This window comes from Micropterus salmoides, unplaced genomic scaffold (assembly GCF_014851395.1).
Source record: "Micropterus salmoides isolate LMB-PRFRI ecotype aquatic unplaced genomic scaffold, ASM1485139v1 Ms_hic_scaffold_14, whole genome shotgun sequence".
NCBI lineage: Eukaryota > Metazoa > Chordata > Actinopteri > Centrarchiformes > Centrarchidae > Micropterus > Micropterus salmoides.
This window is the reverse complement of record NW_024040485.1, coordinates 16037596-16146397: the sequence shown is the minus strand read 5'-3', so window position 1 is coordinate 16146397 and position 108802 is coordinate 16037596. Positions and strand designations below refer to the sequence as shown.

Here is a 108802-nt window from a genome sequence, read left to right as displayed (position 1 = left end):
AGCAGAGGGCTCTGTGAGCGGGCGGCTGGCTGGCCTCACACACTCCTCCCGGCACAGGCATCCCGCACAGCCACCTGTGGAGCTCCTCAACTCCGACAATATTCAACCACATTTTTGTTCACTTCTCATAAAACTGTCAATATTCGAAATCTACACAGCTGATTTCTCACCTCAAAACTTATCAGAAGTGGATTTAGTGATGAAATTCCATACAAAAACTGTAAAATATCAAACTTTCTGTTGCTGGCCTCTGTCTGGTGCACGCAATAATGATGCAGTGAATAGTGACGATTCTCTCTGACCAATCAGAAATCTGTCATGTTTTCATGTTACATTTTAATTTCCCTCAACTGGCTTGGAACCTTGAGGGAGGTGAGGTGATATGAAAAAAAGTACCTGGAAGCAGGTACAGGTACAACATTTCTACAATGGAAAACCAAACAAAGGCAAGTAGAGCCAAAGAGCCCCCGCTCACACTAGCTTGGTTTGAGGGCGTGCCTGACCCCGCTAGCCGCTTGGCAAGCTTTATGACGCGTTTTCATTGTGACGTCACAAGTAAAGGAAGTGAAGGGCTGGACTACAAACGAGCTGTTTTCAAGTGGTTCAGAGCAGAGCTTTCTGTGGGAGATGGGAACTCCCTTTGGACTGGACTTTGGGCTTATTCACTTTGCAAACCTGTTACATGCACAAAAAAGATATATAACTCAATAAAGGAGAGGGGAAAAGCCAAAAAGCATAATACCACCTCTTTAATAAAACACACAGACCCCTATATTTTTTTGTAATAGCATAAAAACTGGAAGCAGGCGGAAACAGCTAGTCTTGCTCTGTCCAAAGTTCAAAACTTCTTTAATCCGCACAGAAATGTAAAGCCAACAAGTTCTGGTTTTAAGGAGAGTTGGATTAAACAAACAATATACACAATATACAACTTTGGAAAGAGCCGGGAAAGCTGTTTCTCCCTGTGTCCAGTCCTTATGTTAAACGAGGCTAACCACCTCTCGTTTGAATTTCTCGCGTGTCAACTTATTCCTTTGTGTGGTCATTTAAACCAAAAAACAGTGGTGACAACTGAGCTGGGAATTACCTCATAAACTGTATATTGTAATGGTTTTGTGACACAAACACCATGTGCACTATGTGCATCCAGCATAATGTAGACTTTCAAGAGGATTTTTTGGTGAACAACATCATATGGCGCCTCAAAGAACTCCCACCCTCACAGCTCTGTTACTCTCCCCTGTATGTCAACAGGCCTAGGATCTTAGAGTAAAGCCCACCTCAATCTTTTCTGTCACATTCACTTTACTCCCCGATATGGCTCGAGGACAGTGCATCAGTTCTGGTGTCTCACGGCCCACTACCCTTTCTACCGGGTTTATATGGGAACTTGAGCCCTATGAATTCATCTACTCTATTGCTGCAGCAGGCTTGAGGAATACCATAAGGCATTATCTGAGTCAGACAACTGATTTATGCAGCAAAGGGGCTGCTTTACAGTGCTATACAACCAAATGAAATTTTCTGAGATACTGGAAATAATGCTACAACAAAAGCATTTCCCACGGCAGGTTTCTGCTGCAGTTTTTCACGAGTGAGCAAATCACTGCAGCAAAGGAGACTGCGTTAAAGGCTCACATGGGACTGCAACAACATTGTTGTTTGCTTCTATCAAAAACAGCTGCGTAAAATTGAAAAACAACTTCTAATAACATATAAGGAGGTGAAGTGATCTCTGACCCAAGCCAGACAAGCTTGAGATGGCCTATTGTTCTCCTTTCCACAGGGCCTTCAGAGCAAAAAAAGAGAAGCATCTCAGCTTGGCTCATTGTAACAATACCAGGATTACTGTACCATCTTGTACGGTGCTCTGGGTGTCTCCGGGGAGTCAGAGTGCAGCAGAGAATCCATGATATTAGAGAACTTTAAGAGTGGGAACTAGTATGAAGTGTAAGACCGAGCAGAATGGGATTTAACCTTGACTTTAATAAGGCCTCTTGGGTGTGCCTGAAAGGGATGCCACTGTCTAGCAGCTCCTTGGTGCTTTTCCAAAAGAGAAAGTGGAGAGCGGCCGAGTTTCTCCTCAGTGGAACATAGCATGGGAAAAAGAGACAGTTTGAGTAAGTTTGACAAACAACGACAACATGGAGATGATGTGACAGACAGGAAGAGTGAAGGTCTCATTTTATACCCTGGTCAGATGTTTTCATCTTGTCACATCAATCACTGATTGCTCAATGTGGAGCAAATCAGGTTGTTATAAGTGGATCACACGCTATTTCAGTTTGTACTATTTTCATCCTTGCCTTTAAATAAACACTGGTTGAGAAATGGACCAGTGTATTTTTCATCGGAAATAGACAACTCATATGAAGCATAGAATATTGACCTGTCAGCTCATGCTTGTGTCCGACTTTGTCTGTGTGCGTGTGACTGGGTGCTTTAGCGATTTACAAGTCCAGTCAGACACACTATTAGTGCCTCCGTGTAAGTGGTTGATGGGTGGTCCACATTGAACTCACTGCTTTGTGTCTGCTCTGGGTCATTTCAGTGCATAAACATATGTGGATGGCTACAGCGAGCTAACAGCATGGTCATGTTTTTTGTAGTGAAGCAGAGCCTGCTCCTGATTGGAATCTGTTATGATGCAACCGCTGAGTGCAAATGAAGGTTAGCCAGAGACACCCGCAGAACAGAATTACAATCTTTCCTGTTTAATATGCGAAAGGATCTTAATATTGTTTTGACAAGTAAATTGTGATAGTTTGAACATGGGGCTCGCACATTTTGCTTCTTTCTCTTCTTCTCATCCTCATGAGAGGGGTCTCTCTGTGCTGGCCCCTGAGAGCTTTACATAAGACTTGACTACTGAGAGCTGTTATGAGAAGTTTATGAAACTTTTAACTTTAAGATCAAGTCAGTCCTCTTCATCACTCTGCTCAAGCCCTTGTGTTACTCAAGAATTTGCTATGAACTACTCGACTCATTTTCCTCTTTGCCCAGGAAAGAAAGTTTGTCTTGTCTGTGCAAACCTGTTAATTTGGGGGTATTTGTCTGGCTCTTAGGATGTGAACAGCTTGGTTTTGAATATCACAGCATGCTGACTGATTTTATGACACCCACCCTCCACACCCCTTTCAGCCCCCTCTCTTTTTCTCTACCCTCCTCACTCTCTTAGCTCTTTGGATATATTCCCCTATGATTATAAATAGATTCTAATTAGCTCCTCCAGCCATGGGCAATAGAATTGTTCATCAAGTAGGGACTGCACTCAGAGACCTTTATACATTATAGCTTGTACAAAAGTCAGAAGAATAGCAAACCCCCTCTCTGCCTCAATTTAAAAAAGAAATTCAGCAAAGCAAAGGGATTAATTTTCCTGTATTTTATCAGTTCAAAAAAATGTCTGTGGTGCAATAAATTTCTCCTCATGGGTCATAAGGACTAAGAAAAGTCAACCCAACCTTATGATTTAAAGTTGCACAAAATCAGAAGACACTGATGTGGTGTAATAGTAATAATGCAGTCAGTTATATCAAACAATCAAATTTTATATTATCTATTTTATCTATTTAATTTTGTTTATATATATGAGTTTAAGGGGCCCTTACCCCACTCAAATCAGGGTCAATACTTGACCTTCAGTTCACCTAGTGTCTCTTCATTAATCAACTGATATTTAATATCTGTTCATAACATCTAAGCACATGTGGTACACTTTATAATTTCAGTGAGACCTAAAACCTTCCACTTTATTCAAAGCTTGTAAAGACCAAATACTTGATTTCAGAGATATGGCCAGTAAAGGAGACAGACTCATTCTTTCTCTCTCTCTCTCTCTCTCTCTCTCCCTCTCTCATATCCAGATCTCTGTTTAATGTACCCCAATCAAACAGTACTTACTTAGTAGATGTATCCTACTTAAAAGTCTGAATTTTGTTCTTTAATTGGACTGTGATGAAAAACCCTCTCTATTTATAGGTAAGTAACAGTCATTCCACAACGAGTTCAAACTCCCAGCTGTCAGAAGAAATCATAATGCAAATTTGTCCCTGAAATATTTAAACATTTTATCTCTTTGAAATTAAAGATTATAACATATTCCCTATCCTGGAGCCTTTTGAAGCTTGTGAACTCTCTGTGGTTTTCAACACTCACACTGATCCAAATTCTTTACAACATACTAAAGTTTTGAAATGTGTTCCGCACGTTACTATTGAAAATAATTATCCGGCTGTGCAGTGAATTAATATGAGCTGAATTCTACAGTGTCTGTTCTTGTGCAGACAAAGAGCCCTGCCAGCATCTGGTTTCATGTTTCTTGTCTCCTCTATTATATTAATATGATCCATCTGCTCACCTGGCAGCTGCCTGTCCTCTTATTCTGCAACTCTCTATGCAGCTGCCTTTTTCAGTATACCCTGAGAGGCATCACTGCTTTGTCTCTAAAGACCTCATATAAGAAATATACGGGGAAACTTAAAAGTAAGGTGGTTGTCAAACCGATCTTAATATAATTGCAGGAGCAAATTAATGATCTGATGTTTCTTTAGACAACTTTGAGTATGACAATGTAGTTTACATCATCTTCAGCCATGGTGCTTTTGTTACATCTTTTATAAATGTTTGCATTATGGTTTCCCTTGCTTGATGAATGCACCAAATAGCAATGTCAGTAAATTGAATCGATTGCATAGTGACCTGCCAGAGCCCTGTGCCTTGGTCATGTGTGCTGCATGTTTTTTGAGTCTTTAGCAGGTTGGAGCTGAGGTGCCATTAAGCTGCCTGGGAACACGTGGCCAGTGTTCCTAAGTTTGCCCAGAAGCCATTGTCGGCCTTTTCACCCTTCACCAAGTTTTGTTCCTTCTTTTCATGTATTACCTTATTTTTTATTACACTGCCAACACACACCCCATGTTTGCACTCATGCACTTCCATACACCGTTGACCCTGACTTCCTCATCGCAACCATTACTGTTCCATACCTGGAATGTCTGTTATTGTTAAGTTTGGTGTGTATCATCCCTTCTTTGATGCAGCCTGCAAGCTGGTCGTAACAGGCATGAATTCAAATTACCATAAGGAAAACAACCACCAACACAAACAGAAAGCAATTATTTTGTAGGAATAGCAGAGCAGATCTGCTGCATTTAAAAACTTAACACCCACATGATGGCTCGCATGGCTAGCAAAGTGTAGGTCATTAGCCTCAGAAAAAAAGCCTATTTTATCGCCCAGTCACAGTGCCTCCATATTCTCTTGAAAATGAGTCCTTAATGCAGATAGCCAAAGGGCATCAATTAAGCTCAACAACCAGAAAAGAGCTCCTTGAGCATTTATCCACTCAGCGTGTAATTATATTTTATTTAGCTGAAAGTACTTATTGTATTAAAACACATTTGTCTGCTAATAATTATAAAAACCCACGTAATACATTTACATCAACTTAGATGAGCATGAAAGTCTCATACAGAAATGTGTACGTAGGTCACGTGTTCAGTTGGGTTTCCCTTCCACTAGATGCCTGAACATCAATCAAAAAACACAAAACTTTAAATTTTAAACCTTCCACAGGGTTTATTGTTGCTCCACCAGCTCCACAGCCCTGAGATTTATTGACAGACCTACTCATCTCTTCTCTAATTGTGAAATCTCCTACAATAAAGAATATTTTACTCATGGACAGGATGTCTGTCAAGTGTGAAAAAAAGGGGACACAAACTGGGTTCATGTTTATAACTTGAAAAACTACACGAACAATGGCAAAAGAAATACAACAGAGGGATGCTGGACAGGCAATGAAACAGCCAAAATGCATTTTGCATGTTGAATTGAAATGCACAATTTGTTCTGATTACTATTCACAGTGTTGTATAAAATAGAGCCATGCTGCCCTCTGTCTGTACTACACCAACATTGTTCTTCACTACCAAAACAACAACATTTCTGATATTTCAGAAGAAACTTCTTGTTTAGTCTTCATTTCAGTGTGTTAATTTTATGAATTAAGTGAGATACTGTTAAGCCGATACATTGTAGTTTATAAATATCATGTGGTGGTAAAAGAGATCCCTTAATATATAAAGGACTGTTTTCATCATCTACAGCAACCAGCAACTAAAAAATGAAAACTTCTTGTAAACTTTTACAACACTCTTGTTGCCTTTTTTGTTGGAGTTTTTCATGTTTTATAGCCGTAAAAATATGAAAATATGAAATAGATCAAAGATCGGTTGTTTAAAACAGGCCTTTACCATTGAAGACATTTTGACATGTGACAGTAGAAAAGTGCAGGCGTATATAATAAAATGAATGACTGAATCCCATTTAGCTGCTTCAGTTTCAGGGTCTTGTATTGGTATTGTGCATGCTGGCCCACTGTCACACTGTCATAGCATATTACACCCGAGTACAACACCTGAACTGAGCCATCTTAAATGTTATTATTAACACGTGCTTTTCCTACGTCAAGTAAAAATGTCTGTTCTTTAAAAGGCCTACAAGGATTTTTAAGATAAAGTGAAACAAATATGTGAAACATAAGCAAATCTATATAAATAGATCTAAATTCAGTTCCCGTATAAAACAAAATAATTTATTGCATAAGTATCCAGTCCCTTCAACTTAATATTATGTCCCCTTTAATAGTAATTATTACAGTGTTGAGTCTAGCTCAGCAGCTCTGTATCAGCTTTGCACATGTACAAATTAGGCCCACACGGGTATCACCAGTGCAACACTAAACAACAGCTTCATGTGTTTCAAGGTAATTAGGTCAATGGTGTGGTTAGTGGTGTAACTGTACACCAGCTCAAAGGTCATCATTTAGAAAGTGACACCTGTGCGTGTGACGTCTCACACTTCGCTGGCATCAGGCAGAACTGCTGACCAAAAACGTGATCTTTGATGCCACAATGTATGGTAATGCACATTGGTGCTCTTATTTATTCATTTGACCGCATTTTCCATGGATATTTGCTACTGAAATTACCCAACAATGTCATAACACTGGCTTACAGATAACTACTCTGTACTTGAGGTACTTGTTTTCTTTCTCAGTGCTTATGTCAGTGTCTAGAAATTATATTTGATAAGTAATTTTTTTTAACCCTTGGAATATAATACTTTGTGTGTACAAATGATTATGCTGTGAGTACGGCCCATAGATGACTTTTATACCCCTATTAAAAGACTTTGTTGTATACCTCCTCCATCCTTGTTTTCCCGTTTTGTTCTTTCCTATATTTTAGCTGTTTTGGTCGGCTTCAGTTTACTTGCCATTTATTTTCAATGGTCTTTGCTTATTTTATTGTCATTATATCATTCTAGGTTAGTATGTTTGTGTTCATGTAGCTGTCATAACATGATATGACATGCTGTCATGTCATATATACGGACAGATGCCAAATTAGAGAAAAACCCAACATGAAGTGTCTGTAAGGGTTTGTAAGGTGTTGTCCTATCTTGAAACTGCACAAAGCATCTTATAGTGCCATTTGACTATTTACCAGAGATTTCTGTCACTTTTATGCAATCCATCTCCATTGTACAGAGCTCACCACTGCAAGTAAAACCACATGTGAGTGACAAAATAAAGGAAAAAAACAACATAAAGTGTTTTTTGTCCACCACGAGTTGCCAGACTTCAGTGGCGCATAGATTGTTTCTGTAACTGTATGGAAGGAGTGAATAGCTTACCATTATTCCAAAAAGATTCACAGCCTTGATGATTTGATGCCGGTGGTGATCACTGTCAAACACATAGCTTCAAAATCTCCCATTTGGGTTAAGAATTTGCATTCTTATCAAAACAGGGACATATCTTGACATTTGTGGAAGCATCTGAAGCATTTGCATTTGTTATGTTTCTGCACAAATGTATTCAGTGTTTCCCTTTAATTTGTCACTCATCGGTATACTGCTATTTCGTGTGTTTGAATTGTCTCCAAATTATTCATATTAACGAAAAAATAATAATAAATTATCGACATTTTGGTGTGTCTTGTGTTGTATTAGCCTGCAGGGGGGGCTCATAGTCTAGGAAAGAGGTGCCAAGGTTTACCATTAAAAGGAAAAGGGCTGTGTTGATTTTCAGTAAATTTTCTAGGGGCTTCACTCGAAGAAACTCAGTAAGTTGAAACTACAAGCGGCAAAAAAAAACAACAACTAAAAACTAAATGCACGTCCATACGTAAGACCCACTGGCTCTTTTACATATTATGTGAAGCTGCTGGAAGCCGACCCCTAAGGGCTTTTCCAAAATTTAACCCTTGCATGTACAGTATGTCTGCCAATTTACAGGCTACCTCTACCACCAAACACCAAACGCAATGCCTGCATCAGTGTACGTACGTGTGCGTGAGAGACAGAAAAAAAGAAAGCAGGAAAGGGGGACGTTGTCATGGAGTGGCCAGTGGAGATCCATTTGGTCGTGGTCTATCTGAATGGATGCCATCTGGGCGAGCCCTGAAACACCACACTGGCGTATTAAAGTTAATCCATCTTTGTGTTTCACCCTGCTCTGGAGAAGGCTGATGACTGTTGGAGTCACTACAGCTGCTGCTGCTGGCGAAGATTCGCATGAGCTGTATCACCAAAGCTCGAAAGCCCCCCTCCAACCCGGCTCTAATCCAGGCTCCATCTTTTTGAGATCTCCCTAGCCATTATTTTATTTACTAAATGCCCATATCCTTCCGCAGGGTCATAGAGTATTTTGAAGAAATTGTTAAATGGTTTGCGTTGTCTTTTTATCGCGTCCTCTTGTCGTTGTTATTAAACATTTGCCACACTCACGAAACATGTCTTTATCGACGGGCCATGCCGTTTTTGAAGGATTTATGTGCCGTAGTTGTGGTAGGGGGAGGTGGATCTATTTTTTGAGGAGCCTGGAGGGGCTGTGCTTCGGTGCCACTTATCATTAGATATGGCCACCGTTATAGAGTACACCGAGGCGTCATCTTCAACTTAATTTAGTCATATTTCATAGTAATCTCGCAATTCGGCCACTGTGGCAGGTGGGATGTTGTTTTTGGCAAGCTAACGTTTGTTTTTACATGTCCTGGGAGGCGGTTGTTACTGCGTGGCAGGCTGGCTGGCTGCGAGAGTCTCCTAACTGGCCGCTCGGTCCCGCAGCTTGTCGATGCTGAAGAAAATAGAACCAGTTGCCAACCAAGCTGTCGGCACCCAACATTTGCTTTGCGCGTCGCTGTACGTTCGCTGAGGATTCACATTTAAAGTTTCATTTACGGATTGTTTACTTTTGTAGCCGCATGGACTTTGGCTTTGATTTGTTTATACGTTAATGGTAAAATTGTTGGCCGTAGACTTGGGTGGCTAACACCAACTAGCTATATAACCCGAACTCGTGCGACGACAGCTGTCATTGGAGAAAGGAAAGTGATCCCCCCCCCACCACTAAATGCGTGTGCCACTAAAGCGGGTTTCTGTTGGATTTACATCTGTCTTTCCATCAAATGGGCAAAGTTGGGAATAACATTGCAACGTTGGAATATAATGATATGCGTTATGCATTTTTGAGAACTGCAGTGTTGCTTCATTGGAAAGAGGCTAGCTAGCTCAATTAGCTTGCTAGCTAGCTGGGTGATAAAAGTGCGACGTTTCATCCCCCCAGTATTTTGGACATGAAGAGGATAATTCGCTATCCATAGGGCTGGAAGGTAAGCCACCGTGAGATGTTAAATTGTTTTTCATGCGAGCTAGAATTGTTTTATAATCACCTTGTGAAGGAAAGCTGAGCCGACGTTATCCACCTCCAGTCTGATGTTGGGGGTTTGTCGCCGCCTTGGCTTTCATGACTCAGACTATTCAACGGAACATTTAGTAGAACGGTTCATGGGTGTTTTATAATCATAAATACATGGGTAACGTTATATGGTCACGGCCTAATCAATATATACGATCGACATTCACACACAACTAACGTTAGTTTGCAACGAAAAGCAGAAACCAGGGCTTACGTCATTGTATAACGTATCATTTTCACTTTTTGTGTTGCATTGTAGTTCCCCGGAACAGTTCCGTTTCATTGAATAGACCGAGCCTTTGTGTGTGTTGGGTACACAAATGCTCATCGTTGCCCTGCATCCAGTCTAACGGACAGCGAATTTAAGTTTACCGTCGTCCCTAGACAATAATATTTAATATTGGCTGTGGGACAACAAAAGGATGGAGCATTAATGCTCGTTGTGTTGGCGTATGCGCTAGTTACAAGCTAGTGCGATGAGTTGGCCAACTAACTGCAGCCGTAGGTAACCTGTTTGCTACGTGAACCTCTTTCAAAGTTGTCTCACTGGCTAATGACTCTCAACGCCGAATCCAGTCTCATAATTCCAGCTAAATATGAACGGTGGAGTCACTTCTGTCTGCATTTTCTGTCACATTTAAACTAGACTATGTCAATGTTACTTTTGTCTGTTATTGTCGCCAAAGAAAAGGCGACATAGTTGAACACAACAGGCTAGCTATCGTTAGCTTTATGCAACTGCTTTGTGCCCCAGCTTGAGTTAACAAAAGCTAACGTTAGCATGTCTCCAATTGTGCCCGTGGTGGTCGTGACTGCCCGGTAGTCACGGATCATAACCTCAGATGCCCTAATAATCAACGTTATTCTCACCACTTTCTGTTGAGGCTTTCCTGGTTGTCCATATCCAACTAATTTTTGTTACATCACCACTTTTTGGGAACAGTTTAACCCCCTGTTTATTCTCTGTTAGGACTTCAGCTAAGATTCATCATCTCGGAATAATAGTACTGACAGTCTAACCATTTTAATGACTAATTTTTCTCGTGAAGTTTGGTGTTATTGGACCACCATCTGTCCACAGAGCCTGGAGGCTGGTGGAGGCCGATATAGACATAAGTGAAAGAGAGAATTGCCACAGACCTGCAGCAAAATATGGTGTTAGTTCCACAATATCTAACAGCACAGACCTCTTTTGGTTTGCTGATACAAAATGCCTCTTTAATTTATGGCCCACCAGGTTTCATAAACCGTTTTTACTGCTTTATCGAAAATGAAAAATAACAATGTTGACTTTCTCATGACTCATCCTTAAGATTAGTCATAATGTAGTCTGAGGTAATTGCATTTTGGTACAGAAACACAAGCTAGCAAGTGGGTTGTACTGATTTTTGCATCAACTGTTTTTTAAAGAGGAACCATAAAAATATTACAGGTGAGTGAAAACATGGTACATCTGCTGTAAGGAGTAGTAGTGAGGTTGATCAAGTACTTGGATTGCCCTTGATGTAAACCTAAGTTTCAGTAAACAACTGAAAAATGTGTTCGATTTCAGCTTTATTCTCATCTATTCTAATCATTTTACATTTATGGGAGCATAGTTATTGCAACCCAGCTAACCTAGCTGATAACTAGGGTTTAATGATATTTGCACATGTATCATAAGGCATTACTGCATGATAACAGGACTCCATTAACCATAAAACCTTTCATGTTAATGTACAATCATTAGGGGTGTAACGGTACACAAAAATTGTTTCGGTATGTACCTCGGTCTTGAAGTCATGGTTCGGTTTATTTTTGGTACAGTTAGGGGGGTGAAAAAATGCAAACATTAAATTGCTGCTGGTTTATGAACTTTTGTTGCAGTAACGTTCTCCTTCGTGTGATACCATTAGCAAGTTTGACGTGTTGCCAGAAACATATTTGATCACTACTGAAAAATGTCGGCCCACTGCTTTCATCTTATCAACTTGTCTGTTGTTGTATTTCACTGGAAACCGAAGTGTTCCCGAACAGAAGACCTTAACAATAAGGGAGGGTCTTCAAGCTCTGGCTTCTCTGCACTGGCCGTGATGCTTAAGTCACTAGTTGGTGAGAGGCTGGGCTAAAGCGGCTCCTTATGTAGCGCTGTAGCGCCGCAAGGTGGATATTTGGTCCGACACTTAATGTGTCCGTGTGGAAACACGGAATTTATTTCGGAGTTTTCCACACACAAAACAAGCCTAATATATGAGGTTAAAGATTGCATTTGGTGCACGTGCACCGTTTTGAAAGTCCTGTACCGAAACAGTCCTGTACGAATACAAGTACTGTTAAACCCCTAACAATCGCGCATTAGACATCAGGGTCCAGAAATTAAGTTTTTCACTATTGAAAGTTTACTGTACATGTAAGCTTCATAATCTTAATCAGCTATTTTAATTTTAAAACCACATTCAGCTAATTTTGAGACTCCAAAATAAACTCACTGAAACACAGTTGTGATATACAGTATTATGGTCTTATTAAACAATTGAAGTGCAGTTTAAAGAGGTAGTATTGCTTTTTGGCTTTTTCCCTCTCCTTTATTGAGTTATGTCTTTTTTGTGCATGTAATAGGTTTGCAAAGGGAAAAAGCCTAAAGTCCACCCCAAAGAGTTCCCATCTTCCACAGAAAATACTGCTCTAAGCTGCTTGAAAACCGCTTGTTTGTAGTCCAGCCTTTTCTTCCGCTTTCTTGTGAATCACAAGAAAACACGCCTCATAATGTGCGGCTAATCTGACACACCCTCAAAAACACCGTTGGAAAAAGCAGCAGCGCACTGTGACAAGACGTCCGCCTGCTGCCTCTCCTCCACCTTCCAAACACTAGCTACCCTCCAGGCAGTCAATGGACATAAAGATGTTACTGTGATGTAGAGACGGAGCTCAGTTATAAGTTTATGGATGAAAATGAATAACTCAAGACTCAAACTCTTTTTCCAGTCCATGTTGCTAAGCTGGGGAACATAAACAGCTGAACCGAAGCTGTGTTTACCAGCTTCTCAGAGCCCGCCCTACTCTGCTTTTGATTGGTTAGTAGTCCTTAACTAAGAACTGCACATGTGCTGCTCCCAACAAAGATCATGTAGAGGCAAGATGAATCACTCCATAGCTAACACTTCAACACACAGGGTGAAAAGAGGAGCTGCAGCTATGTGCAGTATGACAAAAATATGGTGTTTTTTGAAAATGAAAAAATGTAAACCTGTTATGGTACAACCCCTAAATAAAATTATGAACCTGAAAAGGAGTATAATACCACATTTTTAAAATTGGTCCAGTATTGAGCGAGCGCACAGCAGTCTGCAGGAGTGATACAGGGCAGCCAACGTAATCCTTGTGGGCAGTTGCGCACCATCAAAGTACATCCACTAAAGAGCTTGTTTTTGCCACTGACACTCAGATCTGACAACTTTATGGAAAGGATCCCTAAAGAGATGCCGATGCTATTTATTTATTTTATATATATATTTTTAAAGAGTAGGATCCGTTTTTGTTTAAGCAGAATCAGCCACTTTATGTCTGTTCAAAGCCACCAGACTCCATTGACAAAAACATATAATTTTACAGCTCTGGTCTACCAAAGACCATTTTCAAAAAATGTCCCAATTTGTCACTTAGACACACAACATGGGAAAATAGGGTCCTGGTTGAAAAATTGTTACCCTTTAACTGTTGTGTTAGCAAACTGTTAAATGTCCAGTACATACAAACCAACATGAGCATCCCATTGGATGTTACTGACCATGTGAGGAATGTAAATTCAGCGTCTTGTTCTCTTCTATAGCTATAGTTTTCTCACCAACTGCTAAGAAAAATATCTGGTCATTAGCTTGCTTGATGCTTGGATAACTTCACCAACCACTTGTTAACTCTGTCATTGTCTATTTTGGCCACGTAATGAAAGCAGCACAACAGAAGCAGCAGTCACCCATCGCTCTCTACATTAGATGCATGGTACTGCTGTGAAATAAGCATTTCAGTACTCTGACCAAAAAACACAAATCTGTGAATCTTTATTCATACAACTTTTTTTCCTGCAGCATTTGAGCTCTAGGCAAAACACTTGCTGCATCACTTTCCTGCAGCACAGTAAACGTCTAAGGCTGTATTCACACCAAATCATGCGTTGCAGCGAAAATGCCACTCCTCGCATTCATTTGAATGTAGGTAGTGCATTTAGACTGCTGCAGTGGAAACCGCAGGGGATGCTGGAAGAAAACGCAGCAATCGGTGAAAAGCTGAAACAGAATCAACTTTTGGAGAAATGCAACTAGTCACGATTATTTTTGTCACCCCCTAACCCTAATTAAACCATTTAAATAATTAAATATCTTTCAAGTGAATCACTGATCTCCAACACACAGCCTAACTAGCTCACGTTCCCATTAAGTGAATAAGGTGTACTATTCAGAATGAACACCAGTATGGATGCCAGGGGGGAAACCAGGGAAGAAGACTATATACTATAATTCATAGATTTATACAAACTTTTAACTGTTTAACGAAGATTTTTGCTTTGAAACTATATAAAATAAGAGCAAGTACTATAACTACGACTGTACACTAAATGTAATGTCTATTTAGAACAATAAAGCAACAGTCCCCTTTCATACTACTTCTGTAGTTTATTTTTCCAAAGTGCTTATAGGTTTTAGGCGATAACTGAGTGGAGAATGTTCTGTAGACTACATCACGAGCCTGATGTTCCTTGGTGTAGTTTAAACCATTACTCATTACTAATAACTTTTTAACATGGGTCTCCGACATTGCCAGCGTTGTGTTGGACAAATTTGGGCTGCAGTGTTTATGAGAGAGAGAGCGAGAAAGAGACGAGCGAGAGGATGTGCTGCGCGAATGTGCTACAGTGCTGATCTGCAATCAACTAAGATTTTAAATAGTAAAAACAAACAACTAAAATCAGTATGTGGCAGTCAGCGTTGATATTGTGGTGGGCCGCCACAAATAAATGAACGAACAGGAAACACTGCATTTCCTCTGTTGTTGCTGTTGCAGTGGTCTGAGTAACTGGGACCAGGGCGCTCTGTGGGCGGGACTGGCACCGGCCGGCTGGCACCGCTAACCTCGCGGGCACTTATATAGCTTCTCAACCCCAAAAACTTTTGAGCACATTTTCAATTCGCCATCAACTTTGGTAAAACTGCCAATATTCAAGTTCTACACAGTTGATTTGTCGCCTCAAAAGTGTATTAAGTGATTAAATACTGTACAAAACTTGTAAAAACAAAAGCCGTTCTGGTGTTGGCCTCTTTCTCCGTTACTTTACACTTCTCGCATGAATGCTTCTTCTTCGTGAATAGTCTCACAGTCAAGCAGTCATGGGAGACAGTGGAAGCGGTACTACCCCCAACACTTGATGTAGTGGACTGCAGTTAGAAATGAACAACCAGAAATGTTCCTAATATGAAGATTGCCATCTCTCCATTAAGCGGCATCTATTTAACGACACGCCGACAATGAAATTTCATGTCGACAAATTTTTATAGTCAACGTTGTCGATTACGTCGACAGGGTGCTGAGCAATGACCCCCCCCCCCCCCCCCCCCCTTTTTTTTTTTTGGTCGCCGAGAGTTGAAAAATTTTCAACTTTGGGAAGAACTCTGCACTCGTCAATGTCACTTTTTACACAGCTGTCCAATCACATTAGAGGAGGGGCGGGACAAATACTACACCGTAGCAACGGTTACTATCCTGGAACCGGGCTTCGTGGAACCTCAGCTCTTGGACTAAACGGTTGTACTCGCCGAGATGTTTCCTCTCCCCACAAAATCACATGAACTGTGCTCTCTCTCAACCGGCTTCAGCCTTCCCTTCATACAGGGTTAGGGTCGCCATGGTAACGATTTGTCAATCATAGATAGTCCCACCCTGAAACATACTCTGCTTTGTGGTCTATTTTAAAATAAATGGGACCATAATTTACTAAATCAACATCATTTTGTATTGAAGAAGACTTGAAACTAGCGACTGAGACCATAAACTCATCAGGAAAGTGTTTACTGGGGTAATTATTCAGCTGAGAAGTAGGGTCATTTTCCCATTATTTCTAATGGAGCTGGACTTCTTTTTGCAACCATAAGAGTCGCCCCCTGCTGGATTTTCAATAGAATGCAGGTTTAAGGGACTTCCGCATCGGCTTCATATTGTAGACTGGAAGCTTCCCGCTTTGGTGTATCATAGCAACCAAAGCAGTCGGAAAAAACGCTGCACCTCAAAAACACCCGCTAGTGCTCCCTGCTGGGTGTTTTGAGAAGAGCGTTTTCAGCTGGAAAAAAACTCTTTGGTGGACACGGGCCCTGAGAGTTCTAGAGATGTATTATGAGATCTATGCCAGGTTGCATTGAAGCTGTTATGGCATTGGATGGTGGCTGAACACCTTTATAAAGAGATGTGTTCCTTTTTAAAGAAAGAAATGCATGGGAAATAACCAAACGTCAACATTGGGTATGGTCGTACATTCACATCATATCGTTTAAACTGTGATTACAAGTAGCTAATGTAATGTCTATAAAGGCTGCTGAGCCCAGTTATGTTGCCCGTTCGCCCCGGCTCTGGCACGGCACTGACTGTGCTCTCCCTGAGCGGTAGAGAAGTTACATAATGTTGCTTGAAACTTGGGTGGCAAGCTAGCCAACAAAGCTAGACAACAACTGACACAAGGGCACTTTCAGTAACGGCTTACAGTACAGTCTATGAAACCTCTGACTGATTTCAACAACTTTGCTAACACAGGCAAACATCAAGTGAAACAACACAAAACATAGCAAGCAAAGAAGTTATTGCTTGCTAGGGCATCTGCATTAGCCGTTATTTTTAAGATAGAATTACTAGATAATGTTACTTTAGGAGTTAAAAAGCAGGGTGACCTTTTGCCAAAGTTACACAGGTTGAAATCGATTGTGGAAAAAGTATCCTCACAAACTAACTATAGAATCAGTCGCTGAACTCACTCATTTTGTCAACACTTTGTCACTGAATAACTTGTGTAAGGCATAGAGCATCACATTGGTTTCAGTGTATGGTAACTGATAAAACAATGTGGGCAGAAAAACATAAACCTTTAGTTTAATTTCCCTTTTCCCCAAGATACTTACATGGAAGAAAGACCAGGTTCTGGACATCTGATTGGACCAGGGTATGTGAGAGGCACAGAGTGTTTTCTCTCACTCCAGGGTACATCTCGGGAGCAAACTGTTTTCTAGGGAAAAATCTATTGAGAAATGGTTTCTGGATAAAAAATAAGCAAATGGGAATGTTTGTTTTTGACTAATCAAACACCTGAAAGTTAAGATATGTAATCACATTGACGCAAAATCCAATATTACCAAAAAAAGCAGTCCCATTCACTGATTTTGCAACATTTCTGGTAATGGCCTATTTCACCCAGCAAAATAGTAAAAATGAAATAAAACCATCTTTGCCAGATAAAAAATCGTCTCATGATATATATTGTCATTTCACCCAATCCTGGTTTGTGCAAACGGTTGCCTTTGTTTCTCCAGTACACTCATGCCACCTCTAAATTTCACTTCACATTGTAAAATGCAACCAAAGTGCAGCATTCAACATATTTACCAATGAGCGGTTTGTAGTGGGCTTTCTTTCAGTGGGTGATTTACAGCAAATAGAAAACCTGGAATGGCTGGATGTGGATTGATTTCAGAATGCTTTGACTAAGGAGTGGAAATTGCGGTTGCTCCACTGTCTTTAGATTTGGAAGAGGCCAGAAAGATTTTTTAATTTTTTTTTTTTTTAAACTTTAGTTGCTGAGCGTGTTTCTGCATGAATGCTTTGAATTTTCTCAGAACTAGTTTCACTGCCTATAGGATCCCCAGCGGGTTTTAATTTGGTGACACAGGATCAAGCAAAACTAAAAACGATGTTGTTTTGTGAATATTCATCAGAATAGATCGCAAAGAAAAAGTTATCACATAAGTTATTGAAGGCTACATCCTTTTAGCAATTTTATGCATGTAAGTGAAATGGGGAAAACCTCAAGTCTTTGTGTAGGCAATCCACTTTGTCTCATTCTCAGAAAGAGACAAATCAAAATTGTTTTAAGATATAAGGACATCTGGACATCTCAGTGAACAAAGCTGCAACTCATGTTCTTCCATCATTAAGGAATTTTCCCACGACATGATGTCTCCTTTTTATTATCCACTCTTTCAAAGCCTGTAAACAATATGAAAACAGTAGAAGTGAAAATCGGCACCTGTTTTTGTTTTTATTTTTAGTCTTTTTTTCCCCTTGTAGTGTTGAATTAATTTATTCAGCTTATTGTGTAACACCTAATATGATCTCATCTTTCTTACCCTTTTTTTTGTTTGTTTTTTTTCTTCAGAATGTCATCAGAGGATAAGACTGTGGAACCCTCTGACCAGGTACCCTCACCACCCTCCAGCAGTGTAGGGGCCACGTCCACAGGAAGTCCTGCCCACGCAGACAAGCGACCACGTGGCAGGCCGCGCAAGGATGCTGCTGCCGTCCTACCCCAGGCACCACCCTCATCCGTGTCTAAGAACAGAAAGAAGTAGGTTTTTACTTTTCTTGCTTCTTTAATTTAACTGGCCCCACCATGGTAGCGACCTGTCAATCACAAGGTAGCCTCGTCCAAAAGCATACCCTGCATTATCGTCTGTTTCCCTCTGTGTTGAAGAAGACTTGAAACTAGCATCGGAGACTATAAAGTCATTTCTATTTTACCATTATTTCTAATGGAACCAGACTTTGCTGGACGTTTAAGAGAATGCAGGTTTAAGTGGGGTGGGGGGGGGGGATGTGGGAATGTGGGACCTTTTCGGATCAAATTGAAATATCGAGGTGTTGCAATGACAGTGGGGCAGATTTTTTTCATTGTTGATTAATCTGTCGATTATATTCATGTTGATCAGTGTTTTACAAAGCCCAAGATAGCATCCTCAAATGACATTGCATTGCTATAAGGAATTCTGTAACTGTAACCTGTTTTTCACTTACAGAACACAACCATGTGCAATGCAATTAATCAGTCAATAAGTCAACACATCCCCCAGACTCTCAAATCAGTGTAACGTTACAACTGTAACGTTGCATGATCAACAATAAAACTGTAACCTGTTTGCAGCCAGCGGGACATAAATGATTACGTTAATCAACCACCACAAGTTTGGCAAGTAAACGAATGTTCATTCATCTTTTCATAAGGACAGTTGGAGTTAACCCCCTGTAGGTCGTGGCTAAAGCAAGCTAAAGTTAGATGGCCAAGTCTGAGCTAAACATGTTTACTCACCACAGGTTACTAACCTATTTTGCGTTCAGCACTTCTTTGTTTTGGCCTTGTTGAATGAAGTTTTAAAGCCAAAGTTTATGATGAATGGCACAGCAGCTGCCAGTGTTTGCTGTCCTCTCTCACATGTGGCCTATGGCTCACTGTTCTTTGAAAAAACGCTGAATAAATGGTATATGGGACTAGTACATCACCTTTCTAGTCTTCCGACCACTCAGAACGCTTCACACTAGAAGTCACATTCACCCACTGATGGCAGAGGATACCATGCAACTGCTTATCAGAAAGAAACTAATCATTCACACGACTGATGGCACAGCCATCGGGAGCAATTCAAATCAGGAGCAAAAGTTAAGTGTCTTGTCCAAGGACACTTCGACATGCAGAGTGGAGCCATGGGTCAACCCACTCTACCTCCTGAACCACCACCCATTTAGCTGATAAAAGCAAAATCTTTAACATGTCCTGGTTGTTATAACCATTTAATTATAATTAGAAGTTTTTGTCATAGAGATTATTAACAGTTCAAGTGAAGCTTGATTTCAGGTAACACCAGCACAGAAATGTCTTATGAGGCACTGCACAAGGTGCCTGGCTTCCTTGTGACTTTCATAGCAAAGAACAAGCTTGAGCTAACAAAACAAACTTGCTTACAACCAGACAGAGACCCTATCATCATAAAGCGAAATAAACCTAGATTGGCTCGCACACAGTGCCTGTATGAGTCTGCAAATTCTTGAATTTGGGGGTCCAGTATTTTTCTGATCAGGCAAATAGGGTATGTTATTATTTGCATCATAACACACAGTGACTAGGAAATTATTAAAAATTATTGTTTTATAGATTAAAAAAATTTCACCAACGGGTGTGTTCACTGTTGCTTTACCTGGTCCGTGCATTTAAAATATTCACTGTGTCTGTGCCTTCTAACACAATACCAGATAATGTCTCTCTTTCTGAGGCTGTTTACACCGGGCGTTAAAATGCGTTCTGGGTGATCGGATTGCAATCGGATCATACTTGACCACATAAAAGAACAGGTGTTAATGCACTGGAGATGCACTGAAGAGGGATTGTGATCCAGTCAGCTAAACCACCTCCGGAGAGGGTCAGGGACGCATTGTGACCACATTAAACACAACTGCATGTCCGCATACAACTAAATAGGCGGAAATATGTACCGGTCATGGCATACACAGGCAGTGTGTCCCTACAGTGTTGTGCATAAACGCCCTTAAAGGTCGCCAATCATTGAACTTGCTCATGCTTTTGGTGAATGGTGAACTGAATGTATCAGTTTGTGAACTCGCGGGCTGTTGAGTTAAAATCAATATAAACTACTAAAATAATAGTACACATTATGAAGAAAGATAACTCAAGGAAACAAATTTCACTTTCCAGCCTAGCTGTTACTTCAGCGCACTGCTGAAGAGAGAGGAAAACATGGGCGTGTAATCATTGGAGAAAAACAAATCGTGGTGGCAAAGAAATGGTTCAGAAAGTTTAGACAGACTATAATTTAGTCATTTTTCAGACCTGCCCAAACAAGAGGAGGATGTGACATTAGGTTGTTTGACCTTGACAGAGATGGGATCTCAGTGTGGACACTGGAGATGCATATTAATACGAGGTGTAAATGTAATCAGATTAAAATCATATCCAGATACAATCTGAGCAAGATGGGCATACATGGTACGATTTGAACCCGTTTCTGACTTGGTTTTTGAGCCTCACAACACGCTATTAGTTGGGCTGAATTTCAGCTTCATCGGGCATCATTTGCTGTGCTTTTGCACAGTTGAAGCAGAGCCATGAGTCCATTGGCCAGGATCAGTGTGGATGTTTTTTTTTCTTCTCACATCGCCTGTGAGAAGTGGTAAACGCTGTCTGAAAGTGCTATGGCAACACAATGCTAGCTATCAACATAACAGTCTTTACAGTAGGTACGATTTTGGAAAATAATGTAATTGCGATTTTTTTATATATATATTTTTTTATCAATATTGCAATTTAATATGCAATTAATTTTTAAGCTCTTTACCTTCTGTATTCAAAATGGACAAGCAGTAAATCAGTGTATAGTATGACCAATACAATATTAGATATAACATGCACTGTTCTTTCTTGTGGGTCAGACCTGTGTTACGATGATTTAGGTAGAATTATTATTACGAGCAATGGTGGTGAAGATATATCAAATTATAATATGAGAAAGATAATTTGACTCAAGTCATCGCATTAAATAATGATATAATATCATCAGGTCGGCCTACCTACAGACCATAAGAAAAAATAAGTTCACCAGTGTGTTATACAGTAAGTACTCATGACAAAACCCACCAATTAGTCCTTATCTCAGTTCTAATCTCCTCCATCCAGTCCATCTTTCTGTATCCCAGTAAGCAAAAAAAAATACTCTGTTTGAGGTTCAATTCAAAAGTTGGCCAACGAAAATAAAACATACCTCTCATATTTAATAGACAAGCTTAGTAATTCTCTGACAACACCGGAGTTCTGGCGGATGGCCTGACGATTTCACCCACCACCACCACGTTACCCGCGGGTGGCGGGTGCTACTTTCATTCCCTGTGTGTGACACTAAAGTTTCTGTAGTGTCAGCGTCTGTCAAGCTCAAGGCCAAACAAGAAGGCAAGGTACAGCGTAACGAGCAGACGAAGCATCAACTTCATCAGACTGCTTTCCTCTTGGGTGTCATGTGACATTAGAAAATCTCATTTTATTACATCGCAATAGTATTGCAAATGCAATTAATCGTTCAGCCCTACTTTACAATAAAACGTAGGTAGCTTACCTCTAATTCTCTTCGCAAAATGGACAAACCATACTGTCAATGTCTTTATAGCCACCTAGTCCATATACACCAGCGGTTCCCAAACTTCTCTCTTCAACACTTTGCTTCCGGTGAGCAGCGAAGCAAAGTGTTGAGAAGGCAGCCGATATTACTGAAGCTGCAACAGACATCAAAATCTGATTTGTTTCTATGATGACAAGCAGCGCAGTGTCCCTGTTAAGATTGATTTATACTCCGCACGTGCATAGCTACGCCGTAGGCTACGCACGTAGCCAGGCATTTATACTTGTGCGTCCGTGTGTCTGTCATTGTGCAATTACACCCCCAAACGTTAGCTGGCAGTAGTGCTACAGCGTCCACTGTGTTGACTTTTTCCGGCCGAGCAGGCTAACGTGAATGGGGGTAAAATTGTAAACGTGCGGCTGGTATAGCCTTTTCAAATTTTATCGACCGAATGGGTAACATTCTGATAATGAAATGAGTCATTTCGCTCGGGTTGTGATGGTCAAATATATTGATCCTCCGTGTTACAGCCGCCGTTTTGGCCGCTAGTAAAAGTTACTTCAAAGCACGGGAACTTCCTGTTGGCTCGGAGGTGTTGCGAGGCTACCTAGCCGACCAATCACAGAGCTTACGGAACATGCCCGAAGTCACAGCTATGGGGTTTCACTCAGTGAAACTCTTGAAAGTGACTGCTTTTAAATCAGTCGCTCTCCCCTTACCCACTCACTGCACTTACACACAGCATGCATCTATCTTCTGTCTTTTCACTGCAACTCTGCATCGCGATGTAACTTTATATATTTATTACTTTAAAAAGTAACAAATCGCACCCTGTGTATAGCCTCATAAACAGATAACATGGCTCCGGTGGCTAAGCCTGAGAGAGAGGGGGAGGAAAATAGGTGTGAGTAGCCATTTCCTGTGAGCTAAGTATTAATAACATTTTTAATTGTAAATTAAATTTACAAAACTTCCACAAAAAATAATTGTTGTAGTTATTACACTACTACACCACCATTACATTTTTCCTATTGGGCACCCCCTAGAGGCAGCTCACGCACCCCAAGGGCTGCTCGCGCCACACTTTATATTTATACATTTACATTTATACATGCACCATTTGAAAAAACAAACCACAAAAAAGCATTATTGCAAAAAAAGCTATATTGACAATTGTCAATAGCCAGGACTGTCTGTAGTTTTTATATGCATACAGTGTGAGCACTTAGGTCATGGCTTGACCATTGGACGTGTAGCCTTAATACATAAATCAATGGCTTTACATCCCAGACAATTTACTCATACAGTGTGAGTTGCAGTTAGTTAAGATTTCAAAAAATTGTACAGTGTATGTTAGGGCTGAACAATTTTGGTAAATCTAATTGCTAATTGTTTTTTTTACCAATATTGCTTGCGATTTAATATGCGATTCATTTTTAAGCTCTTCACCTTCTGTATTATTCAAAACAGACAGTTAATAAATCAGTGTATAGTATGACCAACACAATATTAGATAGATTAAACATACACTGTTCTTTCTTGTAGGCCAGGCCTGTGTTATGATGAAATTAGGTGATATATGAGCAATGGTGGAAAAGAAATCTCAAGTTGAGGTACAATTCAAAAGTTGGCCAACAAAAATAAAACCAAGTGATGCCTCTCGTGCTTAATAGATAAGCTTAGTAATTCTCCAACAACACCGGAGTTCCCAACCCCTCAGCCTCCGAAGCTGGTAAGCAGCAACACTGGCTGTAACCAGGCTCTAACTCGGGACAGACTGGGCCTCTTTAGGACTTCGGTACCTGCGGATGGCAGGTGCTACTTTCATTCCTTGTGTGACACTAAAGTTTCTGTAGTGTCAGCTTCTGTCAAGTTTAAGGCCGTTGTACAAAACAACAAGTCAAGGTACAGCGTAAGCGAAGTTGATGCTTCCTCTGCAGGCTGGTTTTCTCACGCATATCATATCGCAATAATATCGCAAATACAATTAATCATTCAGCCCTAGTGTATGCCCAGCTTTACAGATATTGCGAGTATTGTGTCTTCTTCAGTCACTAAACTCCCACACTGATGACTTGTTCGAGCGTGTGTATGTTTGTGTGGCTGTGACTATCTATAGTCAGCTACTGTCTGTGCCGCTGTAGGCATGTGAATCATCATGTGGCGCAGCACGCCTGTAAATTTGACTGGCACAGGATCAGATTAGGGCTGCAGCTACTGATTATTTTAGTAATAAAGTATTGTACCGATTATCCATCATGTAATTGGACAAATACTTTACCGTGGTGCCCCTGGTACCCGAGATCAGTTGTGTAACTCATATCACTGTAACGTTATAACCCTAACTCACGGACTAACCAGTCATTGGAGAACAATAGCAACAATCACATGGCTATACATTCATAAATAGGAATTGTGCCCTTTCTTTGCTAGCCTTCATCTCAACTAGCAATCATGATTTATAATAAATGCTAACGTTAATGTTACCTTGTTTCGGGTCTGCTCCATGGACGTAGAGTGGATGTTTTCTGCTTAGATGCTGTGACGCATTGCCATTTTGCTGTTGTGGTAAGCTAGTTCTGTTTTACAAACGATCCACTGTGCAGAGTTGTTTTATTTTTGCTTGAAGTTATCCCATAAAATGATCAGTACAATGCTTTCTGTCTTTTTCTCTGGCTTGTCTCTTGCAAGTTGCTCGCTATTTTGTCTTTCTTCCTCCATTTTGTAATCCTCATCAAGTCACGTCATCTTCACTTGTCCACAACATAAGCGCGACAGTAATAACCATCCGTGCGAAACAGTGCGCTGTATATGGATTTAATGAAGTTTAAGAACTTTTTAGTAATAGTTATTCGATTTTCTCAATGAATAGTTTCAGCCCTCAATCAGATATGTGGTAGTGATCGGTACCCGGTCACCAGTCACGGCCAGTTGTGCTGAAAACCGTCTGGTTCCAGTTGCTGGTGGATCGATTGATGCATCTCTAATCAATTATCTATCACATCTTAAATTACCTTGAATTAGATCGCCTTTGCCCCCAGAAACTTAAACAGTGAGTTCATATCCCATAGAACGTACCTCTCCACCAACTCTCAACAATGATCAGAGCTTTGTGGATGGACTTCTAGTCTCGCAATTGGTCATAAAACAATAGGCTAATGGGTGGCTGGTCCTTCAGGCTTAAAACTACCACTATGGCAGTTTAGAAACCAAACTGTGCTAACTGTAGTAGGATGATAAGTGAAACACTATCCATCACATACACTTGAGAGTGCACAACTTCCCAGAGCTGTGAAATATCTTCATAGAACAATCTTGTTTTCAGACCAACTGGCTTCCCCTTTTAATAGAAATAAGCAGTGTGTATAAATATTAAAAATGACCAATTTAAGTGTTAAAAGACAGTTTGCTTGTGACAAAGGAGGATGTATCAGAAATTGCTCTTGTAGACCTGGTTGTTGGAATATACTAGATTTGCCCACGCTCCATCTGCTGGTCAGTCCACTTCAGAACTGCATGATCCTTGTCAGGTTTTCCAGGCAGCGCCCTGCTAGCTGGGACTACTTACCACAGCATTATTTTCACCTTTTTTCTATTTTTTTTTTTCTCTCTCTGTCTCCCTGTGGTGGGACTGGGGGGGGGGGGTAAGTTGAGCAGGGTATGGGGTTGAATGTTAGTATTGAGCATTTGTCAGTGATATAACTGGCTGTGTCAATGCTGAAATGTGATGTTTTTTATATATAAATAAATAAAATCAGTTACAGCTGAATGTTGTGTAGCAGTCTATGTAAAGAAGTCTTCACCAACTACTTTGCTTGTATACACCAGATTGTGGCCATAAATGTCACAATTTCTGGAATAAACCCACTTAAGTGTCATTAGCTTGAGACAGTAGAAGTGTTTTCTGTGAACATGTAAAGGAAAGCCTGGGAGACAGATGCATGGCCAAAATATGTAAATGGTTTGTACCAGGACACATTTAACTTGTCCTGGTGTGTAGCTGTCTGCAGCTTCACAGCCCTCCAAAATGTGGATAATTGCAGTATGATTTTACTTTTTGCTTCTATCTGTACAAGCTCCTTCTCATGTACACTGAGCAAAAACCTTCAGAAGTTTAATGAGAAATATAATGAGAGTTGATTTAGGAAAATATGATGAGCAAATTGATAAATTGCACCGGGGATGAATTCTAATGTAACTGTGTATTGATCGCTTCCCCCCCCCCTCTTTTTTTTGTTTGTTTGTTTGTCTTTTATCTGTGTAAATGTGACACACAGCGAAGTTGTTGCAGTTGTTTATCCTTGTTTTGTTTTTCTAATATCACATTAAGTCATCTATTATAATTATTTAAAAGAAATTTTGTGCCTCATAAGAGTTGTATAATTTCAGATTCTGTTATGCACAAATGCCAGTGTGATCCAAAACTACAGCAAGTTTAGCTCAGCAATTACTTTTTGCACCTCGTACAATAACATCAAAAGAGCTCTCTGTTAGAATTTGGTGGTAGATATTTATTTTTAACTCAAGCTTACAGGTAATTAGTTTTATCCAACATTTGCTAGAGGCCTCTTCTGTCATTCTTGAGTTTTAGGGTTGTTCCTTATCTTGACATGGAAGTCATTTAGAGGGAGGGGTTGATTTGGCATCCAGCCATTTGTGATTTTTCTCTCCAGTGGCACTGAAAATTACCCCACCCCCCATTTCTGCATCTCCTCCCTCACTTCTAACCCCCTGCATCCTCCTGAGTACCCCTGAGACACACTGCTCTCATTTGGCCTGTGTTTGCTCTTCCCACTTAGCATGCTAACAAATGATGTTGCTATTTAATTTGTATCCATGACAATTATCCCCTCCACATGGCGCTTCCAAGATTAGTTTAACAGAGCTCCCATTGGAGGCTGCTGACACTGACAAATCTCCCCATACTGTATGTAAAACAGGGGTATGTGGTGTTGTGTGTGCGCGCATCTGTATGAGTTGACACACACGGTTGGAAACATAGACATTGCTGTCTGATTTGCTGACGGAGCACATTCAGTCAGATATGGGAAGGGTTGCAGTTTCTTTATAATTGCATAAAAAATTCTTGTTTTAAAATTGTGATGACAGGGAGAAGTGGAGAAAAGGCTAATATTACATTTAACTGGGCACTATAGAGAGAAACTTGAAAAGGAGCAGTAATGAGATATATTTGGGTCACTCAACAGGAGGTAGAGAAGCATATCCCAATCAAATATTTTTGCCTTGGATCTTAATCCAACCTTAATACTAATGTACATACCCAGCCGTGACTTTTTTGAGTTAAGCCTTAAGTGCAGACAAAACCCTATTTTTAGAGGTCCAAAGTGACTTATTCTACACACAACTTGGCTATAGTAACTTGCTGTAAACATATGGAGCATATGTGTAATGCAGAGTAATTCTATTCCATTTGGAATAATCATTAAAACAGTAGGATTGTTATTAGACCTAGCCATGGGTCCTTTAAAGCACAGTGATAACCAAACAGTTGGATAATTATATATTTAAATAAGATATTGGAATAATAACAAATAAGACTAAAATGTATTCAGAAACATGAGGATATAAAATTAATTACCTGTGTTGTGTATTCTCTGCACCTTTTTGGTTTTGTCCAAAGCTTTAATGAACAATGCCCATGTTATCGGGACGTGATCTACATCACAGTCCCTGACGATTGTGCCACCCTGAGGATATGTCAAGATTCGAAATGTGACTCATGCACACTCAAGATTAGATATTTGTTTTTGCCATCTTAAATTACAGAGCTATTATCATATAATAAGTAATGTCTCTATTCAGATTTGAAATTCAACGAGAGCACGTTCACTTTGGCTCTAATGAGTCGTCATCCCTCAAGGGACTGTAAATAACAGTATCTGTTCCATGTTGCTCTGGAGATGAACACACATTTCAGTCATGGTATTTGAGCAATAGTACAATTTTATTCGTTATAACCCTGTACCTACATGAGCATAGTCAATTATATGTGGATGATGTTACATTAATGCCGTAGTGCATCTTTTTTAGAATTCCCAATCTGTTCCCCTGAATCTTAAGAGCAGAGTTATCCAGATTGGCCTGCCTCCATCTTTAGTCTACATACTACCAGTCTGTATTGGGCACACCCACTACCACACCTCCGCCTTGCCCAGCGACAGCTGTGACTATATTTAACTAATTCATGACCCCCCCCCCCCCCCCCCCCCCCGGCAAACCCATGCGCTTTTTCTTGTCTCGTTCTTTCTCACTGCCTCTATTTATTTGTGCGCGTCTCTTCCTCACCCTAGGGGTCGAACCAGAGGGAGGGTTGTTGTGGATGAGGAGGACAGCATGGATGGGACTGAGATAACAGAGTCCATTGGCCCTCAGGACACAGGTGAGACTTTGCAATGCCCTTTTTTTTGATCCATTATGTACATGTCAGTTCTGTTGGGAGCGATATGAGGCTAGAACTTGCTCATTCATGAAGGCTCATGCAGAGAGTGCTTCAAAACGGTATTTCAGTAAAAGCAGAGGAGTCTCCCTCTCCTGGAGAAGGATGGATGAGAGCTTTTTCTTGGCACCCCATGCTTCTACTTCAGTGCTATAATTGAAAGGGTTTAGCTTGAGCTGTGAAGCTGCAGTGGGTGTGTATTTTTTTTTTCTCCCCTTACTTCCATCTCTCCTCCTGCTCTGAGATTGGCATTGAGGTGCACTGGGAAAGAGCCCAAGGCTAATGCCCTCTAAAAGCTTTTTAAAATCCCATCAGTCTCTCCAGACCCATTTTATGTGCTTTTTTATGTGTGTACATCACATCACGTGATCATGCCTCCCATTCTCATACATCTCAGTGCTGCCCTGTTGCTGTGCTGGGGATACTCGACAATGAAATTTTGCCAGTGGCTAGCTTTGCTTACATTAGCTGTGGTTTGTGTTACATAAATAATAAGCAATTATTAGGAGCATTACAACATTCCAACAATATTTTTTTTTTCACCTTTTTATTTTTGTTTTGAAAGTACAATGTAGCTTAAATGCTATATGCGAGCCACTTTAGAAAATATTTAAAATATATTTAAAACTATCACAAACATATATACTTTCACGTATTTACCATTAAAACTGTACCATTGTGATTTAACATGTCACTCCCAGAATAACAAGGGAATTGTTAATGTTGAAAAAACGAAGGTGATACACACTTTCCGACACGTCACACATATCCCGAGACTGTAAGAAGTCTTCACAGGTGCATTCAGTTATTAGGAGGTAATGAGCTTGAATTTGTCCTTGTGTAATTCCATTGGATGACACTGAATCATTGCAGTATTAGCCTAATTACATCTTTAATTATGTTTAATAAAGATTTTGCATGGCCCAGTGAGAGGTACATTTGGGAGTTGTTTTTTGTGATTACAGTGAATTGAGCCTTTTTTGAGGTAATTTAAATAAAAAGTATTTATGATCGTAACACAAATGAGTTTAGTTGTGTTACCTATTTTAGTCGTATTACCTATTAATATTAAACCCCACTTCTTGAGACATTTTGGCTGCTGTGATTCATATTTTTTCCCCAGCCTCCATTGTTATTGCGATTCTGTACAAGAGCTTGATGTTCCCAGTCTGTTTACTGTAATCACTGCTTGGGCATATGGTCCCCATATTTTACCATCCATCTCACTAATAAAGGCTGTGTTTCCAACCTGGAGGAAACTGACTAGAATGTAACCAACCTGCCCTACAACAGTGTGTGTCTCTCAGAAGGTGCATGCTGATTTTACAGTCTTAATTGGCAATTACTTTGAGAGATTGTTGAACGGGCTGCAATGCTCACAAATGCTCTGAAGGGATTTAATGCTTAGTGGTTTCTTACTAACTAACTAATCGATTTATTTTTCTGTTGCCATCAGAAACGCCAATCCAGCCAGTGGAAACTGTGGAAGTGTTGACCCCTGAGGTGCCAGAGGAGGACAAGCCCTCTTCCCCTCTGGCCCAGAGCCCTCCAGCCGAGAATTCAGCAGGACCATCTGTCCCAGCGAGTAGAGAAGTCAAAAGAAGGTTAGAAACACAAAACTTCTCTAAGCCACAACGGTTTATATGAATGTGTACATGTATAAGGATTAGAATGCAATTGGGCATTTGTGTTTCTGCTGTGTGACATGCTGTTTGCCTTGCTGTGTACACATGCGTGGATGAATTGAGATGGAGTTATAAGGCGGTAGAGGCAGAACTCTCCTCCCAGGTGCCACTCTGTTAAAGGTTGTAATCAATCTCCTGGCCTCTCTCAGCTATTGATGTTGGTGATGGAGGGCAGACCAGAAGCATCTCCTGGGATCTTATTAACAAGGCCATCTCATCCCTTAGAAATGTGATGAATATTTACCGCCCCATTTTTTATTTCTCAACTTTAGTGTTCTTGGCCACTATTCTCTCTTTTTGTTGTTTTACCTCTCTGTCTCCAAAACGCCTTTCTCACGTGGAAGCCGCAACACTTCCATGTCCAGTTGTCCAATCTTGTTAGGTGATGCTTCTGGCAGAAATATTGATTCAGAATTAACTAAATGTGCTTAAAATGTTGTTGAAAGCAATTTTCAAAAATCAAATTTTGACTAAAGTTGCAAATTGTAACATCTGAAAATATCTACCCACTATTGCACACAAGGTTACAGGTGCTTGTGAGAAGGGGTCTGGTCTGCTGCTACAAACAAACCACTTGTGAAAAAATCATATACAAATAAGAGGATGGGTGGGTGTACGCCTGCCTCCCAAGCAACTATGTGTTTAGATGTATGTTGCTGCGCAAACAGTCCCATTGCCAGAAGAAGGATGCCTTAATTCATGGTGACATGCGTGGCACTGTATTAAGTCACAGTAGGTATATATAATTAAACACCCCCTTCCACGCATTTTCTTTGTTTCAGTGAGCGTCTCTGTGCCTTCTGTTACTGTGGTGGCCATAGCCTGCTGGGTCAGGGGGAAATGCACGTTTTCAGCACCACGCCTCAGCTTGAAGCACTCTTCAGCCACACGGGTGGAGGAGGCTCGACGAGCGATAGCAGTGATGGTGAAAAAACCACTCAGCCAAAAATGGCAGAAGAGACCACCTCAGGACAGAGGGAAAAGACGAAGTAAGTAGGCCTGGCTGACAGTGTTATTACAAATGGTTTGTCAGTGTTGGTCAGGACAGTAAAGTAATCTAAGATGAGTCCCCGTTGTAAGTTAATGAGCTGCAAGAAATCAAAATTTGCTCATGGCCTCACTTCAGTGATCCTTTTGTTTGTCCCTGTACAATCCAGGAGACCTCACAAGCTAAAGAGCCTCTTGCCATTAGCAGTAGCATTGTCATTCTACATTTGAAGGCTAAATTATCACTTGGCCAGCAGGGTCCTCAGGCCCAGGGATACTACATCAGGTGAAGGGTGCACGTGAGCCTTTCGTGTGTGTGTGTGTGTGTCTATGAGCACTTACATATTTGCACACTGTGCCAACAAAGGACCCTCCTCGGACTCTTTTGGACAGCTGCCTAATTTGTTTTGGCCCTTTGGAAACCAGTTGGGCGTCTCTCCGGGTTCACAGTGACGTAATAGGCAATGAGAGCAGTATGGCTCTGGCAGCATGCCAAGCCAACCAGTAGCTGTTGTGTTGTTGCTGTGTGATTGGTCAAGGGGGGCCAGTCCTCGGTTATGCCACACAGAGGCGCAGGAGGGAAAATTATGTATTGATTTGTCAGAGGCAGAGGTGGTGGACAAAGGGGAAAACTGTGGAAATGTGAGGAGGCGGGAGAAGATCATTTGATAACTAGTGATGAAACTTTGCCTATAAACAATAAGCTGCCAAGGCTGTTTGTCATGAATGTGCCATCATGCTTCCAGAAACCAGTCTCTTGATTTTGGCCGTTAGTTTGTTTACTGGAACTTAAGTCCTTTTTAAATGCTAATGCTCCCTCTCCACATTTTCCGCATGCTATGCAGCTCACTAGTTCAAGCCAGGGACTCGGGGAAACGCATCCTTTTCAACAGATTTTATGAGACAGAACAGCCAGCCTCTTGTGCACTCACCAAACAAGATGGCCCTCTTCTTCCTCCTCCTCTCCCTCCTCCCCCACAGCTTTTTATTTGCTGTCTAGCATTTTCCCCCCGGCTCATTCTGTCTTCATCTCTCTGCTTTTGTAAAAACTGCACATCGTTCTCTACCTTTATGTCTCTACTCTCGATTCATTCCTAAATTGATTCCGACTGTCCTCCTTTCTCCTGCGTAGAATATCTTTTAGCTGTCCTCCTTTAAAAAAAAAAACAAAAACAAAACAAAAAAAAGCTGTGCTGACCCGCTTTCTCTGCAAACTTCTTCTTTTTGTTCCAGTGGGTCTGAAAGCTGCGAGGAAGAACCAGACCCAGCCAGTCGATTTTGGGATGAGCTTTCTCATGTCGGCCTTCCACAAGATCTTAATGTCCAGTCTCTCTTCGAGTCAGGTAAGATCAGTAGACTAAACATTCTTACTCCTTTTTACCAAGCTTTTAATGGCGAATCACATTTATTCATAATCTCACCATTTGTGAATGCTCTACACGTACAACACAAGATATTTATTTGATTCTAACCTTGTGTTGTCTTCACATCAATTGTCTTGAATTTTCAGGGCAATGCTGGGCACATCAGAGTTGTGCCTTGTGGTCCGAAGGTGTTTGTGAGGGCGAGGGACAATCTCTGCTTAATGTGGACAGAGCCATTGACTCAGGGAGCACAAAGGTGAGTCAGGGGAGAACATCCGTGCACTAATAGGTGTTAACACCATCTTAATGTGTTGGGGCAGCAGGGAGGGACTGCTTTAGTGAGGCACAGTCAAGCTGATGGATCAGACTGGCTGGTAAAGGTTGGCCCGGCAGCATGGATCTCTCAGCTGTGAAATGGAAAAGGTCACGCCACTCAACAGGGCTGAGCTCTCGTGGCAGCTTAGCTCTTAGTGTTAGCGGTGCGTTTGCAGCCCATCGGCAAGTATTCCACTTGATCTGCAGAGTAGCTATCAATGCACACTCGTAGAACTGAGGGGAAAAATAGGGAATGGATGAGTTTCTGTCATGGTTGTGATCATCAGGGGTTTAAACAGGGGTCTTGATCTCAGCTGAGAAAGATGTATACATTCATCTATAAAGCACTTTCTTAGCATAAGCTAAATCAGTCATAAAACATAATGGATGTGTTTTTGAGTTTGTTGTTGCCTTGGCTGTTCATGGAATTTATTTGCAGACAATGACATTTTAGACATATTTAATGATCTCTCTGTGTCTCTTTCTGTAGCACTGTGCATACTGTAAGCGCCTTGGAGCATCCATTAAGTGCTGTGCTGAAGGATGTGCTCAATTCTACCATTACCCCTGTGCGGGGGCAGCTGGGACCTTTCAGGATATCAGGAGTCTCTCACTCCTCTGCCCAGAACACACTGAATTGGCCATTCACAAATGTAAGTTGAGTAAAATCGGATACTTTGTATATAAAAGCTTAGTTAAATAATTTACATAAATGAAAATTAAGAATTTGACATTGTATCAACTATCTACCGTCTGAAATGCGATTGTTTCTCATTGTTTAGTTTGTTTAATTTTCCTTTCCCACAGTTGTAGATGATGTAAATTGCGCACTATGTGATAGCCCAGGGGACTTACTGGACCAGCTCTTCTGCACCAGTTGTGGTCAGCATTACCATGGGGTATGTCTGGACATGGCCGTGACCCCTCTAAGGAGGGCAGGTTGGCAGTGCCCTGAGTGTAAAGTCTGCCAGACATGCAAGTGAGTCACCTTCACACTCACGTAAATAAAGTATCTTAGATTGAATGTTTTCATTCTGTTCAGCTTTTCTTTAACTTTTTTTTTTTCTTACTATTATTCTCTATAGCTAGCAGGCATGGTGCATACTGCTGGTTTGTTTACCTCTGTGGTTTGTGAGATGCTAACTGGATGTTTTACCCTGAAGCTCAATCTTGTAACTTCTGACCTTATTTAAACAGCACAGGAGCTCTGCTAGAAACCAGGCCTGCTTGCCTTAGGTGAACACTTTCCATTAAGCTTTCTGTTCCGTATTTACATAGAAACCCCTGTTACATGTTGTTACTGCATAGCATGGTATTTTTCAAGATGAGTATGGTTTCATGATATAGTCACATACTGTAATGGATGGGATGAGAGTTGAGACTGGCTCAAAATTGTTTGATTCCTTCATATTGTTTAGTATTGACAACTTTACAAGCTTTTATTATAGCATAGCCTTTATTGTGGATGTTATCCCAATCTTAAACCTTACCTGTAAGTATGTATGTATGGAAGTAAAAATAATTAAAATACATCCTGTGTTGGTCAGTAAAAGGCCGTTTGTGTTTACAGTAAACCAATTTTTCAGCCTTACTTATTTCTAACCCTACAATTAGAGATGTAGCACCCCCACACACCGTGACGCACAGCTACATGCCCCGAGCCACTGTATATACCAGCTGGGTTAATATTTAACATTTCTCCAGGAGCAAGCATTCTTTGTTTGCCTTGTAAACAATACAATACCAAATACAATATTGTGTATATACCATTCTGATGCGCAACAATCAATTATCCTTACATAAGTATGTTAACAAGCTACATTTACCACCTTTAGCAACTATTAAAATATTTCACTGCTGGCCTAAAGAGAGAGGAATACACCAGTTCAGTCTACAGGTAATTGTTCTGGCATTGGACGCAGCATATCAGGACAATTTAATGCATCGCCTTGCCTACACATCGCAGCAGGCCTAATCTTGTGTATGCATTTATCAAGAATGGGTAGTCAGTCAATAAGGGACCGTTAGTGTGCTCAGCCAGTTTTCTAGCTGGTCTGGCAAATGTAAGGCTGTTCTTGTAAATTACTATTTCTGGGGGGTTCTTTAGAAATACAATATTTAACTGTTGGCAAGACATACACTAAAACAAAAACAAATAATTCTTCCTCCCATTTTCTGAAAAATAAGAACAGAGAGCACATATTGGTTAGGGCAGGAAAGGGCTAGTTCTCTCCCCTCATTCAAATGAAAACAAATGGGATTGATATTTGCTACACAACCAAGATCCAGTGTAACAGAAACAGATTCAACAGATTCAATTAAAAGTTTAAAAAGTCACAAAGAATACACCTGATGTGCTTTTGCCTGGCTTGGAAAGTTTTCAACAGGTGCTCAACTGAGAACTAATGCATTATGTAAAAAAAATAGTTTGTTCACAAAACCTCCTAAAGATGACTCTTCCAAAAAGATAAACAAGACTACTATGATCATCCATGTGACTATATAACATCCCGCGTGGCTTTTGGCAGTTCATGTGCACTGTGTCCTATATGCTGCATCATTTCATTAAACCTTCTCTCTCTCTCTTTGTAGGAACCCAGGAGAGGACACTAAAATGCTGGTGTGTGACATGTGTGACAAAGGGTATCATACCTTCTGTCTACAACCTGCTATGGACTCTCTTCCCACCAATGGATGGAGATGTAAGGTAGGAAAGTCCTCATATGATGCTGGATAGCATATGTAAGATGATACAAAATAAAGGTTATTCTGGCTGGTATGAAAAAATATTTTTTTAATCATTTTTCTATTGAAGTGCCAACCCATTGCACATGATGCCCACATTGTTTCGATCAGTAATTTTGCAGCAAATTGCAAGACAAAACTCCCCATGTGTGCAGACAGGGATATTCAATGGAAAAATATTCATGATATGAATCTTTGCATTTGCAGTAAAATGTCTACCACCCATGAGAATATTACTTTTAGTGGTTTGTATTGTGTGGTTACGAAATGACTCACATCGGCTTTAAAGGCGTCATTTCAGCCTCAGACAATGTAGTGTGTGTGTCTGTTTACAAGCGTGTGCATGTTAATCACACCCACCCCTCCATCCTCCAGCATTGTAAATGGTGTGCTTGTCACTCAAGCGGCTGGTTAAGGCCGCAGCAGTAGAGCCAGCAGGTGATGAAAGGTCTTCACACTTGGCTTCTCAATGTGACTCAGCACAGTAGGAGCACAACCCACACACTTTCTTGCTAGTTGTTTCTCCAGGGCGCCTGCCACCAACCCCTATCCCCGCTCACATGGTAGTTTTGTTCTGAGTGCAATTGTCTTGCTAAAGTAGAGATCAATAGGGGAAAAAGTCATTGTTTCAGTTTCAATGCTCTGTGATGTTCCTCTTGACGTTGTCTATCATGTATGAGCACCAGAATTTGATTCACCAGAATGGAGGCCAGTGCCTGAGATAAAAACTTCCTCAAGCTGAGTGGCTAGCTAGTCTACTAAATGAGTCTATTAAATGGACATTTTCAAATGGATTTTTGTGTCGGGTGATAGCGTCCATTATGGAAATCATTATCTTTAATTGATACAGAGCTGTACAATTGTCCATTTATAGTTGTATCTATGTTGAGGTGAACTTTCTGCCTTTTCTTGCTGAGTCACCCGACAATGACGCATCTGTTAGGAATGATAGCTTGAACACTTTCACACAAAGGTAAAGAAATGAAAGTATCACTCTGTGTTCCCAGCTGAAGGACAGGCAGTGCTCATACATAAAATAACAAGAAGCACGAAGGTTTTGTCAAGATTGGGCAGCCTCTCTTCATATCCAGCATGAGCAAAATACTGGAGTCCAAGCGCCATTTTGAATTAACAGTAGCACTTAACAGGGATTCTGCTGAATAGAAGCCAAATGACCACTTTTTAAACCCAAAACAGCTCCGTTTGCTGGTGCACACTGTCAGTGTTGAAGTTTAATTGCTATTTATTTGCTTGTGCCACACTGCTCAACGTAACTGTTCGAGTGATTTTTGAAAAGCAATTGGACATGATATCAAGTGTCAGCCATTTGTTACCCTACTTGGCAGCAAGATGCAGCTATGTAGCCAGACCCTAATTCATTTGATGCCAAACACTTTTCAAATATGGCAGCTATGGCTCAGGTGGTTGAGCGGGGCATCTACTGATGTCAGTGTTGGCCGTTTGATCCCCACCTTCTCTTGTTCATGTGTCGAAATGTCCTTGGCTAGACACTGCGCATGCATGTGCAGTGTCTTGTCCTAATTGGCAGGATAAATGGAGAGGGTTATGTCAGGAAATGCATCTGCTGTAAAATTATGTGCTGTGTTGAAATAAGACGTTATGAAACTTTAAATGTTTGTACTTTTTATGTGTAAACCTTAGTATTTAAAAACTGGTTAGTCTATATGATGATATGCAATAGAGTCTTGGTCTTAAATACATGTAAATTCGCTGTGGGTCTGGACAGGTTTCTTGGTTGTTTCCTTTTCCATGCATTGGCTCTGAACTGATTTCAGTGTTATGTTAGTATGAAGGCTTTCTTTGCTCCTCAGAACTGCAGAGTATGCATCCAATGCGGAACACGAACCAGCAAGCAATGGCACCACACCAGCCTGCTGTGTGAGAACTGTGTCCAAAACCAGGACCCTGCTCTGTGCTGTCTTATGTGTGCCTGCATCCTGGACCCTGAGCATCACAAAGACTTACTCTTCTGCCACACTTGTAAGAGGTAAGGAACACAAAAGGAACAATGTTGTTTTTTTGTTCTTGCTTTAATTCTGTGGTGAATTTATGTTCCCTGGTAACACTAAGAAAACACTAGGAAACCCACAGTGACAAACATATCACATTTTTGGGTTTCACAGACATCCCTGTTGAACAATCCCTTAAAATTCCTGTGCACTCCTTTCAGATGGCTACACCTGGAGTGTGAGCGTCAGAACTCAGGCCAAGCAGAAATCCACCCCAGAGAGGACTATGTTTGTTCCAACTGCAGGTCTCCTGCTGCAGAGCAGGCACTACAGGCAGAGGATATGGACACCGGCCCAGAGCTCAGCCCTCAGCCAGCCTCCATGCACACAGACTCTGAGACTGGCCTACAGCTGGCTAAAAAGCACACAGACCTAGAACCTGGCACTCAGCTGCCTCCTGAAATGCACAATGACCCCAAACCGGAATTACTCGCTGTTCCATTGCACTCAGATCCAGAGCTTGTTCAGGCTACCGTCCAGGAGGAGAAGCTGGTCATGTCGGCCCAGAAGCCTGGTGGGTCTTTGTTCCAAAAAGGTTAGCTTATACATAGGAAGATAACTGCTCTGATCTCTTTCCTTGTATTATCTTTATTTTCCTCTATGCCCAAGTGTCCCTCCTGACCATCTAATCTGTTTTATCAGCATATTAATCACATCTTGTTATTGCAAGGAAGAGCCAAGCAACGTAACTCTTTTGATTATACAGAATCATACACAAGCACCAGGTTATACAATTGAAAATGAAAGAGAATCTTTGTAGTTGAGGGTTCATTCATTCAGCCTCTAGCCATGCAGAAGCAGTTAAAAGTTTTGGGCACGCAACACGAAATTGGGCTCTGGTGTCAGCACTGAAGTTTTGAAAGTCGCAGTTGTTGCAGATGAAAGGATTGGGAGTTGTTTGGACTAAGACCAGAGAGAAGCACTCCCTCTTTTATTTGGAGGATTTTCTGAGGACTCCCCAATAACCAGATGGTGTCCTACTAGCGAGAGATTAAAGCGACTCCACTGTCTTTGTTTTGAGAATTAAAAGTACTTTTTTTCTCCCTCCTGTCTCCTGGGGACGTTGGATGCTCTGCTAGTCTATGTGAATGAAAAATTGATACTTGAGAGCACTTATTTTTTTTAAAAGGTCACTTCACTGCATAGCTAAGTGAAACTACACAGTGCGACTTGAGACAGAGATGGGCACTGGAGTTGGTTGCTCATACTGCTGCAAATCAACTTTACATTTGACTTGCAGTGCGTGTTTAATTAACCTCAGTCTAGGCTGGACTGTTCATGCTGCTTAACGGAGGGAGACGTTGCTAAGGCACTGCGAACGTGTCTCATGTCTGTCATATCGCTGTGTACTTGTTTGCCAGCAACAGGTGTGAGATACAAAATCAATGCACAACAAGGTGTCTATCGTATATAGGGCCTTCAATTAGGGCTGAACAATTAATCTTTTTCAAATTGAAAATTGCGATTTGAAAGAACGCGATTAGCTAATCGTGAAGATGGCAATTAAAATGTAGGTTAATTAAACAGTGCATCTGACCCGTTTTAAACAGTCATGCAGTTAAAGATTCATTCCGTTGTCATCCTTGTGTGACAGGCTTGCTCACCAATCATAAGTGCCATGCGCCTCCTGTTACGGTCCTACTCACCAATCAGAGCGGGCACAGGGCGTGTAAATTTTACAACAACAAACGAAACTGGAGAAAAACGCTGGGATTGTGGCGCCAGCGGAACCAACACAGGCAGCGGCTGTGCTGCGGTCTTGTCCGTCAACTCACACTGAAGTGTTTCAGCAGCTGAGCGTTTAGAGCTACGTTGTTGACATGTTGTTAATTTGTCATTTTGTGTGCTTCAACTACAGACAACAGCTCTCTGTGAGCCCTTTCATTCTGCTCTGTGCAGGCTACACATCCCACATGTAGCATTTCAGAATAAGAGCATTTTGCCTGCCTGATTTTGCTGACGTGTTCAGATTTGCTTATTTGTTCATCTGTCTGATTTTTGTGCTGCTACTACCACGATTAGGTAGGCTACGTAGTTAAATTGTTTCTGTTTTAACTGTGTTTACTGTAGGGTGTTTATTTTTGAAATTCGACCAGATTCTCTATGCCGTACTGTGTCTGACTTCCTGAATATAAGTGAATATAACTTAAGCTAAACTTTAAAAAAAAAAAAAAAATACTCAAATCATAATCGCATAATCTGACAGAAAATCTGCAATTAGATTTTTTGCCTAAAATTGTTCAGCCCTACCTTCAATGGGATTCAGAATATTAGTTATGGCCATTGGATTCAGGGACTTCAAAGAATTTGGGCACGACAGAATAACTTTGTTGTTTAATTTTGGTTGCTTATAGAGTAACTAAATAGGATACAACTCAACTGCAGTGACATTTCTTGGAATAGCCATATTGTCAGAACCAATATAAATACTTTGGATGTGACTTGAACTCTAACCCCAGAGGCTCGACGTGGACATAATCTTTTCTGGCGTATGAGCTTTTCTAGCAACATGCCATTAAGTAGATGCACCTTCACCTACCATACCTGCCTCTTGTTTCTGGTGCTTCATTCACTGTGGTACAAGTTGTAGCAACACTGAGTTACATGATGTTGGTATCTGTATGAAGCTCAGGGCTGCATCTCCACTATGGTTCCTGTGAGTTCTTTGAGCAGTGGAGGGTAGTATCAAGGAAATTAGCAGTGAGCTAGGGATGCCAGCGGTAGCTACACTGCCCACTCTGTCTAGACAGCAGACTCCACTGGCAGGAGAGAATGGATAGGAGTAGCATCATGGTGATGATATTAGATCCCCTGTCTGCAAACCTGCCTCGGAGCTATGCTGGCTCATTCATGACTGCACACACAGCTTTCTTGCTCTACACACCATACGCATGTGCTCTTATTTTACTAGCTTTTTTTCTTATGGCAAAGCGATGCTTCCTCCATTGTGGTTTTAAAGACGAGTGTCACATATCTGTGGATTGATATAAGAGGAGCTTTTGGAGGTTCGATTTAAGCACCCAAAATTAAGATTGCGTCGAGCTTTAATGTGTTTGTTTATTTATTTGTTTATTTTGTTTAATTCAAGATTCTCTTATTCAGATTCTCTCCTTTTTTTTTTTTTTTTTTTTTTTTGCTTTGTTATGGGAGATCATGACTATGCCGCCCGCGGCCCGCGACATGTAATGTAATTAAAGTCATTAACCAGAGCTGTTAATCACCTGCCAGGATTCTCCACCACTCAGGGTTTAACAGCAGGCTTCCCGTGACTCAACTGACAGATGCTGTTCGATCTGTTCTGTGACTGCATGTTAGGCCCGACTGTAGGCCTCTGCTGCATTAATCAAAGCCGTGTATTTATCTCATCACCTCATTCACAGTAGGAGGTGTAGGAAGCAGGGAGATAATATGAATGAGAATGTGTGTTCAGCTTGGTCAATAGTTGAAGGCTGGAGATGGTCGGAGGCCCATCTCCTAATTGACTTTCTGGCATCGGCACCGGATGAGCACCTGCAAGCTGCACAGTCATGAGCCCAGAGCACACAGGCCCTGGGATGTGGGTTGTCATGGTTACTCCCTTCCCTGGCAGAGATGCTTAGCAGGTGCATGTGTGTGTCAGGATCAGTGTGACATGGGAACTTGTGTATTGAAATGGTGGGTGTCTCGTTAAGACTGGGCTATCTGTACGGTCAGAGGCTGTCTGGCAGAATATTGGCTCGTTGTGTGGACGCCTGATAGCCAGGAATGACTAGTTTTATTCATACCCGACTAGTCAAATGCATTGATGTCTTTTAATACAAAACCAAACGGAGAGAGAGGATAGGAGACACTAGATAACCGAATGGAGAGACGAGGTAGGAGACCCTAGATTATTGTTAGAATGCAGCCTTTGATTAAGAGTTGCCTTTTCAGTAACACCCCTGTCACATCCTTTTCAAGACTAATACAACAGTTTATTAAAATCCGAGCAGTGAAATCTATTTTATATCCTTATATAATAAATAACCATTTAATGTCTGTAACTGTTTTTTTTACTTATAGAACTAGCCTATATAGTCCAAAGACATGCAGGCAAGGTAATGTGTGACTCTTAATTGCACCTAACAACTATTGCCTTTAGGTGTGAGTGGTTGTTCGTGTCTGTGTGCCATGTGATGGACTGGTGACCTGTCCAGGGTGTACCCCACTGGATGTAACTAGCCTATATACATTTTTCTGTATTTAATGGCTCATGAGATAATTGGTGATCTGCAACAGAAGGTCGTATATGTTAAATTAGAGGTTGTAAAGGATTATCGCCCATGTTCATCTTATTTAATAGAAAAACCCTTGGTGGTTTTACTAAAGGGTATAAGAGTTTTCATGACTTTGGAATTTAAATCATAGTCGTGTTTGTTTTACCATCAGGTTCAAAATGATGGGTGGATTGAATGGATGCAAGCAGAAATATTTATTTTTCTCTGCTTCCAAGCCTAAAATTTCCCTGTGGCCCTCTTTCTTTATACCCATACCACTTTATTTTAATGTGTTCAGTCTCTCCAGTTCTCTCTATTAATGAACAAATTACTTTTTTTATTGTGTATATAATCATTCTGATAATGATCTTATCGCTTTTAGAAGTCTCAGTGGGAGCAGACGTTGTCGAGAGGCAGGTTACTGAACCTTTTGTCAACAAAGTCCTAACAGAATTCAAACCAGGTTTGTACACACATTGGTTTCCACTTCTATCTTTTTTTCATCTGTTAATGATGTACATGATGTAAAGACTGTGTATTTTCTCCTTACAGAAACAAAACCAGCAGCACGAGCCCAGCTTACATCTACGGAGAGTCCTTCAACGGCTCCCAGCCAGGAGTCTGAATCTTTTCCAGTCCAGCTCTCTATGGAGGCACTACAGGCACAGGATACCACATTACAAATCAAACCAGCAAAGACAGAGGCCTGCCCTGAGCAGGGCATGGCCAACCCCAGCACAAAGGATTTTAAGGCCATCATCTCAACCACCAAAGAACCAAGTACTGCATCAGTACCTTTCTCGGACCAACCAATGGAGGTCTCACTACCCCAGCCTTCAAGTATGGATGTAGTCAGGGCTTCTTTCCTGGAAACTGTTCCAAAAGAACTCAAGAAGGAGAGGAGTGAGCTTATTTTTCACAGAAACCTGGCAGAGACTGTTAAGCCCTCTGCCTCTACTACATCGGAGGAGATGTACACTACACCGGAGAGCAAGCCTGATCCGTCACTTTCCAGCTTGTCTTCAGACGAGAACCCACTAAAGACATGTGTGGAAAGGTTGGCAGAAATGGTTTCCTCTCCATCCCACTCCTCCCCTCTGGTCCGAGGGATGTCTCCCAGAGAACTGGCCCAGATCCTACCTCCACTGGGTGACCACAGCAGTGTAATGCCCACCACCACGCTTATACCACTCACCCCTAAGATTGGAATGGGAAAGCCAGCCATCACCAAGAGGAAGTTCTCTCCTGGGAGGCCACGAGTGAAACAGGTAGGAACATGGATATCATGTTGCAGAAGAGCATCGGTTCTGCCTTATTCACTGTCCCAACCAAGTTATTGTGGCTGCCCTAGGGGGTCTGCTAGGTGGATTAGTTTTGTTTATTTATTTTTTTTGGTGGCACTGGATTGGTTGAAGCAGCCTAAAGGCTACGGTTCAGTATATGTTTTTTCCTCAGTCAAGTTATACCTTGCAGTACACTATGCAAGCATAGCAGGAGGACAGCCTGGTGAATGATGCTTTCTCTCAACTCCTTGTGCCCTCTTCACATTTGTGCACCACCTGAATAGTTAGTCATAGTGTTCATGCAGAGCTCAGTTGAAGTATTAGTTATTTACAGTAGGAATTATATATTATTTTTTTTCTATGGCTAAAGCACCTTTCACTGAGTGTCACCATATTCCACCTCAGTGGCATTTTCATCACTCTGTTCATCTCATGTCCACATTACAAACATGAGCCACCTTATGGTTCCATTGACTTAAAAATTACCACTACCATGTGGTAAGTGACCATTACCATGTCTTAGTTATCTCCATATTTCTCCCGTCAACTGCAGTGGGTCACTAGTGGCTGTGTTAAAAAAAAAATAAAAATAACTTTTAGTGTCACTAAAACAAATGAATTGTAATGGAGACAAAGAATATAGACACTCAGAAGAATAAGAATGGAAATTGAATCACACCCATGGCTATAATATATTATGAATGATGCTGGTGAGGGTAGATTAATTTAGTTTGCAAAATGTTTCATTTTCTCAGATATATCCCATCTCTTAAATAAACATCTTATAGCCCAAACTAATCTGTTACACAAGGCCTGGGGCCAAAAATTTGAATGTTGCTCTTCTTCCAGCATGCTTAAGTTTGTCTAATGCGCTCATGTGCTGCCATGCTGACGCAGTTTACTCATTTTGTCAACATGCGAAACATACATGGTTGTCATGGCGAGAGTTTCCAGGGCCACTTTCCTGCTGTATGGTGCCATGTTGCTCTGGCAAAGTATGCTCTGTGAAATGCAACTAATGCTATTGTGCTCTCCAGTTTTGCTTTTATGAAGAGTCTATTAGAAACCTTTAAATTCATATGCATGAAAAACCGGATTGGCTTTAACACAGAATGTAACCTAATACCATATCCTGGTCATCTTTTGGCACACAAGATGCTTTGTAATGCATTGGCTCTGCATAGATGGATGTGTATTGAGTAGTTCCCAGATGGCTACCTTAGGAGCTCACTGCATCTCTCTAACATCTTTCTTTGTATGTTTTGTTTCTTCGCTGGCTTTGTTTTTAAGTTGCTGCATTTTGTCACCCCCCCCCCCCCTCCCTCTCTCTCACTCTCTCACCCGCCCCCCACCTTACCTTAGGGTGCATGGAGCCCCCATAGCAGTGTGAGCTCCCCCTTGTCCTGGTCACCAGACCAGCCAGAGGGGTGGGACGTCCCAAAGACCAGGCAGTCCTCTGGCAGCCCCGGCTGGAGCATCAGAGTGGTAAATACTGTGGCTCACCAGAGACAGCAGGGCAGCAGCTGCCCTCTGCTAGCCCTCTGTTTACCCTAGTGACGCACACTCCCCGTGTGTTCCTGAACGTCACTGTGTAGCTTGCACTAACAATTACCACCACCTTACAGTGAGAAGAGGAGATTCATAGGACAATGGATAAGCAAATGGCTATTTTGACAGTGGGTTTTGCTGGCTTTGCGGTTGAATTGAGAGATCAAGGGTTCGGTGTAATAAGACATCCACAGTCTACACAAATATTTTTACAAATGAATGTATTTCTCCCATTTCCTCTTTGTCAGCCATGCTCTGCTGTGCGCCCTCCTTTTCTGTCTTATCCAAACTTGTTGAAGTATTTTTTTCTTCTTTGATTTTGATTTAGTGAAATGTCTGAGGTAGTTGGTAGCCATGGTGACAGTCATTACTCTTAGCAAAGCTGGGTGAGGGTTAATTTGTACGCTGCGGCAGGGGTCCAGTCCAGATTAAACACAATCGCACAGTGTGTCAGGAGGCACAGTGGATGGGAGGGGCCTTGGTCTGGGATCAGTGTCAAATGTGGGGTAAATGGGAAGGGATTTTGGGGCAGGTGCTGGAAGGTTCGACTTAAGTTTGACAGTCATGATTAGGCAGAGGCCTCCAGTCAGAAATGGTGGAATATGCATTTCTAGAACGACAGCTCAGAGGCCTTTTCTTAACTCTCACATTCTCGCTGTCTGGCATGAACCATCAAAATGTCAAGAATTGGGTTTTTTTCCCTTGTTGAGCATTTATGTGATGCTCAAATAATACAGATTTCTACAAAGCCATATTGATGATAGCATAAATACTTAAATAAATATTAAGTGAATCACCGGTTATGCAGGCTGTATTTGCACTAGCAGTTTGCTAGTAGAAAACAACTCCGCAGAATATTACGTTTCTAGAACTGGATGAACAGTGCTCTTCTTGTTGTGCAGTCAAGAATATACACAGACCTAAAAGCTGAAAGTGGGAATGGTAAAAGGTCACCCGTGGGAAGGCATGATTGACTGATGACAATTTTCTGGACCTAACAACTAATCGAGAAAGTTTAATTAATAATAATTGTTAGTTGCAGCCCTGGCACTGTCTACAGATGACTGAGCAGAACAGCTGAGCTAATATTGAGCTTGAGACTGTCAGCATGTTAAACATAAGACGTGTTCGGTAAGCGTGAGATTTTAAAGGTAGTTAGTTCAAATCAAGGTCTGATCACGTTCCCACCACGAACGAACCGTTCCAGAGTTTGTTTGGGACTGGTCCAAGACCACATCCTCCCAAGCATCTGGTCTGGTCCAGAGTACGATTACTATATTCACACCAGCTCAAATGAATCGCAGCAAGGGGGGCGGGGTAACAAATCAGGGGCTGATTTCACTGGACAGTTTGTTTGCTGATCAGTTTGTCCACTGAGCCAAACTATGACTTGGATCAATTGACCCTGTGCAAGAGAGAAACAAGCTTTTACAAACAAGTGGAGCTTGCGTCTGCTCATATCAGCTTATAAGATGGGTACTCGTCAATGTCCCCGTGTTGCCCTACAATGTGTCTATATCCACCCCTTAAGTGCCGGACTGCACCTTTTCTGATTAATGTCTTGCCTCCATAGGGTCGAGGCTCAGGCTTCCCTGGGAGGAGGCGGCCCAGAGGGGCTGGTCTGTCCGGTAGAGCTGGACGTGGCAGGGCCAGAGGCAAAAATGGAGTGAGTCCCGGCATCAACCCTGGGGTATGTACTGTCAGTCGGATGACTTCTCGACATCTTTGGCAAATATTGCACAATATGCAAAAGTAGTTTTTGTTTTCTGTCGAGCTCAAGACATGGCCGATGTATTTTAAACAGCATTAGTGTTAATGACAGAATAACCTGTTATTGCTAGCCACTTTTTAAGGTAAAGGCTGCACATTTAATGAGGCCGGTTCGCAATACCTTCAAATAATGACTCAGCAGTTGTGAATAAAAGAAAGTAGTAGCTGATAGTAACTTTTCCTCTATAGTATGTGCATCCTTGGTTATATTAATTCTTATGATCAATTATGATTACGTCATCACACTGTTTATATTTGTTTTTGTGTTTTTCTTTGCCTGCAGGTCACCACAATAGAAGCACCATACCCAGTGAAGGAGGAGGAGGAGAACGCCATGCATAACACAGTGGTCATATTTTCCAGCAATGATAGTTTCACGCTAAAACAGGTGTTTGTTTATTTAATTCTCAAAGAGTGTTGCTGATGTATTTCATTTTGAGTCCTCATCCGTGAATTTCTCCATTCACTTAGATGGCCTGAAATTAAATCTGTGCTTAAAGACCTCTCCCACTGGAGATCATTAATTCCTGTGGACATACAGCCAACTGCCTGCAGGAAATGCAGTTGATTATATAACACAGGATCATATTGAAATTTTATCATTTCATTCTTTCTGCCTTCAAACTAATGTTCCTGTACTGAAATGATTCCGTAAACACCAAGTGACTGATGGCCGCTGTCAAATATTCATCAAGGTTTTAGAGATAGCAGTAACTATGAAGTTAGCAGTGTGGGATAGTTATTTGAAGGTTGAAATCCTGTATTAGAGAATAACTATTCATATAAAGAGACTAAGCAATTAAAAAATACAGCTGCGGTGCTGCTTATTACAGCACAAACCCCTGAATGGCTCACGTGAACTGGTCTTTGCTCAAAAAGACTGTTCTGTCTAGCTCTTAGCTGTGAATGTGAGTGTGAAGCAAGGGCTGAAAGGAGCTCACTCTATCATCATGGTTAAAAAGGTCTTAAAAGGCCAATGTTTTCTAAAGTGTATTCCTTCTACCTTGCATTTCAATATGCTTTTATGCACTGCTGTATTTTAGGGTGGAGGACAACTACACTGCTCTTATTGACCGAGCAGGTTTAGGATGGAAAGCATTTTCTTTCCGTCAGTATTTAGGACAGCATGCAACAAAATATTTAATGACTTCTACTTACAGCACCAGTGGCATTGAAGGAATATGCAGAACATATTGATACCCACATGATTGGGTGGTGAAACGCAAACTGAGTTGAAAGTTCAGCAGTGGTCAGATTTATTCTTCTTAACAAACTGCACCAGCTGACTAGTTTCTTTGTTTTGTTTTTCATCATAAACATGTAAGTTAACTGGGAAAACAGGAAAAACAAATATAGGCGTTGTTCCAACTATTTTATAATTTCAATATCTTTCCTTTTAGGACATGTGTGTAGTGTGTGGGAGTTTTGGCCTCGGTGCAGAGGGCCGTCTTTTGGCCTGTGCTCAATGTGGCCAGTGCTACCATCCCTTTTGTGTTGGCATAAAGGTAAATTTACTATTGAGTTTGTATACCTACACATACAGTATGCTTGAGTACATAGCAAAAATACAATCCTATCATCTGCAAAATTGCATATAAATGTCATTGTCACTTTCACAGATCACCAAGGTGGTGTTGAGTAAAGGCTGGCGTTGTCTTGAGTGTACAGTGTGCGAGGCTTGTGGCCAGGCCACTGATCCTGGCCGCTTGCTGCTGTGTGATGACTGTGACATCAGCTATCACACCTACTGCCTGGATCCTCCTCTGCAGAACGTGCCCAAAGACAGCTGGAAGTGCAAATGGTGAATCATTTTATGATCATTTCATCTAAATTTGTTTCAAACAGGCAATGATTTAAAAAATAATGAAATTTGTTTACTAAAAGCATGAAACAGTTGTACCCCCCGCATTTTTGCAACTACACAAAGGCATTTAAAGTGAAGACCTTAAATATTTTTACTGAGAGGGGATACATTGAATTTAACATTCCTCTAAAAACTACAAATGAACGAATAATTTCATATTTGCTGCATGTGGACAGTGAAATGAGTCGTCAGGATTTTTGCTGCACAGTTATCCTCCATGAAGTGAACTGGGGTAGAATGACCTCTGTCCTCCCTGTCTCCCGCAGGTGCGTGTCCTGTACCCAGTGTGGCGCCACCACCCCAGGCCTAAGGTGTGAGTGGCAGAATAATTACACCCAGTGTGGCCCCTGTGCCAGCCTTGCAACATGTCCCATCTGCCTGGTGGACTACAGCGAAGGCACCACAATTCTGCAGTGCCGCCAATGTGACAGGTGTGCAGTGTTTCTACAAACCGTGTCAGCTCAGGAGAATTGGTCTCCTCTATTTTACTTTTTTTTTTTTTAACATAATTGGCTCTTATGCAAACCTTCTCTTCTATCCACAGATGGTTCCATGCTTCTTGTCAGGGTCTCCATTCAGAGGAAGATGTTGAAAAGGCTGCAGACGGTTGCTTCGACTGCACAATGTGCCGAGCTTTCAAAACCACTAAAGGTGGGAACACAGTGATTCCTCTAAGTGCGTGCGTGCGTGTGTGTTGAATAGACTTTATCTATGACATTTGATCCTCCTGTTTCTGCTGTTTGTTTTTAATGGCTTTTGTGTGAACTGTGCTGCTGCAGTTATGACCAAGGCCAGAGACGCCATTGAGCCTGTAGTTATGACGCAGATTGTCACAAAGGCTAAAGAAATGGGTGAGTACACAGTTAACATATAAAAAATCTGTTTAAAATGGTGATTTGACTTTAGTTTTTACAGTATGCTCATTCTAGCTGTGATTGGCTTTTCAGATCTGTCAAAGACCTATACCCAGGATGGCGTTTGTCTGACAGAGTCTGGCCTTTGCCAGCTCCAGAGCTTGTCTGCTACAGCGTCACGGCGCAGGAAACCCAAGCCGAAGCTGAAGCTGAAGATCATTAACCAGAACAGTGTAGCAGTGCTTCAGGCTCCCTTAGACCCCCACTCAGAGCTCTCTCGTGATGAAGACATGGAGGACAACAGAGGTACTTGTCTTCTCACACACTCTTCTATTGGAGGCCCTCAGCCTACTTATTTTGCTGTGCTTTATGAATACAATCTGGTGTTTAAATAATGGTTTTCAAGCTCCACAGTTTGTTTCAATAAATAATACAAATAGTAGTAATAGTATCAGAAATGCTTCATATAATCAATACCAGTCGATTAAAATGGAGTGCCATGATCAGTGTTGGATGCCCCTAATTAGTAAAGAAAGAAATTTGATATAGGTAAATAAGGGGCAACCAAATTTTATTACTATATAAAATAGTGTATGAAAAAGAAAAAGGCTCACTGGAAATGAAGGGTTTAAGTAATGGAACTGGTGAACTTAATTTCAATCAGGCTAATGTCCTGGTACTGAGTGGAGTTCAGATAGAATTGACCCTGGTGCTGTGTTGAACAGCCTGGCCGGTGTGTTCTCTGCCGCAGGGCTGTCACTCATCATCAATGCTCTCTCCCTCTTGCAGAGGCGGAGCTCCTAGATTGTGAGGGGAAGTCTGACTCCAGCCTGGAGCGAGAGCCAGCAGAAGATGACTCCAAGGGGGCCGACGGCGGCAAGAAGAGGAAGAGGAAACCGTACCGACCGGGTAGGGCACCTGATTGAAGGAGACAGCTCCTCTGAAGCGTAAAATGGTGCAGTACATGCCCGACGCTGAAGCAAAAGCACTGCCATCTCAGGGCCTCTGATGTACAGAGGGCTCTATCTAGTGTTTCTGAGCATTCATGTTGAATGCTCTGGACAATTAATAGAACCATACAATCAAACTCAATACATCTTAAATCATATCGTCCATGATTGTAATGAAAATGTTTTCGTTTTTTTTGTGAGTTGATATATTGCTAATTAGTTAATAACTTCTCCTTTCAAGGCATTGGTGGGTTCATGGTCCGCCAGAGGAGCCGTCCAGGTCAAGGTCCAGGCAAGGCCAAACGAGCCCTCTGCAGAAAGGATTCCTCTGGCTCAGTGTCAGAGAATCCCTTTGGAAAAGAAGAGGGTCTGTACAGCAATTTAAATATATATATATATATCTGTATTAAAATAGATTGTCCCCTGATCTGTCAACTTAAATCTTTTTGTGATTGTAATTTTTTCTTGTTGTAGGATGGACAGAGGCTCTGCCTGATACGCCCGTGGATGAGACACCTCCTGGACCAGAGGTACCAGAAAAAATAAAGAAACGCTACCGAAAGAAGAAAACAAAACTGGAGGAAGCTTTTCCCGCCTACCTGCAGGTCAGTAATCTTTGATAGCACACTCTTTGTTTGACATGAAAGATACCAACCATCCACACTAATCCGTTTTAGTTTACAAACGGAGAATTAAAACGAAAACAATCTCCACCCACACCAGCGTTTTAGCTGCGTCTTAGAGTTGATCCGTTTACATTAAAACAACTGAAAATGCACGTCTAGTGGCCCTTCACGTACACTTGGCATGAGCGTGCCGGTCTAAACATGAAGCAGATGGTCTCTTCTGTAGAAGATTTGGTGAAAGAATAAAGAAATGCAGACGAATAATCAGACCAATTGAATTATTTTTTTGCATACACCAATAACAAGCTGGGACTGTTACTGAATGCAACACGGGAGTGTGGCAGCGGAAAACAGACTGTCGTCGCAAAGGAAACGGCAACATGCACCGTAAAAGTGTAGGCAGATAAGTGTTATCTGTACGGTACAGAATATTTTAATAAAAAGACCAACTCAAAAGTAGAATTGTGTTTCTGCTTTGCATGACTTTTGAGACCAGATCAGAGAGCCGAGCGTCTGCGTCTTCGTTTCTAAAGTCCTCCATTTTTGCCCGTCTTCACTAAAACGCCCTCTGGAGTTTTGAAACTCAAAACGGGGTCGGCAGCGTTTCCAAACTTCTCCATTTTAGGTCTTCGTTTTCGCTGTTTTAGTCTGGACAGGAGGTGCAAATGTAGCAAAAGGTCTCCTTTTTAATTCGAAAACGCAGTAGTGTGGATGGGGCCTAATGCTGTGTATAAACTGAGTGGCCATATAACATGACAATTTTATGTCAGTGTATAACCACTATTACACTATATCCAGTAAACTGCTACATAACCACTCTGGGGGTATTAAAGCTCTGTGATCACTGTTAAAAAAACAACACTGATTTGATTATGAATTCTATCTGTCCTGTACACAAATATCTACAAATAATAAATTTAATACCGTAAAACTTCAATCAATAGCCCAGTCTTTTATTTGCTTAAATCACTGAACTCACCCTGTCTATATTTGCGACAGGCCTTTAATTCCTTTACCATGCCGGTAAATCTAAATGAATAATACTTTGGTGCACATTGTTTCTGTAAAATGAAATAAATGATTGAATTGTGGAGAATCTAACTGATCCAATGATGTGTAGTATGTCCATATTGACAAAAGTTACATTGGTATGTACATTCTGAGCAGCTTAGAACTTGCTCAAGAGGGTGACGCAGTGGGCTTTACGAGGTTTTATACATCCAGTGACTTCCAGACCGGGCTTCTAATTGAGACCTGTGTTTATTTGTCCAAACGTGTAGCCACACCCGGCCAGTAAAAGACAGACAGGTGTCTAATTGGGACTAGGCTTTTAATTGAAGTTTTACTGTAATAATCACCAATGAGTTTTATTCAGTCCATTTTGCCAACACAGATGCCTTATTTTATACATTAGATATTCTAAAAGGCACATTTGTTACAAGAAAAAATGTTTTAGTAGTTAAAACAGCTTATTTCACCAGTAGATGCAAATCTATTTTTGTTGATAGTTATGCAAGCCCCCCCATTCATATGCACAGATTGTCTAGTCTTGTCATGCCATATCTTCTTAAAATGCATTTTATCTCACCCATGGGAAGGTTGGAAATCCAAAGTACATTGCCTGGAAACCACTTAGAGAACTTTGGTGCACAGTGCCCCTTCTGCAAGCTTTTTTGAAAGAGGAACAGCCTAAAGCAAGTCACTATAGAGGATACTCGTCTCTGATTATGCTCTTTAAATGGCTCCTGTCGGGGTTGTAAATTGACATACAAAAGCTTAACTGGAGATAACTTCAAGACTCTGTGTGTCAAGCCAGTATTTCAGTGTCACCTTTTGTTGGCCAAAACATAGATATGTGATGTCCATTAATCCACTGGCAGCTGTCAGTGCTGCTCTTTATCCCACCATAGTAGGGGGATGTTCAGTCTAACCTAAAGGTCCAACAGAGTGAAGCACATTTCATTAATTTTTTAAATGGCAACACGTTAGGCTTTTAATGTCTCGGTGCAGCAGGGAGCTGCAGTTGCATGTCGCAGAGGATAGTAGATGACGTGTGTGTGTGTGTGTGTGTGTGTGTGTGTGTGTGTGTGTGTGTGTAAGTGGTTTGGGGAGGTAGGTGCTGACAAGAGTGAGGTCAGCTGTTTCAGAGCTTCTCTATGTCATGTTGGCCAGTTCTCGTGGGCCTTCAGTGTGTACTGAATGATCTCTATTTGACATGGTGATGTGTTTCCCAAGTATGATGTCAAGAAAGGTAAGCTGACAGTTCCCTGAACTGAAGTGTCAACCCAGAGAATTGACCAGTGATTTGTGTTGTCATGTTCAGGAGGCATTCTTCGGAAAGGACCTGCTAGACAAAAGCAAGCAGAGCAGGCAGCAGGGGGTTGAGTCTGGCTTACTAGAAGAGGGGCAAAGCCAAGTGGAGAGGAAACATCCAACCACCAGCTTCCTTGACCCTTCATCAGACCCTCTGCTCAGCGCATCGACAACATCCCTTCCCGTCAGACCAGCAGCAGCACGTACGTATACACATTAATTAATTTCTCCAGGACAAGGGATGTAATGATTCATTGATTCAAAGCAAGGCGTTGGATTGAATATTAGATATGACCAAATAAACAAGAATGGCATAAATTAGATCAGTGCTGGAAAGGAATCACTCCAGGTATTGTAAAAGCCTGACTCAACAGGGGTATCTTTTATTCTTATTTTGGCGCATAACAATGTCTTTTCTTCCACGTATTTCTCTCCTTCGTCTCTGCAAGTGTCCTCACCCAATGAGAGTGTTAACCCTTTTCATACAGGAGTCAATAGGTATGATATCAGGTCCACTGAACATATGTTCAAACCACATTTCACTCATTCATGTAAAACAAAGTCAGAGTGTCGAAGGTTAATCTCTAGCCATTAGTGTTCAAAGGGTCATTTGTAGAACCGCAGCTCCATTCACATTACTGCTACACTAAAGAATTGCACAGAATTTCACTCTGTAAATACCAAATAAAGTTTCAACTTCTGTTCTCTCTGCAAGCTCACTTTGTCTCACCTGCCCCCTCAATCTTTTGACTCCTGCTCTCTCTGCGTTTCACTCAGTTTGACATGAAATGGCACATGCCCCTTGTGCTGACCTCAGTGACCGGTTGTGCAGCCAGGACAAAAAAATGCCACGTGCCACAAACAGAATAGTAACAGTGGCTTAGAAAGGCTGATTCCAAATGGAAAAGGTGTCTTTCAAGCTGTCTAAAGATTCAGTCAAATTAATGAAATTGCTGTGAATGCAAACAGTGGTTTAACATGTTTATTATGTTGCAGAACATGAGACACTGTTTATAGTATACTTAGTGCATCTCAACAAGAAGCCCAGCTTTGGCCACACTGCTTGTAACGGTTTTGATATTAACTGACAGATTTTCCACATCCTACCTGCTGCCTGCACATATTTAAGCAAATTTCCTCACTATTGGCGCTGCGTACCATGCAGCACACCAACACGGCCAAATGGAGAGAAGCCACCACCATTAAAGTGTTTGTCAGCAAACCGTTCACTAACATCTATGCATAGTCAAAATCTATTACTGAAACCAATGTGTACTGTATACAACACACCTGAATGTTTGTCGGAACGTAGCACAACTTCAAACTTTTATTAGCAAAGAGTGATGTACAAAATGTTCATGCAGTTGAGAGAAGCACATGTGAAATGGATCTGTCAACTCTTAAGCTTTAGTTCTTTGGGCAATCTTTTTATATATTCTTGAACATTAAGTAGTAAAACAGTGCTGTTGCTTAAAATTGTTGTAAGCCAAACCTAAGTCGAGTTTTAGAGAGAACGAGTTCTATCCAGTACTGTGGTTTAAAATGGGAGGGAATAAAAAGATAACGAGGATGAGTGATATTTCAAGGTATCAACTCTTTAGAAAACTGATTTTGCAGTTCAGAAAATGGTATGCTGCTATTTGAAAGAGTGCAACACTGTAACCTTGACAAGTGTGACCTTCTGAGAATGATGTGATTTTTCAACCAAATAAACTTTTCAAATTCTGTACAGAATTTCTTAAGGGAAAAGACTGTAGCATAGAACTGACTAGGGGTATGCTTAGATGAGGAACATTTTGCAAGAGTCTGAGTATGCAGTAAAGCTTGAGGCCAAATGACCCACAATTATCTCAATCAAAGCCTCAAAGAACTTTATTGAATGATGAAATCCATAATCTAAGATTGAGTACAGTTGTCCGTCTTCAACATGTTTTAGTTTTGATATCCCAGTATTACGGTTCATATCCATGCCAATAAATCTCGAAAGTCACTTTAATTAGTTAAATTAAACTCTTGGAAGATACATTTGGTTAAGCACATTTGAAGTCTTTCAGAGGCCAGTACAGTTTAGCTTATGTTTACATACAGTTTCCTCTCTTGTTTGCTCAAGACCAAATTTACATGTGGCACCCAAACAAAGGTTCCAAATCACATTCTCATGTCCGTTCAGCATCACCATCAATTATGATTTGTGACGGTTTGGTTTTTCTTTCTTTTTTTTGTTCCTTTCCCCCCCCCCCCCATCTACAGAGACGTCTGAGGAACCATTAGTTGATCTATCTGATGTTCTGAACACTGATGCAGACATCTTGGGAATGCTCGGAAAACCAAGCAGTGACTCTGGTGCGTCATATAAATCTCACAGGCAGTCACAGTGGCAAGAATTTATTAATAGTCACCTAGCCGTGGGGTTTATAAAATCTTTTGCTCCCGGTTCAGAAATTTCCTCAGACAGCGAGTTTATTTTGATTTCACCACTTAATGATTTTTTTTTTTTTTTAAATGTCACATTCTTTAACAATATTTTTAGTTCATCTTTGGTTTTATCTTTTGTTTGCATTGTCTGAAGCGTGTTGTGCTTGTTCTGTCTGTACTATTTTTTCACTCATTTTATCTGGTTTTGGGTCCTTGTAGGTCTTGATTTTTGCTCCTTCCAGGTTGACAGCTCACCTCCTCCTTTTGGTAAGGGTGCTATGGCCTACTAATCCCTTGCTTTAGTGCAGTCTTCCTCTCTTACGGTGTGTGTCTCTGAGTGTGCATGCATATAAGCTGCTTCATACATACTACTTCTCAACCATTTCAGATTGCTGTAACACTCATTAACTGCGTAGTGCTTACCTAACCCAGTGCACAGAATTCACTCTAATGCATATGGTGTGTCAGTCTATGTATGTGAGCCTCCTGAAGCCCTTTCACAGTGGTGACATTTCTTATATAAATATGAGAACAAATTCATAGCCGCCGTCAGAGAATCAAGATGGTGAAGAAACAAACTGACAAAGACATCCTGGCATTCAAGAAATGAGCAATTTGGAACCAAGCAATTTAGAGAACAAGCAGCCTTGGCAAATGTCCTTCTAATTCCTGAAGACTGTGGAGGTCTTCTCGTCTCAGTTCTGTGGCTAGATGACAAAAAAGCACTGCAGTAAATGTCCTTCATTCTTTTGTAAAAATCTTTGTTCAACTTAAATGCCCTGTGTCCATATATTACTTATTAATAATGCAGATATTGACAACTGTAGCCAAGTTTAGTAAAACAGTTGTTGCAGTTATGATGTGTAATGTAACGTAAAGTGTGAGAAATTTTAATTTAAGATGCTAGCAGTGTAGTAACCCAGATTATTTTTATGGGGTTCTTTTTATGTATTGGATCAGCTATTTAAAAACTGATGAAGGTTGCATGGCTTCCTTTTTTAAAGAGATTAATAGGTGTTTAGTGCAGAATACCAATGTAATTGGTGGGCCAGAGCAATACTTTCCAACACCAACGTTCAAGTGTTTGTGTACCTTTTACTGAGAATTGGTATGAGCTGTCTGTCTCTTCAGTTAGCAAAACACTCCTTTTAAACAACACCGTAACCCCACAGAGCTGTAATCCTATACTGTTCCGTTTTGATTGCATTAAACAGGCCATTAACATGTTCTTACTTCAAGTCTATATTTATGATCACTTTCTTGGTTGGGTATCTTGTTGGTTGCTTTGTGCGTACGTTTTATGATTTGTTTTTGTATGTCTTTGTGTGTTTCCACAGCTGGTCTGGACATAGGGCCCCTGACAGACAGTTCCCCAGTGGCGCCCCAGTCTCAGGCTGGTCGGAGGACTCCTAGAACCCTCCCAGAGGAACCCCTGGACGGCATTCTTAGCCCAGAGCTAGACAAGATGGTCACTGATGGTCAGTGTGAGAGACCAGACATCCAGACACTTTGAGGTCTTTTGAGCCGTTATTTTAAAATTTAATACAGGATAAATAATTATCTGTTTTCTGTAATTCTCTTGTTGTTTCAGAATCAATTCTCAGCAAACTTTACAAAATTCCAGGTTTGTAATTTCATTCTTTCTTGCAAAACTGTAAGCTTTATCCACCATTGTCCTACAGTAATTAATGTGACTGTGAACTCCCTATGTAGTGTTGTTACAGCAATTGGACTGTGATTCAGAATTTGGCTAAACAATGTTTTACAAGTTAGTGAGACAGGTTTCAAGGCAAACACAAAATATTAACCAGTTGTCTCACATTATAAATACAATTAATGTATTACTATATGAAGATGTTACTTTGTTAATTCTGTCTAATTCTTTCTTGTAATGGGTCATCCTGTAGTGGCCATTTACCAATGCGATTTTTAAAAAAAATTTTAAAAACACATAGCTGCTGCAATCGGGAGTAATGAATTCTGACATTGTAGTTTATTAATTTTACCCATCTTTACTCTTACTTTAAATGGGTATTATATATGCAGGCATACACAACATTGTACTGCTACACTCTGTTACAGAGCTGGAGGGAAAAGATGTGGAGGATCTCTTCACAGCAGTTCTTAGCCCCAGCACTAGCCAACCACCTCCACCACCACAGGTGCCTCACCCCCATGGTCCAGGGCCCCTTGCTGCCACACCTGGCACTAGTATGCCTCACCCCAATGCAGGTACATCATTAAGCACCTTGTCGGAGATGGCGTTCGACGGTGTTGTTTTTGAAAATCTTTGCATCTAATTCACCTCTTAAATCGTGTATGTAGGGAATCCCATGTTTCCAAGGATGCCAATGATGAATGGTATGATGGGACCAAACCAACGATTACCTTCAAATCCAGGGGCAGGGCCCTGCATCCCAGAAAGTTTCTCTCCCCTGAACCGCATGCCTTTCACTGACAATCCAAGGTATTGTACTGCTTCCTTCCTTTAAAATATGAAATATTCCAAGATTGAGTTTTCTTTTTTCTCTGCAAAACCAGAGTTTTGTGATTAAAGATGAGCCTCTTCCCTTTGTTGTTACAGGGATAGAAAGTTTAATCAGATGCCTCGAGAGGTAGTTGGTTCATGGCCCTCCCCTGCCCATGGCCCCGGCCCTACCCCCCCTGGATCTCTGCCTGAGGGGGAGACTGAAGCCATGTCAAATGCCCAAAGGAGTACACTCAAGTGGGAGAAAGAGGAGACACTTGGAGAGCTAGCCACTGTAGCACCCGTCCTATATACCAATGTCAATTTCCCTAACCTTAAAGAAGAATACCCAGGTTTGTATATGGCTCTAAAGATATATATATTTCCCCTTTGTCCATCTTTTTTTATTGTCATCATTGCTGTTATTTCTGGGTCTTTGTTGAGGTGTACCCACTGCACTGTCTCAGTCACACAGTGCAAAAATACCTTGACTGTGCTGTGAGACTGTTGGCATGACAACTCTTCTTATTCTTTCAACAGACTGGTCTACAAGAGTAAAGCAAATTGCAAAACTTTGGAGGAAAGCTAGTTCACAAGACAGGGCCCCATATGTGGTAAGATCACTCATACTGTTGAATTTGACAATTTTCTTCCATGCCAGACGTCAAACTGTCACTACTAGTTGCACTTCCATATTAGTATGCGGAAGGCAGGCTCCTTTACCGCATCTGGCCTCTTGCCTCTTGCCAATGCAATTTGAAATCCGGCCATTCACAGATGAACTAATTAGCATAGGAAGCCCCACTCAGTGTTAGAACTCACTATGGTCTCAGTAATTAAGTTCACTAGAAGTAATTTTATCTGGCAGAGGCTAGTTTCAAAGACCTAGTCTTGATTAAAAAATGTACTCTGCATTAGTGATTTTAAGGGCTTTTTGCCACTGGTTACATTGTAGCACTTCTCTTTCATGGCTTTTTCTTTTGATATCCCACTTAAACATCCCAGTCATGATCGGTCAAATACTGAGATACCTGATTTATAGTAACAAGATGACTGTGCTGCATATGTAGTATGAAGAGGATGAGTATACAACCAAAGGACCCAGCATACAAAAAACATTTTTAGTTTTTTATTGGGTAAGTTACTAAATGGCAATCCAGCAGAGCGCCCCTATTGCTTGAACATTTTAAAGTTATGTAAGGCCCTACCCAAATAAAAATTTAAAACAAATGTATATTTAACATTAATGGGACTATGGACTTTCCATGCCTTTATTATATCACCCTAGCCTCATGGATGGAGACACTTTTCTCTGTCAACAACTCTCTGCCAATGAGGAGGGAACCACCATCCCAAATAAACCCTGTTGCTGGATTACAAAGATGATGGAGCTGCTCATAGAAAGTAGTTTTCTTTTCTTTGTGGATGTTGTTGCTTGTGGGAGGTTGTAAAATTTGAATGTCATAGCTCTTCACGCTGTTTTGAGCATGAGGTTGGCTGTCGGGTAGTTGGACTTGTGAGAGAAGCTGAAGTCATCTTTTGAACCTGCCAATACTGACGGCCCCATGTACCATGGCCCCATAGTGAGATACCTAAACAAATGCTGTGAAAGAGAAATTTCATGTGTTTACATATCCGCTTTTGCAGTAGTATGAGGGAAATGTATCCAGTATCACACTAAATGCAGAGAATCAGGTTTGCATCTTTTTCTGCGATCTTGAGTTTATGAAATATTTGACAGTTTCTGTATTGCCCTTGTGATTGATTTGCTGTTTAGCAAAAGGCAAGAGATAACCGAGCAGCCCTGCGCATCAACAAAGTCCAGATGTCGAATGAGACGGTGAAGAGGCACCATCCGCAGCAACAGCCCCCTGAGGTGTTTGATCCCAACATACCACTAGACACAGAACTGCTGTTTAAAGACCCTTTGAAACCAAAAGAGTCAGAGCATGAACAAGAGTGGAAGTTTAGACAGGTAAGAGTGTATGCAATGAAGTCAGCGAATGCAGCGGCAGGTCCACATTATATTAAGACAGCTAAGAAGTGGTGGTTTAGTAAAGCTCCCTAAACATCTGCACTATCCTCCACATTAACCCTGATGACATTGGTGGTTAGTAGGTCCAGTTCATTTTTGGCATGAGACTGATATTTGCTGCATCCCTTTTGATGTCTAATCCCACTTTTCACTGTGCCCTTCCAACAGCAAATGAGGCAGAAAAGCAAGCAGCAAGCCAAAATTGAAGCCACTCAGAAATTGGAGCAAGTTAAGAATGAGCAACTGCAGCAACAGCAGCAGCAACAGCAGCAGACCAACAGCCTGTCAGAGGGAGATGGCAACAACAGTGGTAACCAAAGCCCAGCCTCCCAGCCCAGCAATGGCAGCATGTCTCCCATACAGCAGCTCAACTCTAAAGAAGGCTTTGCCAGGCCACAGCTACCAGGGACCCCCACTTCAGGCCCTCCTGAGGATGTGTTCTTACGACCCCCTCCACCCCCTCCATCTGGCCCTTCCTCCCAACCTCAGTCCCCACAGGTATTCTCACCAGGTTCCTCTGGTTCCAGACCCTCTTCTCCTTGGGACCCATATGCCAAGATGGTCGGGACCCCAAGACCGCCAACTCTTGGGCCAAATACATGTCGCAGAATGCCTGTTGAATCTGGAAAATCACCCACCTCCTTGATGGAACAGCAGGACAGAGGGAGGCCCTCTCCTGCTCATGAATCTTTTGGCTCTCCAACATCCATGAGCAGTGACCCTTATGCCAAACCTCCTGATACCCCCAGGCCAAGTGGGGAAATGGACCCTTTCTTGAAGCCCATGGGTCCCCCCAGGGCCAGTCAGCCTGCCCAGGGAAGGCCACCAATGGGTTCTCCAGGCAGAGACCCATACTCAAGGCCCATGATAAGAAATGAGGCCTATCAGCGCATGACCCAGAACAGGATGATCTTGTCTGACCCGTACTCAAGGCCTTTATTGGCACCAATCCCTGGAAGTAATGAGTCTGGATCGGTCCCTCTGTTCAAAACACCTATGCCCCCTCCTCAGACTCAGGATCCTTTCAACCGATCGGGTCTACATCCTACTGACAGGTTCTCTCAGAATCAGCAGAATGACCCCTATGCTCAGCCTCCTCATACCCCAAGACCCTCAGGGAATGACAACTTCACCAGTTCCCCTAGAATGAGCCAGCATCTCCCTCAGGTGCACTCATTCGCTCAGCCAGGACCAATGACTCAAATGTCTAGAAATCCATATGCTCATGCACCTTCCACTCCAAGACCTGACCACTTCACATATGACCCCTTTGCCCAGCCCTCTGGTTCCAACAAGCAAGCTGGTGATCCTTTCTCTCAGTCTACAGGTAACCAACGATCCATCAATGAACCCGGTGCGCAACCTCGGCCTTATTTCGAGCCCTATGCCCGACCTCCTGGCACCCCACGTCCACATGACAACTATGGTCAGCCTTCAAACACCCCTAGCCCATCCTCAGACCCTTACTCACAGGCTCCTTCGACTCACCGTCCCAGTGGGATGAACCAGTTCACTCACCAGTCACATCCTGGACAAAGGATGTCTCCTTCCCACTCAGTGGACCCTTATGCTCAGCCACCAGGTACTCCACGGCCCTCTGTGGGAGACAGGTTTTCCAAGTCACCGGGAAGCCAGAGGGGACCAATAGAGCCATTTACTAGTACACCTGGAACATCAAGGCCAGGGAGTATCGACATGTTTTCACAGCCTGGAGCCCCCAGACCAATGCTTAATGACCCCTACGGCCAGCCTCCAGGGACCCCACGGCCTGGTCCTGATGGGCTCAGCAGACAAGGGCCAAGACTAGGACCAATGGGAAGCCAGGATCCTTTCTCCACACCTCAAAGCAGGCTTCAAGAGCCCTTCCCTCATCCAGGATCACAAACACCAAAACACCCTAGTGTTTCAGAAGATGGATTTACTCAGTCACCCTCCAGAAGACCAAGTCAGACACCTGGCCATGATCCATTTGAGCAAGCCCCCATGACCCCTCGTCCGCAGTCAGTAGAGAAAATGGAAATGAAAGATCATTCGGGTGTGGGTAACAATGGAACAGACCCAGGTCAACTGTGTAACAACCCACAAATACCTGGTGGTTCCACTGAGGCTCAGGGTGTTGCTCTTGCTGAGAGCGAGGAAAGACTCAAACAGGTACATGAATACTGTTGTTCTATTCTAAATCTAATTATTTCTACATTACTTAGCAAATTTAATATTTGCACTGGTTTTATTCTTTTTAAGAGATTTCGTAACAGAATGTTTTTTTTTTTTTTAACATCCTAAGTGATATTTTGAAATGCCATAAATTATTATGTATTACATAGTTTACTAACCAAGTCAGTTATTGAGAGTCAGTTAGAGACATTACTCGTCTAAGATGACAAGAACCACAAGCGGTCAGATGACAAACCCCCGCTTCAATCATATTATGGTAAACCATTTATTTAGAGGTAAAACCTTAACTGAGCATGGCCCTTGTAATTCCTAATTCTGTAGAATTTGCTTACAGCTTGTCTAAATATCTGACCACAGCTCTTACTTGAACCTACACATAACACACATAAAAAAAGAAAATCTATCCAGTCTGATACATGGACATGCAGAAACAGAAAACAAAATAAAACTATTAACAGCATATAAAACAAACAAATGACGCCCCCGTTTTACTCTATTATTTGATGGTACCATATCTCCAGATCTCAGCAATGTTAGTGAGTAGATGTTAGTGAATGTTTCGATATCAAATGGAAATGATGGCCAAATTACAAAAATGACTTAGTTCTCCATCTGCGTGCATGTTTTATTAACTACTACGTCAAAACATGTGAGTCATAGGAAGTGAAAACTTTGTGTCTTTGCAGAATTGAAAGCATGCAGTGGCTGTCAATGGGGGGGAAAACAGGGACCTTTTGACTTGCATTGCTACACAATAGCTGTGGAGTTTAAGTGGAGTTTAAGTGGGCCAAAATTAACTGAACATCTCCCTGAACAGCTAAAAATTGCCATATTATTGTAAGCTATACATGGTCCATCGACCTAGTGTTTAAAAAAGCCTAAAAATGTATATATGCTTGTTATTGTGTTTCGTAGCGACAACGAATTAGAGAACTAATCCTCAAGCAGCAGCAACAGAGGAGTGCTACTCGACAGGAGAGGGGACCCCAGGAGCCTGCTGGCAACCTAGCCCCAGGAACGCCACGACCCTGGCCCCAGGAGGGGCCTGGTCAGCAGGGGGAAATGTTCAACCGGCCTCCTCCACCTTATCCTGGACAAGGACCCATGAGAGGACCAATGAGGTTTCCTGGACCTTTTCCAGGTGATCAGCGTGTCCCTTTCCCTAATGAGGGACAAATCCCCAGGGGCCCACATCCTGGAGATCCAAATTTGAGGCATCAGGGACCAAGGTTTGTGTTATATTCTTTTTATTATGGCTTGTGTTGTCATGTTCTGTGATTGATGAACACAGCACTGTATATATTTAGTAATGCCCTTCCTCTCAATTTATATGATCCTATTTTAGGTTTGCATTTCCACCTGGGGTTCTAGGACCTCATGTGGCCCAAGAGTTCTTTCCCCGGGGTCAACACCCAATGCAGGATGTCCCCCCTCAAATGAGACGGTCCATGTCTGCAGAAATGGCAAAGAGTATAGGAGGCAACCCCATGGGGCTTCCCCAGCACTTCCCACCACGTGGTATGCCAGTGCAGCAGCACAACATAATGGGCCAGCCTTTCATTGAGCTGCGACACAGAGCAGCAGAAAATAGGCAACGTATGCCATATCCTCCAGGTGCCATGCAAGGAAACAACATAGATCCCAACTTGCAGGGTCAAAGGCCACCAGGGTTTCCAGGAGCACCCAATACCAGGTTTCATTTAAATCAGGGGCCCAGGATGGTAGACCCCATGGTCAGTCAGACTGGCCATGTACAACTATCTGCTAGCATGGACAATCTTCATCAGCAAGCCCAAATGTCAGGAAACAACGGACTCAAACAATCTCCTTTGATGAGATCCATGAGCCAGCCTGCTTCAAGTGAGACCCAGAACATGGTAGCATCTATGATCCTGAATGCACCCCCTGCTGGGCATTCTGATATGGCCGCAGTGACGAGCAGTGAAGCTGTAGAGGAGAAACTGGATGCAGAAGAATCAGCAGTCAAAGATCTTGAGGACGTGGAGGTGAAAGACTTGGTGGATGCTGACTTGGAAAACCTAAATTTGGATCCTGAAGATGGTAAAGACCTAGACCTAGAGACAAACGACCTACACCTTGATGACTTCCTAACATCTGGGAAATTTGACATCATTGCCTATACAGACCCTGACCTAGATGACATCAAGAAAGATATGTTTAATGAGGAACTGGATCTCAGTGATCCTATGGATGATAATGTTGACACCACAGACATCAACAAAAACTCAAGCACAGGAACTGAGGCTTCATCCAGTTCAACATCTGTACTGGCAAAGTCAGAGGCCTCAGGTGAGAAGTCTTTAGCTGAAATCAAGCTAGAAGCCCCTGCAAGTCAGGACTCTGCTTCTTTGACACCTGGGCAGGAAATTAAAACAGAGTTCAAGGACTGTCAAAAAACCCCTGAGGTCATAGACCAGCAAGCCACTGGAAACACCTTAACCTCAAACCAGCAGGAAGTAATCTCTGACTCTACCCCAGTCCTATCTAGTTTACTCATTAAGCAGCAGCCTGAGGAGCAGTCATTAAATCCAATCGTTGAATCTGTCAATCAAGGAGGTAACCTCATGCCCCAGCAGAACCAAGTCACTGACACTCAGCATACCTCCGGACTTACCATGACTCAAACAATAGCTGACGCCACCACTGCAGGAGAAGCTTCTATGACTGGCTTTGGGACAGACCACCAGGTGGGGCTAGCCACTGGTGTTGATCAGAGCGGTCTAAGCCAGGCCCAGCAGACCATGTTGAACCAAGCGCTGGGTCAACACGGCCAGCAACATCGTCCCCTTCTGCTAGAAGAGCAGCCACTCCTATTACAGGACCTCCTAGACCAGGAGAGGCAGGAACAACAGCAGCAAAGGCAGATGCAAGCTATGATACGACAGCGCTCCAGCGACTCCTTTTTCCCAAACATTGGTAAATTATTCAGGCCACTACTTCGAGTTGTTGGTATAGATTCATGTTAGAGATTACCAGTCTTTTTTGCAAAGTGATTATTTCTTAGAGTGCATTACTTGTCAATTGCAGATTTTGATTCCATCACTGACCCCATTATGAAAGCTAAAATGGTTGCACTAAAGGGCATCAACAAGGTCATGGTCCAGAACAACATGGGGATGACCCCAATGGTCATGAACAGGTAAAATGTTCACTTTGTACCAAATGAATACTTTTTTTGAGTTGAAAATGTAATACTTGCAGTGGGGGAGTGTATTTCTCAGTTTCGGTTTTTAAAGCATTGGTAATACCAGCCTAATATTCCAGCCACTAGGATATTGTGCAGCTAACTGAAGAACTGCTACAGTTATTCATTAAATTAACAAAATGGTGCATGGCCGTGGTACTGCTGTATTACAGACTTCCCCCCGGTCCTGCACCACCTTGTCCTGAAAGTGCACCACTTCCTCCACAAGTTGTTGGACAGGTAATTGAATCATTAATCTGCTAGGGAGTTATTTAAAACTACATAATGAAGAATATCTAAATTGCAAATATATAATAACATATCAGCCTTGCTTTCAGGATGGCAAATTGACACAAGTAGCAAGACCGAATCCTCCAAACTTTGGACCAGGATTTGTCAGTAAGTTCTCAAAACATTTATATGCATTTTCAACTTTTGGGTTTGAAGGTTTGTCAGGCCTAGAATGTTAAGATGTTTGTTTTTTATGCTGTCAAGGTTGCTAACAAAAGAGCCTTTTTCTTCTTTCAGACAATGCTCAGAGGGCTCAGTATGAGGAGTGGCTCCAGGAGACTCAGCAACTACTTCAAATGCAGCAGAAGTTTCTGGAAGAGAAGATTGGAGCTCACAGGAAGTCTAAGAAAGCCCTGTCTGCCAAACAGAGAACAGCTAAGAAGGCAGGGAGGGAGTTCCCTGAGGAGGACGCTGAGCAGCTCAAACATGTCACAGAGCAGCAGGGTGTAGTGCAGAAACAACTGGAGCAGGTAAGTGTTCGACCTGTCGAGCTCCACCACTAATCAATCTCAGCCTTTCTCTGCACAATGGCTGCTCAAAGCATTGTCCTTTAATTTATCCTTTTAGCAGATTTTAATGTTTACATCTGGGATTGGCAAATAACAACCTATGAGTCAAATCTGGGCCTACACCAGAAGTAACTGCCCACACATGGGAGCTACTTAGGACCATATTATGGACAGTGTGTGGTGAATAACAGATGGGGGGGGGGGTGGACTTATATTATTTTAATAACAGCTGAAGTTTATTTGCATGGACACAGTGGCATTGCTGTAACTGTAAAATAAGGATAAGATTAACACATAAAAGGCTTAAGAGAAATTTTTGTCTAGTCATCATTTCATCACCTTCAATTCTTTTTTACACTTTTAAGAGATTAATTTATTTTATTGAGAACAGGGGTGCCGTCTTTGAATGTATCTTACCTTTACAGCAGAAACAATTAGTAAATATATAAATTTAAATAAATATTCATTCATTGGTCTAATTGATCTAATGTGTGTGTATATATAATGTGGGTATAGAGTGTGCATTAGAAGGTATACATGTAGGTATTTTCTTTCCAAGCAGACTTGAAAAATAATATCCAAACAAACTGAAGAATTCAAAGCACACAAGCATGTGTCTGCATTGCACCTGTCAACCGGCTTTGACTCCCTAAAAGAGCAGTGGTGGGGAAAAATGCTCTTGGCTCCAACTCCTGCTTTAATTTCTTCAGTTGCTATATAAAAGTAAAAATATTCATTTCTTCCTTTGGGGTAAACCTGTATCCTCCATAGGTTTATCTTGTAAATATGATAAAACACTGTGCAAGATGTAATTTCTTTGTATTTTAATTTTCATAGAGAACTTCAATCACATGTGCCCTAATATTTTGTTTCAGATCCGCAAGCAACAGAAAGAGCACGCTGAACTTATAGAGGAGTACCGAGTGAAACAGCAACAAAATAATATGACACCCATAATGCCTGGGATGCACCCAATGCCAGGCCCTGCTGGCATGGTCCCCAGTGGGCCGCCCATGGTCCCCAGTGGGCCGCCCATGGTCACCAGTGGGCCGCCCATGGTCACCAGTGGGCCGCCCATGGTCCAGCCTCCTATGAACCCCATGATGCAGATGCCACTTCATCCTGGCCAGCCAAATGTACCTCCATGTATGCCTAACCCACCACCTGGCTGGCACCCTGGTGCTCCCATGCCAATGGGCGGACCGGGAATGCCACCCTTAATGACCCCACAGATACCTGTGGGAAATCCAGGCCAACCTCATCAGATGCCAATGGGTAACATACCTCAACACTCACAAATGCCCGTGGATCCCCAGGCACCACCAGCTCCACCAGGTGGTGTAAAACCCATGCAGGCAGGTGGTGTGAAGTTTGATGACAACAACCCATTTAGTGAAGGCTTCCAGGAGCGGGAGAGGAGGGAGAGGCTTAGGGAGCAGCAGGAGAGACAGCGGGTGCAGCTAATGCAGGAAGTTGAACGACAGAGAGCCCTAAAACACCGTATGGAAATGGAGCAGCAAGGGATGATGGGGCCAGATGGAAACATGGCACCACTCGCTCAGATGCCATTTTTTAACTCGGAGCTGCCACAGGACTTCATGCAGCCCCAGAGGCCTCCTTTACAGCAACAGCAACAACTTGGACCAGTGTTCCCCCAGCAGCAGGGCATGCAGCCTGGTATGGGCTCACCACCTGGGACATTTATGCAAGGTGAAAGGAGGGCAATGATGGGCAATGGAATGATGCCCCGTGATATGGGGCCTGGTTTTGGGCCTGATAATCTTGCCCTTCAAGCACCTAACTTTGCCCAGGGTCAACCCAGACCTCGTCAGTTCAGTGGACCAGGAATGATGCTTCAGATGCCAGGTGAGGGTCCACCATTTGGAGGTGACTCAGCTACACCTCTACCATCAAACTTTCCGGGCTCAGGTCAGTCTCTCATCCAACTCTACTCCAACATCATCCCAGACGAGAAAGGCAAAAAGAAGAGGAACCGCAAAAAGAAGAAAGATGATGATGCAGATTCAGTCAAGACGCCTTCAACTCCACACTCAGACCTTACAGCCCCTCTCACTCCATGTGTCTCAGACACCTCCTCAACTCCAACCAGAAACACCCATCTCTTCGCTGACCAGGACTTGTCAAGGTCCCCCTTACTGGGATCTTCCACCCCCAGTCACTCAGAGCTGGAGAGGCAGCTTTCTGGAGGCCAATCTGGACAACCTGGTCTCTCATCAGACATAGCAAGAACCCAGGCTCAGGAACATGACCGAATCCTTAACAACATAAAGCTGGAGCAGACTGATACCAGCGAGTGTCACGGGCCACGAGAGGGGTCCGTCGGCTCAGAAATTAGCTCTGTGAAGGAAGAGGGTAATAAAGGGAGCGTGTCTCCCTTCCCTGCAGGGCAAAGTCCAAACAAGGGGGAGGCTGGCAATGAACTACTGAAACACTTACTGAAGAACAAGAGTACACCTCCATCTGGATTGTCCCAACAGAGGTCAGAGGAGAACTTTCGCTCGGAGGAGGAGGATCCCGCAGACTGCAAATCCCTGCTGAGGCAAAGCTCCATGGACAGCAATGGGGTCAGTCTCTGTGTTAATCATACAGTTAGAGCGCCGAGGGGGGGGATCAACATAGTGAATCATAGATGGGCTAAGTGATTCAGATGGGAGACGTGTCATAGTTAAATTGGTATGAGTCATAGCTGTCAGTTTTTAAATGAGTCATAGTTGTGTGTTTGAAAACATCTGACTTGAAGCCAGAATGCTGCTCAAGTAACTTTAGTTAATTAGTTTATTCATGGCGTTTTATATAACATCATCTTTTCTCAACTCCAGGCATACTCAGATGGCACCCCGGACTTTCCTGGACCTCTGCTTCCTGAACAGGAGAAGAAGAAAGGGAGGAACAAGAGGGCTCCGAAAGGAGGGGACAAACCTGTCTCTCGCTACAAGAAGAGGAAGAAGGAAGGGGATGAGAGGCAGTTGTTGCACTCTGGCCCTGACAGTGTAATGAATCAAATCAAACAGGTAAGATTGATTTTACCACCATAAAACATGCTCCTTATACAATTGGTTTGAGCTGCAAAACTGCAAGTGTTGCTTACGTATGCTTTGTTCAGAATTTTACAGTATTACTGCCAGAATACAAAATTGTCTTCACCAAGTGCACACTTAATTCGCATATCATAAGAATTTTACTGTAATAAAGTACTTGTTGGATGACAGTTGCACACACAGGAATTAGAAGCTGTTAATATTCACGAGAGTGGAAGAGGATTCATGATTATATTACAAGTATACTTTCATTGATTGAGACTTATTGATTTAAACTTTATGAAGCTGACACACTCATGTAGTACAATACCATTTCATCATCACAGCAAAACTCAATGAGCATGTACTGTAGTATTCTAGTTTCTTACAAGTATAGCATGAATTTGCTTTAGAGGAAAATGTCTGGGACTGTGTGGCTTTGAGCTACAAAAGCCTCCATATTGGACAGTTAACAGTTTGATGCTGCTCCTGTTTACCTGGGTTCTGGTTCTGCAGAGATAACTGGACCAGAGATTAGACTTTTAGGATTCTTATTATTCTTATATTGTTCAATTCAAGCATGAATCCACATTTTCAGAGATATCAATTGAGGCCAGACTAGCTAAAGCTGAGGTTACCTATTCTGGGCATTTTACAAGAAGTAAAAGAAATAATGCAATGATGACATAACCTTGCATACCAAACAAAGAACTACTGCTAATTAACAGGTTTAAGTTATTTTAATTAAAGATGTATTTGATATAAAAAATAAAACACCTCAGTGTAACAGCATATTTTATAAAAATATGAAAGGAGCTGCGTAAGTCTCAGGTGCTCTGGTGGGAAATCTCTATGGTTTCTTTCTTTTTCATTTTATCTAAGAATTGTGGTGGATCAAACAACTTAACAGAAAGGGGACAGCAAACATAAACCTGCTGCTAGTCATTCAAACAAGGCAATGACGACACATTCTTCAGAGTGACGACAATTGTGTTTCAAGTTATTGTATCCAAGATTAATGATTCTGGTTATGCTGGGTCAATCATAATATAGTGTGTGCTATGAGACCTCATAAAGATAACGTAACAGAATGCTGAACAAAAGTACAACAAAAAAGTTTTCATAAATACGAGTCAAATGTTCAGAACTACAAAAAAGATTTAAAAAAGTACTACTAAACATTAAAGAAAATAGTGTATGTATTGTGTGAACCTGCCTAACAGAAACTATAAATAAAAAATACTAATATACTACTACTATTACTACTAACAATAATAATACCATATTTTATTACTCATGTCATTATGATATTACAATCTAATAAACAGGACTCTCCTACATAGGTAAGTGTGTGTGTGTGTGTGTGTATATATATTTTTCAATGTAGCATATTCACATCTAGTTTATCCCAATACAGCACTCTTCTAATTCTGTCAAAAGCTACGAGAAACCATTTGTTAACCACCATCTTTGATACAGTGATCCAGAAGAAATGCTGTTGTTGAATGTATCTAAAGCCCTGGATATACTTGCTTTTTAACAATGCCGTTTGTTCACATACTTGCCTGTGTACTTTGCGTGTACATTACATTTACATTTATTCATTTAGCTGACTCTTTGATCCAAAGCGTCTTACAATTGCTATACATGTCCGAGGTCGCACGCCTCTGGAGCAACTAGGGGTTATCCACACATTGGTGGATAGGTCATAGTGGGGAATTGAACCCTGGTCTCTCACACCAAAGGCATATGTCTTATCCATTTCTCCATCACCACTCCATGTGTACCTGGAGGATTAAACCTGTATCCACTAGGGGGCAGACCAGGACTGGATCATCCCTCACCAACACCAGATTATCTTCCTTGACAACCTCCGAATTTGAACATCGTAATCAAAGCAAACATAGCGACACTCAAGCAGGTTATGATTTTAATGAGACATCTTAACAATCTCGGTAATTGCGGACTAGCTCCAGGAGTTTTATTGTAAACATCCCGACATAAATCTCTCTTTTTTTTTTTTTTTTTTTTTTTTTTTAAGTCTGCTGATAACCTTCTTTTGCGTTTAATGGTAGTTGGCAAACCAACTGCATTCCGCCACCACCTGGGCTGGTGTATGGAGCAGTAGATTGCTGCTGACCTGTCAGTCAGATCGACATACTGCCCCCACAGCTGAATTGCATCTCACGGATGTGTAGCGTTAATTCTTGGGGATGTACACAACCTACGCTCCAAAAGAACATGGGATACGCGTGGTAGCCATCTTGCTTATGCAAACGCGTAGTTAAAAGCAAGTATTTCCAGGGCTTAATACTACATGACTGTCTACAACGAGGACCTGCAACTTTGAGATTTCACACTTTGCACATTTGAAAGAGAAGCTTGATCACTTTGTATGGCTAGGAAGCTGTGTTAGATACTTGTTAAACTCACGTTTGTTTACATGTCTCTTCTGGTTTAATCATTTCTGATGCACAGATTGTAAAGTTACAGACAAGTGGCTCGCAGATGTATTTAGAATAGTTAAACCACTCGTTAACGTTAGCGCTCTTCCACTGATGAAACTGGCATTAGCTGACTTTGTGGGGAAGCCAATTTAGCAATGGGCAGTATTAGCTGGTGTAATCGATGTTCGAGAATATTTAGCAGTGATGAACAAGGGAGGAGGCAATGAAAAACGAGAAGGTTAGCAAGCATGGTCATGAATGTTTTCAGGAGAGGAGAAGTGATGAGGGCTATTTTTATTATTATTTAAGTCACGTATTTCACTTGACAAATGACTAACTCCCGGTGAACACATGTACTCTGCACCTACATGCTCAGGTAGATTGCGGTCAGCTGATTGTTGTTTTGTGGTGCATTTGTGGCATTGTTAACTGGGGAGTTGCAGAGTGCCCTCTAGTGGGCAAACTATGCAACACTCATGACATGATTGAAGGATCCGACTGTTTCTGTTTTAACTGTCATTAATCTGCTGATATTAGCTGATATATTGGCCAGTAATATTGGCACGTGAATAAATCTGTCTCTATAATACATTGTATCATTTTGTTTGGTGATTCTCTGCAGGTGGTTTGTGCTAAAACCTCCATTACACTTGCATACATACATCTGATTTCACTCCTTTCACTTCCCCTCCTCCTGTTTTTCTCTCCTGACACAGCAGCTCTCCCTGCTGCCCCTCATGGAGCCACTGATTGGGGTCAACTTTGCCCATTTCGCTCCCTATGGTAGCGGCCAGCTCAATGGAGAGAACCTCCTGTCTGGGACATTTGGCAGCGCCTCACTCGATGGCGTCTCCGACTATTACTCCCAACTGGCCTACAAGGTGAGAGCCTTTATTAAGCTAGAGCTGGGTAAACAGAATTATGTGTGTATGTTTAGTGTGTCTGCAGCATGATGTGCTGACATTGCATTGGTTCCTACAGCAGAGTAACCTGAGCAATCCACCCACACCACCGGCGTCTCTTCCTCCCACCCCACCACCTGTGAACCGACAGAAAATGATCAATGGATTTGCCACGACAGAAGAGCTGGCCAGCAAAGCTGCTGCTATGGGTAAGCAGTCGGGAGGATGTACCTTTTTAATGTCACATTTTCCCCTCAGTATCTCACAATATCCTAACCGGTTCAGAATAATTATAGAAAGCAGATATACAGTATTTCCATCATTAGAGGCAAGTATAGTGTTACATTCGTTTTGACATTGTGCTCCTGTTTCATACAGTGTCCAAAGGCCTGGTCCCAAAGCCACTGCATGTCCCATTTAGGACTGAGGAAGACCTGTTAGCCCGGGCCATCGCACAGGGACCCAAAACTGTGGATGTTCCGGCCTCCCTCCCCACCCCTCCTCACAACAACCAAGAGGAGATCAGGTAATGGATAAATAAAAGTAATTCTTTCTAACTTTCTAGTGGAGGGCTACTGAACCTTCAACGGCTGTCATAACATTTAGTTGTGCTGAACAGTCATGTCATCATGTTATTATAATCGATTTGAGGCCGCATGGCCTTGACAGAGGTGACTATTTATTTTTTTTTGTTTGTTTCTGATAACAGTAACAGAGGACAGGAGCCTTGCAAGGACCGGGACACACCTGATAGTTTTGTTCCATCCTCATCTCCCGAGAGTGTGGTTGGCATGGAGATCAGTCGCTACCCAGACCTGTCTCTGGTAAAGGAAGAGCCACCGTCCCCCTGCCTGTCTCCTGTCCTCCCCATGCTTCCTGTGCCTGATGGGAAAGGTAAACACACACAAACTCCAACATAGTCAACACAATTAAAACATTTATTTGGATGTTTTATTTGGAACACACAACTCCAGCATGCCTTTCCAGTGTGACCTTTTTTTTGTGCTCTTGTGTACTCTAGGTTCAGAAATCAAACTACAGGATATCAAAACAGAGCCTTCTGCCATGTTCTTCGGCTCCCCCTTTGGCCCCATGTCTAATGATTCCAAACAAGGACTGGTGTCTGTAGCTATCACACTGAGACCAGCTGCAGCAGAGGTAGGAATACTTAAATTGACTGTGGTTTCACAGACATTTTTAGACTTAAGTCTTACTTTTGTTAGTACTGTCAGTCTAGAACACGGAGTCACAAATGGGCAAATGATAAAAGCATTGTAAAATAATAAATGGCCGGGGATGTAAATGCAAATCCAAACATCCAGCCTTGCTGGAGCTATTGATTAAAATTTTTGATGAATGAACTAATCAGCTAACATATTCGTGTTGTGTTTTTCTCAGAACATCACAGGTGTAGTGGCAGCCATTTCAGACCTACTGTGTGTAAAGATCCCAAGTAGTTATGAGGTCAGCAGTACCCCAGACAGGGTGCCCATATCTATGCTCAGTGGTCCTAGAGTGGGCCCCCACGGCATGGAGCCTCGACCCCCCATGCTGTTCCATGGACAAGGAGACAATGGAGGGCTTCACGGACGGCCGGGACAGATGATAAGGCCCGGCGGGGCGCAGGGGATGATGCAACAGCAGCAGGCACATCACTTCCGTTTCCATCCCAACAGCCCAGGTGAGGGAATAAAACTAAATTAAACAAGAGCATCTCCGACACTATAATACAGCCTGTAATTGAAATGTCAGGTCTGATTTATGCTACTAACACAATTACTTCCTGTAAAAAAGCACAAAGCAGCAATGCAATCTCAATATATAACTGTTAATACTTAAATCTCCGCAAGAGCAATTATCTTAAAACAGTATTTTCTAACTGCCATTTTGTCTTTTATATCATCATAAGTCTGGGGCTGAAAGCAGCATATAGCCCAGGTGCTGTCAGGCACCCTTATTGATTTTTAGCAATTGTTCCAGCTAATGAATAAACGATTTTTGTTTACACCACTGCAGCATTCAGACTCCTGCTTACTGCTGTCAAAGGTGTAGTGACAGGCCTAATGAGTGGTGTTGGCACAGAAACATTTGGATAGGAAAGTGGCCTACACTTGACCTATAGTCCATGATCAGTACTTCTGTAATAGGGCGTTTTATTTACAGTGTTAACATTTACTTGTTAACTTAAAGTGAAGTATAATTTTGGTTTACTATCAGAATACAGTTTGAAATGGATTCAAATGTGTGAAATATATTTTCTGTTACTTGGAGGCGCAGCTCTAGCTCGAGGATCTGACCAGAAGACCCCTGCCAGCCCTGGATGTAAACCTCAGTGGTGCCGCCACTGTAAGGTGGTGGTTCTGGGAAATGGAGTGCAGAAATCCATCAACGATCTCCCTGCCCACATGAAGGTACCAAATTAATTAGGCTTAAACACTCCATATGGCAGCAGGGCGGTATATTTAGTAGACAAGCCACCTTTCAGCTGGAACACTTGGATGTTAAAAGTGTGATTTTGTGACTAATAAAGACATGCTTTAAATGTACAGATAGTTCCAGTTCATAAAAGGTCCTCTCTGCCAAACAACTATGGATTGTTTTATTATTGATTTCCCGGTGGATGGACTAGATGCGCTATGACTAGATGCACAGACCTTACTTTAGAGGATATATTATCTACTTTCAGCCTGAAGGGCCTTACACATCTATACACACACACACACACACACACACACACACACACACACACACACACACACACACACACACACACACACAGAGACAGACAGACAGTAATACTACATATCTCCTCTGATTATGTAAATCCTGCCTGTTAGAGTTCAATCCATTTCGGATCAATTAGTGGGTTAAACAGCATACCCTCTGACTTTAGCCTTGAGAGTATTTTGGTTATTTAAATATTGTATGTTTTTTATGTTTATTTCATAACTTCTTTAAATGTCAGTTAAGCCTAAGCTGTTCACATTGGCCAGGCTTTGATTTAACACATTATTACTTATTCAGCCTGTTAAAATTACCGATTTCTCTCATTAGGAATCTGAAGGCCGTTTGAAATCTGAAGAGGACCTTGTCTTCTGTAGTCAGAGCTGCTTCCTTCTCTACCATTCCTCACCGCCCCTGCATTCCAGATCAACCACAGAAACTAAGGTTTGTACCACTGCAACACATGCAGAAATGCCACTGTGAGTCTAAATAACATGCAGTCATTATGTTTTTTTTAATTTTTTTCTGGACATCATGGCTCTTGTTTCGTCTCTTCAGGAATCAGTGTCCCTTCTCCCTGCCTCCGAGCAAACGGAGAGCCTTTCTAAGATTCAGCACCAGTACAGTAACAACATGTCATCGCTGGATGTTCATTGCCTGGCCCAGCTTCAGCCCAAGCAGTCTCCCCCCTCGACTCCTCCAATCCCCTTCCCCACAGCAGGCGAGACATCCAAGACGGAGACCAAGTCTGATGCCATCAAAGTGACAGTGAAGCTGAAGGCCCGGCCAAGGTCCCATGAAGGCTGGCACCAGGGAAAGAGACCGAAAGGACTCCGCTGGAGGAAGTGGACTGTCCAGGTGGTGGTGCCAAGAGGGAATTCCCAACTCCCAGATGAGGACAAGATTGATGAGCTGCTGAAGAAACTCGGGGCATCCTTGCGCCCTCCTGCTTCACTCCGCGACCACAGGCGGTGCTGTTTTTGCCACCAGTTCGGAGATGGGATCACTGATGGCCCTGCTAGGCTTCTTAATCTAGATCTTGATGTATGGGTTCACCTAAACTGTGCCCTGTGGTCAACTGAGGTGTATGAGACACAGGCTGGCGCCCTCATCAACGTGGAGCTTGCCCTGCGTCGTGGCCAAACCGTACGCTGCGCCTACTGTCAACAGACTGGCGCCACCAGCGGCTGCCACCGCCTTCGCTGTACCAACGTCTACCATTTCACCTGTGCTCTGCAAGCTCAGTGCACCTTCTTCAAGGACAAGACCATGCTGTGCCATGCCCACAGGCCTCGGGGAACAGGTGGACAAGCTCTGGAGCATGAGCTGCGTTGTTTTGCCGTCTTCCGACGTGTCTATGTCCAGAGAGACGAAGTGCGTCAGATTGCCACAGCTGTGCGGCAGCCAGAGTTAGGCTATACCTTTCGAGTCGGCAGCCTGGTGTTGCATGCAATGGGTCAACTAACTCCTCAACAAATGGCAGCCTTCCATTCCCCAACAGCCATCTTTCCAGTTGGCTACGAGGCCTGCCGCATTTACTGGAGCATGCGCCATGGCAACCGCCGTTGCCGCTACGTCTGTTCTGTTGAGGAGCGAGACGGACTGCCAGAGTTTTCCATCAGAGTCATCGAACAGGGCTACCAAGACCTGGTCCTGAGTGACACCTCAGCTAAAGGTTTGTTTTTATGGATTCTTCAGAAATATTATTTTGCGTTTCTTTACAGAGAAGTTTTTAACCACCACGTGTGCTTGTCTCACTGTAATTAGGAGTGTGGGATAAGGTTCTGGGTCCTGTTGCTGAGAAAAGAACTGAATCAGGCACTCTAAAGCTCTTCCCTGTTTACCTGAAAGGGGAGGACTTGTTTGGACTCACAGTCCCTGCAGTCACCAAGATCACTGAATCGGTTTGTAGCTGCTTTTTTCTGTTTTTTACTAGTTAAGGAATCTGAAATGTAAAGAAGTGTGGTGGATCACATTCTATAGAGTCTGCAGGATATAACCCTTTTTTACTCATTTATTCCAGCTCCCCGGAGTGGAAGTTTGTGACAGGTACTCATTCCGTTACGGACGCAACCCTCTTGTGGAGTTGCCTCTCATGTTCAATCCAGCTGGCAGTGCCCGCGCCCAACCAAGAACCAGCTCTCCCTACACTTCACTGGTGATAAGGTAGCGTTGAGTGAAACTGACATTAATTCTTTCTGGGCACATGCTGTCTCAAAGCAAATCATATTTTGTTATTTCCTCCCTCAACATAAAGGCCACAACCACAGGCTGTATCCAGCAGCAGTGCCAGGTCTAACCAGAATGTGGCCCAAGGAGAAGGTGGCGCCCCCCATAGCAAGCCTCCAGTAGTGCACCCTAGGTCTTCTCAGTACCGCTGGATGAAGAGTGAGTGGAGAGCCAATGTCTATCTGGCTCGCTCTCGAATCCAGGTCAGTATTGAAACAGATATTTTATTTGTTTCTCAGTTTTGAAAGAGTATGGCTGATGCTCTTGGATGCTGTGGGCAGCATAAATACGTGCTTGTGTGATGTATTCACAGGGCCTGGGGCTGTTTGCTGCTAAAGACATTGAAAAACAAACTATGATGATTGAGTACAATGGAACCATCCTCCGAAATGAGGTTGCCATCAGGAAGGAGAAGATCTATAGATCGCAGGTATACATCTGTAATACTTTTTAGGCTATCATTTCTTTTGCCTAAGCTTTTTTGCCAAAACAAATGGCAAGTAAATTCTCCCTTTTCCCTCACAGAACCGAGAAGTGTTCATGTTCCGCATCGACAGCGAACACGTTGTTGATGCCACTCGAACTGGAGGGCTAGCAAGGTACTTTGAGATGTGTGTGAAATGTTTGTGTCTATAATGAGCATGTGTAATGGTGAAACTGAATGTGTCTGTATCTCAATTTTTGGGTAAGGCAAATTCAGCATGAAGAAAACTTGCAGTTTGTAGCAGCATCTGAATATCCCATATTGTCAAACTGCCAATTTACCAATCAGGAAAAGCAGAACATACTGTGTCTCTGCATCTGGCTTGCCATTGTTAAAGTCTCCCAGCACAGCACCTGCATATGTGTGTGCGTGGTTTAGCCTATTTTTATGGCTGCTGGTTGCTTTTTTTTGCATCAGTCTTTATTAGTTTTTTGTTAAAATAAGATAAAAGATGGTTTGATTGTATGCATTGCCCCAAAACATGGATGATTATTTTTTTAAATGTGACAACCCCATTCATTTGAATGAAAGCTGCTGACTCTGCTTAGACACACTGTCTGTTGCTTCACTTCCTTCCTGGGTGCTCATCACATATTGCTTGCCACTGTTGCCTGCCCGTGTTAGTGTCTTTGACTTTGCCTGCGCGCATTAATGTAATACTAAAATAACTTCTTAATACAGTTGTTGGTGCCGTTTAAATATCCTGTATGCTGGTCTTTCATGGTCCTGCAGCTCCGAATGTGGCACAGCGCTGTTTTTGCGTATTAAAAACTAGGTACCGTTTTCCAAGATGGCGCCCGTTCATACAGCCCAGCGCTGTTCCTGAAGACAAAGTGAAAGCGTTGTGCAGTTCATTTTAAGCGAAGGGCTTCTGCCATACTTGAATTTGTATAAACATGTGACAGTAATTTTGAAGATGTGTTTATTCAAATTTAAACCTATAAAATGTTTAAAACAAAATAAAAAATCTGGATATTTAAGTTTAAAATTTTTTTCTAATTAGAAAACATAACTTAAGTAAAGATAACATTTTTGCTATTTGCAATCATTTGAAATGTAAAATGAACATTCAGGTACTTTATAGTCAGGTAGAATGTTGTTACATGAAGTAAATCTCTTTTCATTTTTATTTTGTTTTTCAGATATATCAACCACTCTTGTGCCCCAAACTGTGTTGCTGAGGTGGTCACATTTGAAAGGGGTTACAAAATCATCATCAGCTGCATTCGCAGAATTGACAAAGGAGAGGAGGTGCATATCTTTTCTTTGATTAGACTTCTAACGGTATACGGTCGCATGAATGTACGTGTCAAATATGATGCTATGTCACTGATGTTTCCCGCCCTGTTTTCCAGCTGTGTTTCGACTACCAGTTTGACACTGTGGAGGGTCACCACAAGATCGCTTGCCACTGTGGAGCTCCTGAATGCAGGAAGTGGATTAACTGAGGAAAACAAAAATACGACAAACCTAAATGCATTCCTTTGGTGTTATGGTGTGTGGATGCTGTGATCTCTGCGCAGAGAGGAGAAAAAAAAAGTCTTCACACTAAAGTCATTTTATGAATGAGCAGAAGGCCCTAAACCCTTGGAGAGAGTGAATACATTTACGTTTTGGTTAATCAAGATGATTGAAGAAAATGGGTGGAGGAAGGGAAATGTAACACAGGAGCAGGATGTGACTTGTGCCATATGTGGGAGGGGCTCTGTTGTATGAGATGCCTCTGTCTGTCTGTATGTATCTGTGCATTTGTTTGGTGTACATGGGGTGCGGAATCCACCAGCGAATGAGAAAGCACTGTGCAGGGTGCGGCCTTATTGCTTACTAAGGGCAGGCCCTTTTGTTTCATACTGTTAATGTATACCATGAGACTAAATGTAGACATCACTGAATGAGGAATGTACAGCAATGAATAGCGCGAAGGGAATATTAACTTGCACTAAAAAAAGAAAATAAACAAAAAAAAAACACACACACGAAAACTTTTAAAATACTTGATTCCATGAGTCAGTTTTATCATAGGTCTCTGTCATGTGATTTGTGTGGATTTCGAGAGGTTTTGTATTTATTACTGAGTGAATGAATTTTATTCTCAAAATGATGAGACTGCGTTAAAGAAGGTTAGATTGCTATTGTTTTTGAAGATTGAGGAAGACATGCTGTTACTTTTGTATAAATGTACATAAAGAAAACTATAGGAATAACCGACCAAATACTACCTTAACCTTCTTGATGTTTGGGTGTTTTTAAATTGTTTTTGTTCTGTTTGTCATTGAAATTTATTTAAGATGGACGTTATTTCAGTTTGAGAGTATATATTATGATTATTCTGTACAGAATTTGTAATATAACCACAATAATTCACAAAGTATTTTTGTTGTATTAAAAGTAAGGTATTGTAGCGTAGTGTTTTGTGACTTACACATACTTTGACCACTCAAAAAAGAAATATTTTTGTTGACTAACGTTACGAGTTCATCAGTTACAGAATCAAGAAAAAAAAACAGACTCTTCAAATAGTAAGAGATCAGTGTGATCTGTTTGCTGTTAATCAGGTTTGATTTTAAAGAACTGTGAATTAGGTTTTGAAACCCAAAAACAACTTTTTAACTTTTTAACACAAATAGGAACACCAACATGTATTTACCTGTTCTGTTGTTTTTACATTGCTTTTAAAATGAGGTGCAAACGTCTAATGATGTTGTGAGTTAGACGAACCAGTGTGTGACAGAAACGTATGGGGAACCGTAGGTTGTTCAACCTTTTTAGACAGAAATGGCATTCTCCTTAATCAGAAATATTTCTTATACTGACACTTCACAAGTCACATGCTTAGAAACGGAAGAGTTTTTGCGTGCACAATTTCAAGTCGACTGTAAAATTTTGAAAACAGTCTTAGAACTTGTAATGTATATGGCATGTATTTTTTTAACTTTCCGAAGACGCAATTGTATATATTTTCTCAATGAATGGTTGTAACAAAATTGTTTCTTGGATATTTTTCTTCTCTTGTATGATATTACATCATCCTGCCAGTGTGTTTGTGCTACATTTTCTTGGTCGTGTAGTCAGATTTTGTTTCTTTCTTTTTTGTTTTCTTTGTTTGTTTGTTTTTTGTTTGTTTTTTTGAAAATGCCTTTTGAGGTGTACAGAGTATGAGGTTTGGAGTTGTGGAATTGAATTTAGAAACATTTACAAAATAAACTATTTTACATGTTAGTGAATTGTGTATGTGATATCAATAATTACACATTTGAAATTTTTGTATATGAAGAAATTAAGATGTAAGAAATTGTTCATTTCCCTAGCATCGGTGGTTAAATGTGTGTGTGTGTGTGTATATATATATATAGATATATATCACACTATTTTTGACTTTGAAGAAGAAGCCAATTGAGGCTTAAGGGGATTAGCAAAGTGTAACAGTTATTTACATAAGAAATTGGAGGTATATCTAAAAAGAGCGTCCTTTTGGAGGCAGATTATTTATTTCTATGGATACAAGTAAATACATCAGTGGCATCAGTTTTTGTCTTTTGACCCCTTTAGGGCCTCAACCAACTTCCTTATTTTCATTCATTTATAATCACTTGGTATATGAAATGTCTGAAGATGGTGAAAATGCTCATTATTATAATTTCTGAGCATTTTGCCTTAAAATAAAAAGCAATAAATTAATACAATTAATCATCTCTATCCCCCTTTAAATGAAGCTATGTCTACCTCTGACAAATTTTCACAGACTATGGCCTTAATGTGGGTCAGTTGAACAGTTTTCCCTTAGACTAACGATGTGAAGTTATCAGGTATTTCATTAACAAGAAAGAAGCAAACATTAAAAAATGGAGAGAAAAAAAATGGACGTTTGGAAAAAGATTTTTTTCTTTTCTTTTTTCTTTTTGTATCTCTCTTCAATCAACTTGTGACCCTTAAGATTAATCTTGAGACCCCAAGGAGGGTGCTTACCCTTAAATATAAAGACACATGATCATTTTGGGTACAGTCTTAACTAAATTCAAACTGCTCTGTGTGCTGCCTGGATCAAGCATCCCAGAATCACTCCTGGGACTCGGGAGCATCACTGCAGGTTTGACTAGGACTAAAAACACTGCTGCCTCTGCAGTAAATTCCTGTTATGCTGCTAGAGTATGATGTAAGATGTATAAACCATCATACATGCACTACAGTAGAAACTGTCTCTTAAAGAAAACTGGTTGACTTTCCTTATTTAAGTTACTTGGTGCATATTAAAGTGTGTTTCTTTAATTAAATTACAGCAAACCTGACATTAGATAATATTTTAGTTATTGATGGTAAGTATTGGGGCAAATACTGTATGATGAAATCAACATATAGTATGTTATGTGCACTGTTCAAACTTTAAATTTATTAGAAACACTACATAGACTTGAAGCAAAAAAGCTAGACTGCAGTCAAAGCCAGAGGAAGATCACAATCAGTCATTGGCTGTGTTTTATACAACTGATTTGTCAGTGGCCCGTGCAATAGGTTTCCACAACCAAGAATAACAGCTAAGATATATATTCTTTCTTATAATAGTTATTCATTCTAATAACATGAACATGGACTATTGGTCACATGTGCCCAAATTAAGCATCCTAGCTTGCACTGGCTCCCACTAGATTTTAGTGATAGCAAAATAGTCTAGATCCTGTCATCATCACTGAACTCTATTCTACCTATACAGAACTGTATATTTTAACGTATTTTCATAAAAAAAATAGAGGTATCAAGTAGAGGTAGAATAAATATAGATACCAAAGGTGACCATGCATTTGGTGTGATCCTCTTAACTGTGAACTATTATCCTTAGTAGTAGTAGTGGTATTATGTTATTCTGCCAATTTGTTTACAGCAGGTCTACATCATATTTCATTCTTGGCCATCTAACCAGAGTCGTACTGACATCTGTTGGCGAAGCATCTATATACACGTGACACTGCCTGGTGTTGTGTCGAAATTAGCTTCCCCTTCATAAACGTGTTTTCCTGGCTGGGTGCCCTCCGTTTTGCCTTTTTCTTGTTTTGCCACCGTACAAGAAAATGCGCTTGCGAAACGACAAGTAAACAATTTAACGCCCCTCTTCCTAACAACAAATTAGCTTGTGATTATAATCACCTTCTCGAAACTGTAGAGAAAGGACTGTGTGATCCAACATATTTTTTATATATATAAGCGCTGTTTTTATCAGTACGCCCCCCCCCCCCCGAAAAAAAAAACCGAGGGAGCGATGCTGTTTTTTCCCCTTCTCTGGCGTGAGACCGAGTCGTAGGAAAACCATAAACACGGAAATAGATTTCTCCGGGGTACAGACCGTGACATAACACCTGTAAACAGTCCGTGTTGAAACTCATTTGAAGATGCGTGCTGAGTGCTCTGCCTCTTTTCACTGCCAAGCCCAACGTTACTTCCTGGTGGATGAGACAGCGCCTCAGTGTTGTCGTAGTAAGCAGACTGGGCAGCTGAAGTGAAGGTGGAGGCGGCTGTTGATGGTCAGCAGTCACATTACAGCAGTTAACGAGCACACTTTTTTCTGGTTTCGCTCCTTTGAAGACAAAAATGGGAAGCACGGTGATGGAGTCCAGCAAGGAGAGCTCAAAGAAAATACCAAAGAAGAGGAGAAGTCTGAGGATTAACATGCCAGTGAGTCGGTGAAGTATCAACTAATTTGGCTTCTTACTGTGACTGTTTAAGAAAAACTTGTTGAACTTGAAATCAGGAGAACCGGAACTTTAAGCGTTATCAAGTTAGCCGTTTTTGTTTGCGTCGTCGCGTGCAGACAAGCGTGCATGATTGACAGCTGTCTCTGTACTTTTCAGTTCGTCAGTTTGATTACTGCCGCAAAATATATCTCATTGATTTTGCATATTTCCATGTTAAGTGCATCTAACGATTAAACAAATGGCTAATTATTGTTATATTTTTGACATATTTACTTTCCTTAAAGATTTTCATCAGTAGGCCTATGTATAACAGTAACCTATGTATAACAGTAACACTTTAATGTGATGTCATTGTAGCCAACTCCCCTGCTTTGGCAACCAACGTCACTATGTATGGCTATCTGACTGAGTCGAAAGTGATTAGGACCTTGGGTATCTTATTTTGTCCAACCAACAGTCCAAAACCCAAACATACTTGGATGACAAACTAGATGGTATAAAACAGAAAACCTGTGTGTCAAATAATTGTGAGGGAAAAACAAACACAATATTAAGCAAAGCAGAGGAACCAACCTGCTCCAAATCAGCAAGTGAGGATCCATTATCGTCACAACAATGAGGCTTTGTTTATGTTACTTAATTTCAGTAGCCAGCCATGATTCACAGTTGCCTCCATTCACCAGTCTCAACAATTAATGTCTGGGATTGTTTTGTCCTTTGCTGTAAAGACTGTTTTTCAAGGTCAAACCATCTCCTGGATACTGTGAGCACACTTTAGTGACAATAATTTGTTTTGTCTTGTAGCACTGATAACAGCTATTGTGACAGTAGCTCACAGGCATGTATTTATTGGATTCTTCCATCAGATCCACCTATTGCGTCCTTTTAATCGTAAATGAAAAGGACACAATCTGTTACAAAAATGGTAAAAATCACTTCCCTGATAGGAAGTAAGCGTGTTAATACAGCACTGTTTTTGTCAACACTCTGGCCAACATACAAGTGCTGGATGTTGGCGCTTTCCCCCACCATATAAACTTCCCCAAACTCAACCTGATGGAAACACAGTAGTGGCAGAAAAGACATCGGAACAGGTTTGCATGGTCACTTAATTATGTCTGCAGCAAGCATTGCACAATTTGTCTCAAGTGGAATGTAAAACCCAACCCTGGGTGTGTATGGTATGTGAAGGAGAGTGTTATGTGTTGCATTTACTTGCAAAGGTTTCCGCGGTGGCACATGTTTTTCTTCTTTTCAGTGGCACGCTGAAAGCCTAAACCAGGAGGTGTTGAACATTTTCACTTTCTCCCAAAGCAATGAGCCGGTGAACATGTCCATTTATTGTTGAGACCGTCTACAGTAGCATGTAGTGGCTAAGAATGCATTCATTTTACCTGTTATGACATGTTATTTTGTTTTGCTGCTGTATTTCCTGGAAGTTGGCTTTATCCTTGACACTCAGATCTCTGTTTTGCGCAGGAGTTGGGTGCGTTTACTTCCCCACAAGTGGAGACGAGTGGCTCCACCAAAAGTGGTGCTCAGACGGTACAGAAATAATTTTCTTTTAAATGATTTTTGTCTCATTATTTTTCATTGAATTGCCAATTGTTTGTTTTCTCAAGTTTGTTTTTTTCCAGCACATGATTTATCTTGTCTGTTTGGCTGTGGTTTGTTTGGCTTTGAACACATTTAGACGTGGATTTGGGAGAGCAAAATATTACACAAGGCCATTCTTCCTATTCTGCCAACCTTCGCTGGCTTACAGTAACATCGCACCCACTGTGTCCAGGCATAGCAGGATCACATAGAGGAAATAGTTTTTTTTTTCTAAAAAAGAAAGCAGCCTCTTCCTAGTGTCTGCTCTAATGGATTTGAATAGGATTAATCCTCGATCATTACCTCATATCCACCAAAAAACACATTTCCGTTTTACCTCAGTAATAATTGCGCAGTGCTGATAAAAACCTGAATTCTCTTGTGTTTCGAAAGAATTGATTTTATAGCCAGAAAAAAACCCTCATCGCTCTTCACTTGCCTTAACAAGCGCTTGCACAATGGCAGAGTGAGAAATGTTGGCAAACAGAAAAGATGGGTGTGTGCACTTGCTCTCTCAGATTTGTCACAGGATTGGTTAAACAGAAATGTGTGTATGAATACGGCCAGCCTTAAGCAAATACCACCGTGAAACCTTTTTAAGGAGACCAGACAAAATAACCCTTCCCTTTCTTAATTTGATTTGTTACAAAATTTAGTGATTTAGCCTCTGGTGTTATTACCAGTGCATTTTCTTTCCTATAGAGCAGCAGTGGTTCTTTTTGCACATCATATCGTCATGCAGCTTATCTGTTTGGTTGAGACTGGTTATTATACATGGCGGGCTTTTATCCACCAAAAATGTTACCAAAACACTAATACAACCTCAGCCGGATATCATTGCATATGATAGTGCTTCACTATATCAGAGCCCACAAATGGTTAAAAGATTTGTTGTTGGCACATCCCAAGCAGGCAGTGGTGGGGAGGAGGTTCTCTGTATCTCCAGCTAGATTGGCTGCCGTCTCGTGTTGTTTTTTTTTTTTTGGTGTCTGCACAGCAAATAGAGAAGGATTTCTCAGTCTTATTGCATGATACTGACCTTGCAGAGATATACCTATAAACACAGAAAGTCATAATGAAAAATATTGTGACTATTGTTAACTAACAGAAGTGTTGATTGTTTGTGATTTATTGAGGGTGAGGCCACTGAACATGATGGCCCGGTAAACACACTGTGCAGCACAACATTATGTCTTAGAGAGAAGTAGGATTTATAAAGCCGCTTGAGACAGTAAATAAAGATTGTGATTGCAGCATGAATTGCTTTTTTTTTCTGTTTAGCTCTAATTGAGTCTTGTACAGCTGACAAAATGAGGTATTTCTGCTTGGGATTAGTTTGAATAGATATTCTCCAGATTGCAAATTGTCCAGAAGAAAACAAGTGAAAAATGTTGCATCAGAGTGCTCTCTGGTTGAGAATGTCCAGTAATCAATGTTGGTTTTTCAGTGATTTTTATCGCATTTCCTTGTTTAAAAACTAGATCATGACAGAATATTCCTATATTGGTATCATTTCACAATACGGTACACAAAATTCTGTCTATTAACGTAAAACTTCAGTTAATAACCCGGGCTTTCATTTTATTAAATCAGTGAACTCACCCCGCCTATATTTGGGAGAGGCATCTAAATGGGACAGGCTTTTAATTCCTTTACCATGCCGGTAAATCTGAATGAATAATACTTTGGTGCTTATTGCTTCCGTAAAATGAACAAAACAATTGAATTTTGGAGAATCTAACTTATCTAATGATGTGTAGCATGTCTATATAGAAAGATTTAAACACTTATATTGGTATTCACAATCTAAGCAGCTTAGAATAGCTCAAGCAGGTGACCCAGTGGGCTTCAAGAGGGTTTATACATCTAAAGAACTTCTGTAGAAACCAGACCAGGCTTTTAATTGAGACTAGGCTTTTAATAAAAGCGGTACTTAGCACAGAAATGTTAAGTAATGGTAATTATTTTTTTCTAGATAAGTAACAGTCTGGTAATCATGAGATAAGAGGGATTACTTAACAAACTCAGTATGATGTATCACTTTACTTGGGTGCACAAAAAGAGTAACTAATGATTAAGGCTACATCAACACTACTACGTTTTTGTAAACAGTAGAGTATGGAAGAATTGAGTTTTATAACGAATACGATCTCTTTCCACACCAGCGTTTTAGCTGCGTATCATGGTTGATCTCCGTCTATATCAAAACGACGCACATCTAGTGATCATTCACGTACACTGGGCATGTTCGTGATGGTGTAAACATGAAGGCGATTATCTTTAGCACACCCTTGTGGCAAAAGTAGCGTGTCTACAAAAACATCACATTTAGCGAAACAAGAAAGTACTATTACAGACGAAGATCCACACCAAAGATTTTTTGGAACAGACTGACGACGAGGTGGAACTTTTACTGAAAATAACACGGGATTACAAACTGTGGCACTGAAACAGTGTGGGAGTCGTCGCAAAGTAAATACGGCGACAAGCACATGTGTGTTATTTGCACAGCACAAAATATTTTAATAGAAATACCAAAACATAAACACTGTCCGTAGCATTTTGTTTTTGCTTTGCATGACTTAAAAGACCCAATCAGGAATGTGAGTGTCTGCGTCATTGTTTTTAAAGTCCTCTGTTTTCACCTGTCCTCACTAATAATACGCTACCTCGAAGTTTTAAAACGAAAATGGGGTCAGCAGCGTTTTTTTAAACTTCTTCGTTGTAGGTATTCGGATTCGCTGTTTTAGTCTGGATGGGAGGTGCAAACGTAGCAAAAAGTCTGCGTTTTATAAAGAAAACATATTAGTGTGGCCTGTAGCCTAAGTTAAGAGTAATTAATGAGTTACTAGTTTTGTGCAGCTCAGTGGTTGATTCAGCGTTAATCTGGAACTACTCATGAAAAGGGTGGTCATTATGTAATTCTGTAATCTCGTAACTCTCCATTATCATCAATACAGTCCTTGATTCTGAGATATTAGGGAACGCAACTTATTAACTATTAAAAATCAGGTCGTTCCTGATTTGTTCCTCGCTCGTTCCACAATTGTGTGTACGTTATTGTAAACGGTTACAGATTTATGCATGTGGCACATGATTCTCACATTCTCGTACTGCTCTTTATGAGATACCATTAAGTTTTAACAGTGTGGCTAACTAAACTAAACAGTGGTTCATAGGTAAAAAAAAAAGTAGTAGTAATCCAAAGTGCAGTCAGTCATTTCATAATACATCATTCAGTACGGCCCTTTGCTTTGGATCTTAAGTTAAGTTTTCACTCTCACTCACTGTTGTTGCACAGTGAACATAAACCCTCACTTCCAAAAATGCAGGAAAGTAAAACTGCCTCCTTATTGTCTCTCAGGGAGAGCGCCACATCCGATCAGCCAGCCCCACCAAGGGAGTGTCTGCCAGGAGCCCAGCCAGCGCCCTTCTCCCCCCATGTCCTCATTCAGCTCCAGTGCAATCGAAGACCAGCTCAGGTTCACCTAAAACTATCTTCCCCTACCCCCCCCATCAGAACCCCTCTCCCAAGTCCCCCCATCGCCTAAGCTTCAGTGGTATCTTCCGCTCCTCATCCAGCTCCACACCTGCAAGCATCAAAATTTTCTCCAGAACCAGGAGAGGTGAGTCTGAAACCTGTCATTGCCCATTCATGACAAACACTCACACGCTTAATGTTGGTGGAAGCTGAAATGGCTGTTGTAACTGGTTTGTATTGGCAATGCAAATCAGTTCTTATATACTGTGCAAGACCAGAACTAGAGGGAAGACGATTATAAAGGAAGTAAGACACAATAGATGAAACAGTGTTATCTCAAAAGATAAGTTGGGTTTCCTGCTGTATGAAGTAAAACCACATACAGGAACCTGCTTCTAATTGAGTTCTATAATGCTACATAAGTGTTATATAAAGTTTGTGAGTTAATAGATATCTTGCTTGTGACAGACCTGACATACAGTTGAACTTCCAGTGACCAGTATGAAGGAGTGTGAGAGCAAAATTTAACACACTTGCTCCTCATTCACACCTGTGACCTTGTAACAATAACGAGTCACATGACTCCGGGGAGGGAAAATGGCTAATTGGGCCCAATTTGGACATTTTCAGTTAGGGGTGTACTCACTTTCGTTACCAACGGTTTTGACATTAATGTGTGATGTGGGACAACAAATTTACACTGTTATATAAGCTGTATACTCACTACTTTACATTGTAGCAAAGTGTCATTTCTTCAGTGTTGTCACATGGAAAGATATAATCAAATATTTACAAAAATGTGAGGGGTGTACTCACTTTTATGAGATACTGTAAAAACATCTCATGCAGCAATAAGGAAGTAGAAGCCTATCCACTGCTTTGTTTTGGGATGCCCTGCAGACCAACAGGGTCACCTGTATTGTCAGACAGATGGCCAATCACTTAAGTGCTGATAGATATATGTTCATTCTCTTCTTAATGCCAACAACTAGGAAAATTAAATGGTTGGCTTTGTTTGATCTTAGTCTGATCACAGCTTATGTGATTGGGCACCGCAGCGTGACATCAAGTTGCAAAAGTTTCGGCATACCCTGCAGTTCACACTACTGCACCGTTAACACACTACCCCCACATTCAAATAAATGGGTGGACTGGGGTTTGTTGTTTGTTTGTTACAGGTTTGCCATCCAACCGGTGGAAGTCCAGCCATTCTTCAATGTTAAAACTCATTAATACTGGTATGCACTAAGAAGTGGAATTGAGATGGACTAGGCAGTTTTATGAAAAACAGACACGGGCAGATTTTCAGCTCTCATGTCTCCATGTATTTGGGCGGCTGATTATTACATAACAAAAACCAGCCTGTTTTACACGGAAACAGCCCTGCTGGAAGCAGCATCAAACGGCACAAAGATGAGTCATACGTTTTTGGCTCGTACACATACCCATTCTTCTGTTTCCTCACAGAGGGTCAGTTTGGCAGTGGCTGTTGGAATAGTTCTGTCAGGGCCAGACCTCAAGAGAGAGCATGCTCCGTTTGCTTTGGAGATTATTGATGGTAACCAAGCTAAAACACACCAAAACACACACCAACAGCTACAGCCCTCTCGTGCCAGCTGCTCAGGATTTCCAGAGTTTGATGTGGTTTGAGACATTCCATCCTCTGTTTGTTTTCTGAATAATGATGGGGCTTTAAATGATCGGGGGCCAATGATAGTAGTAACAAATTAATATCATGCAGCAACTGAGTGGACAGGCTGAGCTTTTCTATTTTTATTAGTGGGATGTTTTTGTAGACACGCTACTTTTGCCACAAGGGTGTGCTAAAGGCATAATCTTGTCTTGATGTAGTTCTTCAACTAGTGTTGAATAAGCTGTCAATTTTATAACCTGTACATTATTATCTGTATTTTTATATACCATTTTAGTAAACATAAATGTGACTAATAAACATTAGGTGACTATGTTTTCTCAGGCGCATTTATATCCATATTTGCTACATATATGATCAGAATGTCTTCTCATTCCCATCTGGTCTAAATATGTGTTTTCCCATCGCCTGGACATTGTCAGTCTTTCACTGTTGAAGGCAACTGTAGAGCTTTCATACCCTTATCTGGAAGTGACCAGACTCTCAGGAGCTCTTCACACAACCATGCAGTGTTTTTTTTCTTCTTCATTTTTTCCAACTCTCTCTCACTCACTCTCTCTGTTGCTACTGTGTGCTGTATGTTGTCAGTAAATAAAGGAACCGGGCAGTTTTGACTTTCCAAATTCTCAAAACACAGGCCTTACAAGGGCAGAATGATTTTATTTTGAGTGAGGATGCTAAGCCAGGTAAGCACTTAACAAAATACACCATGAACACGTAGATGTTTGGATAAACAGTATTTAAAATCCACATGGATCTGATACTTAGCAACCTTCAATACAAATTGAAGCAAATTTATTTTATAAGGATAATGAAAAGTATCATAGTATGTTTGAGGTGACTGGTTTTACCATTGCTATGTCAACCCCTCACTCACATTGACCCACTGAGTGGAGTGGAGCACTTGCATAACATGTTAATTGAGATCTGTACTGGACATGCTGTAGCTAATGTGAGCAGCAAATATTAAGTGGGCCATCTGTTAAGGGTAGGGGAGGCTAGTGGTATTGAATGGAGGCTTTCTGATCAGCTGACAGCAAAATGAGATGTCCCCCTGCTTTCATCTGACAGGGGCTGGCCTCAGCAATCTTAAAGGTCAGGCCCCCCAAAAGTTACAGAGAACGGGCTGTACAAATGACAGAGCTGCAGGATTCCCAGCGTAATCCCTTTAATTTTGAGCTGCAAATTCAGAGAAATTAGAAAGGAAGGAGTTTTCATTTCAGGAAACACTGAGATTGTGCGAGCCTGAATGTTACATTGTGTGAAGACAGAGTGAGACAGATGTGCCTGTGCTGACTTTACTCTGTGGGAAGAGGGAGGGCAGTGGGTGTAAGGGGGGGCAGGGAGGTGCGCAGCCTGAGCCAATCACTGGCATAGCCTTCATAGACTGGCCTCCTTTTATAGGCTGCCGACATGCGTGCTATATTAAAGAGACGCCACCCACAGCTGCACCTGACAATTTACAGCACTGACACCGCATAGAGGGTGGGAAAGAGTGCGGCCCAAGTTTTTATTTGCATCACTTGCAAGAGGGACACTTCATAACTGAAGCTGTGTGGAGTTTACTGCTTTCAAACTCTCCATTTGAAGGAAAAGATCCTTCAAATGTATGAGTTGACAAAGATACTGTACACTGCGTCCTGCTGACTCTGTGCTCTGTGGCCTTGGAGGATTTTTTTTTTTTGCCTGGATATGCAAACTTAGCCTTGCTGTGGTTTTTATTTTCTGTTTTTAACTTGTACTGCTGGCTTCTAGAGAAAGTCAAGTGCTCAACATCATAGAATAGCTTAAATTACGTTTTCTCCTGCAGAAGAAGCCAGAAGACTATTATATTTTCTTCATCCATAGATTGTAGGTGACCATTTTCCTCCATTAATAAAAAGGACCCTCTCCCCTCCTAAAGACTGCTTCAAAGACTAACCATTTTGGACTCCCTTAAGTGGATGTACTTTTCAACTTCAGTTCTGTACAACTTTCTTCATCTAGCAAGTGGAGTAACCCTCACTTGGGACCTTTTTGAGACATCTCTGTGCCCCTACCGTGATGCAGATGGTCATGGTCAAATTTAGTTTTGAACCAACAACCCACTGCAATCCATGAAGAGGTTTGGCAGCCTGAGGAGGAGCAAGAAAAGGAAGGAGCAAGATGGGCTAGGAGGGAGGCATCAGTCCGAGGCATCATGTCTGTCTGGTAATGCGCTGTGCTCGTCACCTGCTCTGTTACTACTTTATCTTAAAATGTTCCTGCAGCGTCCTCCAGTTACAGTACAGTAATCTTGGAATCTTTTTTATGTTTACAGTCAAACAGCATACATAGTGAAGTCACTGCTAGTGCACCTTTTTAAGGAAATAAGGTTTCAGATAAATGTATTGTAAACATCAAGACTCAGGGGAGCATCTGTTTTTTTATTTGGTATAAATCTATTCCTTGCCTATATACTGTATTCATTATTTACTGTGCATATGGTTGCTGAATATTTTTTGTTGTGGTCTTATATATAGTTTGTATAGTTTAGGTGCTGGTTACATGACTAGTCCCTGCTTTCACAAAAGCATGCAGTACATCTGTACAGATTGTCAGGACACAGCCCAAAGTGGTACAGCTATCTGTGTGGGGTTGACCTGCAGCAAGAGGCTAGCTGAAACTTGATCTAAGTTCATAGAGATGCATCTGCACATTCTACATGATGCTTTATGCATTGTGCTAGACTAATATGTCTCCAGTAATTCATATGTCAAGGCGGTGTTATCTACGACGGACGGTATGTGACAGTAGTCTTGTTAATGCTATGTCTGAATTAAATGGAATACCATAAGTGAGACTTTTCCTTATGGTAAAGTGATTTATAGCCACTCTATTTGAGTCAGTTGAGTCAGTGTCAGTTCAATGTCATTACTTCTGTCCCACATCCTAAGGGAGTCCCTTCAGAATAGCTGCTCCATTTTGAAATCTGTAGGCCTATTTAAATTGACAGGAAGCATTTCAGCTGAAGGAGGAACAGTCAAAACAAGTTGAATTTTGGGGGCTTTTTTCCCTTATGTGTGGGGACAGTATCTCTGTACATAATATTCCTCCAGAAGCAGGTCCTTGAACAGTGACAAAAAAGCACTGACCACCATGCAGACTTACTGCAGTTACTGTTAAGTGTTGGCTCATAATGCTTGATGAGTGAAGCACTGGGACCCACTGTGTGGCACTTTATCACAGATGCTACGGATCCTGATTTAGAGGCAGTCTGACCTCGGTGGAGTAGATGAGAGGAGTCCTGTCACAATTATGTACCTCCATATGTGGATGTAGAAGATGTAGAGTTCATCGTAAAAGACAGTATACGTCATGGTAACATCTCTGCCTATACTCTAAAGTCTTATGATCCAGAACCTCTACATGTGGAAAGTAAACTATGCCGCTTTCAATTTTCACTGCACCGTCTAAGATGCTGACATCTGCATGAGAAATTTCAGCAGTTGCCAAATAGAGGAGTCCATTTGCTGTGTGTTTGAATTGTGACTGCTCATTTAAATGTTTTGCCATGATGCAGTTACCTATGTGAGTTAGAGAACATGCTGTTACTGCAGCGCTGAACAGTCATATCCCTTAACAGTTTACCCAAATAAATTAATTAGTTTGAAACCTTTGTTGCTAACTGGGGGTTACTCACTGTCATATCACCTTTTGCTTCACAGTCCACACACCAGTTCTAACTAGTGCAAACGAAGGCACGTCCTCTGGGCCTGGAGAAGCCTTACTTATGTTAGCTTATGTTGCTGCCAGAGGCACAGTAGCCCCACTTAACTGAAAACACGCTGTCTACTCCTCAGGGGCCACCCAGACTGAGAGGATTCGCTTTTTTGTGGGTGTTATGTTAACACAGCTTGCAGAAAAATTTCAATAGAACAACCAAGTGTGATTAGCCCCTGCTAATCTGCAACCTTCTGCGAACACCTGTGAACCACTGAGCACATCTCACACAACTTCCTAAAGTCCAAGGTGATATCTTCAAATAGCTTGCTTTGTTCAACTAACAGTTAAAAACTGAAAAAATATTCAGTTTAGTTTGATACAAACTGGGAAAAAATTTTTTTTACAAATTGAGAAGCTGGTAACGTTTGACATTGCCGACCTATGAAAGACATCTGAAAGATGACTGAAATGATAAATTGATGATGAAAATAGTTATTAATCTTCTTTTTCTGTCGATTGTCTAATTGATTATTAAACTAGGATAATTGTTTCAGCTTTGTAAAATGTAAATTATTATTTCTTGATTGATTGATTAATCTTTTGACCTACAATAATCAGAAAATAGTGAAAAATGCCCATTAAAATGTCCCAAATCCTAAGGTGACCTCTTTTTTTTTTATATTGCTTGTTTAGCAGTTGGGACAGTTTTTGTACAGTTTAGTATCATGTAAGACAAAAAAGTAGTAAATCCTCACAATTGTGGAACCAGGAAATATTGTCATTTTACTTAGAAAATTACTTTAAAAATGAATTAATTGTAAAATAGTTGCAGATGAATTTTATGAGTCGACTAATTGATTAATTTGACTGATAGTTTCATCTGTAAATAAAACGGTAATAAAGTGGTCAAATGGCTGCAAACTGATTATCAGGTTAAGGAGAGATTTACTTTACAAATCAATGCTGCTTGTGTCTCCCTGCGTAAACCGCTCTGTAGTATGTTCTTAGGTAACTTCGCTCTAAAATATTATATACTGCATGTTTTTTTAAATATATGTAAAGTTAAATTGACTGTACTACTTGCAGCAAGGCATCAATTTCCTGTTTCCTGTGTGGTGTCTAGCTTACCCCCTATAAACCAGGCTGAAGAGAGGGCTCCCAGCCCCGCTGTTATCTCCTCCTGTGGAATGTGCCACAACAGCGTGACTAAAATAAGAAGGCTACACAGCGGAAACAGGGTACGCCAAAAAGGGCTGGTGCATGCCAACTAAATGTCAAGAGATAGTGTGGAGTGCACTGACCAAGGAAAAATGTTCACGCAACACACAGGGTTCATTTATGAAAATATCTCCTAACTTGAATGTTTTTATTTTTTGTGATTATTATTACTTGAAGATTATATTTAGATAGCAGAAAGTCCTAAGAAAGATGCTAAATACTTTGTACTTTGTCATATGCTTGAATGACTTATAAATGATCTCAGCTCATTTCATATGACTGAGTCAAGTGGGCTGATTTACTGAAACTGCTGCTTATATTTTCACTAGTGCTGGATATGCAATGAAAGATAAAAGACAACACAAAGTCTCGTGGTGGAAGACGTGTGACCCATTTGGTCCACATCACCCATGCCACTCTTTGTCTGGCCTCAGAAATATTGGGGTGGAGCCAGGGCAGCGTGAGTGTCGCGTGTCACCCCGCGTAAGATCGTGACGCCTGATGTGAAAGAGCGTGTGAGGGCTGTCATGTGACTGACACCTTCAACCTGACACTTCCGCAGGAGGAGCTCATGTCACAGACAGACTGTTGGGTTTAATGCGGCTGCTTATGTTGTAATCGGCCTAGTTACTGTGGAGGGGCGCCAGGAACAGGGAAAACACAATCTGCATGATTCATTGTGTTTCTTTTTCCAATATTGATCCATTATGGATCCCTTTTTTTACATCATTCATTTCGGTGAGTTGAACTTTGGAGTGCCATCAAGGGAACACCGAATAATGTAGATGTCAACAGCTGTCTGTTCACTGCAGTGTTATTGAGGAAGTGGTTAAATATAATCAATTACTTGATTAATTGATAATTTATAAACTATTTAAAAAGGGATAATAAAGTAAAAGTAAATATGCAACATCATAGCTGTACTCCAGTAATTTAAAAATGTTGAACCCATTGATTTAAAAATTTTTAGAATTTAAATAAAACGGTTGTCTTTTTGTCATTTTGTTATTGATTATTTGTTTTACAGCATTTGAGCCTTTCTTTTCTCTTCATCATTATACACATTACATTATAATGTAAAGACATGCAGCCAATTTGTCACTCTAAAAATGTAATGAAGTCCAACCCACAGAGGTGCAACAGGAGCGCTCACTGTTCCGCTTTTGGCCACTGATCCCACACAAGGCTGAAAACAAACAAAAAAGCAAGAGACAAAACAAGTGCAAGCTTGGAGGGCACACTATTGAATGGATTAACAAAAAGGTTTTTGGAAACCTGCGCAGGTGTTTTCACTTCTGGCTAATTAGACTTCTGCTCAGGTTGAAATTGGGCAAACTATAATTACGTTCCCACACAGTCTTCAGGCAAAGTCTAATCAGGCAAAATAAGTGAAAACACCTGTGTGGTTGACCATGGGCATGTGGGGCCTTGTAAAAATGTAAACAACCTTTTTTAAAATGTTGTGAATTGTATAACATTTTATAGATTTAACAGTATTTTTTAAAACATGAGTTATAGAAGGAGTGGATAGCAAAAACTATTTATGTCTGTAAGTTGCTAATTGTTATTTAAGTTGATATAATGTATACAAGCTCTTTTAGTAATGGTGATTGATTGTAATGCTGCACCCCCGTCTGTCAGCAACTGGGCTGAGGCTTTATCCCTGGTATCTGTGTTGTTTCTCTGTAGCCAGGACCCGCAGCAACCTGATGGATCAGAAATGCATTCCTTCTCTGTAATAGCATGTGACAGCATTGATGGTATCTGAGGCAGTCACGATTGTAGGGCCTCAGTCTTGCCAACTAAGCCTATCAACAATGTCAATCCGCGCTGTGTTTCAGTGTCCCTGGGAACGGCGTATGGATTGACATTGAGAGAAACAAGAGATAAGTTGTGGTATCTATAATTGTGGTCCTTTTATTTTTATCTCTCTGCAGCCTCAGGACTCTCCACACCACCCGCCACCCCAACCCAGTCATCAAGCCAGCCTGTGTTCTCCCAGGAGGCCCAGTCAAGCAGGCCCAGCCCTGAACGCCTGGAGATGAGCTCCCGATCCCGCTCGCTCTTCACACCTCCAGACACAGGACAGCGCCTCACCCTTCCCTCTGCTAAACCACCGATCACTTCCTTGAGCCCCGTGCCATCTACCTCACAACAAGTGAGTCACACTGCAAAAATGCTCTCACTTTAAGAAACCAATTAAAGTTGAATGCCATCATTTTAAAAAGTCACTTTATTTGTTTGCCTCAGAACACTTCAGTCACTGCTTGTGAACGCTGACCAACAAGTGAATGTGACTCAAATAGATTTAGGCGTGACTTCTTTCTTTCACCAGGTAGCATTGTTAAAACATAATCATAAAAATTGTGTGGAGACGGTAGCATTTAATGGCTCCACAAAGTCACTGCTCCCTTTGTTGTTTATGGAGAGATTTGACATCACAGGTACAAAACTAGTTTAAAGGTCACCTATCCAAGGTTCAAGCTTTAGGAGAGAGTGATTTGAGTTCACTAGTAATGACTGAACTGTCCAGGGCTTGAGGAATAACACATGCATGTGAATTCTTGAAATAGGTCAAACATTTATTGCTTTTGGTCAAAAATAAGACTGAATTACGCACATAGTCACCAAAGCAAATTCCTCATTTGTGTTAAAAACCACTTGGCATTAAAGCTGTTTCTGATTCTGAATATATGACTAAATGAAATGCTGTCTCTCTGCACTCGTTCAATATCAGTGATGCCGATTCATATTTCCTGAAAAAAAAAAAACTGATAAATTCTGCACGGATCACAAGACTTTAAAACTAATAACAATTTTTCCTTTGTGGCTACATAACAGTCGCCTTACATGCCTTCTGTCCATGAGTCATGTGCTACTTATAACAGTGTCATAAGGGTTTTCTGGGACAGTGGTGAACAAAAAGCATGGATGATGCAGATGGCTTTCATTCAAGCTCTGATACTTTCTGAACAGGCTGCGTGTGCGCTATTTGCTCTGAGCATCGGTGGCAAACAGAGGGTGTAAATATTGCCTCTGTATTAAAGCAACATCTTGAACAGCATTAGATGACGGAGTAAGCAGGTGTGCAATTGACTGCTGCTGCAAAAACAACTAAGAAGCAGTTCAGGGTTTTGTCAGAACAGTTTTGTGGGTTTTATGCAGGATTCACCAGTTCGAGTCAGGAGGTGAAGGCAGATTTCCCACAGCTAGTGAGGAATTGCTTCTGTGCCCTTTTCATGAATAATTATCTGTAGGTCTGTCTCCACCTGTCTGCTGTGAGTGATTGTGGATTCTAGCCAGAGAGGGTAAATCAATATTTCATCACCAACATTGTATACTGTTGATATTAATGCCCAAGGACTCATGGTTGTGGTTGAAGAGCAATGAGTCAGTGCCTGTCAGCCTCTCTGTGACCACTCCTTCTTTCCTCTACACCATGCATAATGGAGGCTCACAAAATAATCTTCTGATGCTGTAGTTTACTTTTTGCCAAATCCAATTTCAGAAGCAATTCATTTAATGGATTTGTGTATGGCTGCGTCCCTGGAGTTTGCTGTAATACCTAAGCAGGCTGTGCGCCCCGGTGTGATGCTGCAGGGCAAGATTTATGAAAGTGCAGGAGTAGTTGTTGGCGAGAGAAGCGCTGTGTCACCATTGCAGGACGACACTGGGGACGGTGTAGCATCCCAGAGCAGGTATGCAGGCTTTGTTATACTGATGCAGTGGCTTTTTTGGATATACTCGCAAATTAAGGGCCAGGGGAGATCATGTATCAACAAGCAGGCAATTTTGTATGCAAATCTCTCGTCATCTCAGCATGATGCAGCATATTTCATGTTGAGAAGGTGCCTATGTATGTCTATGAGATGCAAATGGCACAATGTGGTGTTTTCTCAAGCTGCCTCAATTACCAAGGCTAAAACAATTGTTGTTGCTGTAGAGCTCTACCATGTTGCTGTTTTGTCAGAAGCTATTAACTCTTATGGACGTGATAAGGCATCCCCAGCTTCTTGCTGCTAAGCAACGTAAGGGACTTCCTAATATGGTGAAGTAACCAGGTTGCTCTGCATGGAGGGGTGTGTCCACAGCGCGTGGAGCTTCCTGCTTTTTCTCTCCACGCCTCATGTGCGAGCCTGCTCCTGCGGTGAGTGTTGTTTGGCAGATTAAAACTATAACAATGAATTCCGATGGTTTATTGTGGCGGGATTAATTCTCACACGACCGTGTGGTGGCTGTTTGAGCAGCGCGTCGGCATTGGTTCCCCATTACTGCAGCAAATGGATCAGGACTGTTCCACTGCGAGTTTTTAAGGGGGTGTGTGTAGTCCAACATGAGTCTGCCAGGAAAGTAGCAGCTGTAACAGCACAAGGGGTTTTGTCACGTTACCTGTGTTTGGGCTATTTAGCGGACATGGAGCAGCTTTATGTAACTGGTAAAACGCAGGTGGCGCACTACGTGTTTTTCTTGGTGGTTCTTGGTGTTTTGCGCACTGCACTTGGTGTGACCACAGTCTGCTGGGGCCGCTGGGGAAAAGTCGCTTCACCCAGCTACTCACTCACAAATTTACAGCAAAGTTTTGTTGTGCGCTGCTGCGTGAGGATTTGTGAGGATTTGCTGCGCGCTTCCCTGCAAACTTCTGCCTTTTTTCTCCCTCACAGGTCTACGGTTTATTCGAAGGCATGCTGGAGAAACTTGAACTAGATGATGATGGTGAGTGTCCCTCTGCTCTTTTACTACCTTCAGCCTTCAACGCAACTAGTAATGTAACATAAAGGTGACTCCGTAGCACCAGGAATTTTTCAGGTATTGCAGTTCTAGCCAGACGGATAACGTTAGTCAGACCACGCTACAAATATGCGATTTAAACGTGTTTTTAAAGACTGTGTTCGCAGTGCGTCAGAAATGCGAGGATCCCCTCTACATGCATCTGAATTGACCGGTTCCTTGTCATAGCAGACCCGTTTATCTAAATATCTCAGTCGAATATTTTTAATGAGAATTTTATGCAGTGATCTTGATAAATCATGAATGATGACGTTAGCTACTACCGACTGGCATTTAAAGGAGGTATTAAAGGGCCTCCTATCAACTTCCGATCATGATAATTAAAGCTTTTGAACTCATTGTATTGCAACATGTGAGTAAGGCTGCTACAAAAGTGGAAAAATCATTCAATCTTTGAAATCTCAGAAAAAAGTAATGACAATTTATGTAATTTGTCTGATCAGCAATATTATTATTTTTTTTCGATTTACAATGATATAAAACGAGGTAAATAAAAATTTACATTTCAGGAGCTGGAACAAGACTTTTTTTAAACTTTAATGATAAATAATTAAATACTAATTTATTTTGTCAGTAAAAAAGCCTAATAGATTAATCCACTTTGTGTGTGGGGGAACCCTACTGTAATCATCTAACTGAATCATGGTGGACATAAGTTCCTACAGTACTTTTGCTGTCTGTGTTTTTCCACTGTTTCTGTGCTTGTTGGTGCTTAAAGCAGAGCTTAATTATCAGTAAGATGGCGCAGTAAAGTGTCTGTAAGTGGTTCAGAAACATAATGGTTGTTTAGTCTCCCAGTGTGTTTTGTTTCCAGTCTCTCATTATATTCCCTGTGAGATTTCTCCTTCCTCTAAAAGTACTTTCCTGCTTTTTTCTTTTTACAGCTGCTGAACCTGAGAGTGATATTTACATGCGCTTTATGAAATCCCACAAGTGCTACGACATCGTCCCCACAAGTTCCAAGCTGGTTGTGTTCGACACGGCACTCCAAGTTAGTACTGTGCCTAACGTTTGTTTTGCCTGCAGACAGAGCTTTATATGATAATGTGGTTTCTTGTTTTAAGAACCGAAAGAGGTATTCAGTCAAAGTTAATGTACAATAAAATAAGCGTGAGTATTCGCTTCAGGGCGGTTTCGATGGCTTGGTTGATAGAATTGTCAAAAAGCTGTTAAACAGTAATCCTGAGAGTTTGCCCTCTTTGATGTGTAGATCTTCAACCGCGAAATCCACAGAAGCTCTAATGATGACAGCTAAAACCAACTCAAAGCCGAGGGTTTAGATTGTACTTCACAAGATACATCACGTGTCTCTGCTACAAAATGTCATCAGATGACGGGAGCAGCCAAAGATTATTTTTGATTAGAAATCTTTTTTTTTTTTTAGAAGTCTCTTTTTTTTGTGTGTGTGTGTTCAAAACCTAAAGATGGTCAATTTAAAGTCATAAAACATTAAAAAGCAGCAAACCTTCACATTTTAGAAGCATGGACATGTGAATATTTGTTTTGATTCAACATCCAAATCGATTATCAGAATTGTTGTGGATTTAATTTTCCACTGATCAGCTAATTATGTATTTCAGCTCCAGATATGATAATCACATTGTTGTGAAGTTTTGTGTTTTATCTCAATGTATAATCTAATTAGATATTTTATGACAACTGTTGCTTGACAGGTTAAGAAAGCTTTCTTTGCCTTGGTAGCCAACGGTGTGCGAGCTGCTCCACTATGGGACACAGAGAAGCAAAGTTTTGTGGGTAAGAACTCCTAAACGTAGCAGACTTTTGCCGTTTTAATGCTTTTTTTGGTGTTTCACATACTAAAATAATTGTTTATAGTTCGTATAATAAGAACTAGAGGCTTTATTGGTAGTTTTGTGTTGACTGTTAGTTTGCAGTTTTCTAGGTTTGTTGCTTTTCAGTCAAAGTAAGGCTTGTTTTACAATTATTAAATCATCAATGCTTGCCAAGTATTTGGACCAAATAATAGAAAAAAGGGCTTCCACACATTGCAGATTTAATTGCCAAGCTTTCAATCAAACACCATCTCTAGGAAAAGGCACATGTCATTCCATACATGTGAGATTTGCAAGACAAAAATATGTTTAGTTACCTTTTAGTCTTCTTATTTGCTCTGTAGATTTGACTCTTTAATGAGAATATGCAGTCTGCATATTTTTTAGTCCACAGGGGAAAAAAGGCAAAATTGGCATGTTAATTTTATTTCAGATTTTCTCTTAACAGAGATCGAAATTGTCTCTGCTGTGCTGGTGCGCCATTGCTAAATGAACGGAAGAAACGCTGTGTATTAATGCCTCTGGTCATGGTTAGTGGGGCATGATGCTATATTGAGGAGAAGTCGCAGGAGCTGTCACAAACCATTAAGCGCAGCAATGACTCCTCTGTATTGACCAGTGCTCAGAGAGGCTGGAGATAATAAAAATAAATAAATTGCAGCAGACTTCTGTTACTAAGATAGAAGTGAATTTTATTTTTGTGCTGGGTTTTTTTTTTTTTTTCTCCTGCGTAGTTTATTGCAAGTCAGCTGTGATGAATAATGAATGCCAAGTCAGCCTGATGATGAAGCGGGGGGTGGGGGTGTTTGGACCACGCCCATGTAAGCACTGTCTCCTCTAACCAACTCCACAATGCCTGCAGGCATGGCGCTCTATGTTGTGTGTTGAAGTAGTGCTTTAACGTCTATTTTCATTGTAGGAATGCTGACAATCACAGATTTCATCATCATACTACACAGATACTATAAGTCACCGATGGTAGGTCCACTTGATAGATAAAGTTTGCATGAGATAAGCTTTCATTGAGGAATTCTGTTTTGTTTTTTTAAACTAACATCTATTTCTTGTATTTCAGGTGCAAATTTATGAATTAGAGGAACATAAGCTTGAGACGTGGAGAGGTTAGCAATCATGATGATGCCGTCGTGTTTTTGTGACTTGCATGTTAGACTTCAGTGCCATTTTATAAGCAGAATATAAAATACATTTAATATTTCATTCATTTTCTTCAGAGGTTTACCTTCAAGCAACATTCAAACCTCTGGTCAACATATCACCTGATGCAAGGTACATTGTCTGTCTCAAAATAAAGAATCTTTCTGTTTTTGCACATGCTTGTGTGCGTGGGAGCAGATGTTTATTGTGCTACTTGTAACTGGTCATTGTGTTTATTGTGTTGCAGCCTGTTTGACGCAGTGTACACCCTCATCAAAAACAAAATTCACCGCCTGCCTGTCATCGACCCCGTCACGGGAAACGCACTTTATATTCTCACGCACAAGAGGATCCTCAAGTTTCTCCAGCTTTTTGTGAGTCCAGCACGGTCACTGTCGGCCTGTCTGTGCATGAATGTCAAGCTTGCACAGCATTTTAATCTATATGATGGATGATTATGACTACTTGTCCAACTTTCACTTGCCTGCTGCCCCCTTGTGGTAAACATGGAAATTTAATACAATGGGATGTGACTTTAATGAATTGGGTGGAGAGTGATCACACTGAACAGGTCCTTGCCTCCCTGTCTGTGCGTTTGTGTTCTCTAGATGTGTGAAATGCCAAAGCCAGCTTTCATGAAGCAGACTCTCGGGGAGCTGGGCATTGGCACGTACCATGACATTGCTTTCATCCATGCGGACACACCCATCATCAAAGCACTCAACATCTTTGTGGAGAGACGAGTGTCTGCCCTGCCTGTGGTGGATGAGTCTGGTAAGATCACAAACATCATTGTTGACAAAGTAAATAATACTAAACAAACTAACTTACTTTCTTACTTGAGTTCTTTGTGCACTCTTTACAGGCAAAGTTGTGGACATTTACTCAAAGTTTGATGTGATTGTAAGTTGAAATTTCTACATTTTCAGTTTTTTTTTTTTTTGTTTGTTTTTTTTTTGAAGAGACAAAATAACAAAAGTAGATGCTAAAAAATGCATTTTCATGATTGTGTGTAGAACTTGGCTGCTGAGAAGACGTACAACAACCTGGACATCACAGTGACACAGGCGCTGAAACATCGCTGTCAGTACTTCGAAGGAGTCATGAAGTGCCACAAAATGGAAACAATGGAGACAATTGTGGACAGAATAGTCAAAGCTGAAGTGAGATTTGTGACAACGATGTGTGCATACATTTAGTGACCCATGGGGGGGGGATCAGGACTGATATGAAGTTCATCTGTTTTTGTGTTTTTCTGCTAGGTGCATCGTTTGGTGGTGGTGGACGAGCGCTCCAGCATCGAAGGCATCGTCTCTCTGTCAGACATCCTCCAGGCCCTGGTGCTCAGCCCTGCAGGTATAGATGCTCAGCATTGCTAGCACCAACTCCCCTTCTGTCCTGGACCCTGAGCTCTCTCCCCACCCTGCCCTCTAACCCTGTCCTGGGTAGGAAAACACGTCTACTTTACTCTCGGCTGGTTGTTGCCTGTTGCTGGCTGTAAGGAGGCATGGTGCCCGACGTCCTGTTTGTCCTGCTGGATGCCGCTGTGTGTTATGAGGATTGTTGTCAGGATGAAGAGGCTGTTATTCTCAGTCGGGGCCAGAGACGTCAAGAAGTTTTCTCTTTATTTAATAAGTTCATAGTTACATATTAGGGCTGAACGATTAATCGTTTTCAAATTGAAATTGTGATTTGAAAGAACGCGATTAGCTAATCGTGAAGACGATGATTAAAATGTAGGTTAATTATACAGCGCATCTGACCCGTTTTAAACAGTCATGCAGATACCGTTGTGTGACAGACTTGCTTCCTGTTATGATCCTACTCACCAATCACAGTGGCACAGGGCATGTACAATTTACAACAACAAACGAAACTGGAGTAAAATGTGGGATAATGGTGTCAACCGAACCGACACAAGCGTTGGCTGTGCCGCGGTTTTGTCCGGCGTCGGCTCACGCTGAAGTGATTCAGCAGCGGAGCGTTTAGCTGCCCTGCGTTGTTGACATGTTAATTTTTCATTTTATGTGATTCAACTACAGATAACAGCTCTCTCTGAGCCGGCTTTGTTCCGCTTTCTGCAGGCTACATATCCATATGGAGCATTTCAGAATAGGTTTTGCTCATCTGATTTTGCTGACTTTTTTTATTTGTTAAACCATGGCTAAGTAGGCTATGTAGTTAAATTGTTTCTCTAAATCGTCTGTTTTAAGTGTTTATTGTTGATATACAATCAGGAGTCTGCAACCAGATTCTCTCTGCTGTTTTGAGTCTGTCTTCCTGCCCGGTTCATCTGCTCTGTGCTTCTTGACGTGGCTTCCCTCAAAAATACACTGGTTGTGAATATTGAACTAATCGCAACATCTGGTGGGGAAAACGCAATTAGATTTTTTTTTCCCCAAAATCGTTCAGCCCTATTGCATATGCATAGACGGATTTAGTGAAATCATTCTAGACAACCCCTCTGTTGCCTTCACAAAAGGGATAAACATTTTTAAGATCCACAAGGTCCACAACAACCACGTACGGAGGTCAACAGGTGGTGCATTTACACACTTCCATATTTGTGTTTGCGCTAATTGCTCTGAATTGAGAGAAAAGCAACTTTAATGGATGTAATGTGATGGATATGGACATGTTACAGGCAGCAGCGACGCTTAGCAAACCAAAGCTTAACAACATGAACTGAGGACAAACTGAACTTGGAACAAACCCAGTGTCAAAATGAATCAAGCCTAGCTTTAGGTCTGTGCTGATTCGTATATTAAACTATTCTTTCATGTATTTCGAAGTGTGTGTGTGTGTGTGTGTGTGTGTGTGTGTGTGTGTGCGCGTGCGCGCGCGCTACAGCAAACGATCAGGCTTCTATCAGGCTTTCGGACTTTAGTCATTAAATCATGCTAGAAACACTGATTTGTGAAAAATATTTGGTAGAACATTTATCATGAGAGTTATCATGGTTTTGAAAGCCTAAATGGTGGGTTTTATTTCCAGTGAGATATAACAGCAGAGTGGCAAGTTTTTCCAAAAATCAAGCCATTGGTGAGGTTGTGTTTTTATATGTAATCATCAATGATGAAAATGGATAGAAACATTTAAACAAGATTTAAATAACAGGAATCCAGTCTGTGCTACAGGTTGTTTGTTTATGCATCGTGTCCCTGTTGTGTCCTAACTGTTACTACTTCTTCTCCTCTTCCGCAGATGCCTGTAAGGAGGAAAACCTGACTGAGTGAGAGGGAGGAAGCATCAGCTGGTGGAGACGTGGGAGGAAATAAGTTCGGGGTTGGCTTGAGGTAATAATGTTAGTGTAGGGAGCGTGAGGTTGAGTAGAGCCAGCCTAAAGGTTCCAGCAACGCCTTCAACTGATGCACTAAAGAGGCTTAGAAACCAAAGAGCTAGACAGCTAAATGAAGTGGAGTTCCTGCACTGAGGTTTGATTTATCTGAATTATTTTAGTTTTTGTTTGCTTGAACACTGATCAGATGCGCACACACACAGTGTGTTGTATTTCTACACACAGTCATGCACACAGACACAGAGATGCATTATGGTCACCAGCCGGGGAAAGATGGGAAAGACTGGTTCTAATGAGTTAGGGCTTCTGTGTTTTGGAGTGTGTAGTTGCTGCTGTAATCTGATTTTATTTTTTTCACATTTTGTAGTATATTACGAAGGTCATCACCTCGGTGTTTTGGTATAGAAAGGTGAACATTCACAGATGCAACTTATGTTTGGTAGCAAAACTTTCACCTGCAATGTGGCCATTTTTTGACATTTGCCAGTGCCAATACAGAGAGATTGATGCACAATCTTTATTTGTGCCTTTTGTTTGCCTTGCCCACACCAGTTAAGTATTTGTCTTTTGACATTTATTGTCAAATAAGTGGAATTATTTGGATAAAAAAAATGTTAATGAATGTATTATAAGTAGCAAATTCTACCTTCTAAATCATATCATTTCATTTCCTTTTTTTTATTATTTTGTTGCATTTTCTGTGTCAGAAGTGTCAAGAATTTCATTTGAATAGATCCAATTCTGAAAAGAAAATGCTTTCCACAGAAACACGCAGTGGTCAGAGGCAAATACAAATATACATTAATAAGGATCAGCCAAGATCTATGAGTGAGTACTTCGCACTATGATTTAGTCATTGCGGCTTAAGGATGCATTTTTGTAATGGTATTACAAGACCGTCTTTTAGATGTTTAGAAACTTTTTTTCTTTGCATTTATTTTCAGTTTTGACACTTCAGACAATCTGATACTCACAAACTTGCAAATCAACGGTTATCTCAGCTGTAGCTCGACAGAACTCATCTCCATCTTTGACTGTGTAAATAGGATCGTTTTCGGGAAACGTGTCTCACAAAGCTTTATTTTTATGAATGTGTCAACATGTTTAAAGAGACTGCAGTTTTAATGTTATTTTTGTAAATATATTGTGGCAATATGTCCAGTTCAAAGAGACTTTGTAACAGATCAACATGTACTGTAAATGTGCAAGCATGAGAAACTACACTTCAGCAGTATGAATGTTCTTTGTTTTACTTTTTCTATTTTTCTGGCTGCGGAAAAATAAATGGACACTGAATGTACTAGTTATGTTCTGAGTTTTTATTACACTGTGTATACTGTGTGGGGTTTTTTTGTTGTTGTGTTTTTGTTTGTTTTTTTATCAGTCCAGGGATGTTTTCCAATAGGAGAGTAGTTCCCAATCTTTTTTGTCTGATATACCCCCACAGTCCTATGAGATGGTCTCAAATACCCCTTCATCATACCCCTTAGATCCACACATTGGCTTTCATGGAGTTTGTTTTTCTCTGCAGAGAAAACACTGACTGTGCTTCGTCCACGATGTGAGTTCATACTAGGTCTGACCCCCAATAGTCGAAGATTAGATGCTTCGATGGGCGGAGCCTGAATCGACTGTCAATCTCACAGTCGAAGCTTCGCAGTGAAACAAGGATCGTGCCATTTTGGCGATACGGGGGTGCTCAACGTCCGATTTTTACATTGAACTACCAGTTTTCTCCCAATAAGTGAAGCCTATTCCAATATACATTTCAACGCCTAATGCTGTTATTAAACATGTAAAAAGAATAAAACTTTCAATAAATGTTTTTAAAGTGCGTAAATAAATCCAAAATTGTAAGCCTAACCCTGGTTCGTCAGTGCGGATGTGTAAGCTTAGCGTGTATGTCTGCAGTGGTAGCAGAGGAACATGCTGGGGAGACCGAGCTCCAGCTTCTCTGGTGTTGTGCCGAGTTGTCTGCATCTCGCGGGAATTGACTATCAGTCGACTATATGCAAGACTTGACGATTCTGATTTGACTGTATAAATAAATCCTTAGTCGTGGACAGCCCTAGTTCATACACGACTTGATCCCTGTTCTTTTAAGTAGGTTTGGTCAACCTGGCATTCACACTACCACTTATTAACCCTTTATCATCTATTTTTCTGCTTGATTAACTAATTATTAAACACTTCATTGCAAGGTGTGGTATTTAAATAATTGACTGGTTATTGTTCCAAATAAATATTCTTAAATAGACCTGCCTCATACATTTGTAATCCTACTGGGCCGTTTATTTTTCTCACATATGTGGAGATATCTATAAATATATCTCCACAATCTTCAGGTATCCCCTGGTAACAGAAGTACACGCTGACTGCATGTATCTGCAACCGTTCATTTTTCTGGCAAAAATGCCAGCGATTCATTGGTTGTGTCTTTTTCAATTGTAAGGCCTTTCTGCTTTTCTGTGACTTACATAATTGTAGACTGAATAGGTTTTAGACTATAGATCCGACATAAACAAGACATTTTAAGCGTCACCTTGGGTACTGAAACATTGTTTTGACTGCTGGGGGGAAAAGTGAATATAGTCGTTGCAGCCCTACACAGAATTGTAG

General features: G+C 41.3%; 2 protein-coding genes across 14 annotated transcripts; both read left to right on the top strand.

Moving 5' to 3' along the window:
• The first annotated feature begins 8903 nt into the window (after positions 1-8903).
• kmt2cb (lysine (K)-specific methyltransferase 2Cb) lies at positions 8904-81054 on the top strand. 9 transcript variants are annotated; one of them, XM_038717997.1, is made up of 61 exons: positions 8904-9677; positions 18150-18338; positions 28200-28288; positions 29802-29949; positions 30813-31019; positions 32251-32360; positions 32528-32637; positions 33187-33349; positions 33504-33675; positions 35289-35403; positions 37274-37449; positions 37633-37985; positions 42089-42169; positions 42259-42974; positions 44352-44474; positions 46111-46227; positions 46591-46695; positions 47708-47812; positions 47927-48108; positions 48438-48602; positions 48716-48822; positions 48951-49022; positions 49119-49331; positions 49815-49934; positions 50217-50342; positions 50450-50580; positions 52925-53117; positions 55165-55257; positions 55549-55596; positions 56667-56807; positions 56921-56953; positions 57412-57561; positions 57655-57796; positions 57914-58149; positions 58337-58410; positions 59574-59771; positions 60000-61982; positions 62922-63235; positions 63352-64943; positions 65055-65166; positions 65385-65451; positions 65550-65610; positions 65740-65972; positions 66887-68596; positions 68852-69043; positions 72213-72377; positions 72478-72607; positions 72777-72924; positions 73108-73292; positions 73420-73556; positions 73797-74079; positions 74676-74809; positions 75453-75566; positions 75681-76797; positions 76890-77026; positions 77146-77288; positions 77380-77554; positions 77665-77781; positions 77877-77950; positions 78978-79086; positions 79191-81054. In XM_038717997.1, the coding sequence occupies exons 2-61, from the start codon at positions 18151-18153 to the stop codon at positions 79281-79283; spliced, it is 15027 nt and encodes a 5008-aa protein (XP_038573925.1). In that variant the 5' UTR covers positions 8904-9677; position 18150; the 3' UTR covers positions 79284-81054. The 9 variants fall into 9 exon arrangements, with proteins under 9 accessions (XP_038573925.1, XP_038573920.1, XP_038573922.1 ...); XM_038717992.1 differs by having other exon boundaries at positions 74670-74809; XM_038717994.1 differs by having other exon boundaries at positions 37633-38006; positions 59574-59672; positions 74670-74809.
• Positions 81055-83214: 2160 nt separating this feature from the next.
• On the top strand, positions 83215-107483 carry LOC119902078 (5'-AMP-activated protein kinase subunit gamma-2-like). Of its 5 annotated transcripts, XM_038717983.1 has the most exons (16): positions 83215-83499; positions 84999-85064; positions 88480-88741; positions 97087-97307; positions 99811-99862; positions 100822-100928; positions 101611-101692; positions 102650-102708; positions 102806-102851; positions 102963-103017; positions 103133-103259; positions 103494-103659; positions 103751-103788; positions 103902-104048; positions 104148-104241; positions 106090-107483. In XM_038717983.1, the coding sequence occupies exons 1-16, from the start codon at positions 83416-83418 to the stop codon at positions 106119-106121; spliced, it is 1638 nt and encodes a 545-aa protein (XP_038573911.1). In that variant the 5' UTR covers positions 83215-83415; the 3' UTR covers positions 106122-107483. The 5 variants fall into 5 exon arrangements, with proteins under 5 accessions (XP_038573911.1, XP_038573912.1, XP_038573914.1 ...); XM_038717984.1 differs by lacking the exon at positions 84999-85064 and having other exon boundaries at positions 83217-83499; XM_038717986.1 differs by lacking the exons at positions 83215-83499; positions 84999-85064; positions 88480-88741 and adding an exon at positions 92116-92437.
• The last annotated feature ends 1319 nt before the right edge of the window (positions 107484-108802 follow it).

Coding starts and splice junctions, on each gene's coding strand:
- LOC119902078 (XM_038717983.1), top strand. CDS start 83,416: ATGGGAAGCACGGTGATGGAGTCCAGCAAGGAGAGCTCAAAGAAAATA. Junction 103,260..103,493: donor TCAAGTTTCTCCAGCTTTTT/GTGAGTCCAGCA, acceptor TGTGTTCTCTAG/ATGTGTGAAATGCCAAAGCC. Junction 103,789..103,901: donor ACTCAAAGTTTGATGTGATT/GTAAGTTGAAAT, acceptor GATTGTGTGTAG/AACTTGGCTGCTGAGAAGAC.
- kmt2cb (XM_038717989.1), top strand. CDS start 18,151: ATGTCATCAGAGGATAAGACTGTGGAACCCTCTGACCAGGTACCCTCA. Junction 48,603..48,715: donor CAGTGCCGCCAATGTGACAG/GTGTGCAGTGTT, acceptor TTCTATCCACAG/ATGGTTCCATGCTTCTTGTC. Junction 77,289..77,379: donor TACACTTCACTGGTGATAAG/GTAGCGTTGAGT, acceptor CTCAACATAAAG/GCCACAACCACAGGCTGTAT.